The sequence below is a fragment of the Phalacrocorax carbo genome, chromosome 1 (assembly GCF_963921805.1).
Source record: "Phalacrocorax carbo chromosome 1, bPhaCar2.1, whole genome shotgun sequence".
Lineage (NCBI taxonomy): Eukaryota > Metazoa > Chordata > Aves > Suliformes > Phalacrocoracidae > Phalacrocorax > Phalacrocorax carbo.
The window spans coordinates 83,225,089-83,368,719 of NC_087513.1; the positions used below are offsets into that span (position 1 = coordinate 83,225,089).

Sequence of the window (143,631 nt, forward strand, 5' to 3'; positions counted from 1 at the left end):
TGATACAAACTAGGAAAAGAAACCTTTCTGAGTGTTATTAAGCATGTCATTCATGACTTTGATGGAAAGTGCTCGGCTCTACTGGCTGCAGCCATGAGACAACTGCACAGGATGCTGAACAGGAAACTGAGTTGAGTAGCTCTGTCAAGCCCTTGTCAGGATGACTCACCACTTCAAAAGTCACAGGTGATCGCTGCGCACTCTTCTTTCGTCTCCTCTTTGGTCGAGAATGGACCTATCAATAGAAGCAATGGAGGGCTCTGGCTGATGATGTAGCTGCATGGTCTCATTTCAGTTCTGGCCTCCAAGAGCTTCCTGGTGCAGATGCACAGCCTGCAGACATCTTGGGGAGAAACTTCTACGCCTGCTACCCGTATGGGGGACATGATGACACAAAACTCAACCATCAGATCTATGACTAAAATTTTTTAGAACCTTTTTTGGTTTGTGGCTGTGAAGGCTTCAAATGGTGAGTGACTTTTGAAGGTGTTAGATGTGATGTTTGCTCTGTGGTGAATCACACATTAGCTATAAAGAAATTCTGCACTTTCCTGCAAGATAACATTTACAGGAAGTACAGCTACTAATAGTTATTATCACATTGAACCAGACCATCGGGTTCTGTAGATAAAGGCAAATAATCTTCTTTATATCATCTGAGCTTTCTACCCTAATCTCCCTGACATGCTTATTTTCGTATTTTTTTCTGTTTTATTCAGTTTATTAGTGTTAATTGTCTTCATGTCATTATAATTTTGTGGTGCTTTGTCTTCCATGCTCCGACCATCCCTACTTACTTCTGTCCTCCTCCAGCTCATTTTCAGTGTTAAGACTGTCAGTTCTTGAAGTTGGGGCTATGTCTTCTACTACATAACAATGCACAAGTGCCATAAATAAGTAAATAACAATCCTACGGATACTAGCCTTATCAAAAATACAAACAGAGCTGATAATGTAGCTGGTTTCCTTGCTCTTGTGCCTTCTATTCCAAAACATTCCAAAATAATGTTTTGCAAGACTTCTGCAGTGGAATGACTGAGCTTTTTTGGTGTAAAAGACCTAGTTGTCTGACATATGCATCATTCTCAGCCCTGCACTTCATAAAACGCTAGTGCTCCTCAAATACTAACTTCTGCAGTAAATACAATCTGCTAATACCTCTGATAAATATTTTCTAAAGGAGACTAATTTTATAATGTTTAAAACTACTAAGCACACATGATGTCCCATAACCTGCTCAATGTTGTTTCTGCTACATTCATCCTTCTTCTTCTTTCATTTTATTGTCTAAAACATGGATATTTCCAGTATTATTTTTACTCATCTGACTAGTTTCAAGTTATACAACAGAAATGTTCACAACTTAAAGATAAGCAAATGCATTTGTCTTTCCAGTCTAATGATTTAACTTTAGGAACTGCAGGAACCTCTCAATATCATCCTGAAAATATATCACCTCAAAAAATAATAGGCAGTAGAGTAGTACAAATTTTATAACTACTAAGAAAGAAATATGTTTTTGTTCAGCTGAACACAGGACTAATGAAAAATAAACTTCAGGAGTATTAAGCAAAAAGCAAATCTTTCAGTACCTTCCTTCTTATTTACTGATAGGATTCCTATGGTACAGAGACATACTGAGGTCAGGAGGCTTTGCAGGACTACAATTGAAACATTACAAATAAGCCGTGCTTTTTGCTGCATGAGAGGTACCTATCTATGGATCAGTGAAGTGCTACTAGCTTTAAAACATATAAAAAGGAACACAATGCACTGTAACACTCATTCAGCTCCTTTTCTAATAAATGGATTGGCCCAGTTCAGAAACTAATACTTGTCTGATATATGTGGACATTACTACAGTTTCCAAAGCACCCCAAAATGTCAGAAGTTAATTTTGTTGGGGGTACAAATACCTCAAGGTTTGACTGAAGATTTTGAACTCAGTAGTGGTTCTCCCCTTGACTGGGGAGGGAGATAGGGACAGACTGACAAGTCAAACAAGATCAAGGTAGGGTAGTCCACCCCAGTCTGTGCAATCACAGCAAGATTGCTAGTAGCATAGGAGCTGTTTAGTGGCAGTCGAGCTCAGGCATCTCTGCAGTACACTGCTGTGGCCACAGCACACATATCATATGTATATATGATATACATATATATGTATATCCTCTACCTCTAAATTTCTGACATGCGGTGTTTTATCCTTGCATAACTTGAATGCAATTCTTTAGAAAAGGTAGAGGTAGCATGTTAGTGGGTGACAAAAGGTAACCAAAGATTATCTGTAGTAGCAGTGAGCAGGGGCTAGAGGCACAGAATCCAACGGTTACTTTTGGTGTCAATCCCGTGAGACTCCTAGTGTTGCAGAGGCTGGGTTTTTTTCCAGAGAAAACAAATTATTTTGGAAAATGCCATGCTTTTTACTTGGAATGTTTGCATTTTCTCCCTACATCATGGCAATATTTTGAAGTAATTTTCCAGTGATTCAGTTTGGAAGGTATTTTTGCCTTTTGCTGTTTTCCTTTAAGAAATTCCTATCTTCTTTTTCAGTCTTCATTTTATAAAATGTGGGAACATTTCATGAAACCAAATATGCAGATAAAAGAATAAATATTTGGCCCCTGCAGTGCCTTATGGAAGACATTTTTCTCCTGCAGAAATAAACATTTCCCTTTTCCAAACAGCTGTCCTCAGCACCCCAACAGTCTCCAGTGATGTCCACAGGAGTTACCTCTGCAGAGGAATTTGCAGACTTACCTTGCTGAGGCCCATGTGCCTCAAGCTGGTAAGGCACATGAAAGGAGAGCCAGCAGCTGAGCGTGGGTTGGACAAGTGCCCCTCCTGCAGTCAGTCTATACACTGCTTTCTGCTCTGGTACGAGGATGAATGAGATCCTCCAAGATCAGCCTGACCACTACACCTAGTGCTCAGCTAGTCTATTGGTAGCTGCCCTCCCTCACTGAAGCATTAAGCTCAGGTGGTGGGAGCCTGCCAAATCACACATCCTCCACAACAGCAGCAGCCTGCCTGCTCTTCAGGCTGGAGGTGTCTTAGCCAAACTGATCTGGGAAAGTAAAGGTCAAGCGTCTCACCTATAAGCATCTGGGGTTATAACTATGGTAGTTTTGGAGCATCAGCTCATTCACAGCTGAAGATGTTACAGGTTCTCAGGTTTTTTTGTCAGCCTGGAGAGTGGCCTGCAACTGTCAAAAGTATCTTCTGTATTAGTGGGTGAGTAAATGTGAAAAAAGTACCCATGAATGCTCTGCGGTTATAAGCCACAGTAACTTATTTTTGACCTCAGTAACAGGCAGGTCTGAATGGCAAGAGAGAAAGGCGTGTCTTTGAAGTGAATAAACACTGAATAACCTGTGCTTAGAATAACAGTCATGCACACATTCATATTCCACTATTGCCTTGTATGCAAAATCTCCCCTATATGAAACAGGTATTGAACCTCCCTGATCTCCTAATTCCACACCCACCCACTCTCTGTCTCTCTAGGTTCAGGTCTCCAAAAACTTCTTAAACTGTCTACAGCTTGTGCTGTCTGGACCCATTGTCTCTTCCCTCTCCCTTTCTCCCTCCCCTAGAAACCTTCAGCTCCCTAACTTCCCTGAAGCCACCGTGCTTTAAGCCTTGTTCGTGCATATCTTTTAGCTTCTTCTTCACCCTTCCGCCGTTATCTTTCTTCTCAGGCGTCATCCCGGGCATGCTGGCCTGTCCAGCTCTCCCAGCCCATTGCTCAAATTAACATCTGCTGCAGGCAAAGGCTAAAATCAACTGCAAGTCAATTTATACTTATGGAAGTATAAAGCCTACATGGCTCTTTATTACCTGTAAATATAAACACCTGGAGATAATTTTCAGCAACTGATTACTGCTCAAAATCATTGACAAACAAAGTAATGGGAGACTGCAATGAAAGCATAAAGCGTAACCCTTCATTCTCATGGTTTTCTATGTAAGGCTTCCTCCCCAAGTACAGATGCCTGTCTTGGAAAAACTGCCACTGAATTCCTCGTCAGCCTTGCACAGAGCCTGCATGTTGACTTGAAGAGAGCCGTGTTCCTCTGGCGATTTGAACATGCAACGCAGCTGAGATCTGTTGTAAGTAAACCAGTTATTGCGCATAACACACCAGGTGAAATGTCTGTACTGCGTGCCAACCCTTCTGATGTGTATGGCCCTGTCTTACAAGCGATGCTATGACTTCTGATACACCTTCATCCCCACAGCTGGCAAGTCAGAATTGTCAGGCTTTATGCTTTCCTGGGTGAGGCAAATCACTGCTCAGGCATTCCAAAGAGCTCAAGTTTTAAGTAGTCAAAATTTAAATACAAAGGCAGCAAGAGCCTTCTGCCTTTATGTCAGGTCCCTCCGTTGTCCTGAAATCAGCTGATGTCAGATAATCACAGCGGGATGTGGCGGGAGCCAAGTTTTTCTTAAACCATTTCCCATTTCCTTTTTCTATCCCGAAGCGGTAGGGCTGGCACCGATCCCGGGCACCGTCCCTGTGCACCCCGGGGTCCGGCCCCTCCCCGCGCCCCCCGCTGCCGGGGCCGCGGCCGGGTGAAGCGGGCCGGGGCCCGCCGCCTGCCCCCACCCTTCCTACCCCGGGGCCGGCCGCTTCGGCAGTTCCGGCCCCGTGATTTCCCCACCCGGCGGGACGGCCGCTCCGCACCCATGGGACGCCGAGGGGGCGGCAGCGGCGGCGGCCGCAGCGGCTCCCCGGAGCGGGGGCCGGCGTCCCGCAAAGGTGACGGGGCAGAGGGAGCGGGGCCGGGGGAGATGTCACAGGAATGCTGTAGCCGCAGCCGGGGGGTCACCGGGAGACCCCGCCGGCGGCAGGGGCGAAGGGCGGGTGGGCCGTGGCGGGGTGACCCGCCGTGCAGCCCACCGCCCCGGAGCACGGTCGCCCCCCGGCCCGGGAGCGGAGCCGTGGGGCTGGGAGCGGCGGCTGCTGCCCCGCGGCGTCCCGGGAGCCGCCGGGCCGGTGGAAAACCCCCTGTCCGGGGCGCTCCTCCGGGTGTCCGCCCGGCGCGGAGGGGCCGGTCCGCTGGAGGTCCCGCCGTCGAGAGGCGCCGGCCGCCCGGGACAGCCGTGGGCTGGCGGGGAGGGGGAAGGCGCCGGGCTCCGGGCCGCAAGACCCACCCCAGAAATGCCCCGGGAGGTGCCGGGCATCGTGTGGGCTGCGGCGTGAGTGGGGCCGGCTGGGAATCAGCCCCGTGCCAGCGTCCCGTGGGGCTCCCATTGTGTGTGGAGGCTAGGTAACCCCACCTGTGTCTTCTGGCGCTTCACAGAGGTAGGAGTCTGCCCAGGCAGACCCCTGTGCGGGCAGCAGAGCGACCACTCGTGAGAGGGGACCCTCCTTTTGTGGCCTTTCAGGGGCACCTCGTCCCTTCCTACTGCCTGCAAAGTTTGACACAAGCCACAGCAAGTTGGTGGGTCCTTCCCACCTCTAAGCCCAGCTCGCTGCTGGCTCCTAGAAGGGAGATGGGAAGACAAGGAGGCTCTGGAAAGGTGTCATTTTGGGATAAGGCTGCTTGTTCCTCTGGAGTTTTGGGCTCTGGAGCTGATGACTGGTCTCATTTCTCTTATTTGTGCCATGTTTAGGCATCAGGTCAACCTCAAACTTACCATCTTCGCTCTCATTTGTTCCATGCGCTTTTCTTTCTTTTTCAATCACTTTAGAGTGTCGGGAACTGCTAGAACCACTATTAGGTTAAGTTCTGGATGATGTAATTAGAATTCAGAGTAATTCACGGTTCATGTTAGCTAAGTAGCTTTGTGATGACAAGCTAAATGTCACACACTTCCCAGTCTTCAGCTCTGTTCCCAGCCTGCTCTCCACGGAGAGCAACTGTTTTTGGAACAGCTTCATGGGTCCTGGGCTCTACTCCCCTTTCAGCTGGTTTTATTTTAAATTCCTGGCTTTTTTTTTTTCAGGTCTGTTCTCAAATATCTGGTTATGGCGAGGTGTTGCTGGAGTCCTTACTGCTGCTGTAATTTTGATTTTGTGTATTCAGTTTGGTAAGTGTGTAAATAATTTAAAAAGAAAACATGATTAGCTGTAGAAATTACTAGATAAAATATATATTCTGGTCAGAAGTCCCTCAAAACCTCAAAAAGTTTTTTCAGAACTTACCTTATTTCAAAGTTAAATACATGTCTTATGACACAGTGTTTAAAATTGCGGTCAAGTGCTGGAGAAATGACTCCACTAGTTGCAGTGGCATCAGGGAGTGCTCAGTTTAGTCTTAGTATACATCTGGCATTCAAGTTCGTTACCTTACTGTTCATCTTAATCCAAGTTCAAGGAAACAAACAACAAATGGAAGATTGTTCTTTGCAACCAATCTGTAGTCCTTCAAAAAATACACTATAATAAACAAAGCTATTAATTCAGCTGCAAGGAAGCAACACTTGCAAAAACTGTAGTTGTCAGAAATATTAAAGTTGTAGAAGAGTCCTTGGAGGATACGTTCTTATCACCTTCTCAGTTACTTCTACCAGCCTGCCCCGATCATTGCATTAAAGGTAGGTCAGCAACCATAAGGGTTTACAACAGTTTACAGTAGTTTTTTCTGCTGGGCAGAAGTAATAGCACCATGGTTAGACTTAGATGATTTTAGATGATGTAGTCAGAAAGCAAGTTAAAAAGCTCCAGAAACCTTTTCCAGTTGGAAGAAACAGGTAGATTGGTTTTTGTCTTTTTGCAGTAAACCGTTCTTCAGCCAGAGATTTTCCTGTCTGTCCTTTGCTGGAACTCTGTCCATCGGGTTGGCTGTATTTCCAGAAGAAGTGCTACTACCTCTCAGAGGGTGAAGCCAACTGGAACTCCAGTCAGAGCCTCTGCTCTTTGCACAATGCTTCCCTCCTGGTGATCGAAAATCATCAGGAACTGGTAAGGGAGCAAATGGGGGGGTCCTTGTTTCACCCCTCTCACTTCTAGGGAGCTGCACAATGAACCAGTGTGTTCCTCCAGCCTCTTAAGCTGAACGGTTTGAAAGCTGATGACAAGTCACAGCTTGCAGAAAGCTGCATGCCTCCTCTCCCTGCAAACAGCAAACATAGTTTTAGCAGTTGATGTTTTAGAAAATGCCCGAGGCTTATCTGAGTTAAGTTAAATGCTGCTCACAGCCATAAATACTCACCTTGAAGGCAACATTAGGGTACCCACTGTTGCATCTCATTTGTCTTTAATTAGACAGCTGTTCTCTCTTAGCAAAATAGGTTGATGACAACCAAGTTGGTAGGTATGTTAGTCTTGACCTTTGGAGTTTGGAGATAGTTATCCTCACCACAGCTTGGAGCATCTTTCTCGGTATTGTACTGCAATGTTAGGAAAGATTCCACCTTGCACAAAGACCTAGGAGAATATATTCCTCCACATCCATTACATACCTTAGGAGCAGACCTTGATATTTTAAAAGACCCTCTCTCTAGGTCAGGCAGCCCTGTTACAGACACCAGTATAATGGGCATACTGGGTGCAGATGTCAATCCTGTTGCACACACTGTGGCAAGGATCTTCCTTTACATTCTAAAATGTCTCCCACAAATCTTTGCTTGCTGATAATAAAAAGTCAATATGATGAAGACACATCAGTGATGGAGAAACACATCAGCTGCAAAGGCGTTGATCGGTCTTTGAAAACTTTCTTGTGGAGAGGCAGTAAAATGATGCATTTGCAGTTCCAAAGCAGCTCTTAATACTCAGTATTATACTTGTGTTCTCATAGTTGGCATTTCTGTCACTACAATATCTGAGTGCTGCAGGGATCCTGTCTCAAAACTAATCCGTTTGATTTCTGATCAAGTTGTAAGTTCTATTTCAGTACATGGATTGCACAAGATACAGATGCTGCAGTACTCTGTAGATTTAATCTTTAATATTGTTTCTTCTGGGAGGAAGGCAAGGTCATTGTCTTGCTTTCTAGCCCTGGATCAAAGACTTTGTATTTTGGTAACTGGACCAAACATGGAAAACTTCTTTTCTCATATGCGTTTATTCCTACAGAGTTTTATGATGAAGATAACAAAGCAAGACCCTTGGATTGGACTCTATAAAAGAAATGAAGAGTTCTTTTGGGTAAATGGGAAAGCATTAGACAATAAACTGTAAGTCAATGTTAAGGGTTTTTGCTGGTGATACTGAATTATAGGGGAGTAAGAGAGAATAATGCAGATATAGACAGTGACTTCAGAGAAATATCTTTAATGAAGCTGAAGGGATGACTCTGGAAAGAGCATGGAATACAAGAAAGATTTCACGTAGCATTGCTAAAACCGTGATGGATAAAAGTTAGGAGATAAATTTGTAATGCCAGGTTCAGAAGCTACATGAGACAGGAGCTCATGGTAAGAGACAGTATAGCAAAGTGAAAGTTAAACCAAGAGACCACCAAGATACCAAGGCAATGGGAGAGGAATGGAAGTAACAATAACACAAAATCCTCATTACAAAATATATTTTGCAAAAGTGCAAACCTGTGGGCAACCTGCGTGAGGTTTATGGCAAAGATATTTGAGAGGCTTCTAAGAGATGGTTTCATACTTCTTATGGCATGTGCCTGCAAAAAAGGCTGCTGGAAGGAAGGGTGAGGCTGTGAATTTGTTAGATGAGCTACTCTGTGATCATGGCTCTATCCTCTGTCCCACTGGTATCAGGTGTGGGGTGATTTGTTCCTCCCACCAACAGTTGTCCTATCTGCTCAGACTGCTGCTTCTCATTCTGGGGCAGCTGCCGGCAGGAGTCGGTAGAATTACACCAGCTGTAATTCTGTTATCATTGAGTGACAGGAATAAGCACTGAGATTTCACAAGTCTGAAATTAACTTAAGAATATTTAAAATTTCCACTTTTTAGGTTGGTTCATCCCCAAGACTCGAAGGATTTAATGTGAGATGCAAGCAGCACGTAGTCATCTCAAATTGAAAATTGCAGTACTTCCCACTCTTGCACCTGCCTTCGATACAAACATCCACTGATGCTTTCATTTTCAGTGTTGAAGGTCTTGACATTCTTAGACTTCTGCCTCTCTGCATGCCTCAAACTGCCCTTCCTGTCTTTAGAAGGTGAACACCTTGAAGTCTAAGCTCAGTTTGCTACTAGAGTCATGTTAATACTGATGGGGATTTGTCCCCTGGCTCCTCGAGAGACCGTACTAGTTTGGTTGGCCTATTCACAGAACGCTGTAACACTTTGAAAAAACAGTTGATGAAGGAGCCCCTTACCTCTCTCATAGGGACACCTACAGTGTGGAAACTTAGGTTTGTTTCCCGTTTTCCACCACCCCCTTAACCATAGTGCCATGGTCTGTTCTGAGGAAGAGGGAAATGAGAAAGGCATTTGTTTCACAGCTTCTGCTGGAACATTTTAGCTGAGTAGAAGGATGTGGATTTCAAAGGTGGAGCCAGTCTTGATAGCACAGCATCCTTGAGGAGGATGAACCTGAATTCCAGTCTCTGCTCTCAGGGTGTATTTCACATTAAGTGACTGCTAGACAAGAGGCAGGAGTGCTGCAAGTGCTAGATTTTGTGTTCTGGGGGCCAGGACCTATTAAAAAAAGATAAACTTTGTGGTGTTCTCTTCAAAGCACAAGCTATCATCCTCCTGCCATGCCTTGCCTGTGGTAAATCAGGCTTTGTACAAAGAGAACCTGTGATCCCTGTAGTTCCCTTTGCTCTATTGCATTATTTGATTGTGGGTGTCAAAGTAATTGTTTCTTTCATTCTCCCTTACAGGATTGAAGTAAAAGGCTCTGGAAATTGTGCCTATCTTGAGTCAAAAGGAGTTTCGGTCTCTGGATGTTATTTAACCAGGAAGTGGGTCTGTAGCTTGAATGTTAGATGAAGGCACCACCCCAGACACTTAACGCTGTGGTTTGATGTCTATGTGGGCTATGTCTGTACTCTGGGATCTGGGAATGTGTCTCAGCTCCTGCTTTGAGGTGAATGACTTTTCTGGTAGCCAGAATTCTCCACCCATGGAGGAAGCATCTGTTTTTTAACAATGTTGTTTAAATGGCTTGGTTCAGCACCACTTCCTTGCCACGTTTTTCTAGCTACTATGCAGCCTGTAGTTCCCTTTCTTTGTGTCATCAGTATTTCTTCCATTAACTCTTCTCTTGCCGGATCCTAAGCAGCTGCTTTTTCTTTTCCTTTTCGGTGTGCAGTTGGAGGTAATTGTTCTGCTTTTCCCTCAGCCAAGCTCTGTGTGCTGGGTAGGGTTGTGAATTGGGTCCGTCTGAAGGTCTGCCAGTGCCTCTCAGGTACACGGTGATGCAGAAATGAGCACTGTTGTTTTAGACAGGATCACTGCAGATTTTGCTCTCCCGGTTTGACAGGGTGCATCTTGTGTGACTCTGCATTGCATTCAATGTTTTGTTACTGTTGTTTTACAGTAATCTTGTTAAATTAGCGTGACAGTATTATGACTGAGATTTACGTAGCTGCACTGCACCTGCAGTTCTCTTTCCCACAGCACTTATATTAGCAAAAAAAAAAAAAAGTAAGAATAGATATTTATTGACCTGAGGATCTGCACTGATGGGGGAAAAGAGTTTGAACTGGAAAAGTATAGGCAAGCTGCAGGCATTAATATTGTAAAGTTAGAAATAGTCCTCAGTGCAAATAGGCAAAATCATGAGTAGAGAATAAGAGAATTAACAGCAAAGGGCATTTCTCTCTCATTTTCTCATGTTCTGTGCCTGTCGGAGCATGAGGTTTCTAAGCAAGTGGTACGTATCTGGATGGACAATCAGTGTTTTGTTCTCTGTGTGTGTATTATTTTCAGCATCAACTCCCAGTGCTGTTGAATTGCTGTGAGCCTGAACAGAATTAGGGCAAAATCCTGCTGAACTCTGTCCACTCATGTCTAGCATGTACCCTGAAGATTAAAAGTGACATTTGACCTGGAGGAAGCAAAGCAGCTTATTTTCCTGGAGGGACTATTCCTGTCGGGTTTCTAAAGAAGGAAGAATAGGGAATTTGTGTGTATAGCAGGGCAAAAGACTTCCCTGTTTGGAATAAAATCGGGAAAATTGGTTTTCTTGTGACCTGGATATGCTATAGAGAGGAAATGACCTCAAGCTGCACCAGGGGAAGTTTAGGTTGGACATCAGGAAAAACTTCTTCACCAAAAGGGTTGCCAAGCATTGGAACAGGCTGCCCAGAGAGGTGGTTGAGTCTCCATCCCTGGAGGTATTTAAAAGAAGGGTAGAGGGTATGGTTTAGTGGTGGACTTGGCAGTGATAGGTTAGCGGTTGGACTCAATGATCTTAAGGGTCTTTTCCAACCTTATTGACTCTTTGATTCTATGATTCTATGGACTCTGCGGGACTTATTGAACGAGCAAGCGCAGCCATTTTTGGAGTAGCCGCTAGAGTGCACTGTAGTTTCAGTGAAGGGAGGATAATCGTGTCTTCTCTTTTTTTAAGAATGTAAAATTGCACCATGTTTGACAGGTTATTTGGAGTGTTGTTGGTTTGTTGGGGTTTTTTGTCCTATTTGTAATTATTTTGCCTTCACTGTGTTTTTATGCAAATTTAATTCCTGTCTACTTTTGTTCAGTCCTGTTTATGCCTTCATTATCTTCTGTGACAACAGGACTTTAGCAGGACTGCAGTATGGATATTGTTAACAAATTATGACTTTAAGATGTCTAGTTATATATGATCACTAATTTTTCTGAACTACACTTTTTTTTAATTGCTTGTATTCTTTATAGGCACAGGAACAGGACTCTACAGTACGAATAACCTAATAATCTATGTATTAATTTATATGTAACTAGGTGGGGGTGGTTATCCTGCAATGTTTTTAAATTAACTAGCTCTAAAGGATATGGTATGTGCAATAGTCCTGAAAAGGTACTCAATAAATATCTTTACAGAGCCTCTGAATTACAGTGGTTTGTGTCTTAATATTGTGCTTTTAAAAGTATTTTTCAGCTCAGGCACCATTTGGGAAAAAAAAAAAATCACTAGACCGAAGCAAAATTATATTTTCAGGTTTTGAATATGAAAAGATCCTTAATCATAATGTTGAGATTGACATGAGACAAGATGTTTGACCCAAAAAAGATTGAATTTCACTTTCTAACACATTTTCAGACTTCAAAATCTGTCAGACTTTTAGCAAAAGCATTTAACTGAAATGCTGAAGTACTTCTCTGGAAATGCTGAGGTGTGCAGTGAAACACAGTACAGTAAGTTTGGAGGGAAACACAGAATTTTTTGCATTTCACTCTTGCAAAATTTCCCAGGTATTTGCATTAGGGGCGTACTTGAAGTAACTTTCACAGATTTAGCAGAAGTTGTAAGGGATAAGACACATTCATGTACCATCCGATGTCTTAGCCTTTCTGAATGAGCTGATTTACCTGAATGTTGCCTTTAACTACAAAATAATGTCACTTATGTTTTTTTCATCAGTGCTATCTATGGATAGAGTCCAAAAATGGGAAATTTTGTTTTTTAAAGGAGGTTTTGAAGAAAATGTGAGCACTTTCTAACTGTGAGTAGGTTATAATGAAAGCTCTCTTGCAGTCTGACTCTTAATGGGTGCAATTAGCATCCAGAGTTTGTTGTGCTAAGAAATGAAGGGTCAGGCTGCAAATGCTTTACTCAGAGTGGGGCTTAATGAAGTACTTCACTTCAATGGCCTTTTTTTTTTTTTTAAACAGTGGAATTTCTCGATATTTAGTGACTACTTAAAATGTAGATAAGAGCTTCAGTAAGGCCCTGCAAAAACATGTTTAATTGCATCAGTAATAGTGAGAATGCCCAAATACTGGATGTACCATGAATACTGTTAACACTTAAGTGCCACAACCAATCTGAGATAAGCTAGTTCAGGAGTTTTTTTTTGTTAAAGTCTGCATGGCTAGAGAAACATCTGCCATAAAAAACAGCAATTCAGCAGTTGTCTCCAATGCATGGAGAAGAGTATGCTTTAAGTACCCTGAAGTTACCTTTTCTCAGTGGGCAATGTATCTCTATGAAATATATATATATATATGAAATATAGGTATTGTAGATATAGGTAGATCCTACTCATTTCAGACTTTCCTTGCCTTCGCTTCTCTGCTTAGAATAAACAAACCGATCCTCTTCCCCACACATGTGCTGCACTGAGTCTGGGGGATTTTTTGTTGTTCTTTTAACATGAGAATAACAGTAGTCTTCCAAATGAGTCTTTAGCTGCTGATGCTGCATTTTGTAGGGTAATTCTGTGTTGCTTTTTCATTTGAAATGAAGTCAGCCACACTGAAGGTACAGTTCCCTTTTTAATCTGTAGCCCCAAAGTCCTTTTGAAGAGCCATTGTGCTGTGCCTATGCAACACAGGAGACTGCATCACGTGGATGGTCTCTCTTTCCACAGAAGATCTCTACGCCTTTACAACTCTCACTTATATGCTCCTACTGCCTTCCTGGCATCTCTGTTTGACTATAATGAAGTGAGGTGTCACCAGTCAGTGTCTGTAGGTGGAAGGTTGTCAGCCAGCTGGTGCTCACAGTTTGTTCCACAGCTGCGGTCGTGCACGCTGAAGCTGCGGTACTTTACACCAAGAGCTCATGTGCAAGCATGTCTGTTGGTTACTCATCACAAGTTGCAACACATTAACCACAGCCCTCCGTAGTGGCACTGGACATCTGGTGCAGGTATGAGACAACGTACCTAGGAAACTGCTGCTGCCTTTAATTATGTGTATCATAGCAAAGATGACCTAAAGGCTTTACATTTCAAAAGCCACCTTGGACTTGTCTGACACTGTCATTGCTAATAAGGACTTCAATTCCAGTCTGTACATTTTTTGTTAGAGTAGCACCTTTGATTTTAGCGTTGCCCTTTGTGGGTGCTTCCCTGCCCTCCCACAGCTCCCCCATATAGCCGGTATAAAAATACATAAAATTATAATAAAACTCTGGGAACTTATAATGTCCCCTGGCTGGCCCTGAAAGGGCCTTGAGGTCCCTTCTGCTATAAATTATTGCATAATTCTATGAAATGAGATAAGAATTCAGCTGCTTCTGGAACACACAACAGAGTAGAGTTAACTTTAGGGGCATTTGAAGAGGTCCTGCCTGAAATCAAATTATGGTGGTTAAAATGAAAATTAACTTGAGCAACCCTGTCTGTAAGCACAGAGAAGTAGATTTTACACCTTTGCAAGACAGCACTGTGTAAGTATTAGCATGCCTCAGCTGCTTTGCCCCACAGTCTGAGAATATAAGGCTAGAGTTTAGAAAGGGGACTAACTTTTGAGCTCTTTGCATACTAGCTTTTGCATTTGAAGTGTTTGGTAATTTATTCAGTGAAGAAGTTGGTTCAGTTACCAGTTGAATTGTCCAACCTGTCATGTAGGTAGGACTCAGCTGTCCCATCCAGTAGATGGGACAGGGCTGGAGGCAGGTACATCTTTGACAGAGCTCAGGCAGAGGCTGAAGACCCAGAGAGTCTCAGGAGAGGCTGGTGAGAACCCTTAAGACCTATTAGAGCACTCACAGCCCTGGAAATACCCAAGAGGAGGTACACGATTTGCAAAGAGGAGGAAAACATTTTTATTACATCTCCACTTCCATTGTCCTGTGTTATTTTTTTTAAATTTCCCTGTTTACACATTACTTGCTTTCCTCACTTTTGCAACAAAAGTCACTGGAAATAGCTCTACAATGCTGCAAAGATTTGCTTTGCATTTGGTCACTCTGATTTTAGACACATGCTAGCTACAGATCTAGAGGAGTTACTACCTAAGATGTTTTTAAAAGCTGAAACAAATGGCATGTCTGATTTCTTAAAAATCAATATGTGACATTTGGTAATTTTTTTCAAATATATGAACTTAATAAAGGCACTAAGTCAGACTGCTCTTAGCATTTTTTATTCCAGAAATAGCATGTGTCCATGACATTTGAATGCCCAAGTAATGTATTTACTGAGTGTACCCACAGGCATTAATTTCACCACCCTTTACCTTCTGTACCTCATCATCATACCTTACAGGCAGTACCTGTGGTTCCACGTTAAAGAATTTGCAACATAAAGGGACAAAATATAGGTAGAACAGCAGGCTATCATCTTCATTTCCTTGCACTGCAATGCTGTCCAAGCCCCTTCCCTAGCTAAGGGATTTCTTTCAGATCCCAAGGTTCAGCATCGGAAGAAGATGAGAGCCACCAGCTTATTGACCACAAGTGTTCTGAGTAACTTCGTGCTTGATCTGGTTCTGTATGTCCAGCATCTGTGCAGGTCAGCCCTGAGTAAGTGTAACACACTGTCTAATAAATGCATTTTTCCCAGCCCTCAAGGGGCTTTTGTAAGTCACGATTAGACTGTAAGGAAAAAGCCCACAAACTTCAGAAAACACTGAAATATTAAAACCCAAATAAGAAGTTCCTTCAGCTCAGCAGCAGCTGCCAAAGGGATATGTACAACAGCAGTGGGCTCCAACACACTCTTCAGCCCACACAGGGCATCTCTCCTGCACATCACAGTTTGTGTGCACAGTGCCCATCCTCACGAGTACCTCTTCTCCCCTGCCCTTTCCTAGAGGCAACTGCTGCCAACACATGTCCGTGGAAAGGCTCAGCACCCCTGAATCCACACGTGCTGACTTGCAGTCCTGTTGCATGACCTTCACACTGACACCTGGCAACTTCTGAGTTCCCTGTTTGAATCAAAGTCTTAGGGAACACAGAACAACAAAATGCATATTTGTTTGCAAGTCTCATAAAATGATTTACATCACATGTTGTTTTATCAGTAAAATGGGTCTTCTGACAAAAAGCGCTGCCTGTTGTCTGACAATTTGTCTCAGAGCACTAACAAAGTTGCATTCTTCTTACAGATCCACTTCTTTAAAGTCTGGCAGTTATCTACTTGGATCATGTTTTTTCTTCGGTAAACTGCACAGTTCTTGTCAGTCTCTATTCTATTCATAGGTATCCTGGTGAGAGACCAAAAGGAATGCAATAAGTTGTCAGCTTTAAATTCAGTACTAGATAAAAAATATTGATAGTATCTTGAGTGAGGGGTTTGGGTGATGCCCATCCAGTAACCCAAAGAAGCAGAGTTCCTCAACAGTGACATGGAAGTGGGATAGGCAACCACAGCAGAGGCTGCTGGCTGCTGAGGGGTTGATATTCATAGAATCATAGAATCATAGAGTCATTAAGGTTGGAAAAGACCCTTAAGATCATTGAGTCCAACCGCTAACCTATCACTGCCAAGTCCACCACTAAACCATATCCACAAGCACCACGTCTACCCTTCTTTTAAATACCTCCAGGGATGGAGACTCAACCACCTCTCTGGGCAGCCTGTTCCAATGCCTGACAACCCTTTTGGTGAAGAAGTTTTTCCTAATGTCCAACCTAAACTTCCCCTGGCACAGCTTGAGGCCATTTCCTCTCATCCTATCGCTTGTTACTAGGGAGAAGAGACCAACCCCCACCTCGCTACAACCTCCTTTCAGGTAGTTGTAGAGAGCGATAAGGTCTCCCCTCAGCCTCCTCTTCTCCAGACTAAACAACCCCAATTGCCTGAGCTGCTCCTCATAAGACTTGTTCTCTAGACCCTTCACCAACTTTGTTGCCCTTCTCTGGACACGCTCCAGCACCTCGATGTCCTTCTTGTGGTGATGGTCCCAAAACTGCACACAGTATTTGACGTGTGGCCTCACCAGTGCCAAGTACAGGGGCATGATCACCTCCCTGCTCCTGCTGGCCACACTATTCCTGATACAAGCCAGGATGCTGTTGGCCTTGGCCACCTGAGCACACTGCTGGCTCATATTCAGCTGGCTGTCAGCCAACACCCCCAGGTCCTTTTCCTCCAGGAAGCTCTCCAGCCACTCCTCCCCAAGCCTGTAGCATCATGAACATTAGTGTAAGAAGCATGAGAAAACCTCCACATGCAGCCATAATGCTGAACTGTAATGGTGAAAGGGAGGGGAAGAACCCCTCAGCTGCACACATGTCAGCACCCACACTATGTGACAGGCATCACATTCAGCAGAGGCAATATATATGGTCTGTATACTGAGAGAGTTTTTTGGTAGTGGTTTCATGGGAGAGATGTTAATTAATGTCCCTCTGCATTAATACATACACTGTGACTGTGGTTGGTCTTGAAGGCAGAAAACAAATCTGTTTCCAACGTAACCTGGAACTGGCTGTGAAATAGACCCTGAATAAGTGCCTGAAGATGCAGGACTATATCTGTGCTTTGGGAAATTAGCTTGGATTCAGAGTTGTATTTACATGCAGAGTACTACACCTTAGCTTTTGCTGAAGACACCCTTCCCCCCCACAAATTATCACCTGTTTTCTTTTACTCCAGGATCTTCAACTGAATTCCCTTGTTTCTTTATGTCTTGAATCTTCTGCCCAATCCAGATATATTTGGTGTCTTTTTCTTTATTGTCTATGAATTCCTGTGGAACAAGTAGAAGCATGTTACCCAACAGCAGAGCTTTTCTGCTGTGCTCAGATTGCTGTCCCATCTCATGCCCAGCTTTTCAGGTAGTCCCTCATGTGGGGAGCAAGGACAGGGATCCAGCCATGGCGGCAGCCCATTACAACAGCCTATATGCATGTGACCAGCCACAGAGTTTCTGATTCAGGCTGGCACTCAGGCTGACTGGCTTCCTGTCAGCTGTCAAAAAAAACCCCTCAGTGATGCTCCTCACCCAAATGAGTTGGGTTGCAAAGCCTGGTCTTCAAGGTAAAAGACCCATTCCTCAGGGAACAATACATTTCTCAGAAGAGCCATTCAGTTATACCTTGCTATTCATTTTCCCAAGGGAAAATGAGGAGGTTTGGCTGTCTGAATTTCTGTTTAGTAGTTGGATCAGACCCCTCTTCCCAGAGCCAAGTAGTGGAATGGGTGGCATTTCCTCCTCACAGTCATAGCTACTCTGGCTTCCACACTTGCATCTCATGCTTCTCCTCTGTTGACCCTATCCAACCCTATACAGACTCCTGCCCATAGCGAGTCAGATTCTCTGCACTTGATGGGACTCTTGCTTGCCTGCATGTACACCTGACATCTGGGCCATGTTCACTTGGTGAAATATTTGGCTAAGGCAGATGCCTGTTGCACAATTTTAGGGCTGCTGCAAGACTCACCATCTCAAATTCATCTTCAATGACAAGAAGCTGGGATTTCCTGGCCAGACAGTTTCTCTGGCTGTCATCCCAGCTTACAGCCTCCTCAGAGAAGTAGTAACATCTCCCCTTGTGTAGTTGCCACCCTGGAGGACACAGCTCACATGTTGCTCCTGTGGGGGGAGAGAGAGAACCATTAGCTCGTAGCATGACTTGTTCCAGTTGCCTTCTAGCATTTTATGTTCATGTGCCTGCCTGGCTGGTCCAAAAGCAGCCAGTCCCCACTCCCAAGCATGTGTTCACTTGGTGTGGGGAGAGGTTTGAAGGCTCCAATGCCATTCCTCTCCTCAGCTTCCCACTCCCTTGCCATTGTGTACTTCTGCGCTCCCACTGCACATCATCAGGCTCTCCACCGCCCTGTGCACCTGCCCAGTGGAGAGTACCCGGAGGACCTAGAGGGCTATGAAGACACTGTTCCTCCTCCCACACACAGCCCTTGTGAGGAACACACCGTGCAATGTGACATGATGCAGAGTATATGGATCTGAGACACGATGTGACTGGAAAGCACAGCTACTTAATTGACATTCAAACTACATCCATGGAGCTGGAGAAATAACTATGTTAAATAAGGGGAACACTGCTATCCCCAGGTTTACTTCTCATTTCACTCAGAGCATCTGGGAGGAACATCTCCCACATTTTCTGTCTTGGCTTCCTCTAATGTTTCTAAGTAACATCGTTACAATCAATCCTTAGAAAAGCATTAATATTTGCCAACAAATAAGAGTTCCACAATAAAAAGACCAGGAAGGTCTTTCCCTGGCTCTAATAGTTCTGCTAAATTACCTCCCACTCTTTGTGAATAATTATTGTCTGGAAAGTGTTCTCCAGGACAAGGGGAGGACATACGATATATGGCATTTCTGACAGCAGCTCCTGGCAGAAAGAAATGCAAAGAAGGTACTGGAAACTATTTATGCTGAAAGAGGAGCAAAACTATTGTCATTAAAATGTTAGTTTAGATACTGGCATCACGTCTATGCAGGAACACCATGCTCCCTGGGTAGTACCAGTGATTTCCCATAAATTGCAGGGTGTTACAGAAATGGGAACAGAGACAACGGAAGTGTGCACACAACACGTCCTCTATGCTGTGAAAGGACTTTCCTCACCCTGTCCATCTTCACACAGTTCCTCTTTGAGCCATTTCAGGAGCTTGGCCAAGTCAGTTTTCTCTGAAGAAATGTGATCACCAGTGCTATTTAGACCATACTGGGACAAACTTTCTGATTTTTCTGCTCTGCCCTTCAAAACTTGAAAAGAAAAGAGGTTATGGTTAACAACAAGGTTGAGGAAATGCAGTCTTTGTATCCACTGTTATATGTGAATGTGAGGATGTGTGTGTGTGTGTGCATTGGGTGGGTATACAGACTCAGTTACAAGCATACTCAGTGAGTATATCCATCTGGCAAAGGATGTTGCTGTTGAATAATATGGACAGTCAGGAAAAGCAAATGTTTGTTATTTTTGATAGTTGGATATACAAAGAATACACAATATTTTGGTGAGATTTTAAGGAGGGCCGTGAGGGACATGTTTTTTCTGAAGATTTTCAAGACTGTTTTCTCTTAGGAAATTAATATGTTCTCTGGAACACCTCTTGTATAACTGGAGTATGTTGTGGATTATGATATTACGAGTACCAGGGAAGTCTGATTAAACGAAATGATCTGAAGTCTGATTTTTATTTGTTCAAATCTACAAAGTAGTTAAGTGAAATGGTCTCAAAGTAGCATCATGGATGCAACTTTTAACTTGTAAGTCAGGAAGACCAAATGTTTTGATTGTCATAATGATTTGAAATCTCCCTCTACAGCTTTCCGGCATCACCGATGACAAGGTAGATTGCAGCAGCTCCCCTTCATCTGCGCTATGTATGTTAAATGACAGGTAGCAGATGTTCCCTTTGGAATGCTACATTTATTTTCCTGTATTTGTGTATGACTTGACACCTTTAATTCAACACTAAGGGAATTTTTCTTTGGGCCTCACTGTGCTTGTGAGTTTTAACCATGTCTGCAATGAAGAGATGAAGTGGATGGTATGACCTACTCACATTGCTTGGCTAGCACGGCTACGACACCCAGCAGGATGAGCACAAAAACTCCCAGGACCAGCGCCACATAGAACCAGGCTGAGTGCCCGTGTCGGCAGCCTAGAGGGAGGCAGGAGGAAGAGCAGCTTAACGTCTTTGCACTAATAAAATTAACACTGCTTTTATGTATGCCAGTTTCTTGCATGCAAACAATCAGAGAAATCATCTGCCTAAAATCAGTCTGCTGTTTGAAGTATGCAGGGACATTTTACTTTTTAAAAATTTGCATCCATTTTGCATACATGGAAGTGAAACCAAAAGATCATTTTGTCAGATAGAGCAAGTGATTTTCAATCAGTCATTCAATTAAGAATTCTCTTTTTCTCCTTTGAATTAATTTTTTCAAGAGTTACCTCCTCCCACCTACCCACCTATGCCCTGCAAGACCCTGCAGAGCAGTTCAGGGAAAGTATCGTGGATGTCTGTGGTATGTTCCTCCCCTTTGGTCATGCCCTCCTGTGTTAACATGCCTGTCACATGGCTGAAAGCTAACTTATCTAAATGCACAAAAAAGGCAAAAAATCCCATACTGACACCATAACACCTCTCCAGCCATTCAGCATTCATCAGCTCATGAGAGTGAAACACTCAGGAAGAGGCAGGACCCAAGGAAATTTGTAGTCAAGGTGCCATTTCCACAAGCCACAGAGTTGCACTTTGATCACTGCTCTTTTCCTGACCTTGCCTGTGTGAGATGAGCAACTACCCCATTCTCTGGCTGCCTGAGATGTACTTCGTAAAGTTCCCTTTTAGTTCACAGAGTTAATTGGGCCTGACCTTGTCTGGCACATGTTCGTCAGTACAGAGAGGGTGACAATCATCAGTGCAGTAACTGCACATAGACAGCTGGGTATTAGACTACTTTCAAAGCCAAATGTGTCCCTGTAACTGCTCCTGCAGAGACACTTACAGGAGGGTTCCTAAAAAATGTGGAATTTTACTTTCCTTTGCTAAATTTTCAATGTAGGGCACAAAGACATTTTTAAAAGTTATTTTTAAAATCTCTTTCAGTATTATTTTTATAAGGAAAGTATAGTCTGAGAACCCAGCAGAAAAAAAAAACCATATGAAATGATAAATCAGTTCTTTATTGAGAGATTGTACATAACGGGTCTTGATAACAGGTTTTACTGTTGGGTAATAGGAAAGACTAAATCTATAATTAGTAACCAACAACCAAACAAAATAGCACACTACCAGAAGCGGAAGTCTCTGATCTTCTGCTCCCTTTGGGTTTCGGCTTCATGCGCAGCTCAGCGTATGTGATCATGTTTCCTGTAAGGAGTAGGGAAATGCTGACATTTGTGGTTGTGCAAGCCATTAAGTGGAGAAACAATAAAGAATTACACAGAAGACTGAGTCTGTATAAAAATGGGCTTATATTTCCAGAGCTTGATGTTCAGCTTTTTTTTTTTTTTAAGAAACAACAGGCAAGATGATGACTTATCATTTCCTGCTGCTGTCAGAAAGTAACTGAAAGCATCTTCCATAATCTTTGCTTGAACTACTTGGGTCCTATGTGGCTGGACCAGGAAGCAGACAGACAGACTGAAGGATGGGTAAGACCTGGGTACTATACGTAGCAAACACCCCATTTGTTGCTAAGCCACCTCAGGAGGTATCATAAGGGCTTAAGGGGCATCAGAGCCGTGACCACTTCATGGAGCAGGGAGACCCCAAAGGGGAAACTGCCACTCAGAGAAACGCTTCTGCAGCGAGGTGATTCTTGGGGGCATTCCTGACTTGTGAATGCATATGCCAGGATATTACATGGTGCCTATAACAACAGAGGAATGGACCTGATGGTTGAAGACATCCCTTTCCAGATGTACATTGACAAAACAAAACAGAAAAGCCATTAAAATAGCATGGTGTGAGATAGATGCACATGGATTCTTTCTGATCACATTTTCAGTTTTGTTCTACCTGGATATTTTGTAGAGCTGCTGGCTAATTTAATGGAAGATTTTTGGACCTTTGGTAGGCTGATCTTCTTTCCATAAAAGGTGAGGTTTTATCCATCTGAATAAAGAATAAGCCTCTGTGCTACAGCCCTAGTTTGTGATCACTGGGGCTTTTAAAAAGAAGTAAGCAATTTGTGGTATATAAAATGTCACTGACCAGGAAAAAACTTGGCAGAAGAAGAGACTCTCATTAGGCTAAAATGAGGTAGCATTTGATATGAGAATTGCTGAAGTGTGGAGAGGTTTTAGAGTAAGAAAAATACTGAGGACCTGATTGGCAAATAAGGTTTATTCGTACACATAAGATGTTCTATGCTTTAGACAACCTGACCTAATACACTTTACTGATTGCTTTATTACAATTTATTAGTTCAATGAACTACAGAAAATTTGTAAACTATATTTATCAGTATAGATAAGTAACTGTTCTTAAAATTAAATGCTTATAAAAGTTTTTCTTCTTAGAATGTAAATATTTTTCAAAGAAGAGCAGTCAGGATTTTTAGACTTTTAAATGCACTAGCTTGGTAAATGGAGACACTTCTAAAATACATACTAGAGAAAATCTCCTGCTATTACTAAATATTTTCTCTCTCAAATAAAGATCCATTCCTTTAACAAATATCTCTCAGATTTTATGAAAAAAAAATTATTATCCGTGGAAACGGAATATTTTTAAAAAAGGATTACTTACAGTGTGTATTGGCACATGGTCATTTGAATGTGAAGTCCTCAGAAGTCAGCAAGCGGTTCTAAAATACCACATAACCTTAATTTTGCCAGATGTTTACACACCCTTACCTAGTTTAGCAGCAAGAAGCTCTGGGTCTAGGTGGAGATCTCTTTCACTTATTAAAACTGAAATTTCACTTCATTTCTATATGCAAATTGTCAAGTGCAGAAAGACATCTCTCTTTACTAGAAGCTTCTGCTTGGTGAATGTGCAGACAGGGAGTGTTTCTGGCAGGTCGCCCATTCCAAAGAGTCAGGCTTTACAGCTATCAGGCTCTTTCAATCAACCAGACACCAGGTTGAATGTGAGCCCATGGTGCACCCTCATCATCACAGCTTGTACAAGTTGCCAGCAGAGCTGTCAGGAGAGCCCTGGCCTGCAGAACAGGCGAAGTTTCTGTGCTGCTCCGCTTGCTGTTGCTGCAGCCACACCTGGAATGTTGTATCCAGATGTGGGCCACCCCATTGAGGGGGGATTGGGGGAAGCTGGAGAGGGTCCAGCAGAGGGTGGAGAATAAGATGGTCAGGACCTGGAGGGGTCAAGGAGGCTAAGGAGGGGGAAAAAAGCTAAGGGGTAAACTAATAGCAGCCTACAACAACTTGTAGGCTAGTTTGATGATGAAGTTGCGCTCTTCTTAGTTTGTTTTCCTGCTAGAGTAAAGGCATTGTATGCAATCATTTATGAACCATAAGCAGGTGACTCTTGAATAAACTGTCCAAGTCTTTTATTAGAAAATGGATTTCCATGCTGTATTTATCCTTGCTTGTATTTTTGGAACACTTTTCTATTTTTGAACATCTATTTTTGAAGCACATGCACTGTAACAGCATCTGCTAGCCCACCAAAGCATGTGTACAGATAGTACCACCTACTAACTCTTCCTCAACATGGCCTGCTAGAGCCTCCAAGAATTGCCTTGTCCTTGTAACTCCAGCACCTGAGTGACAGCTGGAGTCCAACTGGTTGTGTAACTTGGCACTGACTTTCCTGTAGGAATGGGATCACAGAAAATCCATTTCAATCATTTTTCTGGGTGCAGCCTCCCAAACTTAGGGCTGCAGACATTTTTTATTGCTACATTGTGTTAAATTTTATTTAACACAGTATGTCCAGTCTATCAGTTTATCCCAATAGTTTTCAATGACTGAGCTTTCCTTATCATTCAGCTGCAACTTTTACATTCTTTCCAACTGTATGTGCCACCAGTGATTTTTATATCTTTTTCTGTATCTTCACAAAATACATTTAATAGACTTTGAGATAAGAAAAGTATTTGGGAGAACTCCAAGAAACTCTGCATAATTTGATGAAACCAAATCTCACAGATAATGAAAAACAAAAACAAAAAAAAGAGGCGAGCACTGGATCTGTAAAGGGACTTTCACTCTCAAATCCAAATTTAACATATTTAAAAAACCTACTCAACTACTGCAGAACCTTGGCAATAGTTCAGTTCCCTACATGTTTACCTTTCGTGTGCACCAAATCTTGCCAGCAGCTATACTTTAGCAGAACAAGTTAGCTATGCCCCTCACCCATGTTGTTTTTTTAGTATCTACCCCAGTAAATTGCATCTAATGATCTGAAACTTGCACTAAATGCAGCCAGGAGGAGGTGGGCACATTCCACTTCACCATAGCCGAGTGACTTGAAGTCTTGCCTAAAGTCTGGGAATCTGCCACTTGGAGCATTCATCTGTCAGATTTGCAGTGGTGATTAAACCCAGCTCTCCGTTCTCTGTGGTGAGAGTTTTAACCATGCAGTGCTTTCCCTCATGCCCATCTCAAAGCTACATTTTTTTCTGCAAGATAGGTAGACATCCCTGGCCAAGAGCAAGATCAGCATGAAATCTGGCAAAGGGAGAGATGTGGGTACTGGCCATACTCCAGTGGACATTTCAACATGTCACAGAGGCGGGATAGTGTCAAAGGGAGAGCTTGTGATGCTTGCCGCGGAGAGTCCCATCACCTTCGAGCTGAGACCCTCACTTTGAGAATCAGCTTCAAATTTCTGCTCTGAACTGGAGGAAGCATTGAAACTTCTTCATGCAGGGTGTGATAACAAGTGGGACCTGCTGTAAGCATGTTTGTTATGCAGAAGCTGTCCTGTCTGAAGCAGCCTTGAGCCCAGACCAGGTAGAAGAGTGCTTCTAGCTTGCAGAGAAGGATTTAAATCCCAGAAACATCTGACTAAGCAGCACCTTGTGTCATTGCTCTATCCTATTAGCTAGTTTGGGCAGGTCCTAGCTCACCACGCTAGGATCCCAGACTCTACTCCGTTAGCTGTAAAGAAATGCTGGGCATCTCAGCGTTCCGCCACGCAGGTTCCACTGTGCAGTGCGGAACCTTAACACTAATCATTGTTATACTTACACTGAGCTTAAGCCTGTTTCGTGAACATTGCTCAATGTGCCTGTCACCTTTCAGGATTTTTTTCAAATTTCCTACCAATTTTTTTAAAATTACAGGAATAATTCTGTGGAAAAAATGTGTTTCTCCCATTCTTCCTATGGTAAAAGTGAGTCTTTTGGTTTTGAAGAAAAGAACACTCACCAGCTGGATGAGTATGTGTGAATTTCAGTCAAAGCATTAAACTTCAAGAAAGGAACAAGCAACTGAAATTGTTCATTTGAGTTTTTAAAACATAATAATATGGCTCAAGTTCTTGTCTATTTTAGTAGCAATAAAACCTGTTAGTATATGTTAATGATGAATGCAAAGAAATAATTGTTATCAGGGAAATATTTCTGGCATGTTCTAAACTGATATGAGGTCCAATATTGCTTAATACTATTTAGTGCTTTTTGCATTGTGTCAAAGTAAGTAGAAGAATAATTGCTAATAAAATCTGAAAATAGTAAACGTTAACAAAACAATACATAAAGACAGCCATAATGACAGATCTCTAAGTTCAAGACCAGTCAAATAAAATGTGTTTGAATATGACCAGATATAAGGATGGGGGAAGGTGATAATGGAACTTATAAATAGTGAAGGAAAGATTATTTAAGAGATTTTTGTCTCTGTATAACTGAGACTTGTGCATCCTGGGTGCATCTCTGGTGCATCTCCATATTTTTTAAAGGAAATGGAAACACTGGAGAATGAACAGAAAAACATCCACTAAAACAATTAGAGTTCTTTGGAAAGTTAGACTGAAAGATTTAAAGGCAAAAGGACACTGAGAAATTACTTTTTTACTGTGGTCAGTAACTTCATGTGAGAAAATATTGAGTGCTAAAATCTATTCGACAAAGATTTAACAAGAACCATCTAGAGATTAATGAGAACTTTCATTGGAAATTAAAGCCAGGCCTATTCAAATTCAAGCTTGTCCTTTAGACAGCATGATCAAGGGACATTTTTTGATGTCTTCAAATAAAGATTTGATGCTCTTTGCAAACAAATTATATCACCTTAGAAATGGGGTAAAAGTCTAGGCAAAATCTGTGTTTTGTGTTGTACAGGTTACAGTAATACAAACAACATCTGTGGATGCATGAACATACAGTGTAAGGTAGTATTTTCTGTTAGATATATAAGAAAGTGAACTAATTTTGATTTTTTAGATACAGGTTTTGTGAAAATATTTTTAAAAATCTTTTTTCCGTCATTTAAGTACATGCATTCAGAGCATCATCATCATTATTAATCTACATTGTAAGTAGAACATCTTCAAAAAGTTCTCATTACACAATGTAGTTTCCTTAAGTAATTAAATACTTTAATGAACCTTGAAAGCACAAAAATATCTTACTCTGACCACAAGCATTTCCTATTTGCTCATAGTGAGAAGTTGTCATTCATATTAGCTGTGATCCCGAATTTTGCCATGTTTTCATGAATGAATTACATTTTTTCCAAATACTGGAAATTTTATTTCTTAAAAAATATTATTTAAATAACTTCCTTACTGTGAATATTGACTTAAACCTTTGTGTTTTGTTACAGACATATGAAGCAATCCCTGATTGATAATGTGGTTCTGGGAAATTCACTACTGGATAATCAAAGAGGAAGAGCAGGAGGGTTTTAGGAGTCATTCAGTACTTCCTTCAGTGGTAGTGACTGCACTTTTGACTGCCACTAGTTTTCTGATCTACTAGTTAATTTACTGCTCCTTTTCCATGAAGACATAATAAAATGCATTGATCTGACTTTTTGACTAGGTAGGAATTTGATGGAGCATAGTCTAACAGGTTTTTTATCATATTGTGCATATTAAAAAAAAAAAGATTTTGCTCATTATTCAAAAATGAACAATTTTTGTTTCTCGTTGTACTTAAAACAAGGGGCCAGAACTGAGACACTACTCTGTGGCAGCACTGACTTAAGAGTAGCTTTTCTGATTTGTACTTCATGAGGATCTCTTCCACCATTTGCAACCTCTCACCCTTCCCATGACTTCTACATGCAGCATTGTATAACATTCTTCTAGTCTTATCCACTGGCAATTTTAAAAATGAAAGAGAGAGAGAGACAGCACATGAGAGAAAACAGTGTACGTCCAAGAGCTGATTAGCTGTTTTACCTGGAACTGATGTCTGAGAAGGAACATGTGGTCTTTCCACGGGTAGCATTGCCACATCCACATATGTGATATCACCTGCCATCGATGAGCAAGTCCTCTGACTTATGGAAAGAGCTGGTTTAATACGTTGGGTTGCATCCTGTATTAGCTTTGCCTGCCTCCAGAAGTATACATATGCCGTGCTATGGCTCTGAGAAAGTGTGAGAAACATAAAAGGAAGGAAGTTACTTCTTTCAATACAGCTTCAAAGCCTATTTCAGCCACCATTCTGCCTCTGCTTGTGTGATCTCTTGCCCTTCAGAATACAGGAGAAAATGAAGTTTAAAAAACATTCTTTTTATTAATATAAAAATTTTTGGGGGGGCCAATGCAGAGCAAAGTTTCTAAGGAGTACCCAAAAATGGACTTACACAGGTACAAAACTTTGCTGGTTCTCATGAGAATAGCTAAAGCAGAATGATCTGTGTTGTGGATGTATTATGCTCATGTGCATGATCTTACATAGCCTATTCACCCAAAAGGAAGATAAACAAGATATATATAAGATGTTTGGGGGCTAATGTAAATGCAATCATACTTAGAGCTATAAAAATGTAACTCAAATTATAACCTGCACCATCCACCAAGTACTATAATGGTTTAACAACTGAATTTAGATTATATTAATGATTTAAATATTATTTATGATCAAAAAATGAAAGAAATGTAAGCCAAAATAAAATTAAAAATATTATGGTCAATGCCATTTAAAAGAATATTTCAATACTTTAACAGTAGTTACGAGGACCAGAGCTGCTGTTCCTAAGTTGCTTGAGCTATCCCTTGCTTGAACCAGCAATTCCACAGGCAGAAAGCCTGAGCTGTCTTTAACTCCTTGTTCATGACTCATGTGTTTACTGCAGGATATTTTGATGACAGTAGTTTTGTCTTTTATTTTGGCAAAAAAAGAAAAAATCCCAAAGAAAAGCCCCACAGATTTGAATTGAAACTTCTAAAACCTAAAAACACATTTCAGAACACACAAAGTCCTGCGTGTGCACAGTTCTGACATTTCCTGCTAAGAGCTATGTTATTGGTTTTGTGCTTTATTGCCACTTAGAAAATTCCTTTAGAGTTTGACACAGATAGGCTTTACAAACCTACACGGGTCAATTGAAAATAGTGCTTTTATCCTGTGATATAATCTATTCGCCTTTTCTGTTACATTCAATGGGTCGTACAACACTGTAGATTAAATTTAAGAAGTTTGTTTTTGTGATCTTATGTTACTGATCTTTTCCCTTCCTACTTTCAACGTTGGTAACGGTGGTAAGTGCAGAAACAAAAAGGTTTAGGGAAAAAAATGAACCTTTGATAGTCATGGAACAGATTACTCAGACTTGCCACTCAGGTACAATTTCTATACAACATATCTAAATCATTGTTGCTCCATCAGCCACAAAGTGATCAGTACGCAGATGTGGATACTGTTAACTGGATACTGACAAGGTTTGTTTCATGGCAACCTACGTACCAAATGACTGGTCCTAATATGAAACAAAGCATTTATCCTCTGATTGAATCAGTTTCCATTGCTTCCCCCTGAACTTCTCAATATCCTCTACAGCAGGTTATTTAGGCTCTGAAATGGGAAAAAAAAAAAACCAAAAACAAAAACAAACCACCAACAAAAGAAAAAACCAACCACAAACCAAACCCCACTTTCCTTATTTGGGATTTTTTTAAACTTTAGTCCATAAAGAAGAGCTAGAAGGCCAGATAGGTTGCCTGAATTCTCAGTCTCTCCATCACTGCACATACACCTAAGCAGTCTTTTCTCACATCACTCCCTCCTAAATGATTCAAAACCATCAAGATGTAATCATGTATAGTCAGTTGATGTAAGCGCGGGTCTTTCTGACCTAGTGGAAAAAAACAGTGTTTCTATTTTAAGGGAACATGTCTCTCTCTCCTCTCCTCTCCTCTGAAAAACACATTTTCATACACAAAAGTAACATCATAAATGCACAGTGCAGACCAGGCAATTACATCTTCTGTGACCTACCAGATTTTCACTTGCCTGAAGAAAAAGACAAATGCACAGAGTTATTTTCCAGAGCAAACTTACAAAACAGCCATAAGCGGTTCTCATTTTGGATTTGAAGTCTACATGCTGTGCTCGCTGTTAGTACTGATAATGAAAAAGGAAGGTGGATTTTACTTTCTAGAAGGAATAGGTGAGTAGAAGTCTTTGCAAACCATTTTTCTTTAATTCTTTCTATCCTACTGGAAAACTATGATTTTTTTCTTATTTTTAGAAAGGATATTGCACTGCTACAGAATTTTCATTTGAGAAGTAGTTTCTTTAGGGTTAATACTTTTAGCTCTGTAAGTATTTTCATTATTTTATTTGCTTTCATCTTAAATTCTAATTTTATTTATGAGTATCCAATGTGGGTCTGACCTCTCAGTGCCAATAGCACTTTCAGAAGAAAAAATCCAGGCTGTTGTAGGAAAAGGACATAGACCAAGAGATATATCTGTTAGCAATGTCTCATTGCTCATAAAGATGATAGAAAAACCCCTCTTTCCTGCCCATGTGCCTGGGGTTGGCAGTTCCACACAGATCAACAAGTGTGCTCATTCGCTCCAGGGCTAAGCAGCATTGCCAGCCTGCATATCGCAGGATCATGGAGTCATTTGGGGAGGAAGGGACCTTGAAGGCCTCAAGTCCAACCCGTGCTCAAAGCAGGGCTAATTCCACAGCTAGATCAGGTTGCTCAGGGCTTTGTCCAGGCAGGTTTTAGAAATCTCAACAGAGATCCCATGGCCTCCCTGGGTATCTGTTGCAGTGCTGCACCACTCTCATGATGGAAAAAATTTTTTCCTTCTGCCTGGTCACAATCTCTGGGCTGCAACTTGTACCTGTTGCTTCTTGTACTTTCACTGTGCCCCTTTGAGAAGAGACTGCCTCTGGCTTCTCCATAACCCTCTTCTTGTAGGTTATCTAACAGAACATTGCAGACAAGATAACAGGCTAACGTTAAATTTAATAAAGCAAGACTCTTTCACTATATACCATGTGTCTAAAAAGAAATTGTTGACATTTCTTGTAAATTCTGTGAAACAGAATTCTGCTTTGTTTAGACAGCTGCATTTTTATCATATGAATATCTCCAGAATCTGAACACACTTTTTGCATCTGACAACACACTGCTGTCTACTGGTGCATTTTGCAGAATAAATGCTTCAGAAGCAGAGCCTGTTCAGCCTAGTCATTCCGCCATTGTCATCTTTTCACATCTAATCATTCAGTTGTCATGGTCGTCTTGGTTTGTTACTCCTGGGGAAAATAGTTGCTCAAATATCAAAATGCTTCTTCACAGGCCTAGGTCACAGTTGTAAGCTGGGTTGTGTATCCATGTGGCCTTTCCCCAGGACCCACCATCACCTCATGTCTTTTGACTTCACCAGATAAAGCCTTGCTTCACCCTCTTCTTTTCTACCAGCCACCCAATTAATATGCTTAGCTTTACAGAACACGAATGCTGATGAGGCCAGTAAAACTACAGGGCTTGCTGTACATTAGTCAGCCACATGTCGGGGAGCAGGGGAGGAGTGATTTGGTGGCCTTGAGTTTTCAGACTGTTTGCCAGAGCACAGAGATATCTGGCAGTTCAGACTTCCTTGCAGCATGTGCTGCCTCAGGGAAAGATGGTGGGGTGGCTGTCTAGGATTCCTCTGCACATCATTTAGAGTTTGGCAGCCTGGAGCTTCAGTGGCTCTGTTGAGACAGGCAAATGACTACAAACTCACACTCTTCCCCACCTTGACATGTGCTACTGATTGCACATAGACATATTCTCCACTTCTAACCATCATGCACGAGTAATGCCACTTAGTAATGTTCTGGTGTTAGCACAGTTACCATTTCCAGTCATGTACAGACTAACTGTGATAACAACTTCAGATCCTGCCACTCCTGTGGATGTGGCAGCATGTCCTTTGTTGCGTGCAAAGGCAAAAGTAGACTGAAAACAGCAACGTGGGCTGCAAAGCAGAATTCAACACCTTCTGCGACAGAACAGGCAGCTCAGCCCAGGGCTCCAGCTGCCTTGTGGTGCATGTTTTGAAGAACTTGAACTTCTGCTCTGACAATAAAATGGACCTGGAAAGGTCCATTTCAGGAAGTGGAAACTTCCTGAAGGCTGAGCTGCAACACAGAGACTTCCAGCCTAAATTGAGTGAATCCCATGAGTGCATCTCCAGTTTGGGTTTCAATTCTAAACACTGTGTCACAGCAGAGCCTGCATGTACAATGCAGTGCAAAAGCAGCACCCAGAAGGCATGATCAGAGCTAGGGCTACAACCAAAGACACTTCCTGCCATAAATGAAAGTCTGTGTATTGTTATCCCACACTGCAGCAAAAAAGATGTAATCTAAACAGAGCAAACCCATGAATTTACCAAGAAAATAAAAAAAAAAAAAAAGAAAAAATACAGCTCAGTGAACCAGCAGCGCCTGCAGATTGCAAGCTAAATATTTTCAAGGTGGGACTTGGAGTAGGTGGGAAGCAAACAGGGTTAGAAGTCTGTGAGATGGGTTTCTTCCCTGTGAAAGGTTTGGGGTTTTTTCTGTGGCATGTCAACTCTTTTTGAATTTCAGGTTAGTTCCCAAAGATGTTGCAGTGGAGATTATTTATTCTGAGTGCCATGTATTCCCTTGGATGTATTTTTCAATGCTAAGCAGTGGTGGGGTGAATATGTGGGTGGAAGAACGTGCTCCATCTCCTGAGTAGTTTGGTGATGGCATGTCAGGAAGGAGCTAGTGAACACCCCTTCCAGCACACTGCCGTATTGCCTTCTCTCCTTTCCTGCACTTTCACACACTGAGTTAGGTTTTTTCAAAGGATTGAAGCAATGAGCCTGCTGGGGCCAATTCCGTAGGTAACAGGTACTTGGTGATGTTATAAGGTATGTTCTGGTCTTCTGGAACCTGCATATCTGTGACTTGGAGAATGACTGGTGGGGAAAAAGTGGTGTATCTCTCTGCAGACCGTACATCTACACAACAGCATCTAGTGTTTTGGACAACAGCGGATGTGTCTGCAAGATGAGACATAGCAAAGGTGCTGGTACAGTTGCAGAATCCTCTGGCATGACTGCAGCACTGTGGTTGAGCGAGCATGTCCTAGTTCAATGCAAATACACTCTAAAACAGCATGCTGGATATGTCCCTACAGCACAGTGCAGCACTGCACCACATGGACTTACAGGTTGAAGTCTATTTTTTTAGGCCTTCCATAATGTGCTGTATTCAGCTGTACTGACATAGCCTGCCTTTCTTCAGGCTGAGTAGACCTCCTGTGTCTTACCCCATGTATGAGCAAGTGTTACCTTTTGGGTAGAATTTTGACCTGTGGGTCTGAGAGCACTTTGCAAAGAAATGCATGTCACTATTCCCAGGATGCAGTTGGAAGGGCAAAAAGTAAAAGGCTGGCCCAAGCTCATCAAGTAGGCCAGTGGCAGAGGCTGGAAGACTGCTCAGCACTCCTGTCCCTCTGCCCAGCACTCTTTTCAGCAGGCCAGGGTGATTATCAATGCATCATGTATTTGCAGGTTGTTGCTTCACAAATTTTAAGACCTGAATCCAGATACATGAGCTTCCTTCTTTCCATGTATTCCAGAGCTCTTTCTGTAAGTGCACTTATATGTAGAGTTAGACATTCCTTGGCCACTAATGTATTTATTTACTGTGACAGTACTTTTTGGCAGTAATTTTCTTTCTGCCTATGAAATTGGAAGCAAAGCTGTTGTAAAAGCCTGATTGCCTATAAATTGTTGTACTGAATGAACAAAAGGTGGCTAGATCACGTGTCTTACCATTCTTCCAGAAGATGTTCTTCCAGAAAATGTTTGCAAACATTTTAGGTTTGCCACTGAGCTACATTTAAGTTAATATTCCCAGTATCTGCAGATGATAGGGACAAATGTATCTATAAGCAGTAACAGCATTGTTGAATCACAATACAGGTACTGTGTCAGTGGTATATATGCTAACCTTCCCCAGACCGCAGCAATGAGCAAGCCTGTATGGGAGCATCTCAACTAAGTCTAGTGACCTGAGTTAAGCCTTGGTTAGATTAACTGTCTTACTGCCTCTTGCAGTTAAGTGAAAGCACCTAGGCAGTCTAGGAGGAGATTTACCACATTCAAACTTGGTGTCTGAGATAAGGAGCCCCCTGGAGCTGCCTCTCCGTCAGTTACAAAGAGAGTATCAGCTTGCAATATAAATTAAAAAATAGGGCAGGTGAGAATTTCCCCCCTCCGCAAGTATCTCTGGATGTGCTGAAATTGTTAGAGCAGAGACCTGGAACTGAGATGAGATCTGACTGAGATCTCATTGTAATAGGATGGTTCTGCACCAGCAAATCAGGAAATGGGCTATTAGAGCTTAAAATCTCTTAGAGAGAGTATAAAAGTATATATACATATATAATACATATATATAATAGCTATTACGACTAGAACAAACACTGGAACACAAAAAGGCTTGTAACTGGATATCTGAACACAGAAAACAAGCACCATATTCCATGCAGTAAAACATGCTGAGCAATAAATAAGCAGTGTGGCCCCATGGCAAAGAAAGATGCCTGCATAAGGAAGGGCTGCACTGGCAAGAAAGAGAATAGCTATCACGTGCTTTTTGCACTTTGTTCAACATAATCATGAAGCCACAGCTGGAGTACTGTGTCTCCTTTTCAGCATCCTATTTCAAGAGAGATGGTGACAATCTGTTGCAAACCCAGTGGTGAGCCACTAAGGGGGTGCCAGAATCAGGGTCCAGGCAGCCTTAGAGAGGGAAGATTAAGGGGAAGAGGGTCTAGTTGGCCACTGTCCACCAGTTAATGGAGAGTGGGGTATACAGAAGTTGGAGCCAGACTCTTCTCAGATGGACAAAACAGGAATGGGCACAAGTTGCAGTGCTGCAGAAGGAACAATTTCTTCCTTCATGAGAGTGGTGCAGCACTGGAACAGGTGCCCAGAGAGGCCATGTGATCACTGTCCTTGGCTAAAACCCACAGGGACAAGAGAGCTGCCCTGAGTGAGGTTGGACTAGAGACTTCTTCCCCAATTTTTGTCATGGTTTTATGATTTTTTTTTATTTCTCCAGAAGTTCAAAGGAGCACAGAGGCATTTGGTCAACATCAGACCAGCCCCAAAAGGGCTCTCCAGACCTTACTTACTTACTATGCATTTTTCAGCCCAGTTTAGGGAACAAATGTGAGTACAGCAGGCACTTCCTTCCACAAAACTTCCAGTGCTCTCTAGCGTTATTTCTTTACAACTACAAGTACGCAACATCTTTACATTTTTCCCCAGGAGGCAGAAACACACGCATGAATGAATTTTTGTTGAATGTATAATTCCAGGACTCAAAAGCTAATTATTTCCGTTACAGCTCTGTAGAGCACCAGTGCTTGCTCATCCTGGGAAGCTAAGGGATTTCTTCCCAGCTTTCACCTGAGTAATTCTGTGGGAACTGGACATTGTGCTTTAGCCTTTATCAAAATTTTTATAAGGACTATCTAAGAATCCATCAAGAAGTCCTCTTTTATAAGGTTTAGAAGAAATTCATTGCATTTTTCATAACATGCTGTATATATTTTAAATATTTTTTTTTGTCTAAAAAACTGAAACAGCTTAAACCCCAGAATATAAATGGTGACCAAAACACCTTGAAGAAGAGGAATATAATACATGGCCTTACTACATGCAATGTGAGGTAGTGGCCCAGTTCTCAGCTGCAGGGAGTCAAAGTCAGTGGAAATATAATGTACCACCTGGGATGGCACAGAACAGGGAGGAGAGGCTGAACTCAGCCCCTGGAGAAGTTTCAGCAGTGAAATGTGGATCTTGGTTGGTTTTCTACACAAGGCTAACTCCCTACAAAAACATCATGTAAAACTTTGCAGAGGAACAAACTAACAGACTAACAGTTTAGTATGAACTAGAGGGCTGACTGCAAGGCTTCTGGGGCTAGAAATTGATGACTAGGGAGAAAGTTCATGGTGTTTCACAGGGAAGAGCAGCTCACAACACTAAAGCCCTGAAGAATCAGGACTCCTTAGCCTGGCTTTGTAGTTTCAGCATAAAAATCTAGTGGTCAGAGGGATCTCAATTATCTGATGTGTATGGGAAAGCTGTTTCATATTCTTCTGGTTTACTGTGCACAGGCAAACTGTTTGCATTTCTGTTTGAAATGCTGTGTACATAATGTGATAAAAAGTCTATAATAGGAAAAAAACATACCCCAACGTGATAATCTTTGATTTATCTGTTATTTAGCTTGTTTATTTTGCACCTTTAACAGTAGTATTTCATTAGCTACATGAAATTTTTTGTTGAAAGGCAACAAAAGGGGGTGTTGGCTGACATCCACTTGAACATGAGCTGGCAGTGTGGTCAGGCAGCCAAGAAGGTCAATAGGATCCTGGCTTGCATCAGGAATAGTGTGGCCAGCAGGAGCAGGGACATGATCGTGCCCCTGTACTCAGCACTGGTGAGGCCACACCTCAAGCACTGTGTGCAGTTTTGGGACCATCACCACAAGAAGGACATCGAGGTGCTGGAGCGTGTCCAGAGAAGGGCAACAAAGTTGGTGAAGGGTCTAGAGAACAAGTCTTATGAGGAGCAGCTCAGGCAATTGGGGTTGTTTAGTCTGGAGAAGAGGAGGCTGAGGGGAGACCTTATCGCTCTCTACAACTGCCTGAAAGGAGGTTGTAGCGAGGTGGGGGTTGGTCTCTTCTCCCTAGTAACAAGCGATAGGATGAGAGGAAATGGCCTCAAGCTGTGCCAGGGGAAGTTTAGGTTGGACATTAGGAAAAACTTCTTCACCAAAAGGGTTGTCAGGCATTGGAACAGGCTGCCCAGAGAGGTGGTTGAGTCTCCATCCCTGGAGGTATTTAAAAGAAGGGTAGACGTGGTGCTTGTGGATATGGTTTAGTGGTGGACTTGGCAGTGATAGGTTAACAGTTGGATTTGGTGATCTTAAGGGTCTTTTCCAACCTTAACAATTCTATAATTCTATAATATTTCCTTCTGGCTACAGCAAGTTTATTTAGCACATTTCATTGTACATCTGTGTGCCTGCTGGGCTCCAGCAAAATTAGCCCAGCAGTGAAAGGAAAGAAGCTGCTAAGCTCTCCAGGCTTAGCTAGATATCCTGATACAACTACTTTTTTCACTTTGCAAGTATACCAGTCAGTTGACACTACACTTAAAAATACTGATTAATTTGTATTTCATGAGAAAACCTGAATGGCATTGAGGAGGTTAAAGCACATGATGTAGAAATAGCAAGTGCAAGCATTTGGATTACAATTCTCCATGCATCTTTGGATGAACCACTTTCAGTTGACATCCATACAATAATCAGATTATATCCACAGGAAAGGCCTATTCACTGTTCTGCAGAAACACTGTGAGACAACATGGAAAAGAACCACAAGGCAGCTCTTTAGCCTAGTAAATATGATTTTCACATTGCTAGGAAAAGTGAGAGGCTTTGATCCATCCATGCAGGATCTGTCTGCATTTCTCTTAGCCTGAGATGATTTCAGCTTGTTTTAGCTGTGACAGCAGTTGTCTAGCAGCCAGAGAACAATTGCATAACTTGGTTTTAGTTAGCTCTGTGAATACCACATATGGTAAAGGTGAAGCTGACCTATGCTGTTATTTAGTAACAAATATTAACCCCATAGACTGAGGCCACAGAGGCTATTGTATATCTTTAACTAAGACAGTTGAACAAAGATAGTCAAACTTTAGTTGGTACCAGTGAAGAAAGAGCAACTAAGACTATGTTAGCAACCAAAGGAACATAACTCCAGATTGAGCCAACAACGAGGAAGAAAAAAATTATCTCCTCCAACAACATTCCTCTCCTGAGAAAAGTCTTGGTGGACATCAGCCAGTGGCAACCCCTCTCCCTATTCTTGTCATGGAAGACAGGTCCCAGAGACATAAGACTCGCAGGGCATTACAATGTTGTACAAAATTCTACTAGGAAGTATAAGTCAGCAATTTTGATGTAATATTAATGAGGATTTTTCCTGATAATTTTAACTGTGCAGTTTTACTGTAATTGGACTATTAAGTTGTTTGTTATGTTCTGATTAGACTGTTATAACTTCAGCTAGCCAAACAATGACTTCTTGGCTTTGTGTATAAAGTGTGCCATTCCTTTTTGACTATAATAAGACGCTGAGTGTAACAAAAACTGTGAGCAGCTTTTCTGTAAAAGCCTGTCTGTGGATGGCAGCCTCCAGTGATCACAGAAGACCAGGAATGCAGCTAACGTGTGTTCCTGGCCAGCTCCATTTTATAAGAACTGTGGGAGTTGGGGAACAGGGGGTTGCTCAAGCCCTCAGAGCCCAATTTGCATGACACAGATACTGACCAAGAGCTTACAAACTTTAAAGGCTTAACACCAAAAGTTTCCTGTGAAGACATGAAGTGAGACAGCATAGGGGCAATGCGGTCAGTGACACAGAGGCCAGGTCAGGAAATCCAGCCTTCAACACTAAAGGCAAGAAATTAAATTCTGAAATAGAATCATAGAAGCATTACGGTTGAAAAAGACCTCTAAGATCATCAAGTCCAACCGTCAACCAAACACCACCATGCCTCCTAAACCGTGCCCTGAAGTGCCACATCTACACTTTTTTTGAACACCTCTGGGGATGGTGACTCCACCACCTCTCTGGGCAGCCTGTTCCAATGCCTGACCACTCTTTCAGTAAAGACGTTTTTCCTAAGAGCCAATCTAAACCTCCCCTGATGCAGCTGGAAGCCGTTTCCTCTTGTTCTGTCGCTAGTGGCCTGGGAGAAGAGACCAACACCCACCTCACTACAACTCCTTTCAGGTAATTGTAGAGAGCCATAAGGTCTCCCCTCAGCCTCCTCTTCTCCAGACTAAACAACCCCAGTTCCCTCAACCGCTCCTCGTAAGACCTGCTCTCCACACATTTCACCAGCTTTGTTGCCCTTCTCTGAACAGGCCTCAGCAACTCAATGTCCTTCCTGTAGTGAGGGGCCCAAAACGGAACACAATATTCAAGGTGTGGTCTCACCAGTGCCAAGTACAGGGGCACGATCACTTCCCTGCTGGCCACAGTATTCCTGATACAAGCCAGGATGCTGTTGGCATAAGCTAGGATGCTAGTGGTCTGCTGAGTTAAAACACTGAGAAAGTAAAACTCTAGAAGGAACTGAACCTGTAAAGCAACGCTGTGTGCAACGCGAGATGACACAGCTCTTGCCAAAGAACCCTCTCGTGATGATTCCAGCTTAGGGGATGGAGTTTAATTGTTTGATCAAGACAGTGACCCCGCCACAGAGAAACATAAGGCTAAAAGTCCACATGCTCCTGATGCTGAAGTGCTGCCACTGTTCAAAGTGCATCCTGTACCACCCATCACTACCTGGGTTACCGTAAAAAGTGGATATGGACAAGAAGAAGGAGAAGTACACTACCACAGTCAGACTGAGTTGTTAGGGAAGAAACAATTATTATTGCTCATCCTATCCTGGAACAGTTAAAAGTCTTGGCCTCAACAGCAGATTCTTTAAACAAAAAAAACCCCATGTATATTAAATGGCTTCTTAAGTTAGATGCTAATACTTGTTTAACCATGACTGATCAAGAGAATTGCTCTTGAGACTATGCTACAGCTTCTGGGTGGACTGATGGAAGAATTTATATAAAACAATGATCATTGCAAGTAGATACATTGTGTTGTATTATACATATTAGCACAAGCCAAATGTAAGACTTTGGCATGGAAAAAGGTGTCAGCCTCTGCCCACAGTCTTCTAAACATTAGTGGCAGACAAGCCCCAAATTATGACCAGGCTGCATTTGAACAGTTGTGTGTGGCCTAGGCCCAGGACATTAAACACAGCTGTAAAGCAGGGAAGGGATCTTAAGCAGAACTTAGACAACATTGGGATCCACCCAAGACAAGTAATTCTAGCAGTTGTGCTAGGAAGAGTCTGAAGGAGTATGGCTGTCCATTACCACCTGCCCCATTGCAAAAAAGAGCTCTGCAATAGAGAACCAGCTGAAAAACAGACAGAAGCTTTAGTTTTTGAAGCCATTGTAAAAACATGAAAAGCCAGAGATATGGTCAAGAATAGAACAGAGCAAATCATTATCACATTAGACTCAGAACAGATTATTATAATAATGTGAATTATAAGGCCCCTAATTGGTGATACTTGCATTGAAGGGGTGGTTAAACTAAAGAAAAGGCCCACGCTTGACATAGAAGAATCTAGTTTGTGCAAGAAAAAGTGAATCAGACTGAGCAGTGAGGTCAAACATGACTTGGGCAGAATCAGCCATAGGGATCCAGCATGCAAGGAGAATCATAAGAAATTACAAAAGGGGTTAATACCACACTGGAATTAGTCCAGCCCATAACATCTGTGTTGTGGTTTAGCGGCAGCTCAGCCCCACACAGTCGCTCGCTCACTCCCCCACCGGTAGATGGGGGAGAGAATCAGAAGGGTAACGCTCGTGGGTTGGGATAAGAACAGTTTAATAATTAAAATTAAAAGAAACAACAGTAGAAATGCAATGGAAAGGAGAACAACGAGAGGCGCAAAGCCCCGGGGGAGGGGGGGGAAGGGAGGGGAGAGGGGGAACGAACCGCCGAAACAAACCGCACGCGCCGCAGCCGCTCACCACCCGCCGACCCGACGCCGCGCCGCCCCCGCGCTGCCACTGCCCCCGCTCAGTATATTGGTCATGGTGTCACATGGTATGGAATGAACCTGCCATTGGCCAGTCGGGGTCAGCCGCCCCCACCATGGCCCTGCCCCTCCCAGCCCCCCCCCCGCCACGTGGCAGAGCGCGGGAAGCTGGAAAGGTAGCCGACCCCCACAGTGAGGAGAATTAACCTCTTCTCAGCCAAAAACCAGCACATTCTCCACCCCTTATTCCATACCATTTACACCATGCCCAGGTCCCATATAATGCAATACAACCATACCAACCACCACCCCTCCCCTTCCCATCCTTTAACATAATACACAGACATCATTCCCTTAGTTCATGGACCTTCCCTGTACAATGTCCATTAAAATGTCCATTGAGTTCACCCAGTCCGTGACTCTGGGCTCCATCTGTTGTATCAGTCTTTCCAGGTGGGAGAGATGGTGTGTGGCGTTGGGTTGCTGCATACCGAGTCAGTCATCGTTCCATCACTGCTGCACAGCTTGTTTCATAGTTGATCTTCCATGGGTTGGGAGGCTCGTACTCTGATATCATTGATACAACACAGAGGTGACACACAGTATTATATAGCAGTTCACATTGTGCCATGCAGTTCATTGGCTGTTTTCACCCAAAATCAAATCCCCCTGAGGCACACATCAGATTTCTCCATCCGCCCGCATCACCCACCAAGTGCACCCAGGTCCTCGAGCAAAAGCAATCCCACGAATGGGTTTGCCTTTGCCAGAGGCAGGAAGAACCCAGACTGTTTTGCCCAGCATACTTTTTGTGTGCACTACAGGGACTCTATCCCCTTCCACAGTACGTAAGGATTCTGACTGGGCAGGGCTAGCTCGGTTGGCAGATCCCCTCGTGTTGACTAACCACGTGGCTTTTGCTAAATGTGTATCCCAGTGCTTGAATGTTCCACCCCCCATTGCTCTCAGTGTAGTTTTTAACAGTCCATTGTACCGCTCAATTTTCCCAGAGGCTGGTGCGTGATAGGGGATGTGATACACCCACTCAATGCCATGCTCTTTGGCCCAGGTATCTATGAGGCTATTTCGGAAGTGAGTCCCATTGTCTGACTCAATCCTCTCTGGGGCGCCATGTCGCCACAGGACTTGTTTCTCAAGACCCAGGATAGTGTTCCGGGCAGTGGCGTGGGGGACAGGATATGCTTCCAGCCAGCCAGTCGTTGTTTCTACCATTGTAAGCACATGGCGCTTGCCTTGGCGGGTCTGTGGGAGTGTGATATAGTCAATTTGCCAGGCCTCCCCATATTTATATTTCAGCCATCGTCCCCCATACCACAGAGGCTTTACCCGCTTCGCTTGCTTGACTGCAGTGCATGTGTCACATTCGTGGATAACCTGTGCAATAATATCCATGGTCAAGTCCACCCCTCGATCACGAGCCCACCTGTATGTTGCATCTCTCCCTTGATGGCCTGATGTGTCATGGGCCCCTTCGAGCTAGAAATAGTTCACCCTTATGCTGCCAGTCCAGATCCACCTCAGCCACTTCAATCTTGGCAGCCTGATCTACCTGCTGGTTGTTTTGATGTTCTTCAGTGGCCCGACTCTTGGGGACGTGAGCATCCACATGCTGTACCTTTACAACCAGTTTCTCTACCCGGGCAGCAATATCTTGCCACAATGTGGCAGCCCAGATGGGTTTGCCTCTGCGCTGCCAGTTGCTTTGCTTCCATTGCTGCAGCCAGCCCCACAAGGCATTTGCCACCATCCAGGAGTCAGTATAGAGATAGAGCACTGGCCACTCTTCCCGTTCAGCAATGTCTAAGGCCAGCTGGATGGCCTTTACCTCTGCAAACTGGCTCGATTCACCTTCTCCTTCAGCAGTTTCTGCTACTTGTCGTGTAGGACTCCATACAGCAGCCTTCCATCTCCGGTGCTTTCCCACAAGGCGACAGGACCCATCAGTGAACAGGGCGTATTGCTTCTCATCTTCTGGCAGTTTGTTATACAGTGGGGCTTCTTCAGCACGTGTCACCTCCTCCTCTGGTGATAATCCAAAATCTTTGCCTTCTGGCCAGTCCATAATCACTTCCAAGATTCCTGGGCGACTGGGGTTTCCTACTCGAGCCCGCTGGGTGATCAGTGCAACCCATTTACTCCACGTAGCATCAGTTGCATGGTGTGTAGAGGGGATGTTTCCTTTGAACATCCAGCCCAGCACTGGCAGTCGGGGTGCCAGGAGCAACTGTGCCTCAGTACCAACCACTTCTGAAGCAGCTCGAACCCCTTCATATGCTGCCAATACCTCTTTTTCAGTTGGAGTATAGCGGGCTTCGGACCCTCTGTATCCCCGACTCCAAAACCCTAGGGGTCGACCCCGGGTCTCCCCATGTGCTTTCTGCCAGAGCCTCCAGGTAGGGCCATTCTCCCCAGCTGCGGTGTAGAGCACGTTTTTTACATCTTGTCCTGCCCGGACTGGCCCAAGAGCTACTGCATGGACTATTTCTCGTTTAATTTGTTCAAAGGCTTGTCGTTGCTCAGGGCCCCATCATTCTTTTTCCGGGTCACTTGATAGAGAGGGCTTATGATCATACTGTAATTTGGAATATGCATTCTCCAAAAACCCACAACGCCCAAGAAAGCTTGTGTTTCCTTTTTGCTAGTTGGTGGAGACATGGCTGCTATTTTGTTGATCACATCCATTGGAATCTGACGACGACCATCTTGCCATTTGATACCTAAGAACTGGATTTCTCGTGCAGGTCCCTTCACCTTACTTTGTTTTATGGCAAAACCAGCTTTCAGAAGGATTTGGACTATTTTCTCTCCTTTCTCAAAAACTTCTTCTGCTGTGTTGCCCCACACAATGATGTCATCAATGTATTGAAGGTGTTCTGCAGCTTCTCCCTGTTCCAGTACAGTCTGAATCAGTCCATGGCAAATGGTAGGACTGTGTTTCCACCCCTGGGGCAGTCGATTCCAGGTGTACTGGACGCCCCTCCATGTGAAAGCAAACTGTGGCCTGCACTCTGCTGCCAGAGGGATTGAGAAGAATGCATTAGCAATATCAGTTGTGGCATACCACTTGGCTGCCTTTGACTCCAGTTCGTATTGAAGTTCTAGCATGTCTGGCACAGCAGCACTCAATGGTGGAGTGACTTCATTCAGGCCACGATAGTCTACTGTTAGTCTCCACTCTCCATTAGACTTCCAGACTGGCCATATGGGACTGTTAAAGGGTGAGTGGGTCTTACTGATGACTCCTTGGCTCCTCAGTTGGTGAATGAGTTTATGGATGGGGATCAGAGAGTCTCTGTTGGTGCGATATTGCCGCCGGTGCACTGTTGTGGTGGCGATTGGCACCTGTTGTTCTTTGACCTTCAGCAACCCCACCACAGAAGGGTCCTTTGAGAGACCGGGCAAGGTAGACAGCTGTTCAGTTTCCTCCGTCTCCAAGGCAGCTACACCAAAAGCCCACTTGTAACCTTTTGGGTCCTTGAAATACCCTCTCCTGAGGTAGTCTATGCCAAGGATGCACGGAGCCTCTGGGCCAGTCACAATGGGGTGCTTCTGCCACTCATTGCCAGTTAGGCTCACTTCGGCCTCCAATACAGTTAGCTCTTGGGATCCCCCCTGTCACTCCAGCAATGCTGAAGGGTTCTGCCCCTATATAGTTTGATGGCATTAAGGTGCACTGTGCGCCGGTGTCCACTAAAGCTTTATACTCCTGTGGGTCGGACGTGCCAGGCCATCGGATCCACACAGTCCAGTAAGCCTGGTTATCCCTTTCCTCCACCCGGCTGGAGGCAGGGCCCCTCTAGTCCTGATCATGGCAGTCACAACTCACTTCCTGCAAATGTGAATCAGGAGTCCTTCTATTACACTTAGAAATAAAATCTGCGCTTCTACTCCTCTGTCTGGGGACTTGCTCGCTGGAAATTGGAGCAGCAGCTTTCCTGGAAGAGCCTCCCTGAGTGACTGTTCTTCCTTGCAGTTCATGCACTCGTGCCTGTAGGGTCGAGGTAGGCTTACCATCCCACCTCATCATGTCCTCTCCGTGGTCACGCAGGTAGAACCATAGGGTGGCCCGTGGTGTGTATCCCCTTCTTTGAGCCAAAGGACACTTATTCCTAACAGCTGAGACACTACTCTGTCGAGGTGGAGAGTAGGACAGATCTTCTTTGAGTTGCTGGACCTCTTGGGATAGTTTCTCCACAGCAGAGACAAGCGAGGAAGAGATATTTGTGTCGTAATCCCGGAGTCTATCTATCACCTCTGCCACCGTTGGTGTCTTGTCATCTTTCCAGGACATCACTGCCAATGAGTTTGCATGCGAAGATGGTGTGCTCCGTACAAACTTCCGCCACATGGGTCGTGTGCACTCAGCTTCATCTGGATCTTTGGATGACCGTTGATCGTCCAGGTCACCATAAATCACCTCAAACACAGCTAATTCCCTTAGATACTGGATGCCTTTCTCCATAGTTGTCCATTTTCCTGGGCGATATGTAACATCTTCTTTAAAGGGATACCTTTCCTTCACTCCAGACAGGAGTCGCCTCCAGAGGCTGAGGGCTTGTGGTTTTTTTCCAATTGCTTTGTCAACGCCCCCTTCCCCAGAAAGGGATCCCAATTGTTTGGCTTCTTTTCCCTCTAGTTCCAGGCTACTGGCCCTATTATCCCAGCATCGGAGCAGCCAGGTGACAATGTGCTCACCTGAACGACGGCTATAATCTTTTCGCATATCTCGCAACTCGCTTAAGGACAGGGATCGGGTGGTCTCTATTTCATTTATTACTTCTCCCTCCTCTCCCCGCGATGGCCCTGGTTCTTCATCATCCCGTTCTAAACGAGTTGATGTCCGCTTCCAATATTTCGTCTTGTGTATGGGGGCAACTGATACTGGTACGGGTTTATTTTCTGAGCTAGCTCCGGTACTTGCTGTGGGGGTTTGAGTGGCTGCAGTGCCTGTTGTCAGGGCTGGATTGTCTACAGTGCCAGTCACTTTGCATTTCAGTCCAGAGACACTCTCTTCCCCCTGGGGGCACTGAATACTGTTGAGCAGGGCTCGGTACGCATGGGCCAGACCCCAGCATGTTGCAGTTATCTGTGTCTCTCTGGGGTTCCCAGCGTAACAACATACTTTCTCCAAATATTCTACTAGTTTTTTAGGATTCTGCACTTGTTCGGGGGTGAAACTCCAAAACACTGGGGGTGCCCACTGCCCTAGGTGTTTGCCCATGCTATCCCACATGCCCTGCCACTCGTAACTATCAAGCCTCTGGGCAGATTTCTGGGTGATATTCTTAAGTTGCTTAGTCAAAACCAAAACAACCTGCCCAAAAACTAACAATAAGTGCACCTTAACCACCCAAGGATGTTCAAGATACAAAAACGTTGTTGTAACAAAGGCACAGACATCATAGAACAAAGTTGCAAAGGTATTATTCTGTATTTCCTCCATATAAAATCTCTCAGCTCCTCAAAGACAGAATCACAGATTCACAGAATGGTAGGGGTTGGAAGGGACCTCTGGAGATCATCTTGTCCAACCCCTCTGCTTGGGCAGGGACACCTACAGCAGGGGGCACAGGAATGCGTCCAGGCGGATTTTGAATGTCTCCAGGGAAGGAAACTCCACAGCCTCCCTGGGCAGCCTGTGCCACTGCTCTGTCACCCTCACAGTAAAGACATTTTTTCTCATATTGAGGTGGAACTTCCTGTGTTCCAACTTCCTGTGTGCCCATTGCCACTTGTCCCGTCATTGGGCACCACTGAAAAGAGCCTAGACCCATTATCCTGACACCTACCCTTTAGATATTTATAGGTGTTGATTAAATCCCCCCTCAGCCTTCTCTTCTCCAGGCTAAACAAACCCAAGTCTCTCAGCCTTTCCTCATAAAGGAGATGCTCCAGTCCCCTGATCATCTTCATAGCTCTATGCTGGACTTGCTCAAGCAGTTCCACATCCTTCTTAAACTGGGGGCCCAAAACTGGACACAGTACTCCAAATGTGGTCTCACTAGGGCAGAGTAGAGGGGCAGGATAACCTCTTTCATTCTGCTGGCCACACTCCTTTTAATGTACCCCAGGATACCGTTGGCCTTCTTGGCCACAAGGGCACATTGCTGGCTCGTGGTCAGCTTGTTGTCCACCGGCACTCCCAGGTCCTTCTCAACAGAGCCACTTTCCAGTAGTTCAGCCCCCAGCCTGTAGTGGTGCATGGGGTTGTTCCTCCCCAGGTGCAGGACCTTGCACTTGCTCTTGTTGAATTTCATCAGGTTCCCCTCAGCCCAGCTCTCCAGCCTGTCCAGGTCTCGCCAAATGGCAGCACACCCTTCTGGTGTATCAGCCACCCCTCCCAGCTTGGTATCATCAGCGAACTTGCTGAGGGTACACTCTATGTCATCATCCAGGTCATTGATGAGTATGTTGAACAGGACTGGACCCAGCACAGAACCCTGGGGAATACCACTAGTGACAGGCCTCCATCCAGACTCTGCCCCATTGATCACAACCCTCTAAACTCTGTTGTTGAGTCAGTTCTTAATCCACCTCACTCATCCAACCCACTACATTCATCTATGAATAATGGGGGAAAAACTGAACCAATTGGAAGGTGTTCTCATCTCTCATCTCCAGGCGAGGGAAACCCCATTTCTCTCCAATAATAACAGTGATCATGATCATTAATATATGATGTTTGTATATGCAACATAAACATACATGGATGTGTATAGAAATAAATACAATGGTAAATTGTATTTTAGAAGAATGCATGCTATTACATGTACATTTGCAATGTTGGGACTGGGAAGACTGCATGTTTGTGTAGTGCTATATATGATGCCAGAGATATAAAACAGCTATGTAAAAGTGGATGCTTCTGGGCTACACAAAAAACAGACCATGATGGAAACCAGGAGTTCCTCAGTTATGGGGATAGAAAGAAGTACCTATGAGTATGACATACAACCATGTACCAATTTTATGAAAAAGATTTTTTGGTATCAAGGATCTAGCCAGGTAATGGTAGAAATGTATAACACCATTGCAACTTTGTGTTCATCAGGTGTCCACAAATTATTGTAAATTATCTCACTGTGTATAATTTATCTGATAATAGATGTGTATGTAAAGTAAGTTCTGCTGAGGGATGTGGTTTTAATTACATCATACCTATAGAAGCAACACTCATCTCACAGGTATCCTTGCAATTTTATGCTATGTTAGGCTCAATGCCTTTAGGAATTGTCAATTGTCAATTTAGGAATTCCCCAGCAATTGTCAAAAATTTTTCAAACAAAAAAACTCAAAAAACCTGTGGCTTACACAACTCTTAAACTCTATAAGCTATTTAAAGTTAGTAAGCTGCTTATTGTAATAGTTCTAAGGGGCAGTATATAAGCATGCAGAAAGACACATAGATTTTATACCTTCATCCTGAAAAGAGAGACACAAGCCTGAAATCTCCCTGAATTTTAATCACAAGTAGTATCACAATGCATGAGTTCACCACAATTCTGGTCAACAATTTCCCCTTAATTTTACTTCAGGTATCCTATACACTGTAAAGCGGTGTAAACCTTTGAAGACCCTATTCACTTTCACTTTCCAATATTTTAGGTACCCAGAAGGACTGCACTCTTCTTGCAAACCCACTTGTATAGGGATTGGCAATTATCAGCATACATTTCTGTCAATTTATAGGCAGCACATTTTTCTTCTTTCTTCCTTCCTTTTATTGTAAAACTGCAAGAGCCAAAAACACACAGATATGAAGATCATCGAAAAAATTAGTTTGCGTACACAAAGAGTGAAACCAAAAAGACTGAATTTTTTGTCTTTATGCTGTCATTCTTTTGATTCCCTGACATGCAGACAGGTTTTATGTGTTAGTAAGCTTCACCCTTTCTCTGTTTTTCTCTATCATGGAATCATATAATTTTATGATTCTGTGGTTATGCAGCTGGAAGTAAGAAGCTTACACAGCATAAGCATCTCCTGATAAAATTAGTTCCTTTTCAGACACCTGCCAAGGAATTCCACTTTTCAATTGCATGTTTTGATCAGAATTCTCTACTGAGAAAAATCAGAATAGGCTGAGCTGTCTATATATGTCTACATAACTGGAGTATGGGCCCTGATATCTTACTACTCCTTTCTCACAGTCTAATTGCTCAACAGTCCAGGCACAGCAAGTGGAGAAGACGTCACGGAAGCCAGCACAGGTTCACTCCAAAATGAACATACCTGTGCCCTGGATGTTTGGGATCACTGAGCCATACCCATCTTCCTTCCTCCTCATCAAAGCTTAATCCAGTCCAAATAAAGCCAATGTCTTTACCCTTCAGTTTGTTCAAGAAATCCTAGAGAGAGGTATGTCTTTGAACTCTCATGATAACGACACTTCATAAAGCTCCAGCACCAGTAATGTATAGTGGTAATTAATATTTTAAAAGCAGCAAGGCTTTCATGCTCAAAGAGTCCAGAGAATGTTAGCAAGAAATTGAGAAGGAAAAAAAACCACATGGAAATTAGTTCAGATTCTCAACTACACCCAGTACTGTGGCTATTGATGGTAACTGGAGCAACTAAGGAGCTAACCTTTGGCTCCTTGGTGGGCCCAGGCCCATTCCACTAGCACATTTTAGATGAGGATCAGGCCGATCTGAAGCTATCTCCTCTTTTTCCCCCCTACAACGAAGGGAGGTGATCATTTTGCCGGATCACCCTCCTGGATGATCTAGAAGTGACTGTCTGAACTGGTTCACTTTTAAGCCAAATCAGTAACACAAAAGAGACACTCTACAGATTAGGGTTTGGTCCACAGAACTGTTCTTTCTAATGGCACAGACCTGGTACTGACATTTTAAAATGTACAAAGTATAGAGAAACAGCTCCATCCCTTGAAAGAATGGCAATAGCCTTTATGACAGCTAAGTTCTGAACAGGTTTGATTTGGAATAAAACATGCAAGGATCCTTCAAATACCAGCTGCTTCTTGTTGGAGATAATCTCTAGACATACCATTGCATTTATTTAAATAAAACATAGGCTACTGGTCTTTTTGACACAAATGTTTCTATTTTGCAGAAGCCAATCATCAGTGCACTTACCGCTGACAATGTCTTTTATGAGCATATCTGAATTAGAAAAGACTTCTAAAAATGCATGGGAAGCTGTAGTTCGATACATGGATTCACAAAGTAAAAAGAAAATTTAAATCGCAGAGTGCCTTATAAGCTTACCATTTCAGTCTCATCCTCTATAATCAGGAGCTTAGATTTTTTTCCTGAGCAATACTGTCTACTATTCTCCCAGGTGTCACGAGTTTCTGAGTAGAAATAACATTTCCCACAATGCAGCTTCCAGCCAGTGGGGCAAAGTTCACATCTGGAGTCTGTGAAGAGTTTGGGGTGAAGAGATTTTGTCACTTTTTTTTTTTTTTTACAGCTGGTATCAACTCCTGCTTTTTATGGGGCTTTTGAATAAGAGAGTAAGAAACTTTAAACCAGGAGTGGGGCAGAAATTGTGATGGCATCGCTCGGTTTAAGAAAGCACATTGTCCTTGTCATTCTTTAATTAGGGATTTCTCTGTGCCTTTAAATATTTTAGAACTCTGGAGAGCTGGGTTTATTCAGCCTTGAGAAAAGGAGGCTTAGAGGTGATCTCATCACCATGTACCAGTACTTAAGGGGCAGCTACAAAGAAGATGGAGACTCCCTTTTTACAAGGCGTCACGTGGAGAGGACAAGGGGGAATGGACTCAAGTTGGTCTTGGGGAGATTCTGATTGGACATGAGGGGAAAATTTCTCACAGTGAGAACAGTCAACCATTGGAATAGTCTCCCCAGGAAAGTGATTGACTTGGCCACATTTGACGCTTTTAAGATTCGGCTGGACAGGGTGCTGGGCCATCTTGTCTAGACTGTGCTCTTCCTAGAAAGGTTGGACTAGATGGTCCCTGAGGTCCCTTCCAACCTGTGATTCAGTGATTCTGTGATAATCATACTAAACATTTTACATAATAATTGAGGTAAAAGCCACAGACAAAATCCCAGCTCTGTTGAAATCATTGGGAGTAGTATAGTTCAGTGGCATGCATGGAGAAATAACAAAGACCTTCAGTAACACTGCTGCACTTTTATCTTTTGCTTAAACTAAAATTTTGAGGGATGGAACTCTAAAATAGATTACTTTATACATCTTTACCAAGATAAACATGCTTATTCTGGTATCTAAAGATCAATTCCTTTGTGCAGGTGTTTTTATATTTATAGGTATTATAAATAATAAATAATTTATATTTAATATTTAAATAATAAATATTTACATTTATAGATATTTTAATTTATAAATATTATTATTTTATATTAATCTTTTCAAGAGCTTCTAACCATTTATGCTGCTATGAGTGAGACTTTCCTTACCATTTGTATGCATGCATAAGCTTTCCTTTAATGTAGTCAGTAAGCTGTTTTCATGAAGATCTTCCTCAAAGATACTGTCACTTTCAGAAAGATTTTCTCCGGGCTTCCACACATCACTTGATAGCAAATCACCTGGACAAGAATCTCCAGCATTTTAATGTCAAGCTCACAAGTGAACTGTATAGAAACCCCATAGTATTTTTCCACAGATAATAATAGTAGCTTTAAGTGGAACTCAGATTGCTCATTTGTCCTTCCAGCTCTCCTGTAAATGGTAGGCGGAGAGTTGAGCACCCAAATCATACACGTTAAACACATACTTGAGGTGACTGACTTCACAAAGACAGTCATTATTTCCATGCTTTTGACGACAGGGTATGCAACAGTTGTCTTTCAAATAACATGATTGTACCTTTTCCAGTTCCTGAAATTTGTATTGGGCTTATTTCAGAAAAGAATGGGTTGATGTGAGAGAGCAGGACTTGCATCTAGAGAAAGGGAGAACATCTGACTCTGCAGCATACTTCTGCCCAGAAGTACTTCTCAATTCTCATTTTCTCCTGGGTTCTCAAGTGATTTTGATGTGCAAGGTGATTTTGATGTCCAGAAGCAGGCTGGACATTGGGACTACCAGGCCAAGATTTTCTAAAGGAGGAAACTAAAATTAGATTCTGATCAATATTCAGGTGCTTGTTGAAAGCAACCTTAAAGCTTGTTCAACTTGTTTGACAGTGCTCAGTGCTGGCAGTGACCCAGTGCTTATGCACAAATTCTGTGGACAATGGAAAGGCCACTTTTATAAACTTAAAGGTACACACATTTTTATATCATTACTAAAAGAGTTTTTCTAAACTGACGGATGGATGGATTCTTTGTCTAGAAACCTGTGTGATCTGTTCTGTTTTGGAAAAGAAGAGGAGGCACTCTCAGACTGGGGGATGGAAAAGTGAAAAATAATCCAGCCCTCTTCATACACCCCAAACATGCGAAATTCCTCTGAAAATCATGGACCTTCTGCAGATACACACCCCCAGAAACGTTGGTGACTCCCTCCCACTTTCATCAGAAACACAATCGTAGAAAGCATGAGTGGTCTTGTCACCTTACCAAAACAGTTTGTTTGCAAAACTTGTTTAAGTTAAGGATTAACACCTGTCAATTTCACTGACAGTTAATAAAGCAAAGCATTCAGTCACAAGAATTAAAATAAAACATTTCACTTGGTCACTCACATTGATGAATTAATGTGATCACAGCTCCCAGAAATACAACGTTCATAAATCCTGAGAGAGCAGCAAGGTACCGCAAGCCTGAAGAATTAGAGGGAAGTTCTGCAAGAAATAAGAGAGTTTTACAAACACAGCATGAGATGCTACCCAGGACATAAATCTGGGTTTCTCTAGGCATCTTTCAGACAAAACGTCCAACACTGTCACTTTGCGATGTGCTTTTCACAGTTGCCTTTTCCCTTTTAGTTGCCTCCTGCATATCAAGTGGTTCTTGCATCTAATAAACTTTCATTTATGAAAACTTTCTGGGAGCTTGAATTTTCTTATGCTGTCTTCACTGTTTGCAACTTCATTTTGAGTGGCACAGCTACTGAACAGTTTCTGCTTCTTTGTGGCAGGTGGATGTCACTTGCAGATACCATGAAGTCTGTTAGATGTCACAGCAAGCACTTAACAAAGGTTGCTACAAAAACCCCACAAATTTAGTGAAAGAGGAAGACCTGAATTTTGTAACAGTTGCAAAGAAAGAGATGTATATAACAAGTAAGAAGAAAAATGAGGTTGTAGGGCTACAAATACCAACACTATCAATCAAGAAAGGACCAGTAGCTTCTCTGAAAATTAGTAGTTAGTCCTGTAACTCAAGGATGAACTAGTTTTATCACCTGTACACTGGAAGCCAAGTCAAAGGCCTTTAGAAAAGTCAACAATACAACTTGATCTTTTTTTTTTTTTATTGAGGCTTTGATGTTCAGACAATCCAAACTGGAAAATTACTACAAAATGTTTAAAAAGTTAAGTAGCAGTGCATTAAACAGGACTTTTCTTGCTGATGTGACACCCATCTGCAAAAAGGGGTGGAAGGAGGACCTGGGGAATTACAGGCCTGTCAGCCTGACCTCAGTACCACGGAAGATGACGGAACAATCCATCTTGAGTGCACTCACCAGGCATGTGCAGGACAACCAGGGGATCAGGCCCAGCCAGCATGGCTTCAGGAAAAGCAGGTCCTGCCTGACCAAACTGATCTCCTTCTATGACCAGGTGACCCACCTAGCGGATGAGGGAAAGGCTGTGGATATTGTCTACCTGGACTTCAGTAAAGCATTTCACATGGTCTCCCACAGCATTCTCCTAGAGAAGTTGGCGGCTCATGGCTAGGACAGGTGTACTCTTTGCTGGGTAAAACACTGGCAGGATGGCTGAGCCCAGAGAGCTGTGGTGAATGGAGCCAAATCCAGTTGGCAGCCAGTCACGAGTAGGGTTCCCCAGGGCTCAGTGTTGGGGCCAGTCCTGTTTAATATCTTTATCAATGATCTGAATGAGGGGATCAAGTGCACCCTCAGTACATTTGCAGACGACACCAAGATGGGTAGGAGTGTCCATCTGCTTGAGGGTAAGAAATCTCTGCAGAGATACCTGGACAGGCTGCATCAATGGGCTGAGGCCAATTCAATGAGGTTTAACAGGGCCAAGTGCTGGGTCTTGCACTTCAGTCACAAGAACTCCGTGCAACTCTACAGGCTTGGGGAAAAGTGGCTGGAAAGATGCCTGGCGGAGAAGGACCTGGGGGTGCTGGCCAACAGCCAGCTGAACATGAGCCAGCAGCGTGCCCAGGTGGCCAAGAAGGCCAACAGCATCCTGGCTTGTGTCAGGAATAATGTGGCTATGTGCTGGTTTTGACTGAGAAGGGGTTAATTCTCCTCACCGTGGGGGGGCTACCTTTCCAGCTTCCCTCACTCTGCCTGTGGCAGGGGGCTGGGAGGGGCGGGGCCACGGCCAGGGCAGCTGACCCCGACTGGCCAATGGCATATTCATTCCATACCATGTGACACCATGACCAGTATATTAAGAGGGGGACAGGTTGCAGCTCGGGAGCGGTGCAGTGTTGGGTTGGTGGGTGGCTGTGTCGCATGTGGTTTGTTTTGGTGGTTCGTTCCCCTCCTTCCCCCCCCAGGGGTTTTGCACCTCTCGTTGTTCTCCTTTACATTGCATTTCTGTTGTTGTTTCTTTTAATTTTAATTATTAAACTGTTCTTATCCCAACCCATGAGCGTTACCCTTCTGATTCTCTCCCCATCTACCGGTGGGGGAGTGAGCAAGTGACAGTGTGGGGCTGAGCTGTCGGCTAAACCACAACAGGCCAGCAGGAGCAGGGAAGTGATCGTGCCCCTGTACTTGGCACTGGTGAGACCACACCTTGAATATTGTGTTCCGTTTTGGGCCCCTCACTACAGGAAGGACATTGAGTTGCTGAGGCCTGTTCAGAGAAGGGCAACAAAGCTGGTGAAATGTGTGGAGAGCAGGTCTTACGAGGAGAGGTTGAGGGAACTGGGGTTGTTTAGTCTGGAGAAGAGGAGGCTGAGGGGAGACCTTATGGCTCTCTACAATTACCTGAAAGGAGTTGTAGTGAGGTGGGTGTTGGTCTCTTCTCCCAGGCCACTAGCGACAGAACAAGAGGAAACGGCTTCCAGCTGCATCAGGGGAGGTTTAGATTGGCTCTTAGGAAAAACGTCTTTACTGAAAGAGTGGTCAGGCATTGGAACAGGCTGCCCAGAGAGGTGGTGGAGTCACCATCCCCAGAGGTGTTCAAAAAAAGTGTAGATGTGGCACTTCAGGGCACGGTTTAGGAGGCATGGTGGTGTTTGGTTGACGGTTGGACTTGATGATCTTAGAGGTCTTTTTCAACCGTAATGCTTCTATGATTCTATTTCAGAATTTAATTTCTTGCCTTTAGTGTTGAAGGCTGGATTTCCTGACCTGGCCTCTGTGTCACTGACCGCATTGCCCCTATGCTGTCTCACTTCATGTCTTCACAGGAAACTTTTGGTGTTAAGCCTTTAAAGTTTGTAAGCTCTTGGTCAGTATCTGTGTCATGCAAATTGGGCTCTGAGGGCTTGAGCAACCCCCTGTTCCCCAACTCCCACAGTTCTTATAAAATGGAGCTGGCCAGGAACACACGTTAGCTGCATTCCTGGTCTTCTGTGATCACTGGAGGCTGCCATCCACAGACAGGCTTTTACAGAAAAGCTGCTCACAGTTTTTGTTACACTCAGCGTCTTATTATAGTCAAAAAGGAATGGCACACTTTATACACAAAGCCAAGAAGTCATTGTTTGGCTAGCTGAAGTTATAACAGTCTAATCAGAACATAACACACAACTTAATAGTCCAATTACAGTAAAACTGCACAGTTAAAATTATCAGAAAAATCCTCATTAATATTACATCAAAATTGCTGACCTATACCTCCTAGTATAGTTATTTTTGGCATTAATTCTTGGAGGACTGTCATACTCCTGCCGTGCCACTTCCCAGTGAAACCTGCTGTTTTGTTTGCTCACTCACTCACTGTATTTCAGGATTTCTGCATATTTTGACATAGAATCACAGAACAATGTAGGCGGGAAGGAATCTCAGGAGGCCATCTGCTCTAGACTCCTCCTTAAGGTGGCCCATGTTAGAGCAGGTTTCCCAAAGCCTTGTCCAGACAATTTCTAAATATCCCCAAGGATGAGGGTTCCACAGCCTTTCCAGGCTCTTGTCCTAATGTTTGATCACCACCACGATATGAAAAATTTTCTTATATCAAGTTGTAATTTTCCATGTTCCAACTTGTGTCTTTGAATGTGTACCTTCACAAAGAGTTTGGTTTTGTCTACACCCTCCCATTCAGTAGTTAAAGAGAGGAGTAAGACTCCCTTCAGCCTTTTTTCTTAGGGCTGCATAAAGCCAATTATCTGAGCCTCTTCTGCTGTGTCACTTCACCAGCTCAACAACTATCTCAGGAGCCCTCCGCTGGACTTGTTCCAGCATGTTGTCAGTGTGCTTTTGGAAGGGGTAGTTATATAGTTACTGTAGGCTGAAATACAGCAAAGATCTTTAAAATAACTGAGGCATAAAAGATGTTCTATGATGCCTCAAATGATTGCTTGGAAGAAGGAGGAGAATAGTTGGAAGTTGACCAGCTATGCAGAAATTTTTTTTCCCTAGCTTTCTAACATCAACATTTGCAGGAAAATGTGCATGTTCATCTAGAGCAAGATGCAATACCCTGTTCTCTGCATCCAAACTTAACTTCATAGGAAAAAAAGATTTTACATGCAAACTTCCCTTGAGTTGGGGCCCAGGAATGAAGTCAGAGAATAACAGAAGGATGATTTTCCATTTTGTGGAAACAGCCATTTGATGGAAGAGAAAACAGGGTGCCAGTATGGTGTACCCTGTGGAGAACTTGTTCTGTAACTAGTAAAGAAGATCAGGAAGTCGCCCGTGGAAGTATCCTTCAAAAGCCATTACATTTCAAATGCTGGTGGTCCAGATCAGATGAAAATCAGCTGTTTGAAAAGTTCTCTGCTTCTACACTATTATTTTAAAAAGGTAATGCCTGGGGCTGTATTTCAAATCACAAAACAACTTGAACTTTTTGCCATATGATAAACTCATTTCCACTAATGTTTTCGCTTCATGTCTGGCTTCCAACTGTCATTGTTTTGCACAGAGGTCAAACATTGGTTTTCTTCATTTGTCTATTTAGTTATACCTACTTGGGAAATGCTGTATCTGACTAGTCATTTTTAACTATTCAAACAGCCAATCTCCACTGTTTTTTATATTGCCACCTTATTTAGATGGCAGATATATATAAACAGAGTGCAGTACTTTTTGCTGGCTATGCAACATATTATGGTTAAGCATCTGTGTGGATTTTCCTTCTTCCTTTGGGTATTATGCAGTGATTTTGACATAAAAAGGCAGTCAGGGTATCTGAGGTCTAATCTTAACTCTGCCATGATTTGCACAATGCCTAGACTGCAGGCAAAACAGTAACAGTGACTTGTGTAAATACTCAGATTAGCGGTCAGCTATCCAGAACGATCTCTGGTAGCAGCAATATTGCAGACCTGACAACACAGCGTAGGCTAACAGCTCAGCATTTGCCCAACTTCTCAAGACAGCTCTGCAGCTTGCACCACTGGCAAGACTGGATAGGACTGGAAGGGGGAAGGGGAGCTCTGCATTGTTGTCTTCCTTCTGTACTACACACTAGATTTTGCCAATGAGGCATTGCAACCATTTCTAACCACTCCAGTGAATACACTCCTGTATTCCATATGTATATTGTGCTGCCATGACTAGACTGCGCTGGTCTAAAGTTAGCTCATGCACCTTTCACTACAAGCAGAGACTCAGCTCGCAGTGCACTGTTTGACAAGCTAAATGAAAGCACAGTTCTCTTCAGTTGCTTACCTGATGTCTTTCTGCTGCCCTGTCCTGCCATGCTACCCAAACATGCAGGTAGACAATGATGCTAGAGCATTTTAAACCTGGAGTTGTCACTGTGCTCTGCATGTTTGTGGTCACATACTACTCTGTGTATGTGCCACATATGCCTTGTCTGACTTTCTGTTCCTTTTAAATAGAAATATTCAATCTACTCCATTGCAGCAATGTTTTTGTGCACTTTGACGAATATTTTAAAGACCATTGAAAATTCTTAGTTAAATAAGTAGTAGCTTTTATGATCAGTTTTCTGATTTTTTTTTCTCAATTTTGTTGGTTCTGTGCTTTTACTGCAGTTGGGAACAGGCTTTCAGCTAAGTTGTCATAATAGGCAAGCTGGCACAATTTATGTCAATAAAATTGCACACAATTTATCCTACCATACTGAGTAACTGAAGTTGACTCTTGTTTTTTTTCTATTAAAAATTGTTCTTACATAAATGTGCAGCCAGGATTTCTCAGGAAGGAACTGATCATCATAGCTAGTTAACTGTCTGGAAACTGGATGTCTAATTTCTCTGAGGACTTGGTATTTTATGACCTGAGAAGTTCTTCCCTAGGACACTTAAAAGAAATAAAGGTTAGCAAGAGTGAACTTGAAAGCCTTCCAGCATATATCTTTGTACTTTCTCCCTTGCCACTTCTGGTGCTTTTGACAAAATCCCAGAAGTGATTGGAAAAGCTTACTGGTCAGTAAGTTACAGTTTTCATTCAAATTATTCTTAAATCCTTCTTAGCTGTGATTCCTGAAAACAAAACAAAGTAAAACAAAACCACCCAACTAAAGACCCTGTAGAAAACTTAAATGGCTAATGAGCTATTAACCACTGCCAAACTTGCTGACAGCTACTGCCTCATGTTTTCCTCATATGCCTTTATCTCCTAGTCTCCATTTGTAGTGGGACAGGCAGCACCAGTGTTCCAAGCCTGGTGGCACTATCACTACTGTATTTTATCTACTATCAATCATATTCTCTGTATACTGCCATATATCATTGCCAACTTTAGTAGAACCAACTAAAATTTTGGAAGATTTGTGGTTTTTTATGATAACTCAAATGAGATTTGTTACTTACAGAACAAATCTGAAGGCATGCCATAAACGCTTATATGCCTACCTGCATTGGAGCTTTTCTTCCTTGTTTTGAAATAAAGTTCTGTGTAACCCTCTTCATTCTTCATCTCAAGGTCTTTTTATCATGTCCTCCTATTGAGGACTGTCTGTTAGTGCCAAACTAGGTTATGAGAAATGCTTCAAAACTTAGCAAGTGTGATAAACAGGAAGGGGACAGCAAATAGCCATTCGTGCTTTTCTCTGAAGCCATGCAGTAGCAGGACTATGAAAAGGAACTTAAGAATATAAACTGTGCTTCTCTTTTTCACTTCCTCTGTCTTTCTCTGGCAAACCTCAGACCCTTCTAACAGATACTTCTACACTGCATTTTCTCCAATGCAGTATCAGTCCTCAAATGCAGTTTTTCAGTGCACACATACTCTTGCACATGAGAGAATAGATTTGAGCCCCTCATGTCCATTTCACTGGATTGATAGACTTTTCTCATTTACTTTGTTTTAAAATCAGCTGTGTCAACTTCTGTGTTTTTCTCAAGTGCTGAGAATTGTTCTTGCTTTACCAAAAGAAGATCATGTGAGTATGTCTCATTAAATAGTTGGAAAGGGCATTTAAACATATGTATTGATCCTTGGTTCTGTTTTGTGCCTGTCTACTTGAGCAACTGTTCATAGATTTGAGCAACTTAATGCCTTTCTTTAAATAGGGACTGAAGCAGATATGTTCAAACATCATAGTTTGCAATGTTCCTGTCATCCTGTCACACTTCAAAAGGACAAGCCTGGGCTTTTTGTATCAGCAAGTTGTTTAGTTTTAAATTACTGTGCAAGGTCTCTTCCAAGTTGGGGACTTTAGCAAGTTGTTGGTGCTCTTTAAAGTGCTAGTTTGGAATATTTCTTTCTGGAAATTGAGGATTCAGTAAAATGTAGAATTTTTTTTTCCTCTGAAATGCTTGTAATGATTTCTGGCTGTTGTCAAATTCACCAGGTTTCACCCAAGTTTTTCTTTGGGTCAGGACTACATCCTGGCTTTACCTTTAATGGTCCATATAGAGTCTAGTGGTGATACATTATGGGAGACATAGATCATCAAGTCATTAGCTGTAGTATGCAATTAAATACTTAGAGTCCTAAACACTTACCTTAGTTTGGAGGAATATAAAAGCATCCAGTGCACTAGACAGAAATTATTCACTGATTCCATAAACGAAACCTCTCTGACTATTAGGAATGGTCATTTAAGCTTGGAAACCAAAGTAACTTTACCTCAGCTTTTATATTGTGGTTCGCACCTGAAAGCCAGGGTCAAGCTGTATACAGAACAATTGCATACCGCAAAAAAAAGTCATTTCCAGAAAAGTCTGTCAAACACAGACATACTACCTGCGGCTGATAGATCAGTAGGAAACAAAAGGTACTGAGTGACCAACAAATATATCCTCTATTTCCACAAAGAAGTGGTAGTACTTCCCATGCAGTGTCACAATGCTAAATAATTCTGTATCTGATGCAGACAAACTCTTGCAGTGTTGCCAGCTTTCTGAATAATTTTCTTGGAAGATGCTTGGAGGACACTGTTTGAATATGGAGTTTTTTAACTATTTCTAGAACAGCTTTTGAATGATTTACATGCTCTCAGATATAGCTTTTCTGTTCACCAGATGTACCAGCTGGTCTAATAAAAGATACGACAACTCCAGACAAGTCTTGCTTCACTTAGCATGCTTAGGTTCTTCTGTATCCAGCCCCACAGCAGATATATGGGACTTACTTACATTAAAGTAAACAGAAACAGCAGAGAAACTACAGGTTCACAACTTGAATATATTTCTTTATATGATGCTTTCATTTTTTTTCCCATCATGGTTGCAGAAGCTGTTCCGTGATGTTTTTAAATGCATGGTTTTAACCACACTGCAATTACATACACATATCAGTAATTTTTAACCTGAAGCTTTTTGGGAACTCATGTCTTTGACACTGTTTGCTACAACATTCTCCTAGAGAAGTTGGCAGCTCATGGCTTGGATGGGTGTACTCTTCTCTGGGTAAAACACTGGCAGGATGGCCGAGCCCAGAGAGCTGTGGTGAATGGAGCCAAATCCAGTTGGCAGCCAGTCACGAGTAGGGTTCCCCAGGGCTCAGTGTTGGGGCCAGTCCTGTTTAATATCTTTATCAATGATCTGAATGAGGGGATCAAGTGCACCCTCAGTACATTTGCAGACGACACCAAGATGGGTAGGAGTGTCCATCTGCTTGAGGGTAAGAAATCTCTGCAGAGATACCTGGACAGGCTGCATCAATGGGCTGAGGCCAATTCAATGAGGTTTAACAGGGCCAAGTGCTGGGTCTTGCACTTCAGTCACAAGAACTCCGTGCAACTCTACAGGCTTGGGGAAAAGTGGCTGGAAAGATGCCTGGCGGAGAAGGACCTGGGGGTGCTGGCCAACAGCCAGCTGAACATGAGCCAGCAGCGTGCCCAGGTGGCCAAGAAGGCCAACAGCATCCTGGCTTGTGTCAGGAATAGTGTGGCCAGCAGGAGCAGGGAAGTGATCGTGCCCCTGTACTTGGCACTGGTGAGACCACACCTTGAATATTGTGTTCCGTTTTGGGCCCCTCACTACAGGAAGGACATTGAGTTGCTGAGGCCTGTTCAGAGAAGGGCAACAAAGCTGGTGAAATGTGTGGAGAGCAGGTCTTACGAGGAGCGGTTGAGGGAACTGGGGTTGTTTAGTCTGGAGAAGAGGAGGCTGAGGGGAGACCTTATGGCTCTCTACAATTGCCTGAAAGGAGTTGTAGTGAGGTGGGTGTTGGTCTCTTCTCCCAGGCCACTAGCGACAGAACAAGAGGAAACGGCTTCCAGCTGCATCAGGGGAGGTTTAGATTGGCTCTTAGGAAAAACGTCTTTACTGAAAGAGTGGTCAGGCATTGGAACAGGCTGCCCAGAGAGGTGGTGGAGTCACCATCCCCAGAGGTGTTCAAAAAAGGTGCCCAAGGGCACCATCAGCCTTGCCTGTCCCTGTCCCTGTCCATGTCCTCCAGGGTCCCCGAAACTGCCTACAGCCCAGGACTCTATGTCCTCCCTCCAGCACTCTCACTGCCTGCCCAAGGCCCAGGACCCCATTTCAGCTCCCCAGGGCCAGCAGCTCCTGCCCCAGAGACACTAGAGGAGGCCAAGTCTTCAGCTCCCCACAGCCATGTCCTGCCCAGCCATAGGATCCACCAAGCTGGGCACCCCCACAGGCCCACGTCATAGCCTCAGAGAGGTGCCCCATGGCTGGGGTTGGTCTGCTTCAGTGCCCCCAGTTGCCTTCCTCCCACCTGGGGCAGTTGGATGGGCCTGGGCTGCCAGGCCCTTCCCTGCCACCACCACTCCTGGCCACTGAGCCCTCTGCAGCACCCTGACACAAGGGACGTTGTGCTAGCAATGGCACTCTTTAAAGGATCGTATTTGCTTATTATTGTCTTGAGTGCAGGTGCCCAGGTGCTGGCAGCAGGGCCTGCAGGGTGGCCCCTGTGAGGAGCAGCCAGGGCTGCCCCATGCCAGACACAGCCAGTTCCAGTCGGCTGCAACCCACCCACCGCAGGGCACAGCTGAGCCCCTCAGCCAAGATGGTCACACTTCTGGGAAAACATGTTTAAGGAAGGGCAAAAATGCCACACAGGCAGAGGAGTGAGGGAAAAAGTGTGAGAAACAGCCCTGCAAGCACCAAGTTGAGAGCAGGAGGAGGTGCTCCAGGTACCCAAGTATAGATTCCCCTGCAGCCCATGGAGAGACCACACTGAAGCAGGTATTTCCCTGCAACCGCTGGAGAGGACCCATGCCATAGCAGACATCCACGCTGCAGCCCATGGAAGGCCCCACGCTAAAGCAGATTCTCCTGACAGGAACTGTGGGCCATGGAGGACCCATGCTGGAGCAGGTCTATCCTGAAGGTTTGCAGCCAGTGGAAGGGCCTACACTGGAGCAGGAGAACAGTGTGAGGAGGAAGGAACAACAGATAGCAGCTGTTATGGACTGACCCCATAATCTGCTGTTCCCCATCCCACTGCATCACTTGGGGTAATGGGTGGTTGGGGTAGTAGAGTCAGGAATAAAGCAATGAAGTTGAGTCTGGGAAGAGGGAGCAGGAGGAAGGTGTTGCTTTAATCTTTTTGTCTTCACTTCTCTCTACCCAAATCTATTTTAATTTGCAATAAATTACATTAGCTTTCCCCAAGTCAAGTCTGTTTTGCCCATGATGGTAACTGGTAAGTTATCTCTCTGCCTTTATCATGACCCACAAGCATTTTCACCTTATTTTCTCCCCTGTCCTGTTGACGTGCAGGAATAAGAGAGCACCTCGGGGGGTGTCTGGCAGTTATCCAAGGTCAACCCACCACAACCATCTTACCAGTCTATATTATTTTTCTTTTTTCTTTTTTTCTTGTATGTTTGCTAAGCTATGTAAAGCTCTAGTAAATCAAAGGCAGTGGATCCTGTGGTTGCCTCAGAAAGCTCTTATAAAGACTAGCAAGAGACCACCCATGGAAGTAATGACAGAAACTGATTCCTAGATGGATTACCCTCCTACATGGGAACAAACCAGTTTTAAAAAGTCATGTATCTGGTAAATACACTCTTCAAATATTATAGTCTTTTTCTTCACTTGTGCTAAATCCCCTTTACACTCTCAAATTAGTTTTTAAAAGTTTGGAGTAGAAGTGAAAATATATTCATATATCCACACTAAAGATTGCAGAAAACCCACCCAAAGAAAGGAAAAACAGTCTTTCAGGCTAAAAAGAATAACACCCCCAAAAAAAACCCTAACCTAGCAACTGATGCATATATACAGTACACATCCAATAACAATACAGCCAATTAACATGCATACTAAAACCTATGTACAGCAAAACATTAATCTTTGAACAGCCCTTCTTGTTACAGTATTTTCAAAGTTCTGGTTTTTTGACATCATTCTGTCAGGGGTGGCATTATTATTAATTTTGTGTACTGAAGCACTGCAGTCCTGGAACAGTAAGTACCATACAAATGTATGACAAGATGGTGATTTTACCTTGTCAAAGCTTATTAGCTACTTCTACAAAAACATATGCCAAGTAGATGGATACAGAAGGAAAATGGAGGAGAATGGAGGACACAGGAAGGGGAAATCAATAATGTTGTGCATGATAGGTGGTGATCTCATAGCTGTACCTGCTAAGCTATTAACAGGGGTTTAGTTCCACACTATCAGAAGGCAGTTTTGGGAAAGTACCAGAGGAAAGTCAAGGAGCAAGATATTTACAGGCAGTGTCTCCCAGCTGTAGCAGATGCTGGAGGGAAAAGACACCAGTGTTGCAGGGATGAAGGTACGAGACAGTCACACAAGCCTTGGAAATGTAAACAACTGTCTCAGCAGAAGGATGAAGCATGCAACTTGGCCCCAAACACCAAGACAGGGAGCAATCCAGGAAAACGTAGGCATGCTTATATTTAAACTGGAATTTTTTGAGTATGTGTGTACTTACAGTTGATGTGCATAGTATTTTACAAGATCACAGACCTAGTCCCTCTTATTTTTGCACTTTCAGAGAACTGGCTTCATCTTTCTTTCATCCTGCTTCTTGTTTCTCAAACAGACTTCACACTTCATTTCAGCAGAAATAAAACTTCAAAGACACTTGCATGCATATGTAAAATGCTATATAATTTCATTTTCTTTTGTGAAGTCCAATATATGCTTCTAACAGAAAACAAAAGCTTTTAATTTGAATTCTGGGAAAGGCAAACAGGCATCCTTTCTTGGCAACATTGTTTTGTGAATCCAAGTCAAAAACACTCAGTTTTTTCTTTATTTTGGAAGGATATTTATTTTGTTTCGTCTCTTGATTAAATATACTTCAAAATCATAATCTTTTACTGTAATGATGGATCCAGAGGATGCTGGCAGAGCTAAACAACCAGGCAAGAAAGGCTACAAACAGCAAGAAGTCAGCCTTTTTGGTAGGTGTTGAAATGAAGCAAAGGCAGTGGACAATAAATTCTATAAAGTTGAATATGAAAATACAGTCAAGCAAAACAAGAAACTCAGAAGCAGTTTCCAGAAACATAAAAATAACGAAACCCCACGTCTTCAGGAGCAGGGAACCTGCCAAAAGTTCTGTAAGGCAATAGATGATCAGCTTATAGATAAATGCATGCAGTAGTGGGGGGGGAAAAATCAGTGATTTTTTGCACATGTTTGCTGTGGAGGAACTTGGGGAGGTTCCCATACTAGAATATACTTCATGCGTGATGCATTAGAGGCTGTGTCTCAGTTCAGAAGGTCAGTGCAAGGCCATTTGCAAAATGGTCCAAAACCCACTGCATACACCATCTTCTAAAATGAAAAGTTATAGACCTGGAGACAAGCATCAGCCAAGGGAGAACGGGGACATGGGTTGTCTAGACTGCAGCTCCCAAAGAGTGACCAGGGAGATCAAGCAGATATCCTTTGACATCAAACTGAAGAGCAAACCACTTTGACCTTGGGATACGAATGACTTCTTGATTTGTATCAATGAAATTTCAGCACTGATTGTGAAAGAATTATTTTATTCGTCAGAACGTTTCTTCTTCATCAGAAGGTTTTGAGGTGATTGATGTCTGTTATTGCAGCTCTTAGAGACCAGAACAACAATATACTCAGAGTCAGTGTTGCCATTATATCTAAAAGGAATAAGAATAAACAAATGGGCATGTTGCATAGTATACTGAGAAAAAAATTATATCCTTTTATGTTGTGACTATTCTAATCAGCTTAGGCTGATTAGAATTAAGATTCTCAGCAAAACGTCACTATTTGTTTAGCTTTTTGTATTATTGAAAATAAATATTAATGAGGTTTTAATGATTAGGTTTATAGTAGCACAGAATTTTCTGTTTATAATTACCAATAGAGTATTTCTGTGTAATGAGACAATGTAACCAGTCACAGTTTTTTCAGAAAAAAATTAAGGGAGAAAATGTTACCTGCACTACTTATTCAGCTTGCAGAAAGCAGTGTGCAACTATGTAAAAGTACTCCTACACCCGAAAGATCTGCATTAAGGCTTTGAGGTCCAGCTTAGTTCTGAATTTTCCAATCTTCTATGTGCAAATTTCTCAACAGTGGCTAGTATTCTTTTTATGTTTTCGTACATTTTCATAGTTTTTGTGACAGAAGCAAACCCTTCAAGCCCTGTCCCCTTCCATACAACTCCTCCATGAAACCATGAGAGATCCTTCCCCTGAATGTTGTCAGGTCTGATTGTTCTGCATGTCATCCTCTAGTATAGGCATCTAGTAGCACTGACCTCAGCCTGGAATTAAAATGCTCCTTCATTCATTATTAAAATTATCACAAATGACAGAATAGAAATGCTTATGCTCAAACAATATGTGGTTGCACACTAAAACGTTACTACAATACACTGACATTTCACTGAAAGAGGAGTTTTCCCAGCACAGAAATTCTCAGCAAACCCAAGGTTTGCTACTTAGCAAGTTTGCTGCATAACGTTTTGTGTTTCATTAATTGCCTTACTGAGTTAGGGCCTAAGAGATTGCTCCTATGCAAAACTATTCAGACAAAGCCAGTCTCTGTACTGTTGTTTTGAGGCTATTATCTTACACTGCAGATTTCTTTGAAGAGAAAGGTGTTTCTTCTCATTTTGGCAACAGTTAACACAATGAACAGATGCACTGTTCCTGTGTTTACAAAGAGGGCTGAAGCATCAGCTCCATGATGGGACATGACTTCTTGTAATTTATACACTTCCCTCTCCTAAACACTGACTGCAGACTGTTAAATCTCTGTATTTCTTTTCAGCTGGGGAGGTGAGATTCCTGATGTGATTCTGGGGGTTGAGGCCACTGTCAGATGTCATAGAATAATCGAGTCATAGAGTAGTTTGGGTTGGAAAGGACTGTTAAAGGTCACCTAGTTCAACCCCCCTGCAGTGAGCAGGGATATCTCCAACCAGATCAGGTTGCTCAGAGCCCGGTCCAACCTGACCTTGAATGTTTCCAGGGACTGGGCATCTACCACCTCTCTGGGCAACCTCTGCCAGTGTTCTATTACCCTCATTGTAGAAAATGTCATCTTTGTATTCTAAACCTACCCTTTTTTAGTTTAAAACCATTACCCCTTGTCCTATAGCAACAGACCCTGCTAAAAAGTTTGTCCCCATCTTTTTTGTAAGCCCCATTTAAGTACCAGAAGGCTGCAATAAGGACTCCCCGGAGCCTTCTCTTCTCCATGCCCCTCTGCTCTTGATGTTTTTAAAGAGAGGGAGCCTTGTCCGCCACATGTGGTGTTTTGTACAGTTGAGCAGCCTACAGAGAGAAGGCAGCTCAGCACACGAACAAAGCTTCTTCAGGTCCAGCTTTGGATAAAGTGCTAACAAGACAGATCTTTCTTACTTTTTCCTCACCAGACTACATATTTTCTCTGTAGCTATGTTGGAAACTAAGAACAGACCCCCTGTGGTAGCTGGACTGGCAGGCTTCACGAATAGCCTGAAGCCCAAAGCAGGCTCGGTGTTTCCACAGTATGCATGTGAATTCAGGCTGCCTACATTTCCCAGTTCTGCTCTGTGGCAGATTACCTTCGGGTCTTTATGGGAAGTATGAGAAGTATGGGAAGTTTGAGATGACATTGTCATGTGATAGGAAAGACAGGGAAGACACAAAAGTGCAGCTATGAATGGGGCATTCACCTGAGCCCTGAAGTAACAGGCACAGCTGAGGCTTTCTCTTCTCTAGTGGCTGGGGAGCTCCACAATGTCTTTGGCTTGAGCAAGGAAGCAGCACAGACAGTGAGTAAATTTAAAATTGAGGAAAGCTCTGCCACAGTGCTCACACTGGTGGCCTTCTACAGCTGTCTCTCAGATCAGTAGGAACTGTAGATGTTTTGCAATGCTGGGAAGAGCTGGGAACTGATGATCACAAGCTCCGCTGTTACTTTGAGTAAATCCTTTTGACATCATATTTCTTTCTCCTAGCTATAAAGCCAGACTCCGATTTCGAGATGTTATAATATTCTGTTAGGTCAATGATGTCTCCAATAAACTATAAAAATGCTATGAAAAACCTGAACCACAAGAACTCAGAGTTTCTGATTACACAACTGATGGAGACTTTTTGCAATGTTTGGACTTTATATCTGAGAAGTATCTCTACATGCCTAAAACCAACTATGGTGCTATCACTCAGATGTCTTGAGAAAATAAACTCATTTAATTCTGGAACATAATAATATTTATTTGTGTAAATATTTGAACGGTATTGTGAACATTGTTACAGTGCAACATGTAGTAAAACCACATTTCTCAAAGTTCCACTTCAAAATATGTTTCATGTAAATGAAGATTAAAATTCCTGTAAGTGGCATTAAAACCATGTAAAGAAGCAGGAAGCTACCTAGAGATTTTATGATATAGATCAAAGGATAGTAAAGGTGCTTTAATAGAATGTAGATACATACAGTCAGAAGAAAAATGAGAGCAAACAAATTTTGCAAATGTTTCAAATTACTAGTTCCCGGAGCAGTTCTTATTGGGTTACAGATGCTTTTCTGGCCTTGTTCAAAGTTCAAGTTCAAAACCATTCTCGTCTGCTAGCACTATGATCACAAGCAGATCTTGTCACAAGAAGCCAGAGGCTGACACCCTCTTTTTCCATAAAGACCCTTACTCTGCCTTTGGATTGCGTCTGCAGTTTCCATCTTAATTTTGCTTTCTGCAAAGCAGCCTGGAGTAACGTGTTATGTTTCTTAAGCAACTCTTTAAAAAGCTGTTTCTTCCTGGCAAACATGGCCACATTTAGTAGCCTTGCTCTTACTGGGGGATGATTTTAAGAAAAACAGTGCAAATAGTGTCTGAGGAAGCTTTTAGATGACCTGATTTGAATTACCAGCAAATACCACTGTGGTTTCAGCAACCTTTAAGTCTCCGAGTAATATGAAAATGGTTGCTGCAGGAAGTGGAGGTAGTATCTACATACAGGCAGTTTTCATTCTCTCCTTGCCAGGCCTGAGATGAGCACTGCCTGTCGGAGCCACTGCCTTCCAGCTGTATCTGGGCTGGCTGGCAGATGCATTGGTACAAAGTTGGAGGTGAAGCCTTGAGAATCAGAGTTAGAAATGTCTGCGGTCTTGATAAATCACCCATCTCTCCTCTATGCTCAGACTTTCCATTCGCAGCATCTACCATGTTAGCACAAGTTCTTTAACCTGCGATTTATTACCACTTGGTGTTCTGTTACAGCAGGAACCCCTGCAAAGGGATTAGGAAGCTGGGGAATCAGACCCCAGGAGTAGGTCTCATGTGTGTTTGCTCCAGCACTAAATGTTATGCTGCCCCCAGGGGACTCTCAGGGGAGCCCCAGGGATGCCCCAGGGGTATTGGGTCAACAAGGGAAGGAAGAAAAGCTCTCTGTGGGTGTCAATAACCCTCAGCCCTTACACAGGGGGAAAAACTGCAGATGCATTTTTCAGAACCCTGCCCCAGCAGCCACATCGTTGTGTAATGCAATGAGACAGCCTAGCTGCCTGGCTGCTGTGGTGCTGCCCGAGAGACAGTTTCTGCTTCATCACCTCTTTTCCCCCTCTTTGAACTGTAGGGGCTTGTGAGTCCTGGGGATCCACTTCTCAGGATGGCTGTGATGTTCACCCTGTTCAGGTCTGAGAACATCAAAACTCAGAAGTTGTGTGCAGCTTTGTATGCCGCAGTCACTGCAGTTTCTGAACAAAAGCCTCTAGATTTGGTGCAACCCTATAATCACGCTTTCTAGAGTTTTCAGTTACTGCTAGCAGAAACAGGATTATTGCATATGACACAACAGTTGCCAGATAAACTAAACGTAGTGGTTACTACCAGGATTTCAGTGAGACAGGACAGTTTTACAGAAAGTGGGGGTTCATCAGACAACAGTTATATTTATCTCACTTAACATTAGAAGTGCCAGTAAAAGTAGGCATGTAGCCTAGTTTTTATGTCTAAGCTTCCTCTATTAGCAGTAGTGAGAAGCCAGACCCTCCAAGGACTACATATCCCATACTAAAATACCTGGCATGAATTTGCCATCAGAGCCTCTCAAATTTTAGGTGGCTAGGCAGGGCAGCTGCTCACCAGCAAAATCCATTGCTATACGCCATAGTATGTTCCACTCTGTTTCCATTCCTCTGTTTCTCCTAACTCTGCCTCCTGCTGATTCCTTTGTCCCCTTTCCCTGCTCAGGGTGTCCCTGCTGCTCCTCACACTTCAGAGCCCACTGGACCACAGGGTGGCACTGATGGTTTCATGGAGGCGTCTGCGTACATCACTTCAAACTCACTGAATAAGACCATCTCTTTCCAGGACAGCCTCAACTCCATATGCACATGGATTGTACAGGACATTCATCTTCATGGCTTCAGCCTCCTTGACCCTAATGGGCTTTGCCAGGGGACTGAATTATGGGAAAATGACTGATATGTCGTTTTTCCTTTCATTAATCCAAGAAAAATCAAGCCCAACTAATGCCACAAGAAAACTGAGACAACTGTATTTCATCAGCTTCCCAGTCACCTCAGCAGACAGATAAAATTAAACCTCATTATTAATTATTTTTTCTTCACATCTGCTCTCCTTTCCCTAATTTGAGTTTATAACTGCAGTGAATCAACAAGGTTATTCCACTTGCAAGTCCTTTGAACCAGCCTGTCTGAATGTCAAGGTTATAGCCATATGGCCTCTATCTCCATTCCCACTCCTTCTTTTACCTGGTTATAGAAGGAAATAGATACCTAACAGTTGTTCTTTGTCTACTCCAAGGAGAAAGTAGCTGCTCCTACAGTCTACTTCTGAACTGTTAGTTGGTTGGACCATACTGCATAAACCAATGCTTTTCCTTCCCTCTTCCCACCACTCAGGTAGCTGATCTCTCCTCTCATACCCAAACTACAAATAATTTTTTCCTACTTTCCAGAAGCAGTCCACTTTTCTGCCTTTACACCTGTTGGACCTAAGGTTCTGATGAGGCAAGACTACAGAAAGCTCAGAAATTTACAATATAGATAGGGTACAAATTATGAGGTAGGATATAGTATATACAGGGTTCAGAATATACCTGTATCATACAATTTAAGAATCTTGGATGCTTAAGCAGTCATCTCCCTCTATTTTCTTTCCCAGTCTAAGTATTAATACTTTTCTGGAAGTGCCATTACTTCCATTTGACGCTGAGAATTTATAATTCACATGGTGAAAATGCCCTTGTTCTGTGACAAAGACATTTTTTTCCTGTTTCAGCAGCACATCAACTTTGATTCTGATTGAAAAAAAAACTCAGTTCAGTGAGCATTTGTAACCTGCAAAGTTGGTGTCTTTGGGAAGTGCCAGTGATTTTGCAGTGGATCATGACCTCTGTTCATCTTCCTGTAACTGGTAGAGGTGGAATTTCTTTCGATAACTCTGGATTCATATACTCCCACTGCCATATTACTCTTTCTAATGACAGTATAGTACTGTACCTGTGTTGTGGTTTAGCCCCAGTCAGCAACTACACACCACACAGACACTCACTCCCCCACCCCAGTGGGATGGGGGGCAGAATTGGAAGGGCCAAAGTAAGAAAACTTGTGGGTTGAGATAAGAACAGTTTAATAATTAAAGAGTAATAGTAATAACAACAACAATAATATAATGACAAAGAAAATAACAAGAGAGAAAAGGAGAGGTGAAACCTCAGGGGGATGGGAAAAAACAAACAACGCGACCGCTGACTGCTACCAGTCCCTGAGTTGCAATCGCTGCTTCTCCCCCCCGCCCAACTCCCCCCAGTTAATATACTGGGCATGACATCATATGAAATGGAATATCCCTTTGGTCTGTTTGGATCAGCTGTCTTGGCTGTGCCCTCTCCCAGCTTCTTATGCACCCGGCAGAGCATGACAGGCTGAAAAGTCCTTGACTAGTACAAGCACCACCCATTAAACACATCAGTGTGTTATCAATACTATTCTCATACTAAGTCCAAAACACAACACTATACCAGCTACATTGAAGAAAATTAACTCTACTCCAGCCAAAACCATGACAACCTGCCACTTAAAGATGCTGCAGAATGCATGCATGTTGTAGAGATTCCTCTTTCACCAAATAGAAGAGGGCCTGTAATTTTGGAGAGGGAAAATTCAAATGTGGGCAAAAAAATTAGGATCTTGTCTTGATGTCCAGCAACCTCTGAATACAAATTATTTGGAGACTGAAACTTAATTTGAATGACTGCAGGCTTTGAGACTGATATGTCTCCAAAGTGTCTTTTGTTTTTTAGGTTTACCGTGCATGGTTGGAAAACAGCTGAAACTGCAAGAAGGAATGGATCTGTTTAACAAGTTCTTATGCAACTTACAGATGAGAAAAATGACAAGTCTGCTGAACTTCAAGGAATCCCACATGACTAGTCATTTAAGCCTTCTCATCTCTATTTAGGAATGTTTAAATCAGTTGTTGCAATGTTTCTTTATTGAACACAGGCTTGTGTAAGACTGTCGCTCGCTATGTCAGTCACTCTTGGATAATTCCCTCCCTTTGCAGCTTTCTGTGTACATGCATTATATGTCCTCAGTACCTGATCCTGAACACTTATGTCAGAAAAACAAGAGTCTGTGTGCAACATGCCAGTTGCTTGTATTGCCTGAAAGCTGCTGATCTCAAGTCAAAGATTTCTTTTAACAATAAAAATCATCCCTGAAAACTGTCAACATGAGGAAGGCCTTTTGTAACAGAAAATAGCTTAGTTCAACCTAGACAAACACAAAACAAAATCTGTAGTGAGTACAGTGAGCTACTAAAATCTTGAGCACTCAAGTGCAATTTATGCAGTGCAGTTCCGGTTATCTTTTTGTCTCAAAATCCCAGAGGGAATGTCTAAGAGCAGCTAAGAGTCCCAAACTGTCTTATACCTCTGCCTCCCCCTCCTCTCTCAAACAGCACCTTCCCAGGAACTCAGTAAGGGAGCTTTCCACATTTCAAGTACCTGAAAGTCATTATATTCTCCTTAGTATTCTGTTTGTATCAAAATAAATTTACATAGGTCATAATGACTTGCACAGCTGTTGAAATGCAGAGTATGAGTTCAGACTTCATTTGCACCAGTGTAAAGCAGGGATAACCTCAGTGCAGTTGGCTGTGGAAGCATTTCGGTGTAAAGCTGGCATCAGTGGGACCTGATTCAGGACTAGTGCCCCTACACATAGCATCCCAAAAAGTAATTCAGTGGCACAGCCTGCCACCTTTAGCACCACATATATGTTCATCATTTTACAGGAAATTCTTACCAGGCTGCTACATCATTTATGGTTTGATTTTATAATGTTAAGGGTCTTTTCCAACCTAAATGATTCTATGATTCTATCGCTCTATCATCATTAGCAGGTAAAATGCAAGCGGTAGAGAAATGCACAACCTGCTCCTGATGTCCTTTCAGTAACCAGCCAACAGAAGGCTCCAACAGAAATCCCAGGAGATCTCGCTGAGGCAAGTTACTGCCCCCAGCTATCTGCTCTACCTGTCTGCTGGAGATTCCTGCAACATAGCACAAATGTGAAAAGCTAATGTAGACCCCTCACACCCACACCAGGAATGGAGCAGCTGAGGGGTTGTGCTGACAATGCATAGGAAGCTTCAGCAGAGGGGCACCAGCAAACAGTTGCAGCTCTCATGTCCCAGACTGCCACAGCCGTCTGCGCAGAACGCTTTTTTCCTGTACTTTATGATCAGTAAATGCCACACTTTTGCTCCAGTGGCAGGAGATTTACTGCACACATAGGACAGAAGACCTTGAAGCACATTTTGGAAGCTGAGACAAATCTTCTTCTCCCTGCTTTAGGTTTAGAGAGGCTGCATGGCTGCAGCAGGCCTACCATCTATGCAAAGTGACTGCACAATGGATATCTCTTAATCTCAATATGAGATGGAGATCTAAGTCATCCCTTTAAGGAAGTTGGACACAGATCCAGCGCCTGGGCAAAGAGCATGCTGATGTAGAAATAGTGAAGGCATCCAAGTAGGCACACTCAGAGTGATTCCGTATCTGGAACCTGAAAAATACAGGAAGAAAACAGTGATTACTAAAAAATTTCTACTACTGAGCCAAATATTTTAGCCTGCTGTAAAGCAAAACTTCTGCTGAAGTAGTTTCCAGTTGACTTTGGTCCCTTGTGATACCATAGTTTCAGCTGCTAAAAGCAAGATAAGTGATAAGTCACGCTAGAAAAGCCTGTTTAACTCATGCGATGTTGCATGAACCTCCGTTTCTATCAACAATCCATACCAGGTATCACACAATAACAGGAGGAAAGAAAAAAGACATCCTGCCTAGAATTACTGAGGTGATAAATACTCTGGAGAGCAAGACAAGGGGAACTGCTGTTTGATGGGCCTGATGCAGGGCTGCTGTAGCCCACACATTTTCTAATATAAATAGGGGGAAAATCTGGGTTGTCTGCAGGTTGTGACAAACTCACTAAAGCAGCTATGATTTTTCTTATGAAGCTGCTTCATCCATCTGAAGATGATTATTCCCTCATACCTGTCTGTCCCTTCATTCTCTTTCATCCATAAAAAATGTACGTGTATTTGCTAGATATTGTGTATTTCAGAAGACAAGCACAAAAGATCACATTGGAAACCAAGAATTCTGAAGATCTGAAAAGAGACTGAAATGTCTATGCTACATACTGAAAAATATGTACAAATTAAGGTAAATAGGGATGATCAATAACATTATGTACTAAGCTACTAAAACACCCTTCTTGAATCAGAAACTTCTCTACATTGATGCTACTGGAGTTAGATCAGTAATAAATGCAAAGAGTTCCTTTTCAAAGTCATAAATCACAGGAAAATAAACAATCCTGACAGAAATAACTTTGTGGTTTAAACCCTAATTCTAAATTTTCTCAAGTAGGTGTTAGACAATCAAAAGGAACTTACGAGTCCATCTTCAAGGCAACACCATTATCCCAGTAGAAGTTTTCACCTTTCCTGCGCAATCCAATCCAGGAGCCATCTACTTTCACATGCTTAGCTAAAGACTGCTAAAAAAAAAAAAAAAAAAAAAAGGCATTTTTGTCAACATGAGCTCTCACAATGAGAAGCAAACCCCTCCTGTGATTTTTGAGTAGTCCATCACTCTTCTCATCTAGAACACTTTCATAAGCATTTCATTCAGAGTTAAGAGCCTAATTCTGCCTTTAAATTGACTCTTATGGTTATCATAAACTTCAGCAAAGTTATTAAATTCTATACCCTTGAAAATTACTACTATTCACTATACCCAGACACCATGTATTGGTTGTGTCTGTCTATATATGTTTATCAATCTCTACATATGCAACTTGGTCTAGATAGGCTGGTACATACAGGTGTTTCCTGCATTTCAGATGGGCATATGGGAACTCCTCCCCTTCCCAATTATTATTTAAATAATTTAAATTTAAAGTTTATCATCTGTGGATGTACAGATAAAAAAAAGAGTAAAAGACAGTTCACTGCTCCAGAAGTTTGCAACAACCTGTACCAAATACAGCAAAAAATAATGGAAGATAACAGAAACAGCACTTGCAATAGGTTAATATTACAGAACTCCCTGCAACAGGATATCATCAGACTCAGTGAACTTACAAATTATATAAATATTAGCTGTCAGCATGGACTCTACTGGACATGGAAAGAGTGAACTCTTACACTCCTCCACTCTCCCCTAGCAACTTCAAGTCAATACAGGTCAGAAGTAACTGTCTCCATATGGTCCCAATGCCATTTCTAGAGTTTTTGGTGTATCTTCTTCTGGTGTGGCTCATGCTACCCAGTGCTGGACACCAGACAACACATACCACAGAGCACGAATCCAATTCCAGTACGCCAATATCTGCTTTTCTTTCATAAGCTGGGTTTACAGTTTGTAGGTATAAGATTCTTAAGCAGCAGCTTATATAACACCAATTTCTGCCTAGCCAATTATCAGCTGAATATCACAGATACTGAATTAGAAGTGAAGTTTTCAGATGGATTAGGAAGAGAGGCATTTACAAATTCGGTAATAGGTGATCACTCACATGGCAGCAATTCAGAAGGGGCTTGTAGAGAGGGGACAAGCTGGCAAATACAGTTGGAATTATTGGCAAAAAAGGGGTCTGATAATGGGATAAAATGAGAAGCCACATTCAGTAAGGGACTCGCATGCAAAGTAAGAACTAGGCCCTGCACCTTTTTCATTGTTGAAAGTCTTCTCGCTGTAAAAATATTTATTAGCTCATGTCAAATGTGACTTAATCTGCATAATTTCACTGAGGTTTCCTCCATTTCAGTATCTGCTACACCACTAAGATGTACCAGCCAACCAGAAAAATAGCCTTTTGACCTTTATGCAACAATCACAGTAACAATAAAGCTCAAATGTCAATCTATCTAAAAACTAACTTTTTGATAAAACTAGTTTCTCATTGACAGTACTGAAAAGACAGCAGATCTGTAAAAGCATGTTACGGTTTTAGCAGCATATGGTAGTTAAGATGCTACTAGCATTCACTGACTCAATGCAACTGGACCATAATACAGGCAAAAAGTATTTTACAAACTTAATAGCATGAGAAAATGTCCAAATGAGCTTCAGCAGGGGTATATTCCCACCACCAGTATAAGCATGCATCTCTAAGAGGCATTAAGGCATATCTAAAAACAGATGCAAGCCAATAAAGACAGATAACTTCCAGTATGCTGAGAAATTATTTTAAATGTTTGGTTTCTTATAGAAACCAAAGTATCTATTTATTTGTCTGTACTGAGAGTTGAACAGATTCATACCTGTTTTGAAGATGAAGGCCCATAGGAAAGAAAAATAAAACTAGGCAAACTAATTCATAACGAAGAGCTTTTCATAGTCATTCAAGGCAAATCCAAGCACCAAAGCAGTGTGGGGCTGCTGATACCACTGCTGCACTTGCTGCAGCCAGCCAGCTACTTACAGTGACAAAGCAGGTACTTTTCCACTACCTGAATTCACACAGCTTACTTATTTTACAAAGATTTAAAGGATAAGTATTGCATAACCAAAAAAAAAAAAAGCTTTGTCAAGGAAAGAGAGAGATATGGAAGTTGTGTTCTGTTTTGTTGTTGGGTTTTTTTCGACTTACCATTTCTTCCTGGTTTTCAAAAAAAGCTAGAAAGGATTCATTCTTAGCACAGAAGGCCCAACTATATGTCCAGTTCTTTTCCTCCTCTGAGATGAAATAACATTTCTTTCTGTAACCTATCCACTCGCTGGGGCACTGTTCAGGATGGAATTTTTCACCATACGGTATCTCAAGTTTTAAAACTACAAAGGAAAAGAGAATAAAATTTCTACCTGGTAAAATCTTAGCATTAATCAGGATAACTCAACATAAAATGTAGATTTTTTGGAAAGCCAATGCCACACTAGAAACCAGAAGAGAAGCCAAAAGAAGGGCAAGGATCCTGACCTTCCCTGCCTTTCAGGCACTGTCTTTGGCTAAGAAATGTGAAGTTGGGGGCTGCAGCCTAATTATTACAATCAGTAGAAAATAAGTAGGGTTTGGAAAACACTCCTGAATTTTTGAGAATTAGAGGCATTGACAATTAGCAATTTATACTGAATACATTTTCAATCCAGCAACAGGGTACTAGACCTCATACTGTTAATTTATTGATTTAATTCATCTGAAGTAATGAAGTTGCTTGAATATCTGCAACTGTTGAGATATTTCACGAAGACAAGTTGCTTTGATTTTGTATCGGACCTTTAAGTGTCAGACAAATCTGTGTGAAGGTAAGGGAATTAGGTGTTGATATGATGCTAATGAAATTTGTCTGTTAATGAAGAGGTAAAAATTATTATTATTGGGAGATAATGGTTTGGAGAACAGTTCATCAGAGCTCACCCAGTGTATAAAGTGTACTGTCTGGGTCACCCTGCTAGTATCAAATCCAGACCTTCTGGACCCAAGGTGCATTTTTCCACTGCTTAAGCTTGGAGATGGCTAATATTGAAATGAAAGTAACCAGCTATTAGGTGAGAGCTGGAAGTGAACTGACCTCCCAGACTCTGCAGCCTGCTGTTGCCATGCTTGCTCTCTTTTCCTTTCTAATCATTTACTCTCTTTGCTATATATAATTGGAGACCCCTTAGCAAGTCACCTGTGAGCACTGCCCTCACACCCTCCAAGAAAATATGACTGATTCCATTTAAATAAAAGCCTAACAAAGCAAAGGAAAATCAAAAGGGACAGATGTCACTATTGTTCTCCATTTGTTTCCATGTATGTGCAGAAGCCCTCACTACTATACCTCCATCAAGATACATGTGCACCCAGGGACTTGGATACCTCTGGTAATACCACAGGCAGCACAGCCTTTGCTCCCCTAGAAGACTTCTGCATGGGACAGCAGGAGCATATCCAGCCTCCACCGTGCCAGCGGGAGGTAGCACTGACTACTTCTTAAAAAAACAGCATGCAACACGAATGGATTTTTAAAAACACAAAGGCAGAATGATCCCCAAAGACTATTTGTGGAAAAAGTTAAGCTAGCTGTATTACGTAGTTGTCTTCCACGTATGACAATAAAGGAGCCCTCTAGACCAGATATATGAGCAGCCTACACAATAAGTCTGGAGTCTATGCCTGGAGATGCAATGCTGACTTAGTGCTCTAAGTGGTATAATCAGGTAAGTTACTGGCAACAAGCACAGACAAAACATGCATACACCACATGCGTGGCCAGGCAAGAAACTACACTCTTAAAGAGTAGTAAGGATGCAGCAAACAGGAAAAAAAAAAATTTACCACTGAATCATCTCTATTTTTTCTGTAAGGAGAACTCCCTCTCCTTTTAAATTCTGTCTGGAGGTCATTCAACCTTATACCGACATCAAAATGACTGAAATAGTGACAGAAGACCCAGGTTTTGTGACTCCGCAGGCACTAAAGAGTACTAATGTTGGTGCACTTGACTGCTGTGATCCTGGAGCCCAGTAGTCAGAGGAAACATATCTCAAATAGAAAATGTTCCAAAAGCTTACCAAGTCCAATGATGACCACCACCACAAGTCCAAAAGATAGGCCTAGGCAACAGACTGCAAAAGAAGAACATTAATGGTTTTGTATATATGAGCACCTAGGCTCAGACTGAATTTCAGTATTAAGTGAGACAGCAGCAGGATAGCCTTTCATTTAAGCTCCAAGTATGTAAATACACAGGACTACTGAAGTCAATAAAGGCACCCTGAACTCACATTTATGTAACTGGACAGTTCGATAAAATGGCCAACTATCACCTAATTTGCATTTTTTTTAATCTGTATACACCCTAAAGTCTTCCACAGATGTGCAGATCTCTGTACAGCAAATTTAAGCCTTCTAGTCCCAGGTTTATCATCTTGTCTATGTTTGGCAGACCTCTTAGCAATAACCTCTGGAAGCCAAGAACTCACAGATCATCACTAACTCCAGTCAAGCTACACCCTTATTTGGAAAACAGGAGAATGTTCTCAGGCAATTCAAACATTAAAGGTTGAGGTTCAGAGTATGGCTGCAGTCTTGAATCAAATGTATTTTCTCGTTGTCACAAGCAAATTCACACACAAATTTCAACGCAGATGTGCAAGCTTGTCTGTTGCAAAGGCACAAACTATTTTCTCTAATGAGGTTTGGCTTCACTTCCCACATCTTATCCAAGAGTTATTTCACGCAGGTAAACTACCACACGGAAAAATGCCCATTTTCACATAAACTGATCAAACATAAACAGTTCACACCTGGAACAAACATAACAGTTATCCTAATTTTTGTGATGACAGCTTTGCCTAGAGCTAAACTCCCAGGTTTTGTCTTGTCCAAGCCAGGGTACCTAGAACTAGATTTGGAGCTAGACTTCAGACTTTGGGCTGGAAGCCGTCTTACCAAAGAAAAATATCTTACATTTTGACTGCCAAAACCGCTGTTTCCAGTGCCTCCATGTCCTCCACACCCATGAACTAGCTGCCACTTTTTGTTTGGCGTCTTGTTTGACATTAGTGGGGTCTATGATCACAACAGGTCCTTGTGCCAAGAAGGTGGTCTCAGCCTCCTGTTCATCTTTAGATGCCATCCACAGCTGGGAAACAAGGGAAGAAGGAATATTTAATGAGTGCTTCCCCTACTGTCTATAAACGAGTGGAAATAGTAGAAATCCCAAAGCTGCCTTAGTTATTGCCAGTTCCTGAGGGGATGAGGGCAGGGTGGATGGAGAATGAGGAAACAAACAGAAAATAAGGAGCTTGTGCAACATACCTGAGGCCCACCAAAAGGAGATATCCTCCTTCCCAGGAAGGGGTGTGATGGAGAACGAGGACTGCGATGGAAGGAAATGGAAGGACACAGCAGATGAGAACAACGTGATAGGGAAGGGATGGGGCATATGAAGGCAAGATGGAAAGGCCACAAAAACCAGAGTAGTTTTGTTTGCGTGCGAAAAGTTTGGGCAATTTCCCAAGTGTGAGGGAACCTGGTCTGCAGCAAGAAGTTCACAGTACCCTTTTGTGCTCACTCCAGTGAGTGATATTTTCCTCACAGTTTTCCTTAAATCCCACTTTCAATGACATAAATTTAACAGAAAAAATAATCCAGAAAAGAATATGCAGCTATAAACATTATTGTGTAAGTGCAGAAATATCAATTCATCTTCATGAGTTAGGTTATAATGAGGGGGGAGGGGAACCCCACTCCTCTTTAGAAAAGGCTTCCACCTCTTTACTTTCATAGCTGTTGTTATTATTTATGTTAGCTGGCACATGCCTAAGAGGACTCCTCAAGTTCATAACAGTAATAAGCTGCCTAAATATTTCTAAGAATCAGACTCCACTTGTGCTTGCTCTATCCTACAAAAGCAGACAGAAACTAAGACTTGGAATTACATCTCCAATAAGGTGCTCTTTCCCCAAAGACTTCCAATTGCCCTGAACACATTCCCAAAAACACTTTGTCCATTTTAGTGTCTGGTATTCCTTTAGTGTCTAGTATTCATTGTTCGGTACGTGAATGCATGTTTGCTCATGGGCTCCAGCAAGCACGCTACGCTTCCTTACTGTACTGAAAAACCACCGGTTTTGACTCCAGCCACAGAGGACTTTCTCCTGAACCTTCCCACCTACACTAGGGAAAAAGCCTATTCCCCACCCTTGGCTTTTGGAACGGTAACAGTGAGGGACACAGCCTGCTGGGGTACAAGTGAGCGACCGCCCCCTCTAACACAAAGCATTTCCTGAAGGCAGATGCTGGCAAAAGCGTTTCAAAGAACCTTAGGAAGATTGAAGAAAAACACACACCCTAAAGGCCAGCAATTTTTCATTGAGCCACAAAAAATATTTCAATTTCTGCGAGCTTATTTAACAATGAAACTTGCTCTCATTTTTTTGCAACAAACTTTTCCTTGGAAGGAAGCACCAGCACAGGCTCGGATCTGGGCAACAACCGGAAGCCAAACGCCGAGATTCAGGCCGCCCCGCCACTTCCACAAAAAAGCACGTTTTCCTCCTCTTTAGGCCTAATTTTCCCCCTCTTCGGTCCTACCTTTCCTTCGGCTTCGGCTCCGGCGGGGCGGTGTACACGGGCCCCCGGCAGGACCGGCACGGCCGGGGGGGGGGGAGCGAAGTGGCAGCCCCCGCGGGCGCGAAACCGGCCTCCGGCCGCCGCCAGCCCGCCTCGGCCCCCGTTGGGCCCTTCCCCACCCCGCTGCCCGGGTCCCGCCGCCCCTTACCCGGTGTCCCGGGGCGCCCCCGGGGCGGCGTCCCTGGGCCGCGCGCGCCCGCTCCCCGCCGCTTCGTTCCGCCCCGCTCCGTCGCAACGAAAGCGAAAGAGCTCGGCGCCTTCCGCCCGGGCGGCGATGCAGCAGGCGGGCAGCAGCGGGGTTCTTCTCTCCCCGTCGTGGCTCGGGGACGAGGTGCGGCGGCGGCTGTCCCTGTGCTCCGCCCCGCTGCTGGCCCGGAGGCTGCCCCGGGACGCGGCCCCGGAGACCCGGCCGTCGGTGCTGCCGCCGGGGCCGGTGCCGGTGCCGAACAGCAAAGCGGCTGCTCGGGGCGGCGGCGGCGGTTCCTCGCGGAGGCAAAGCGGGGCCGGGTGAGTCAGACGGGACGGGATGGGACGGGAGCTGCGGCGAGGCGCCGGGAGGAGTGGGGCGGGCCGGGGAGCCAGCGGGCTGGCTGGGGCGGGGGACCGCTCGTCCCCCGCCCCCCTCCCCGGGTGATACCGTGGGCATGAAGCACTTGGGGGAGTGGACTGTATTCCCAGAGCGTTTCTGTAGGATTTGGTAATTTTAATACCTTTGTAAGTCTGGTCGGCGGGTTTTAGACGCACTGGAGCTCTGCAGTACGCCGCCGTTTCAGGCGTAGGTGCAAGTGTTTGGAAAACCTTAATGAAGTTAACGTATCTGCATGGGCTCTCTTAACCCGACAATTAAATTCCTTTATTCCCTGACGTGCATTCGTATTTCTTTCTCTCCGTAGACATGAGTTCATATCTCTCCTTCTGGAAAAGAATTGTGGGACTTGTCATTGCTGTTGCTGTGATTTTACTCATAATAAGGATTACCATAAGTGAGTGCATTTATTTTTTAAAAAATAGCCCTGGCGAGAGAAGTTCAGTACTTCTGTCTTTCATTATGCTGCCTCTTCATTGCTGAGGGGTAAGAGGTATTTCCACTGGTTTTCGGCTCTCCCCAACACTGTCATGACTGCTGTTAAGAGAGATAAGAACGGGGAAGAAGAAAGTGAAACTAAATTGCGTTATGGCTTGTCCTTAGGTAGTTGGTTCTGGTAGCGTTAAACTGACAATTTTTAAAATTTTCTTCAGGATTTAATTGTTCTGCAGCATGGCAAAATGCTGAGGAATGACAAAGCTGTAAGGAGAGTTAGGGAGGCAGTACTGACTTCTTGACTTGACTTGGCTCCAGCCTGCAGAGTTATTTTTACAGCTGAGTACATTGAACCAGAAGCTGTTTAAGGTAAAATTTTAGCTGCTTCACTGTAGATAACGAGTGTGTGTCTTTGCACTCTTTGTCAAAGACGGCCCCTGACCTTCCCGCCCATGGTGTCTCTGGTGTAGCTGGAGCTTTGCACTTGCACATGCTGGAGTCTGCTGAAACATGGCCAGTGTGTGAGCATGTAATCAGGGATTATGGGACACAGCTGGTATAATGGGAAAAAACTAAGACTGAGCACAATCCTTCAGCTGTATTGTGTTCACCCATCTCCTGCTTAATTCCGTGCGAGTCACAGATGTGGTTAAGATGGAGGAAGCAGGTCCAGAATTTGTGAATGTGTATACGATTGTATTTTAAACACATAATGATGAGTAAATGTTGTTCTCTTCATTTCTTCATTTGAACAAAAGATACACTTAAATTACCGCGCCTGGAGCTGTGCCCTGATGACTGGCTGTACTACAAGAAGAAGTGTTACTATCATTCAGAAGCCGTGGCAGACTGGAAGTCCAGTCAGAAGTCCTGCTCTGACTACGGAGCTTCGCTTGCTGTGATTGACAGCCACCAAGAGCTGGTAAGGTGTCCAGTGCCTTGAATTCAATGTTATGTCTAATGCCCTTACAGCTTCTGTAACTCCGTCACTTGTTCCCTTGTATAGCTTGAAACCCAGTGTACTGCAGGGCAGATTTGTTCGTTGCAAGTTGGTACAACCTATAGACTTTCTCAATGTGATGTGGTCTGTTCACTAAAATCCACTGTAGAAATTCTGTTGTTACCTTAGAGGCTATTTCAGAAATTTAAAAGGCAAACTATGTATAAATTAAAAGTAAAGTCTGAAAGAATATAAAAATGGAGTTGTGACTCCTAATTATTAATAAAGAAGGTGATGGTTTTTTTGAACTGGCAATTTATGTGCCAGTTCAAAGTTAGCTTAAAGTTAGGCAGTTCATCTCATCTTCTCCCCTCACACCCTCTTGATGTTCATTCCCTCTCCAGGGTACCCAAAAGTATAGTCAACAGCAATTCCCACGCTAAATATAACCTCTAAACTAATTTTGAGTTTAAATTTTGAGTTTACAGACCACTGATACACATGTATGTGTTTTATCTTCTTGATACTCTTCAAGGACACAGTCGTTTTAAAGGGTGCTTTCTTCAGCATAACAAATGGTTTAGCAGCCAAATAAGGAACAGAAATGTGTTGTTAGTTCTGTGCAAAGTAGTCAATTTCTGTGTTTCCACAAAAGGCAAAGACTGGCTGCGGTTATAGGATGCTGGGACCCATGGTACTGAAAGTACCCAGTTCATGCAGCAGGTTCTACCTGTATTTTTTGTTGTTTTCAAACCATTTTTCCTTTTACTATGCTCTTTAAACCTCCTGTAGCATCCTACCAATTCAGGGTGTTCTGTATGGCTGAGAAAAACAAAACAAAATAGCACTATAGCAAACGTGTTTTTAGAGACAACCACAGGATCATAAAGAAAGAGTTGAGAAAGTCTTTGTTTTATTCATACTGCAGATGGTAAACTACATGTGTGCCCTCGAATGTTCTGGAATTTGGGTTTAGGTAGTCCCAACTGAATTTACAGTCAGGAATATAAGGAGCAGGAAAACAGAACGAACTCACACACTTATGATGCAATTAGTGTCAAGAGTAAAAGTGTGAAATTTGGGAAGTTGGGTGATTTTAAATGTGTGTCTTAAATTTTATAGAGATGCAACATAACTCACATTGAAGGAATTACAGTGATATAACGCAGTCAAGGTAACCTGTACCTAGTCGGGCACTGTGTCCCTGCTAAATACGTGGCCTTGTATTGAAATGTTATTCTTCTGGTGATACGGTGAAACCATTGTACTAGTGTGTAACGTGATATGGTATGTCTGATGGCATACGTGGATGTTTTTGATGACAGGGTGGGACAGGGTATAGGTGAATGGTCAGTAACACTCTGCATGACTACCAGCTAAATAGCTGGGACCTCACTGACTATTAGTAATGGATCTAGGGCTTCCTTTAGTATTTCATTTTAATAAATTTAGCAGTAAAACATCAGCGACCTGTGGAAAAAAAAAAGTCCACCATTGCATATTCTGTGATGCAGTTTATGTCTGCAGTTTTTATGCAGAAAGCCATATAATAATCGTAAAAATAATCTAATAATGTAATTTTTTTCTGTTTTGTCTAGAACTTTATAATGTATCGAATGCACGTAACAGACTTCTGGATTGGGCTGCGCAGGAGAGGAAGCAAAATCTTCTGGGTGAATGGAAAGTCATTTGACACAAACTTGTGAGTTTTTTCAGTCACACTGTGCGGGAGGAGAGTCGGTAGCTTTTTTGTCCAAGAAGAAAAGTTATTCTGTGTTACCTATTCTACTGCAGATAAACTGGAGTATCTTACCAAATGAGGGCTGTCATATGGCTATAAAAGTTCTTATACTATGCTAATAAAACTAGTTATGTCCCCAGAGAAGCGAGGAAGGGGCATTGTTGCCTGCTTTTTCATGTGGTTGCATAGCGGCTGTTAAGTTATGCTGAGAGTAACTTGTTTCTGTACAATCCCTCTATATGAAATGGATAACATTTGCCTTATTAGGAAAAATTACTGATGTTAGACATTATAAATTGTTTGAATTAGCTTGCCCTGTTGGTCTTGCGTGGTTTAACACTCAGCCAGTGTAGACAGGACCTCCTAAGACCAACTGAGGTGCTGAGGACCACACTGGAAGGTCACTGGACTGGGTGGTTGTGCCTCAGAAGGCATTGCTTTTGGCCACTTTGTATCCCAGAGACTGGCTTTCTTTGCAGCCACATCCTGTGTATTCTCCAGACGCTCAGCAAAATTGGTGGGAAGAGGTGGCAGGGCCCACTGTGTAGTGGAGGGGTACTGCTGCCGTGGGTCCCTCTGGGATCCTCTCTCTCCTGCTCTGGAGAATTGTGCTTTTTGTGCTCACAACATGTTGTAGACTGTGAAGTACAAGTACATGTGGTACACCTCTGTGGGGATCAAAGCAGCTTGCTTTAATAGAAGGTGCATCAGAGCATCACCACGTGTTTCACATGCACGTGAATTCTGATCCTTGCAGTGAGAAGCAGGGCTCATTTTAAATCATTCTCTAGTTTGTCCTCTGCAACTTTAAGACCCAGTTTTACAAAGAATAAGAAATAGGTCTTCTAACTTTAAACCATAGTTCTGCTCTAATTTTTTTTTCTCTTTTTAGATTTCATGTCAATATAACAAATGATGGAGACTGTGTCCATATAGATTCTGCCTTCGTCTCTACCAGAAGGTGCTCCTCAGTCAGGAACTGGCTTTGCACGATTGGTCAGTTTAATCCCAAGACAAGCTCTTAATAGCGAGCAGCTGTTTGTGCAAATATAGAGACTTTCTCCATGGGAAGCTGGAATTCAGAATACTCAAAGTCCTTTCTGTAAGACGTCCGCAGGGGCAAGAGGTGCTGTGGCAAGGATCATGTCCAAAATTCTCCAGGAGAAGCAAGACAGGGAGTTATAATGACTTCATGAGAAAGAGGTAAAAAAGTGGCAGTACCAAGAGGAAATGATGATACAATGGCTGTTGCAAAGAACAGAAGTTCCTTAGTAATACGGTTTCGTTGTTGAAACTGCTGAAGGACATGGCAATGGATGCGTCTCTTGCGAACTCTTCACAAGCTAAAGACATTGTTAGATGGACATGAAGGTCGTATTGAAAATGCCATTCATAGTGAACCAAGGGATGTGTTTTTTCCTCTCTCCTGTGAAACTCAGTAATTCTTTGTCTGAGAACTTTCAGTTTGTCTTTGTGGTAAATGGGTGAGATTTCATACGGTGTTTTGATTTCCCACTCCTCCTTTTTCCATGGGGTTTTCAAATGTGATTGGTATGTAATGTCCAAGGATATAAATGGGAGCTTTGTAAACCTGGAAGGCAGATAATGACTAGGTCTTCTAGGGAACGGCACTGCTGTTACAGGGCATATAGGGTGGGACAGATTACAAATATTCTTCTTTATCCCTCTGGACTGATCTGGAAACATGACTGCTGTTGCCCAGAACTTCACTGAATATGTGGCTGCAATAGGAAAGCTCCCAGACTGAATCATGCACAACTGTCATTTTGGGACAAAGTTGTGGATTTAGAAGGGGGGAGACATGTATATCTAGTGTGGAAAGGGGTCTAGGACACCTTAAGGTGAGGTGCTGTGGTGTTGATCTTTTGCCTGTGCAGGGGGGAAAAAGGCTTTTATTGTCTCCGGCACAGCTATTTTATCAAGTGAGTTGTGTGGGCAAGGATAGTTTGACAGTCCATGGGATAGAAGCACTAGAGCTAAATAGCATGGCACCCTGGGTTAATCTGTTTGAATTATTGGTATGATGCCCTGAAAATGGGCAGTGGGAGCATGGGAGGCTCACCTGGAAGATATGTGGTTGGTTGCTGTCTGGTCACTCTTATGTTCATCAGACAGTAGTCAGTAGTACAATGACTACTTCCCAAGATACATGATTAACAAAGGGTGGTTACTGTCTTTAAAAATGTGTAACCAGAAGAAAGGCCTTTTGAGCTAGGAAAATATTCTAGTGTGGAAACAATACCAAATTAAGCTCAGAGAAGATTTAAGAGTCTGTCATATTGATCTTCAAAGAAATGGGAAGAAGAAACTGCAAATTGCTATAAACATGCTTGATATGTATCCAGAAGAGGTACTCCTTTGGAGGGAAAGAAATAGGTGAGACAAGAAACTGGAACAGAGTGTTCAATATATCCTCATTCCCCATGGTAGTTCCCCAAGAAAGCACTAGAACAGAAGAGGCAGCACCTTGTAAGGAAGTGTGGACAGGGTTCAGATGGCCAGGGTAGGGACCTATTTCCCACCATATGTCAAAAGTCCAGTTTAAAAAGTCATCATGAAGTGCTAGATGGGGTGAGAAGTCCATTTTGCTGTCTCTGTAAATTGTCTTGTAAATATGCCAATAAATGCTTCAGAGGTTGCTCCCTGCGATGCTTTGTGTATCTGTTTTTGGTTGAGCTTGCTCTTCTGCTTTAGGTTTGTGGTGGCCTGTCACAATCCACTGTTGGCTTGAACAGTTTGGCAGAGGTTAAACCCCCTTGCTTTCCAACCACCTCAGATAATTCTGGGAGGTTGGGGGTGGCTGAGCTTAACTTCTGATTAACTCCAATGTGTTATCGTGACTAGGTTCCTTTTACATTCTCAGAAATAGAATTAAGACTCAAAACAGAGTCAAGTACCAAGTCACTTTATTTGGCCAGAAATTGATACGGGAGAGAAAAGCAAAGAAAGAGAGAAAAAGGTGAAAAAGGGAATGGGAGGGAGGGAGGGAGAGAGTGGGACTGTTGCAATAGCTATCACCATGGATCTGTGGCAGTTTGTCCAGTCCGGGGGCAGGGAGTCCAGATGTCCGATGCATCTTTGAAGCTGGTGGAAGGGAGGATGTTCCATAACATGCCCCGGTCATCTCTACTGGTTTCCCCTTTTATAAGGTTGCTCTCTTGCATAGTCGGTAACTGTTCTGCATACCCACACCTCCCACTCGGCAGTGGGGCGCATGCCCAGTACTGTCACTAGAGGGTGCTTGAAAGTTCTAGAGGGTCCGAGCACCCACCCCACTCCCATCTGTTGCCAGTCGGCCTTGGGCCTGGGCATATGCGTGGAGGAGGAGTACTCCGAGATAATGGGGCACACGTTGCTGTCGGGTCGACCTTGGTGATTAAACTGTTCTGCTTAGCTGCCGTAGCGATCAGGCTTTGTTAGAGAAACTTGCCTGCCAACAATGTTGAGACAAGTTTCTAGTCCCTGACGTGGCCCAAGACTGCTTTGTTTAGCCTATGATACCTGCTTCCTTAGGCATGTTCAGCTGCTGTCAGTAGGTGGGCACAGAATATTTTTCAACACTGAAATTCACAGACTCTGTAGGACCATGACGCCATCTGTGAATGGGCCTGACTGACTCTGAAGGGTCACCCAAGGGGTGACTCGTCCTCCCATGCCACAGCCCAGGAGCTCAGGACCACATTTCAACTCAACCAATCCATTGATTTCCTGGCTTTACCTTAGACCTGCCCTGATGATCTGGATGCTTGGCTGAGCCAGGCTACTGACTGCATCTTCCCTGCTCGCACTAAAAGTCTCATATGGCAGCTAAATTACAGCTAATTGCTAATAGCTTTAAGAAAGCTAAAATCCATGTGAACTTCCCCTTGTTTTAAGCTCGTTTTGTCATGGAAAACTTTCCCGAGTGATGCGAGTTTCCCAAGTGAAGTTGGGCGAGAAACATAGTAACAGAGTCATACAAGAAGTGATTTTGTAATGGGTGAATTGCTGAATGACATTTCCTTTTAAGCTTTCAATCAGAGTAGCAACCCACAAAACCAGAAGTTGAAAGTAAGACTTGGATAAATATAATTTCCTGGATTATTTAACCACTGTGGTTAAAATCGAAATGGGCTGGATGGGTACTTTATATCTTGCTCTACTAGGTTATAAACTTCTTGCATAGTGAGCTCTCTGGCAGGCAGATCATTTTTCAGTGCACAGAACCCAACATACTTGTCTGTGATCAGTTAATACAATAGTAATTAGATTGGTTATAACAATTAAATTACATGCATTTTCAAAAAAGGTTTCCCAGTTCACCAAGTAATATTTTCCAGCTCCCAAAGTATGAAATTCCCGTTCTTCCCCTGTGCTTTCCTACCACACTTGGACAAGCTGTGAATATTGTCAGTTCCCAAAGGATTCATGTTATCTCTCATTCTGTAACTGATGGAAAAGTAAAGATTTTAATTCGAAAGAGTTTACTAGTACAGGCAAATAAACCCAGATGGTGAGAAATACTCAGTAGTTGGAAGTTTTGCACAGTGCTGAACTCCAGGGGAAGAGCAGAAGTTCATGGGAGCTTAATCTCCTGCCCTGAAAATCTGTGGCCTCTTCCAACAGCAAGTCTAAATTAAAGTCAGTCCCTGTTTCAGCAGAACTAGGTTGCAAGTTCTGCAAGTTGAAGGCTTCATTGAAAACCCTTGAACTCCTCTGGATGGAGCTGTGGCTGCCCTACTACCTTCTCATGCAAAGGAGAGTAAAAAATACACTTTTAAAAATAATGCATAGATTGAATTTTAAAGCAAGTATCTCAATCTTGTTTAAAATGCTGTTCTGTCTTAAAATTTAGATAGTTACTCAAAATAAGTGGGCAAAAATACCAAAATATGACAGAAGAAAGTTCTACATCTACAGAACGTTTTATTTAACCTGAGTTTTTTCCCAGTTTTTCATCTCACTGAGGCCCTCCCCTTCCCCCTTCTCCTCCACCAAGATTTATATTTTGTTTCTGCCAAAACATGATCTCGCATCATGTTCAGGCCAGGTCTACACTGGTATAGATACTGTTGTATTTCGTCATGCCTGGCATAACTTTGTCTCAGGTGAGTCAAAGGGGAGACTCATACTCCTCGTGACCATTCCCTGAGTCAGGCTGGCTGGAATCCTCCTCTCCATCATCCCCAGACAGGCTGGTCCCTGCTTCTGCACAGCTGTTTCCACACTAACCTCTTTATCAATTGCTTCCAGTCACTTCTGCTTCCTTTTCCAGACTGCCAGGCTGTGGGGAGGGAAAAGAGGGTTAAGCATCAGTGATGATGAGGAGGAAGAGGTCAGAGGAACTGAACAAATCTGCACAGTTCAACAGGGAAGGGTTACAGAAAGGGTACCGTGAAAGGCTTGATGAGGGACTTGGTGCTTCCAATTGAGATGGAGAAAGGTTTGTACTTCAGACATGATGGATATGCAAGGTGACCTTTAAGAAGTTTGCGTTGCACTCATGACACAGCTGCCAAGGTAGCATCCCATGTATGCTCACCATTCACTGTGAAAAGGAAAGAAGCCATTAATTACCAGCCATTAAAACCAGTGACCCTAAGTAGTCCCCCTAGCTGCCTGTGGCTGCTCAGCCCAGTGTCAGGCAATTCACAGCTGGAGATGCGGTGGATTGAGGGATAGTCTCTCTGCAGTGGCTACCCTGGTTGAGTTGAAACCTCCTGAATATTCATCAATTAATCCATAGGGGTAAATCTGGAGAAGCTCTGCCCCTCCAGCTGGTCTCGGGCAGATCAGTACAGGGAACCTATTCCCTCTGGTGGCTTTGTACTGCACAGCCCTGGCCATGAAGCGATATATATGGATCCTGACAGTGCCTTCATATGGTTCAGGTGCCCTGCGCAGCTGAACAAGGCTGCACAGTGCACATTTGCCTGGCTGAAATCTGGACGCTGATCACCAGCTATGGTTTGCACAGCATATGCTGCGTCCCTTGCTGTGGCTTGCCTCCCTCCTCAGGAGATGAGGTGATGTACTAATGCAGAAAGGCAAATTTGCTGTGTATATCTTGAACAACTGAAGTAGAATAAATGTGTAATTCAGACAAATGAGGTTTCCCCCCTTCCATGATTTGGGGTCCCCAAAGGACTTGATCAGACCAAGGATGTCATATCCAGGGCAGGCCTTAGAGCAGGGGACAGAGGGAGGAAACTGGTTGCTCAGTTGGTTCATTGTCTTTAACTCTTTTGTGCATGGTTTTCCCAATACCACAGGAAATTAGCCAGCATTAGCAAAGGCGGGAATTTACAGGGAAATGTAGGAGTAGTTGTCTTTCTCAGAAAATTAACTTTTGGTGTTTCCTAGCATTTATGGAATACCTATATCTAAATGCTTTCTTCTAAGCTATTGGAGCCATTCACGCTTTTTTGATCGAAACAGGAGGATAGCAACCCCTGAAACAATAGGGGGCTTTATTCATTGTAGAATTACAGTTTTTATCTCCTTTAGTTCCTTAATATGTAAATAATACTCTTTCAAAATTATACAATCAAAAATAAGCTATCCAAGCTTGCAAATGATAGCTTAGGTGAACTGAGCAAGGGATGGATCAGAATTCAACATTTTGTCTTTTTAATCCCATATCCAAAGTAAGAAAGCGTGGAATAAGAATAAAAATAAGAATAATAAACTGCTATGATGTTTCAGGCAAGAATAACACAGCATTATTAGAGTTTTCAGTTTGTCTATTCAAAATTTCATTAATTTATTTTCCTAGGAATTTTGTCTGAAGTACCACTGCTTCTGGTAGTATTTCGCAACAGTTCTGAGTTGTTTTAGTGCATCATAAAACCTGTAAAATCAAGGCTCTTTAAACGTGTTGTACAAAGTACTGCATTACTTTGTGGCAGAAGGCAGCTGATTTTTAATTTCAACCCAGTGTCATGTCCTTGACGTAAGTGCCATTTATGATATACACTGTGCAATACATGCACACTACTCCACTCAGACTTAGGAACATCTTAAAATTGTTGGGGAATGAGAGGCTGGAGAGCAGCTCTGCAGAGAGGGACCTGGGGGTTCTGGTCAATGGCAAGTTGAACATGAGCCAACAGTGTGCCCTGGCAGCCAAGAGGGCCAACCGTGTCCTGGGGTGCATCAAGCACTGCATTGCAGCCGGTCGAGGGAGGGGATTGTCCCGCTTTACTCAGCACTGGTGCAGCCTCACCTCGAGCACTGTGTGCAGTTTTGGGTGCCACAGTACATTAAGGATATAAAGCTACAGGAGAGTGTCCAGAGGAGGGCCACAAAGTTGGTGAAGGGTTTAGAGGAGAAACCGTACAAGGAGTGGCTAAAGTCACTTGGTTTGTTCAGCCTAGAGAAGAGGAGACTGAGGGGAGACTTCATCACGGTCTACAGCTTCCTCACAAGGGGAGGAGGAGGGACAGGTGCTGATCTCTTCTCTCTGGTGACCAATGACAGGACCTGAGGAAATGGCAGGAAGACGTGCCAGAGGAGGTTTAGGTTGGATATTAGGAAAAGGTTCCTCACCCAGAAGGTGGTGGAGCACGGGAACAGGCTCCCCAGGGAGGCAGTCAGTGCCAAGCCTGATGATATTCAAGCAGCACTTGGACAACGCCCTCAGAGACATGGTGTGAATTTGGGGTTGTCCTGTGCAGGGACAGGAGTTGGACTTGATCCCTTCCAACTCAGCACATTCTGTGATTCTATGAGTTTGCTTGTAAGTGTTTGAAATAAGGTTGTCACAGGCAGTCTTCCCTGAACCTTTCTCCTGATAACTACAGAAGGAAACAGTATTGTGTCTGTAGTCTCACAAAAAGATTGGGAATTCACTCAAAATATACTCTCCACACCCAGGCTGTTGTTGTGCTTACTAAAAAAAAATAAAAACAAAAACAACAGAAGCTGGTACTTTAGACACCAGAAAGGACTATCATGGTTTAACCCCAGGCGGCAACTAAGCACCACACAGCCGCTCGCTTAGTCCCCCCACCAGTGGGGTGGGGAGAGAATTGGAAGGGTAAAAGTGAGAAAATCTGTGGGTTGTCATAAAGGCAGTTTAATAGGTAAAGCAAAAGCCGCGCACACAAGCAAAGCAAAACAAGGAATTAATTCACTGCTTCCCATCGGCAGGCAGGTATTCAGCCATCTCCAGGAAAACAGGGCTCCATCACGTGTAACAGTTACTTGGAAACACAAACACCATCATTTCAAATGTCCCCCCTTCCTTCTTCTTCCCCCAGCTTTATATGCTGAGCATGACGTCATATAGTATGGGATATCCCATTGGTCAGTTTGGGTCAGCTGTCCCAGCTGTGTTCCCTCCCAGCTTCTTCTGCACCCACAGCCTGCTCGCTGCTGGGGTAGGGTGAGAAGCAGAAAAGGCCTTGACTCTGTGTGAGCACTGCTCAGCAGTAACTAAAATATCCCTGCATTATCAACGCTGTATTCAGCACAAATCCAAAACACAGCCCCATACTATCTACTATGAAGAAAATTAACTGTATCCCAGCCAAAACCAGCACAAGAACTAAACTGAGAAAGGTTCATGCATTAACACATCCCTTGCCTCTGGTGACTATGAAAAGAATGAATTTTACCTCAATATGTTGCAGTAAAACATTGTACCTGGTCTTAAGTCTTTTCTTAAGTATGTGTGGAGGCAAAATCAAGCTGCAGACAATCTAATAAATAATAGTAAAAAAACTTTACAGTACCTCTGAATGCATTCTTAAGAGATATATTAGTCAGAAGCAATAATAAAAGTATTTCCCTATTCCCTTTGTAGGAAAACATATAATTTTTAAGGGAAATGGTAGCTAATTATAAGATGGTAGGGCCTCCACCCTCCTGAAAATACAGGATTTATTTCCCAGGCATACTAAGTTTGCATCTGCCACTTCACACGGATTGATAAAAAAGAAAAAAAGGATAATAAAAGGACTATATTAAATTATTGGTTGTTATTTGGCTTGTTCAGCTCTAGTAATCTCTTCGTCTTATGCTCAAAAGTTGAAAACTTAAAGTGATTCAGTGCCTTGTATCCATGGAGATTTATATAAGTTATGTAGTTGGTTTGGATATAAGTCATATGAATTTATTCTCCATAGTAAAAAGTTCAAAACCATGAAAAAATAATTTAAAAAACAATAAAAAGAAAAGGTTGAGAAAGGCTTTCCATAGATCATTCAGTTCCTACCCTGCCCCAGTGCAGGAACAACTACCCACTATTATCTATTTCGGGGAAGTTGTTTCTTTAGCATAAAGCAGGGGGTTTCCTTTAACTACGAGTTGTAGCGGAGCTTCAGGTCGTGCAACAGACTAGGCTTAGATGCAAAAACTCAAGAAATCTTAGGTGGATAGGCAGTTGCTGCCCTTGGGAGGCAGCTGCTTGGAGCTAGACATTTCTTCCCTCCAAGCTTTGCCAGCTGCTCCTATTGAAGTCCGGTCACTCAACACCACCTTTGTGGTCTGTTTAGCCAAAGATCTTGAGATATGCACCATGGTCTTTCATACCCTCCTCCACCTCTGCTACCATTGTCACTAATCATAGGCTATGGTTATTGCATGGTTGTCCGCAATACTGGCTCCCTCTTTCCCCCACACTCCTGTCCTCCCATCAGGACTGGTTTAAACTGCTTAAGCTTATCCTCCAGTTACAGGGGTGCAGTTATATCCCAGTATCTCTAAAATACTTTACTGTGTTGGTCGCTCTTCACTAGGAAGAGCTTACTGCTGTCTTCTGTGCTTTGTGAATTTGTAGCCAATACTCTCATCCTCTCCTTTTTTATCTTCCAGGCTTCTTCCTCCTTCACACTCTAGCTATCTCTGACAAGCTATTTTCTGCAATTCATACTCTTAAAAAAGGCTACACAAGCATATGAAATTTTCTTCAGTTTAAATGGAATATAATTTCTGATATATTTTATGGTGGATAGCAGAGCCATCTAGCGACTATTTTGTGTTATTAGTCTGTGCAAAGGGTTAACATAAGAGAGCAAAAGACCTCTTCCAAACCCTTGAAATATCCTTCTAGTGGTAGGTACATCTTTACATGCTCTCCCCAAATTCTGACAACATAATTTTGTCAGTTCTGTGCAACTAGTAATACACAGGATGGAAAACAGTGATCAAACATCACTCTCTTCCGTGCTTCCAGAGCCTCTATTCTCTTTTCCCCAGGTGCCTTCAAAGGCCTTGAACCCCACAGTAAATAAATCCAGAGTAAAGCTAGTAAAGCCAGTTTAACTTTGCATTGCTGGTACTGAGGGTACAGTTTAGTGCCTGAGTGCCCATAGAAATGCCTTCCTTGTATTATTTTGCTGAAGTAAAGAATCTGCCTCAGAGCATCTTGGCTGCAAAGTCAGGCAGCAAATGTCTTTTTCAACTGAAGCATCACTCCCTGCTAAGGGATGGGGAGAATGTTGGAACTGAAGGGGAAGGGTGTTGGAACTGGAAGGGGGTTGGAACCAGATAATGTTTAAGGTCCCTTCCAACCCAAACCAATCTATGATTCTACAATTCTATGTTCCTTTGGCCAGAAATGCTTTAATGCTGAGATCTTCTGCTTGCTCATTTGGGTGCCTAAATGTAAGCTGTTTACTTACTCTACATTCCAGTCAGTAGAGAGAATTAGGTACCTCCAGGGTCCTACCATCTTATCCTAAAAGGTCACAGGAATGGTCCCTGAATGTCTCCCAACAGGACAGACTAGGCGAAGGAGGCACCAGGGGGAGGTATGTCCTCTGTTTCCGCAGTGTTCGGAGCTGCTGCTGAAGGGCAGGACCTGGCTCCAAGGTCCTCCACCACATGTCGTCCCAGGTGTGTAAAATAATGCAGGCCAACCTGATGGTGCTTGCCTCCCTTGCCAGAAACCTCCTCTCTGCAAAGGAAGACTGTCCTGAATCATGAACATGAACCAGGCTGTTCATGATGGTCCAGAGCTACTAAAAATGCCCTTAGGAAGAAAATTCTTCCATTCCCTACAGACTGCTCAAGGATGGCATGATGTCAAATGCAAACTCACCTGCAATCATCCTATTGCATGAACCAAATGCTGCAACACTCCTAAGCAATGATGTGCTATAACATAAACTGAGCAAGAACAGAGGTCATGTCTTTGCTGTGAGTGCTGACCAGAGCTTGTAGTTTTGGGCAGTGCCTAGCACCCAGATAAGGAGCATGGTGGCACAGGTGAGTTGTTAGTGTGGTACATGCTGGAGAGGCCTGTGGGATACAGTTATACCAACTAATACACAGTGTGCCTACATACTGGTGCCTCCAGAGTGGCTGTCCTCTAATGGTGTACACATGCCTAGGGTGCTAGCAGGCAGCTGGAGGCCTGGTCTGGGGTCAAGGGCTTGGTCTTTGCACTGTTAATAAAGAGGTTTAAAACCTCTGTGTTACCATGACATTAAACAGGAATTAGTGATTAATTTACACATGTATTTAATGTATATATATTTATTGAGGCACATGTACAACAGTTTCCTAAAGATCCTTCAAAGAAAAAGTAGTTGCATTATGTCCCAGTGCTGTTGTTACGCTGTCCCCATAGCATACATACATCTCATCTAGGGATGTTCAGTTTCTTCTTTTTGTCTCTGAAATGGCTATTTTTCCAGCTTGATCCTTTTTTTGTATTTTTTTTCTCTTTCTGAGAAATCATCTCTATGACTATCATTGTTTTTCCAGTATGAACTTGACGGCTTTCAGCAAGTCCTCCAGTATATTTACCTAAATCATTGGAGTAGAATTAAAAAACAATACACTTTGCCTTAACTTTTCCTGTTTTTCAGTTCAAAGCATATGGTTTAGTAGGCTGCATAAAGAGCTTGGCCTTAACAGATAAGACAGACAGCAGCACATCATCTCACCTCAAACCTTTCCCTGGAAGCAGAGGGAATTATACAGAGCCTTCTAGTTACCAGGATTGTGCCAGCCCATTCTCAGAACTTAATTATTTAAGCTGAAAAAGCCAAAATGTTGTTTGTCTTCCATGGCTGGTCCCAAGAAGGCAAAATATTGCACTTCTTGACTTACCACCATGGTAACTACATTGACTTCATCTTGAACTAACATGTTTACTAGAGAAAAAAAAAAAGCAGCATGTTGTCTGCCTTTAATGAGAACATTTGATGACCAACATGCAGAGCAGTCACAGGCCAGACTCAGCCCTGGTTTAATCTTAAACTTAATATTGCCTCTGGGCTGTGAGGATTAGCATGTGGTCTACAGCTATTTAAAGAGCAGAAATTGCTCTGGAAGAAGAATTCAAAGTTTTGGTGTAATTTTAAGTTACCAAAAAACCAAAAAATTTAGAAATTTCTATGTGGAGGAAGATCTGAAGAAAAAGGAAAGTTGGCCTAATAGCAACATTTTGTTTAAAATCCAAGTCTAAAAATTACTTTTATTCAGTATGAAATAAATAAAAAAATAATTTAAAACACAGAAAAAAAAATTATCTCAAAAGTCTTGAAATGAGATGTTTCAGCAACGTCAGATATTCTCTCATCATTGCTTTCTGGTTTCAACCCTAAAATAATGAAGTTTAGGAGGAAGTGATCTGATAATCACAAACCAAAGCAATCTAATAATCATGATCTGTGTTTTCTGTTGATATACATTTTAGTGTCCTGTTGGTTTGAGGAGGTTATGTACATACTTGGCATGTTGCCAGCTTAGATTCCAAATGAAAATTATCTGTGGGTTGAAGGTTGATAAAAATCGCAGCTATACTGTTTTTAATAAAACATATTAAATAGAACATACTAAGTAGAACATATTAAATATTATAAACAAATCTGATAAATAAATAACTAAAATAGAATAAAATAAAATAAATAACTAAATAGAACGTACACCAACAGAAGGGGCTAAGGATTAAGAACTGTTTATCGAAAGCTACAAGGTAGGAATTTACATTTGAAAAAAAGAAATAAGTATCAAGTTTCCTTCCGTTTTTCAAACATCTAATCATTTCTTTTGACCTAATGTGGTGTGATGGGGGGGGAGGCCAGAAAGGATGTCATACAGGGTACTACTTCTTCAATGAGTCCATTTTGATTGCAGATCTGAAAGCACCTTTTCAAAATGGCAAGTGAGGTGGTTTATGCAGAGGTATCGCCCAAGGAAAGAGTGCATTTTACTTCACACACTTCAGATACAGGTAAAAAATGGTCATCTTAATATTACTTACTTTTCCTTTGCTCAGTGACATATTCTTAAAAACTTTCATTCTTTCTTAAATCAAAGCATTCATAAAAAGCTGAAGTCATGTTGAAAGCATTTTTATAACTATTAATATCCAACTCTGTTTTTTATTTATCTATTTGCTTGGCAAATTTATGTTTATTAATAGAAGGAATACTGAATTCTAGCAGAAGTAAAGAATGACCTTTAAAATCCCATTCTGGATTTCATAGTATGGCTGAAATGTGCTGTTTCTGAAACACACTAATGATCAGACATTGAAAATATTAATAGGTGTTATTGGAAACTCATTGGCATGTGCATTGGCAGTGCACAGATGACACTGAATTGACTTCTTTCTCCTGCAGAACATTTACATTTTATATTTTAAATTGATTCATTTTCTTAGACACCAGAAATATTTTTAAACTGTTAAACATTAGGTCTGTTTATCTTTTCTTTCTTTCTTTCTTTCTTTCTTTCTTTCTTTCTTTCTTTCTTTCTTTCTTTCTTTCTTTCTTTCTTTCTTTCTTTCTTTCTTTCTTTCTTTCTTTCTTTCTTTCTTTCTTTCTTTCTTTCTTTCTTTCTTTCTTTCTTTCTTTCTTTCTTTCTTTCTTTCTTTCTTTCTTTCTTTCTTTCTTTCTTTCTTTCTTTCTTTCTTTCTTTCTTTCTTTCTTTCTTTCTTTCTTTCTTTCTTTCTTTCTTTCTTTCTTTCTTTCTTTCTCTTTTCTCTGTGTCTCATTCTTTCTCTTTGAAAAGTTCTGTGTTGAGAAAAATACAAGTCAAGAATCAATAGAGGTTTCTATAATTTTGAAAAGCGTAGTGTTACAATTTCTGTATGACCTACCGATGCCTTCAGCTATAAAACTGCATTACTTTAAAAATGTATTTTCAAGAAATAAAGTGCAAAAGATATCCATTAATGGATATAAGTAGGAAATAATTCATGTTTTTAAAATAAAAGTGTCAAGTTATATTTTCTAGATTCTGATCAAAAAATAGATCTTTGCTAGTTATAAGACAATTAAGCATGGAAAACTTATTTAAAATTATAACATGCAGAGGTCACAGCATGAAAGAAAAATATGTCCTGAATACACTAGCAAATATTCTGTATAAATAAGTTTTGTAGATTCACTCCTTGGGACACAGTACTAAAAGCATCTGTAAGACTATTATGTCTTTGTCTTTCATGTGTTAACGTGTTAACTCACTTTGCCCCTTAGATAGTGTGATCAGTTCACAGTAGAAGATTTGTGTTGCCAGGATGATCTTTGGTACCCCGGTGTAGAACTACCCCATAAGTACTTATTGGGGATGCAGACATGTGCCCAGTACAACCATCTGTACAAAAAGTTTCAAAATTTGAGAGCATAAAAGTTTGTTCCACCTAATTTTCTTTTGTTTTCTCACCTGAGACTATCCTTTAAATTTCCAGTTGTATATTATAGTTTTAAGTGCTTTCACAAAGCTTTTAATACACTTTGATGAATTATGCTTATAAATTGCTGCTCTAAGTTATTCTGAGAGCCCTCTAACCCAATAACATACTTCTGAAAATTGCCAGTGTGTGGTGCTTGGAAGGACAGTGCCTAAATATTTTGATGGCCGATTATGGGGCTAATTAAGTAACCAAATTTCAGGCAAAATGTTTTTTCTTGCACCTTAGAGTATGACAGCATGTGGTTTACCCTGTCATAATCTTTTTGAAAAATCTTTTAAATTGTAATACCAATATTCTTGTCACTTCTGTGAATCTTGCATCCCTTTTGGTGTCCTAATAAATGCTTTATTTTAATAACATCCTAAAACAATTACTTGTATAGGCTGATTCTAATATCTGGCATGAAGAAATACTTTAAATCAATATTGAATTTGCCACCTATTAATATTGTCAGTGCATCTTAGAGAGATATAGTGAAAAACACCTATTAATTTTTTTGTATGTTCTTATAAATATATAAATTTCCATTATACATTCTTACAACCTCTAAAATTTCTGCATGTGCTCCATTGCTTTCATAGTTGAGAGCATGGGTGCAGGAAACGGTGGTCCTCATCACAGTGAGTTCAGAGCAGTTGAGTTAGCTATGACCCACCTGCCTGAAAAAGCTCAAAGGAAGCAGTTGTTGTCTTACTCCATGCGTATTTTACATTAAATGACTGATACAGCAAGATTTGGAAAAGGCCAAAGTTGCCCCTGTGAGACAGGAGTAATAGTCTAGATCAACAAAGAAAAGGGTTTCATACTGCCCTGCCTCTGAGTATTTTCTGAGTTACAAACTTCAAACATTGTGCTGTCTTATCTGATTGCACAGCTCTAAGTTTGGTCTGCTTCCCCATGCCACAATGCCCATTCCCTCCTACTCCGCACCCTGCTTCTCCCCTCCTCGCCTGCACTGCGTCCTTCAGTTTTGCATGTGGTGGATAGAACACATGGTCCATGTTCCTGGAATTGTCCTACATTTTGCACTGCTAAAGTTTGCATTTGCTTGTCTTCCCCATGGCACTTCAGAGAAAAATATGTTTGGTTTCTTTCTTAAGAAAATCCCCATCTTATTTCATACATTATCAGCAAGAAAATTTGATGTAAGTAGCTCCTGGGAAATGGGGCAAAACATGCAAAGCAGGCAACCTTACAAGACGGTGTGTTGCAGTTGATATAAAAATACAGCTTCCTTCCTTCCTTCCGCTGTCACACCTACCAAAAGCTGCTAGGGTCGGTCAGGCATGTCCTGCCACTAGCCGCTTTCCTTCTCCCTCCTACTCTGAGAGTTCATGTGCAGATTTAATACTGCAAGATGGAGGAGAAACTGTGTCATAGGGCAGTTTGCCATCTTTTAACACCTGCAGTCATCTTCCTACTTACACCTCTTCCCATGGTTTTTTCTGATTGTACAATATTGCTGATTTGGGCCAATAGTCCTGTAGAGACCCTCTGGGCAGTGAGATGTCTTCTGGGTGTACCTTTAAGTATTTGAATTTGAAAGCACTGCCTACGTGATGCAGCTTGACTACATAATAGAGGTCAAGTACCTAAACATCTTTGCCTTCCTTGAGCTTTATATCTAGCACTGGCCACTGAACTAAATAGCCGAGTATGCACTGCTTTTATAGTGATAGTGAAACAGATCTCTTCTGTTATGCAGATGGCCAGTGTAAGCATCCGTGCATAATAACAGACAAGTGTAGGCAGGCAAGGCCTCCAAAGATAAGGACAGAAGTGCTTAGCTCTTGGTGTTAAAGCAAAACATTCTCAGAAACCCATCCCTGTTCTTGCAAAAATTAATGGCTGCTGCTGAAAATCCTGTTGCCAATTCCTATTTCAGCCCAGCTTGCATTATTGTTAGCGAATCCACCCAGGTGATGAAGCACTCCTGATAGTGCAGCAGATAGGAATTCTCCCCTATGGAGGCTGGGAAGGCAATCCCACAGCTTTGGGGAAATCCACACTGACATTTTTTATGCTCTCCATTCTTTATAAAAATCTCGTAATACATGGTGAAAACCTTTTTTTTAATGGTTGCAACCATGAGTGTCACAACCATGCTAGTGGCTACCAGGTCGTGTGAGGATTTTCTTCTGACTGACCACCAGATACAGAATGGGGAGATTTTCAGCAGCACATGCACACACACACACACCCCTCCCACACCTCCCCAGTATGTACGCTGATCTCTACCATGTCACATTTGAAAGTCTAATGTGAGACAGTGCTGTAGTCAGTGCTGGAGTGCTTGCCACAGGTTCCATGTATTGCAAGAGGCAATCCTTTTGCATGTCTCCCGGTAATAGAAAAGCTGTGCTTTATTTTGCCTGAATGTGCTCTGTCTCAAGGCCATTTTTTCTGTGCAGCCATGTCTTAGTCTGCATAATACATACATAATTTATGTAGGCCGCTATCTCCAAGGAGTCTGGAGATGCTAGGTAGTTTCTGAATGAATGGGTGCATGCTCTGAGGCACAAGCATCTGGCAAAGACTTCTTCATGTGTGTAAAGGCAGTCAGATCAAGTGTAAGGATAGAGAGGAGCGCTTCCCCCCCCCCCCCCCCCCCCCCCAAAAGAAATCCTAAAAACAGATATCTGAGAACAAGGATGGTCTGGGAAGGTCTTTATCCTGATGAGCAGCTGACAAATGGGAAAAGCTGGGAAGGAGAATGACAAGTAGCACTTGGAAGAAACAGAGAAGAAAGCAGTGACTGGAGGAAGATCAGTTGTTCCCTGTGGTTTCTAGATCTCGTTGCAACAAACAGCATAAACATTCACAGTGAAGGACCTGCTCCGGTGCTTTGGTTCGTGAACAGGGGGTTTCCAAGCCCAGAGGAATGGGTGTACCGTGTCAGCAGAGATGAAGGCTGATGCAATTTGAGCGGCCTGCCAGCTCTGCATCGAATATGGAAAACTTTCCTTGCAAATGGTTCTTAGTCATGGAAAGCATCTGTCCAGGGCATTGATGTGTGGGAGGAGAGGACCTCCTCTTCTAGCAAATGAGAATGGTCATAAATTAACAAGGCAATAAAGATTCAGATAAGCCTATTTTTAAGTCTTCTTTCCCCAAGTTTCTGTCTTCTGTGAGTAACAATGCAGAGGGAGGGGGAAAACCTGCTTTTGGACTATTCTGGCTGACAATTAACTGCAGACAGGATTTCCTTTCCCTTTTTTGTAGAGAAAGTTGAATTAATGGTTTGTACTGAAAATCTGCACTCTGTCTGCAATGGTGCTTACCAACCTTTCATTAAAACCCTCATTTAAATACTTGGAAGGATGATCTTGAAGAAGAAAACTCTGTTGATGAAATGAAAATACTGTGTTTATATTTTGCATGTTTTATATTTGGAGGCTTACTCTGAATTGTTTAAAATTACATTTAATTCATAAGTGATTGAAAAATATCTTGTCCCTCCTTTATGCACATGCAGTACAGCTTAGCTTTGTTCCAATAGTAACTGTGCTCCTCTTTGTGAAAAAAAAACAGTAGAAAACAGGCATATTGTGTACCCATGTACAAGATCTGAATTCAACAGGAAGAAGTTTATTGAGAAAAAACTCATTATATATATAAAACTCTATACTATAGAAAAAAATAATTTAGCCAAAAAGTTGCCATTGATTAACTTCTGCTTAAAGACAGACAGAATGTGTACATGTATGTATAAGATATGGAATAATAAAAAAAAATAGGATTAATAATAAAGTAGTTCAGTGTGTGATAACCTATAGTCACCTAGAGGGTTTATTTTTACTTTTCTATAATTTAGTAACTGAATAACTTTTTTTTAATATTTCTTTGAAAAACTGCACAACATGATCATTATTTGCATGAACTCTTCTAGTAATTTCTTTTTGGCCCATTCATTCAGTGATGTGCAAATCTTATCAGAAACAAACAAACAAAAAAACCAAACTCTTTTCCATGTTCTTGCTCTTCCCGTTTCCTCAGAGAAGGTCTGGTGGTGCAGGGTCCTGGATGCAATGAGAACGGCAAGGGCTGGTCTTGGGCAGGTTCTCTAACTGAAGCACTTTTTGCCTTTACAGGTGATTCAACCACGTATGCCGAGGTGAATGTGAAATGGAGATCTGACAGACCTGACAGCACACGCAAGACCACACATACAGGTACTGCAGTACACTTCTCATTTTCTCAATATATTTTTATCCTCTTCTAATACTATCATAATTACATATTTACATATAGTGGAGGAGTTGCTTAGGGCTGGGTGCCCAAAGAGAGGTTGATAAGATCTAGGCAAATTAAAAGAGCTTCAAAAACTTTCCCAGCTGCTTGTTTCCCTGGGGCTGCCTGAAGGCTGCTGGTGATAGTGTTTTCACAGTTAGCAGGTAGAGTCACAAGCCCCCAGGTTTGCTTTAGGCTAAACTTTTTGTCCCTCAGTCCCAGCTAAGCCTGTGAGGAGTCACCCATCAGTACTCCTTGCCTCTGGGGCCCAGCCTAGCAAGCTTTTGTCTTATTTCTGTGCTGCCAGCATAGATTGCACCTGGGAGCAAAGGGTGGACCCAGGATCCATTGATCCCCACTGGGGATGCTGCTGGCGATCATTTCTGGGCAAAGGGAGTAAAATTTGGCACTGTCCATGTCTGAGCTGTTGGAAGGGAATGGTTCTCTGAAATACAACCAGCTTTCTTCCAGAGAAGGATCCCTGAGGGGTGCACGCAACATGTCGTTAAAATTTACTCTGCAGTAGAGACACTCACAAACTCTTCTGTTCTTTTTAGCAACAATTTCCATGTATTGTTTTTCATTTCCAAATGCATTTAGGGTGAATGAACAGGTCAGCAATAGTATTTAAAGCACAGAAACAGAGCTATTTTTAGAAAGTGGTGGCTAGGGAGCAAAGATTAGGTTTTGAACAGTTATCTGACGAGTTCAGATAACTCATGTCTCTCTTTTCTTAAGTGAAAATTTTAAGATACATTAGACTATTTTCTCAAACTGTAACCAACCTTGAAAGTAAATTTTGTTTTGCAAAGTGAAATAATATACTGGATATGAGGCAACTCTCTTGTATGAGGCAAAAATGAAGAACAGAAGAAAATATTGTATTTGTACAATGCATAAAAACAATTAAGATATTTATAGAAAAAATGTTAGCTGCTGAAGATGATAAGTGAGAATAAATGTTTCCATTCGTGCGTTAATTTGGCCTTACCACAAAGAAAAAGAAACTGAAAGTTTCAGATGGTCTTTCTGATTAAAAGTGGCAGTTGAGCAGGCCAGACAGTGGGCCAAGTGGAGATCTCTGTCCTGCTGTTACAAAAGCAAAACCAATTTACTGGCTTCATTTAAATGTCCTCTGATTTTATGCCAGTGAGACCAGGACTGGACTGCAGCATGAAAAGTATTGTCAGTAATGCAGTTTTGGTGTATTGCCATTGACCCATCTGTTTGTTGGCTGCCTTTTTATACCCCAGTCCTCACTTCCTCCCTTCCTTTCTCTGGTTCTGCCTACACTGTCCACATTTTCAGGTTTTCAGAATTTTGTTCCGGGAACATCAAAATCCATATACGCTCTACATACGGATAAATGCTATAGGTGAGCTCTGTCCCTTCACATTCTTCACTGAAACCTTAAAACCACAGACACAGATCAGCCTGGAATGTGTTAAGGAGAGGGGATCAAAAGAACACAGAGATCCTGGACAGGATTACAGTTGGAGCAGAAAATTATGAAAGCAGGGATTTAACAACTCCTTAAACATATATTTCTTTGTTGTGCTTAAAAAGCATGACAATCTAGAAAAAGAGTCTCTAGAATTTCAAATTACCTATAAAAGCTTTTTTAAAATCCTGTATGTGAACTTCAGGATTTCCTTGTGGGTCTTCAATTGTATAACCTCAGAAAAATAACCCACAATAGCATGACCATTGCAAGCAATTCTCCAAGGGAAAGGCAGGGTATATTCCTGAGTGAGAAGCACTGGCAGCACTGTGTGGGCGCTGCCGGCAAACTGCATGGCAAAGTGTTGACACAGCAGTGTTGGCAAAGCTGTGCGCTGCCACAGGGGGTGAGATGCAACATTTTTAGGCATCTTCTCAACAGCTATGATGATAAAAACTGGGACTGGCCAAGAAAAGGGCTCTTCTGACCCTGAAAATGTGATTTCACATATAAACATTCATATATACAGGTTTATATGCATATAAACCTGTATAAATATATAAAAGTTTTATTTTCAATTAATAACTAAAATGTTAGGACCCACAACTTTGCAGTTTTCAAGCACATGATTTATGGTTAAGAAAAGAATTTCCAAAACAAGGTTTAGCTGAAAAAAAAAAACCCAGAGTGTTTTCAATTGCATTTGCACAACACCAAGGATATCCTCATAAAGTTGCTGTTCACTTTCCACAGGTACTAGATCTATAGCACACACAGCAACACATTCCTGCTGAAGGCCTAGCTAAAATGATTTTGCATACTCCCATAACTGAGAACAAAAGCTGACTTGCTTCTACCTGTGGTGATACTCCTCTCCCTTGTCCCTTTGGCAGTGACCTGCTTGGAGAGCTCACACTGGTGTTATGTTGCTGCCGCCCTGTACTTCACTGCAGTGATTCTGCTCATCACTGTCATCCTCTTAGCCGTGAAATGTCACCACCTCTGATGCAGACCCTGCCGTCCTGCTGAGGTACAGGGTAAGCCATTTTTAGCCATGTTTGTATTTTCATACAATGTATTTGCATTTCTCTGAGGAGGTGCAAGGAAGCATCCCAAAACAAATGTTAAAGTCGCTCACAGTCACACTAGATAACATCCAGCTCCTTGCTGCTGATGCATACTGCATTTTATGGAGCACACTGCTTTTAATGGAGCACATCTAAATACCCAGCAGCTTTGACAGAATCACCTGCCAGAGTATTGGCCTCTGCTGCTTTTACTCCAAGAAAATTCATCACTTAATCACAGGTGTCTCCCAGCCATGTAGTGGAATAACCCCACAAGCCCGCCGTAACAAGAAACAAGCACATGGCTGGGTGCAGTTGGATGTGATTCCCATAGCCACTATCTGGGCCAGGACTGACCGTGACCTGGTGAAGTGACAGGAGACAGGCAAGCGGGATTTGAAGGAAACCAGGAGAACAGTTTTCCAATTCGGACTAGGAATAGCAGTGAACAGTCTCCAGAGGAAACCTTCCCATCCACACCTAGCGCTTCTTGTAGAGCTACAAAGCATGTTTAATCACTCCTCCGGGTCACCCTCTCTGGAAGCCATCACTGGCCATGCTGAAGACCAGAACTAGTGCCCATGTCACTGAGCAGCTCACTAGCCATATGTGCACTACAACCCCTCCATCCTGAGACACGGCACATCTTGCCAGCATCCTTGTAGCATACGGGTGCCGTCTCTACTCACAGGACACTCACAGCAAGTTGAACGTTGGTAAGATACTTTACTTCTATTAGCTTTTGTCTCTTTTATTCTCAGATAACTCGGTGCAGGAAGGCTGAGCTTCTTCAACAAAACAAGGCATAATGCTGTTTACTTTTACATTATTTTCTCTGAAGAGACCTTCATGAAAGAAGATGTGCCATCAGTCTGATCACTCTTCAGCTAAATTTTCCAGGATCTCCATTAAACATCTAACCTCTCCATATATGGACAAACATATAGTATTACTTTTATATGGAATTTTATTAGTCCTGTAATACCAGCAACCATCCAATTACATCAGTGTGTGTACCAAGCTCAAGCTGCTGCATCAAAAGTTGGCCCTGGGTCTTGTCTAGACAGCACTCATGATCAGGTGTACTGGTTTGAGACATCACTTTTAATTCACACCTGACTTGATTTTGCAATATAGACAAGCTTTTTTATTCCATATATGCAAGTGCAGAAATTCATGTATAAAACAGAGAATGTGAAAAGTTGCACTGACTTTTTTATGAAGCCCAGGTTTGGATGTGATTTTTCTTCTCCTGAGCACCTTTAGTGGAATTTGTATGAAAGGGATATTGAAGGTGCAAGAAACTATATTAATTTAGCAGAGAAGTCTCAGTCTCATCCCCCCATTGCCTTGAATATAATTATTCTGATCTACTTATACAGAAAAGTATCTCACAGAGATACAATACCTTGTTTCTGTCTTGGCGTAGTAATTAATTTTGTATTTGTTTGGGGATTTTTTTTAATCCAAATGCTTCAGTTAAATCACAGTCCTCCACTGGAACTAAGCCACCTCAGGTTCAAAGGCATTTGTTTGTAATTATTATTTTGCTGTCTGTTTTTATATTATTTCCAGTTCTCATCAGTTATGTTATAACTCCTTTGGGGCAGGCTGATACCAATGATTTGCAGACCTGGACTAGGACGTGTCTGTATAGCAATTATTTCTAGAATTGTTCCCTGTATCTAAGCTTATCATAAGCTACTTAAGCCATGTTGTTTCTGTTGATCATGCACCACATTTTTATAGTATATGCATCAGAAATCAATAAAGATATTCAGTAAAGCACATGACATGCTGGTGTTAGTTCTTATGTTAGTCAGACCAGAAGAAAAATAACACTTAGTATTTGTATGAATGTAACACCTCTGAGCTGTCACCATGCAGCAGGATGCTGCTCTGGTAAGCAGAGTCTAAAGACAGAACCCCTGCCCCACAGAGCAGAGCACCAAAGGAATAGTAGAAAAAATTATTACATTTTTCTTGAAATCATCCTTTAATTTGCCAGGTGCTCTGGGATAAATCCAGGTCTTCAAATACCAGTGGAGAAATAAATGTTCAAAAACCAGAGATAATAAAAGACGAGGTTGCAGGTGACATTTTGACCTGAAATGGACCTGCATATTCTTGTCATTCACTAACCTGATCTGATTTTATCTGGAAGATTCGTAAGATAGTTGTCATTCACATCAGACTCTCAAACAACCCCTACAACCAAATGAAATTGCCAGTCAAAATTAATTACCTCCAGCTTTCTTTAGGAACAAGAAAAAATCCACAGCCCTTGAGAGCTAAAGTGATGTGGTTTCGCATATGTAACTTGTTCAATAACAGCAGGTTATTGAAAAGGGACACACAGCAGCAGGGGTCATTAGTTCCTGGCATACAGGCCCTCCCAAGCAGAAAGTCTTCATTTCAGAACAAGGAGCTGAACGCACATCCACCCAGATGCTGCATATACAAATATAGCAAAGGGAAAGGCATTTCAGGACCATTTAGAAATCATCACTGATTATAAGCCCAACAGGGATTCGTGCAGATAACCAAGTCTCCAGTTGCTGCAGGCAGATCTCTAGGAATCTCAGTGGCAGGTCCTACCATCTGAAAGGCAACCATTTGCATTGTGTAGACAACTGGATAAGAAGCATGCATAGGCTGCCTGGTAAATCTGACAGAGGGAAAGTACTCTGGTTAAAATGAGATGATGTTAACTAAAACTGAGCTGACCGGTTTTTTCTGGTTACTGAGAATATGGCACGCTGGCCTGTGGTTTTGGCAATACGCTATAGCATTTAAGGCAAGTTTAACAACTTCGGTCTGAGTTTCATGCTTGGCAAGCAGAGAATATAACTGTGTTCACTGAATTTGGGGGACTCTGTCCATGTTTATGATCTATTTAGTGTCTCTGAAATGTTGATGGGAAATATTTCCTAGCTGATGGCTCTTGGCAGACAGAAAGCTATGGATGATGGATGGGCAGGTGTGCAGCAAGTTCTTGCAGATCCCTGCTGGGCTATAGTTACTTCTTGGCTGGTGGAGCTGCACCAGATGATCAGCTCTGTGCTTTGTCAGCCTGGTTGCTCTCAGGGACAGCCTCCAATGGTTTCTCTTCTCATCCTAACAATAATAAGGACATGGGCGAATGACTCTCTCCTTGCATCTGTTTCATGCTCACACCCTCCTGCTCTCAAACGTAAAGGCAAAGTCCTTCTTAGACACAGTTTGAAAGGAAAATGGCTTATTTGTTACTGAATTGTTCAAACAAGGTTGCCTGGTCATTGGTTATGTAATACCTATTACGCATGACATCTAAAAAATCATATGTGACTGTAAATCCAGCACTAGGGAGTTGTCTCTCTCCTTTCTTTCTGTCCCTTTCCTTTTCCCTGGAGCTTCCTCAATTCCTTATATTGAATTTTTTCTCCCTCTGACTTCAGGCACATGCTGGAGCTATGAGTGACACTCAGTCCTGCTGTTCTGGCTTGGCTTTTTTTCCCCTGGCCTTTCAGCCATTCTCTCAGCTCTTGCTGATAAGCACCATCCCTTTAATTTGTTGACACAGTAATGCATGGGTAAAGACCAAGAGAGATAATTGAAAGAATTCAAACAGGCCATTAAAAGGATGGCCTTGATTAAATTGCACAGGCTAGAGAAAACATTTTAGGTCCTTGATAGTTAATTCTGAAATGCCTTTTTTTTTTGCTACAGTAAGGTTCACTAGGGAGGAGGACTTTCTTCAAACACATCCAGAGCTCTTCCCCTCTACTCTCTGCCTGCCACAGGGGCTTCTTTCAAGTAAGCAATAACATTGGATCATCATGGTGTTAAATTTCTGGTCCATTCAAATGAGCTTCCTTTGTTTTTACAGAGGACAAGATGGGGACCAGTTCTGTGGGTGTATATGTCCTTCAACAGTCCATCTGATCTTTTTTTCCCTCTTTCCTAATTGAAATAAGCTGTACTTACTAACCCCTATACCTAGGGGTGCAAGTTCAAGATGATCCTCCTTTGCAAATAAAGCATGCACTGTCTTGTATGTTACTGTATTCCTCAGGGGGTGGGAGAAGAGAGACAGTCTTCTAGTGCTTTTAGGTCTAATGCTTCAAATTGTGCTTTTGACACAAGGGTGAGGAAAACCAACACATGCCTTTAGATCCCATGGATGTGCCAGAGGATGATAAAGTAAACGAGAATGTTATATGATTTCGTTAATCTTCATTCAATAATCCCAAATGAATTAGGAGCTGAACAGAGTATCAAAGAAGAGAACAGTGTGATGGGAGAGAAATATCACCTAATTTTGTATGTTGTAGGCACTTATGCATGAATGCTTACATTCCCCTTTGCTTCTCTTTGGGGATCTAATGTCTTGGAATCCAGAAAACCAAATAGGGACCTTAGTGGAGAAGGAAGCAGGGAATCTAGTTTACAAATGGTCAATTGGGCTGCCAACTCAGTGGGCAACCTTGTAGTAAGTTAAAACTGCTCCTTCCTATTCCTTTCTTATACCCTTTCCCCAGTTATCTACCAAAAGATAGACTGGGAAGGCCAAAATGTCCTCTGCTCAACTCTTTCCCCCATTGACCCATTAGGATATTTGGAATTTGGCAAAAGACTGGGTAGTTCCCATAGCCAGCTACTCCTCAGCCATAAATACCCTACCCCAGAGGTTTTGTGAAGGTGTAAGATAAGAGCTATGCAGGAAAGATAAACTGTGCTTTGTGAGAAATTCCCTTATTACAGTCTTCAGTTTTGCTTCAGGGAAAATGAAGCACTGAATGATTACATTTTATGCTAAAAAGCATTTTGGACAAAAATGCTTTTGGATTCCTCAAAAGACTTATTTTCACTACAGATTAAGATGTGTTTTTATTTTAACTTGTCTCTATGCTTATATTTTAGTTCTCTACTAGAATACTGAAAGGTAAGACCACACGAGACCCTGTAAGACCACCCAAGAGAGTCCAGCCCTCTGTGTACTAAAGAGAGCTCTGCATGAATGTACACCACAAGCAGCACCCTTCTAGCTATGGTATCAAGTAGTATTTGTATTGCAGTTCTGTATCTAATCTATTTATCTTGGTTAACTCTAAAATACATAACTAAACTTCACTGTGCAATAACATTTTTCAGTCATTGTATCTTTTCTCTCCCCCTCTCTAGTGTATTTCAAAAATGCACCACAGTGGAAGTAAAGGCCATTTTCCCACCATTTCATTTATATGAAAGGAAAATTCAAGCCTCGACATGAAAAGCATCTGCCCCCATGAAGAGAAACCCATAAAGCATTAGTAAAAGAGTGCTGTGGAGATTGCTAAATTCCTCATACCTGTGGTGATTTTCTTCACCATTTCTTAGGGTGCAAATGACCATGGAGAATGACCATGTAATAACAGAACTATTTTCAGCTTTTCTCTCTGTGTCAGAGTGACAATCTAGAGTGACGAATTGTCAACAGCTTTTAATCTGTGCTTACCCTACAGAGTCTGCAAAGCTGGAATAGGGTGATCTGGAGGCTACTATATTTTGTGCCTCATCCTAAGGGTGGTTTACAGAATGACAGTTACCCTTGTGCTCAGATCCTGATGATGGTGAGACATGTCACTAAGGGCAGAAACTTGGACAGAGGGACTTCTGTTGTTGTTGAAAATTGATGAAAATAATACAACTCAGCCCAATTCTTGGAGCTCTAGACGGATTTGCAGGGGAAGCAGCTGAAGCTTCCATGATTTATTTGCAATTTAATCTGCAGTAACTGAAGAAGCCTGGAGCCTTTCTGTAGCATGGAAGGAGTAGAACAACTGAGACAAAGTGGAAGGGTGACCTGAGAGATAATGTACAATAATTACAACGTTTCAAGAATGTCCACACTATTGAACATTCTCCAAAATAAACCCTACTGATAGACAATGTAACAAACACAAGACACGTTAAAAGCTGTGAAGGTGCTAAAACAGCTGTTGAAGCCTTCTCTTGTCCAGAGATTGCATACCATTCTTGCCCAAACCTCCTTTACCTCCTGGCATAAAAATCACACCAAAAAAAGAGAAAATTATTATTAAAATTTAACCATGAAGCACCCCCTTCATTAGGAAATCTCAGAAGGGTTCCTGAACATGTTGTGCTTCTGAACATGACCCATGGGTTAAGACTGAAGCTCAATTTTCTTGATTCTTTAGCCCTCAAAGCCTTATATATCTTACTTGCAGGATTATTTTTGCTGTCTGCCAGCCTAAAATATCTTTTTAACCTTCATCAAAAGATGGTCTGCCCAGCTCCCAAACTCCTTAAGATCAGTGCAGCTAAGAACAACAACTGTCTGCCTTGCTTCCACATCCTGAGCTCCCCCAAACCTTCTGTTTCTGTAGTGGTATCCTGAAAAGTGGGTTCATTCACCTGGTGTGCAAAATGCCAAACCACACATGGAGCGGATGTATTTTATTCAAGTCATTTTTGTGCAAAGACTGGTGCTAGGTGGTAACCCACAAAGCTAACTCCCCTCACTGAGAAACAAGTCATTTATAGAGTTAAATATGTCAATCACAGCTAATATTCACATGCCTCGGCTAATAATCGATTAATTTCTTTCTCGCTTGGATGTGACAGTACAGATCACTTTTAATTTACCACGCATACTCACAGATTAAGGGACTTACTTGGGGGGGGGTGGGGCGGTTCCTGGCCTACGGACCCGATTTTTAGTGTTATAACAAGGATAGTTCCCCTATTGGGCACTTTGTTTTAGTTCTTATCTACATCCCAATTAGTTGTTCTCCTTGACTATACACTTTATCACCCCATTCTCGGTGGCTTCTGAAGTGGGATGTTTGTTTTGATCAGTCTCTCAGCTCTCCTCAAGGATATAGTCATAAAACAAGTGCTTCTCTATCTCTCAGTTTCCATCTCTGGCCCTCACCTTCTGTTTTGCCAGGCTCGCATATTTCATTGTTATGTCTTTAGCAAACAGTTCCAAAAATTCCACTTCCTTAGAGATATCAGTCGTGTTAGGCACGTCTTCAGCCTCCCAGTGGCCATACTTCAGGTTCCTGCAAAACTGCTGTCCCTGGCTGGCTGTGCTGTCTCTAACTGCAGGCTCCAACATTACCCAGCTTGAAGGCTTGATTCAGCAGTAGAAGTAACTCTCAGACCCTTGAGAGTTACTCCAATTGCAATAGGAGCTGGGTTAGTGCTTACCAGCTTGCCCCCCTCCTTCTCTGTTTAGATGTGACAGTGATTAGAGTTTTCTCAGCCCTGGCTGTTCAGAGAGGCTGTTATTCAAAGGCAGTTGGAAATTTAAGAACGAATTTCCACAACTCAGTGGAAAACACAAACTTAAGAAATCTGCCTTGAAGTACCACCTTTTACATCATGTTCTTGAAGATACATCCTTATATACATTCAGTCTAAAAAACATATTTCTGAGCTGATTTCAGTGTATGCTTTAATTCTGGACTTTTAGTTCTTTCCTGATAACAATGGTCAAACTGCTCCACAGCCTTTTATCCAGACCTCGTGTAACTCAAAGGCAAAATGTTGACTTCTCTTTTTTACAGGATCAGCCCCCGTGCTCATTTATTTTTGCTTGAATAGAAAGCCAGCTAATAAACAGCAAATAAGAAAACACAGCCCATAAAACTGAAATGGAGAAACACCCTAACACCCAACCTGAGATGGTAGGAAATGCAGTTGAGGCAGAATGGCAGACATGTGAGTCCAGAACAATGTATAGATCTCAACCCTGATGTCAGAGCACATCTGGCTGCATGTTCTCTCCTTCGTCACCAATTCCTTTTAGCAAATGCATGTCCCTTAATAACTAACATTACAGAAATACATAAGGAGACATGAGGTTTGTCCTGAGGTTTCAGGCTATTTCATAGTCCCCTGGCCTAAGAGTACAGACTTGCACAAAAGTCTTTTCATCTTCCCTTGCTTCTTATTTTAGATCTCAGTGGTAACTTGAGTTGAGACAGTCATGCAGCACCAAGAAAGATAAAAGTCCTGCACAACTATATAAAATGTGTTGTCATTAAGAAGGGAGTAACAAATGGCGAGCCCAACCTGACTACTACAACATGAGGATGTTGTGAATACTAAAATGAGACACTTCGTCTTTCAACTCAGAAATGCAACTGGTGAGCACAGTTCATATTATTGCATGAGCAGAAAGGAGTGGAATAGGTGAGGAGTCCATACCTGACCAATTATGTGGTGTAATCTGCAGGATCAGCAGGTGTAATAAAATCCCCTTCATTTGTCAGATTTTACGGAGAAGGCAGTTTGTGGCATATCTGTTTTACAGATCTTGCTACTTATGCTCTTTATTTCCAGACTTACGCTAGACCTCCCCTCTTCAGGGTAAAGATACAGATCATAAAGTCAGAATCTAGTACAAGACACAGGCAAAAGGATGAGACTGGATGTTTAGCAAGTGGAAGGCAAGAGTGTGGGAATATTAGATGGGCAACAGAAGAAAGAGCAAAGTAAGGATAACACAAAGTAATCAGAGAGGTCAGAACTACAGGAGAAGAGGGACAATAGGTGACTGGTCAATAAGCACAGCAAGAAGGTGGTAGATAATTAAGAAAGATCTAGTTACCCGAGAAGTGGTTTCAGCGAGGAAGGACACTGGGGTTAATAAAGATGCATTTCTACTGTGTTTAATTCTCCCTTCATACTTCCAGTTCCTTTTTCCTTAGAGGCAATTCCTTTCTTTTTTTCCCTGCTTCCTCTCTGGGACTGCATCAGTTACATGACAGAAAAGCTGGGGGTCAAGGACACCATATTTGCTGAGAGTCTCATCTAGAAACACTAGATTGCTCACCTCTCATTCTCTGCAGCACACACTGGCTGAAGCCCATGCTCCCCCTTACACAGGCTGTGCTGAGCACGCTGTGGTATCCCACAACAGAGCTCACACAGGGTCTATCAGGTTCCAGTTTGAAGCCATATTCCACAGATACTGCTGTTTGCTAGAGTCTCCTTATTTTGGATTTCCATTAAACACTTCTTCAGAACTTCTGTGTTGTCAATACATCACGGGGGTTTGGGGGTTTGTTTCTTTTCCTAAGAGTTGAACAAAAAGGCCTTGTAGACTGTTACAGAGCATGAAGAAGAGACACTTTCTCGTAAGCAAAGAAACCGAGGCCAGGCTCGGGATCACAGTAAATCTGCCTTGAGGTCTTCCAGTATCACATCAAAAATAGCCTTACTTTGTGCTGTTTGAAACCTATTACAAATATTGAAGGCTGTATTTTGTACCCCCAGGCTTGGTGGCAGATCAGTCATTATCTAAGCTTTCATAGCTGGAAAAAGGCACTGGCTTAAATGCTGTCTCCGGTTGATTCTTCAGAAATATGACCTTGTGCATGACTCTGAACTGCTCCCTAACCCTGCAGGGCCTGAGTCTGGTATTAACGACCACATAACTACCACCTCACCCTGTCTAGACCAGGAAAATGTGTCTTCTAAAGAATAACTAGCCTTTCATTAAGGCATTTTAATCACCCATAGCGTCCCATGCAGGCAGTCCATCACATTTTAAAACTTCTTATGCTGTTAAGATAAGTTGACTCCCTGATGAGGAGAATTAGAGGGTAGCCCTCTGAAGGTGCTCACCTGTGTGGATACATGGATGTCTAATAGGGGGTCACGTCACACTTCAGCAGATGACTCCCGAGATGGTCACAGTTTGGGAAGACAGTCATAGAATCATGGAATATCTATGAGCAATTCCCTTGAATTCAGTGGGGCTGCTCATAAACATAAAGGCAGAAAGGATCAAATCTGGATGATCTAGACAGGCTTTTTAAAAGGAATGGAAAGGAAGCCTATAATTGTGGTGTGACAAAGGCTGACTTCTTCCTCTTTCTCTAGAAAATAACAAAAAAGCTAGTTTTATTTCAGGCCAATATAATAATGTGCAAAAGAATTACTAAAAATAACCATCCAGAAAACTTCACATGTCCTCCCAAGCTGGGATTATAAGAAAAGGTATTAAATTCTGATAGATGAGTTTATAGTATGGAAAAAAAAACCCCGAACAAACAAGGGAAAAAAAAACACACCCAAAAAACCCTATCGGCACTTTCAGGTATGCTGGCCCTTCTTCGGGCCTGGCACAGAAGCTGGAGATATCAAAGCCGAGACTAAGCTGAGCGCAGCTTGCTTGAGCCGCATCAACCGAGTGGGTCACCAGCGCGGGGGGGACCATGAAGCCCCCGGGCTACGCTTTTGCAAATTCGTCAACGGCGAAAGACCAGGAGTTTCCAAAACTGCCCGCCCCAACGCGGGCAGGCGGCCGCGGCGCGCCCCGCCTGTCCCCCCGCCCCCCGCCCCGGTCCTCTCTTGAAAGGGCGTCGGGGCCGCGCTTCCCAGCGCGCCTCCGCCGCGGGTAGCCCCCCACCATGCCGAGGGAAGCCCTGCTGCTGCTGGCCTGGCTGGCCCCGCTGCTGGCCTTCCCCACCGCGGCACCAGGTAACCGGGGACCGTCCCCGCCGGGTGGGCTGGGCTGGAGTGGTGCCGCTGGCGGCTCCGGGGGACCCCGGTCAGCGTGCCGAGGGGTACCCGCCCGCCATTTGGGTGGGCGCAGGCTGGCGCGTACCCAGCAGCCTCGCCGGTGCGTGTGCCGGTGGCAAGGCAAGGGCGCGCAGCCCATCCGGCGTGATGGGGTTTGCTCAGGTAGAGCATCTTCCCCCAGGCAGCCCTGTTTGGAGGGGTCTCTCAGCCTTTACACCATGATTTTGCTCAGGACTCTTCCCTGCCATCCCCATCTTCGCGGGTTTGCTACAGGCTGTGGGCTGCTGTGCTCCGTCTTGCTCCCCGCCCAGCTGAGATAAATGTTGCAAAAGCCAAATCCTGTTTTCAAAGATGAAATCTGCTCGGGAGTTTTCTCTAGCGCACGTATCAGGTGCCGAAAGCAGCTCTAAGCAAGGTCAGGCTGGACGTTGCTCGGAGCAGCCTGATCTGGTTCAAGATGCCCCAGCTCGCTGCAGAGGTGTTGGACTAGGTGACCTTTAAAGGTCCCTTCCAACCTAAACCATTTTGTGATTCCATGATAGCACAAGTGCAGTGCGGAGACCCGAGATGCTGTTGGGAAGCAGTGATGGAAAATTCAGCTGTCTCATCGCTGTATATGCCTGCGATCTGTAGAGATCAACAATAGCTCATAGAGGGTCTTTCATGACAGTGGAGGGTGCTGGGTTACTCAGATACGTGCTCTTTGCTGTGGGAATCAAAACTTCGAGAAAGTGTTTCATGTCCTTCGAGCATACATGAGATAATTATTTCTCATAATTATTTCCCCCAGATGTCACAGCTTCTTACCTGGATGTCACAGCCACAGAAGCTACTGGTAAGTTTTTTTTCCCCCCTGTAACAAACTACAGAAGGAATGGACACCGAGACCAGGACCCCCTAGGGAGCCATACAGAGGGGTGGTTCTATGTACAGCGATGTGTGCTGGCTCACATGATCCCTTACAAAGGGGTTTTAAGCAGTGTAAGCTTCCTACTATGAAAATTAACCTTAAAAATGGGGACAACTGATAATTAGAATGCTTTCTAGCATATGTCAGCCCCTAAGTCGTATATTTGAGTGAGTTTGGATGGATATTATTGATGGAAAGTTCAGAACTGATTCTTAACAGAAGAAAAAATTTCTTTAAAAAAAAAAAGGGATGCAGCTCCCTCTCTGAGCCGTGCTTGCTTTTAATCCAGGCTACTCACGTGCCATTAATATATTTATCAACACCCATTTTGCACATGGGTACTGGCAGACACAAAGGCTTTATATCTTGCCAAGAGTCACACAGGAATTTAGTGACAAAACAGGCACTGGAACTTAATTCTCCCAAATTCTACACCAGAGCTCTAACCAATGTCCATCTGCTCTGTAAAGCCTGTAGGAACTGAAACAAATAATAATTACTGAAGTCAGCAGATAAGACCTTGACTGAATAGAAGGATCCTACTTGCTGAGGAAAATGGGAATAATGATACATAGCCAGACATAAATTCATAAAATACAATTTTACATTTTTAATATATGGAACTTTTACTACAGAAATATTCCAAGTACATTACAGTCTGTATGTTAATTGTGGCAAGTGAAAAGTGGTTTCCTGCCTTAATTATCTCAGTCTGATCCCCAAACAGAGTATCTGAGGCCAACAACCATTTTTCTTTTAAATGTTGGCCATAATGTTTTTGCACTACTATGTGAGCATTCGTGGATGACTTCTAACAGAAGCCTGCTGGGCAGGATGGGCACCGATGAAAAGAATTCTTGGTTCTACAGCAACCCTTGTTCTTTATGCCTAGACCCATGCAAGGAGTTTCTTGACTTCTTTTCCTTTCTAGGTCTCCCTTGGGCTTCACTACCTTTTATTTGACATTGAAATTGGCTCCAGGTCTCAAATGCATCTCATGAGTGTCGTGGGCAGCTGTCTGCATTCCTTCATACATAGTAGAAGGAACAGCCTAGATATGGGTCCAGCCTTGTTTTACTTTGTTTAGGTTTTAAATTAGATCAGATTAGTATCCAGTGTAGTTAAAAGTCTTTAAAAATGCCCAAGAGGAGCAACACAATATTCTAGAAATTGGATATGTAAGAGATTTGATTGCATATGGTTTGATCCTTCTGTGGTCTTTGCAGGATCGTTTGATGTAATGTAAAATGTAGATCAAGAGACTTGAGTAATGTAAATTACACTAATTTCCAGAGGAATTCTGTCACTAGAAGAAACTAACTTTTAAGAAATACATTCATAGGCAGAATTCCCCTTTGTTCATTTAATCTTATTTAGTACTCACCACACATGACGAGAGTATGAAATGTCTGATAGATGTAGTGAAGATAAACTTAATTTTCTTCCCAAAGTGTTGCCAAGTGTTGTTGAGTCTTTCTCTTTGTTCCACCAGGCTTCACCCAACCTTTTACTGAGGAAGGAATAACAAAGGTATTTGGTGAGTTTCCACCTAAATGGAAACACTATTTAATTTCCTACAAACGTTGGATCCCATCGAAGGGTGCTAATGCCTCTAAAATATCCTAGAGTTAGTGATATTAAAGGAAAAGCACAGCTGTGAAATGATGCATCTTCTCCTTTCCTTAACGTTTGGAAAAAGAACATTAAAATCTTGCACTTAGGAATAATTAATTTCCACTATCAAAAAAGTGAGTTTTTGAATAAAATACTTTTTTTCCAGTTTTCCAACATGTATTACAGGTTTTTAATGAGTTAGTTTCGTTTATCCTGCATTTGAGCTCTTACATAGAAGAAATAAGTACAGAAAAAAAGGAGTGAGTCCATACCTGCGCTGTCCCAGATCTCTAAGAAATGCAGTAGTTCAATTCCTAACCTGTAATGTATTCATTAATAGCAATATGCATTTCTCTGGTAATGCTGCCTCTACTTCTTTTTTTTGAAGAAAATTTTGCATTACCCTCTGGTGTTTTGCTACAGGCAATTACATGACTTTTTCCTTTGTTTTAATCTAACCATACTCTGCATCTTCTGTACTGTCAGGAAATTTGTTCTCTTAGAGATGACATTGTTAGGGTACAGCTGCCGACCTGGACATTGCTCATTTTTTTTGGAAATAAGAAATTTCTATCAAAGATTTTCTTTAAATCTACACAGGAAAAGAAAAAGGAGCTTCCTGTAGCTATGTCTCTAACGATTATGTTCATGGTCAATGACTACGTTACAGAAATTGTCAGGAAAAAACAAAGTATAAGGAAATATACAAAAATATTTGCAAGCATTTAAAAAAATCTTTAGAACAACAGGGAGAAGTCTTTTTGTGAAGTCTGGGTCTCTTTCTTTTGTACTTCACTCTTCGACTAGCACTGGCAAGTGCACAAGCCTAGAAAGAATGTAACTAATTTGTCTGCTTTAATTAGCTAACTAAATGTCCCCTTTCAAAATGAAGACTCAGCTGGAAAGGCAACAGGTAAATTAGCGTCATCCTTCTTTTCTTCAAAACCCTTCTTAACCTTAATAACTGTTTTCTCTACCTGATCAATCATTAGAAGGCAAACTTTTTTTTTTTTTTCCAAAAAGTGTAAGCCTATGTAAATATTTATTTCATGTTAATTTTTTTCTTTTGGTGTGCTGCACAAGACCCTTCTGTTTTCAGAGGTGGCTACCTGTTAGCCACCGTCTGTGACTGATACTTTGAAGCTCTTGATTGATTCTTGGAGCATCAGCAGCAACCCCAGCTTTCCTTTTGCATTTTTTTTTTCCCCATTTGGATCAGCTCTCTGGACTGGGCTCACAGCACAGTGTCTCAGATAATTCAGTTATCACAGCTGAAAGATGAACATTTTCTGGTACAGAACAAGAAGGAGCCAAAGCTCATTGTGGAGGTAACAACTTGCACAACTGGCATTGCTGCCACAATACCAGCGATGCAGCGGAGCATCTCTTAGATGTCATATTTTCCCAGTAGCCCAGATGTTTTGACCTTGCTCCAGGGGCATGCAGCCCAGCAGCTGGCCACATGTGCCTAAGGGTTTGTAGGTGTTGGAGAGCAGCTATTAGAGCATGGCTTGCCTGAATGTACTCTCTTGTATTCATTGCTGCAGGTGAAGTGACGACTAGTGAAGGCAGAGGCAGGAGGAGTGAACACAGTAAGTTAGTCTTGCTACTCTTAAAGTACCTAACTCTTGTTACTGTGATATATATATCCTTGTGATTCCTGCATGAAAGGCTGTAGCCCCCATCGTATGGGAGGTTGCAGGGGCCACAGAGCATCTAAGACCCAGACTGTTAAAGGTATGTAAATTTTGCTTTGGGACCCCAAGCTGTGTTTTCATACCAGAAAACTGTGGGAAAGAAAGCTTCAGCTCAAGTCACCAATTAATGTTCTTCACATTGCTTTCTGTCTTTATCACCAGCGTCCTCTGTGCTTAATTTTGAAGGCCTTATTCCTACTAAATCGTCTTTCTTTAATAATATTGCCAGTATCCCTCCAGTTTTGACTTACACTCCCTTTGCCATGCCAGATGTGTCCTCCCTCCACATATTCCTTACTGTGGACTTCTCTGCCACTGGTTATCATCTTCTTTCTTTTCAACATCTGATTAAAAAAGAACCCCAAAAAGGCACCATATTCCAGATTAAATAGCTCAGGCGTATTATTAAGCTTAGCAAATCGACATGCCAACAAAAACAGCTCTGAATTCAGCTTTTCCATGACCTTGGTGCTTCAGTGGTAGCTCTTCTGCTTTGTAGAAGTCATGTTTATCTACGTTCTCATGCAACCTGCACCAACTTGCTCATCTAGCCCTTGACTATGGCTCTCCTGCCCTTGTTCTTGCATTTGTGCTTGTGTAGCACAACCTGAAAACCTTTTTCATGTCCTGGATCCGCAGTCCAGGAGAAATCCAAAGCGTTCACAGATCGTCAGCATGCTCACAGCTTCTTTTGCTTGCTGTGGGAAGCAAGTGTCTTCTGGTGGCATCTGGAGGAGACCACCTGGAGCACAGCTTCCCTGTCACATCACTCAACACTTCTGAAGCTGGCCAAAAGTGTTGAGAAATCTAAGGAGTTTATCTCCTGCCAGCAATATTACTTATGTACTTATGTTCTACTTTATGGTAGCAGGTAAAATATTTAATACTCTTTCCTTGGTAGAATGGATTTCAAGAGGGGTTGGGGTGATGGGGAGAAAAAGAGGCGGGTGGATTAGGATCCCATTGTCTTCCTCTTTCTCTTCTGCATCTGGCTTGAGTGGTTCTTCCACAAAACAAGACTTGAAACTTGGTGCATTTCTCATGGGCTGAGGTTTCTTCTAAAGCCTTTGGAGATCTTTGCCTTTTAAAATATGACAATATTATTTTTAATAATTACTTTTTTTTTTATAGTTGAATATGACTCTATCACTGAAGAAGACTACATGACTGGTATGCCCAGGGAGTTCCACATCTTTCACCCTCTGCCTGCAAATATCTTCAGCCAACAGCCTCATAGCTACCCTCTCTCACATGCACCTTGGATTCCTACAGTGTGTGGTGGCCTGTAGAAAAGAAGGAAAATTTTGTGGTCATTGTCTGGATACTGGCTTCTTAGCGTGTTCTTTTTTGAAGTGTAATGAGAAGGACTGAGGGTTTTTATTGTTTCTGAATTTTTTCATCATCCTAAAAGTATTAAAAGTTTTGTGTCTGGTCTCCTAGTTTAGTCAGAAAATTTCTTGGAGGTCTCAGAGAGGAGGTAGTTATTTCTAGTGTGCTATATTATTCTGGAAATAGGAGAAATAGCCATTTTCTTTTTCCTGCTGCAAATATATTACAGAAGTGAAATAAGTGTAAGCAGAACCCCAAACACCTGTTTAACCATAGCCAAGTATCCTTCTAATTTGGCACATTTTTCATTTTTTTGTCTGTTGTATTGCCAGTATTTTACTAATTCTTGTTCTTGTCATAGATTCTTCAAGCCTGCAGCAGATACAAGCTATGTATATAAAACATAAACAAAAGGAAAAAGTACCCATGGGCACTTATTTTTAAGAAGGCAAAACCAGCACAGTCCACCATTTTACATATGAGATAAACAGCCAGCTTTGGATGAAAAACTCACTGGCTACCAGTTACTGACATTGCTGGGAGGGTGTGCAGGAAATTCAGCTAGTTTACTACTTCTGCTTCCTCCGCTTAGTGCAGCCAGCACTACGTTACCCTGCAGTGGCAATTTACAAAGAGTTCTGCTGGAAGGGATGCAAAACATACATTTCCATTGAGTACTGACTTCTCTTTTTCTGTAGGCAAACCCAGCATCATCTCCACTGAGCTATATGTGCAAAGGAGAACATGTAAGAAGTTTCTTCTTTATTATTATTTGGCTTATAAATGGTAAAGTTTGTGTCTTTACTACACCATGTGAAAAATTTATTTTTCAGGCACACTCTAAAGAACTATAAGCATGAAAATGCTGGAGAGAGTGCTTGTGAGGACTTTCTTATATCCACAGAAATTTATTTATTCTGAGGGAGTATCAAGCAGTAGGTTTTGCCTCAATAGCTTAGTAAAGATATTCATGAGGCCTGTAACTCTTTTCTGAAGAAAATATGGCAAGGATAGGTATTTTTGCTGTGATATTAAACAATAGCACCTAATAAAGTAACTCCATGGCTCGTAATGAGTGTACCCAGTATTCTGGTAATGTAGATAATAAGCAGTTGTCTTAATATCATATATGGAGGCCTCCTGGCTGGGCCAGGATTCTGATCTAAATTCAGGACAAGGGAAACCATCCATAAAGCATCAACAATATAGGTGTGGGTTGTCTCCAGAGAATAAACAAACGTTGTAAGGGGTGTGGCCAATATACAGCAATCACAGGATTCCTGATTTTACCATTATAGGATATCATAGCTGCATCTTCCTCCTGCCATGCAAACAAAGCCTAGCTGGAGAGGCATCAGGTCCTGTGTGGCAGTGGCAGGTGGTCCATGCAGTGTACCACTTACAAACACTGCATCGCTTCTGGATCACATCCTTTTGGGTAATTCGTATCCTGTTTGGAAGCAGAAAGAATTTTTGTAGAGTGATTTGTTACAAAGAACTGTCTTTACTGGTTTCGTTTTTTTGCTTGTCTTTTGTTTTTTAACATCATTTCCTTATGCCAGCAGTTGAGCACAGCATCAGTTTGAATGAAGGATCTGTGACTGAGGATCCACGTAAGTTTTTATTTCTGTTGTTCTTTTTTATTTTCTGCTCCTCTACAGTGAAAATCCTGCTCTTCTTTTTATACAGATGTTCCCTTAACTGTATTCTTCAGGGTCTTGATTGATTTGGAGATCCTAGATCTTCATGATCTAGACACAGAATTCTGTTGCCTAATTTAAAACAAAACAAAAGAGACAACTTTCTCCCACCTCTAGAGGTTTATGAAGTTGTGTGTGCACAACGAAGGGCAGAAGTTGTTATCCTGAGTTTATATCTAGGTCCTGGCTCATTAGTGACTGGGCTCAGTCTGCCACATCTGATTGGACATGTCTAGATTGGATCTAAATCTTTATTTTTAAAATGTAGGGACTTGTCTGCTTCTGAGGGTGGTTTGTTTGGATGGAAAGAAAAGCATAAGGTGTCTTTGGGTAGATTAAAATTACCTAGGAATTGCTTGTTGCATGGCTGCTTTTTTAGGTAATAAACCCTTTTAATTGAAAAGGCAGTCTGGGCTCTTCCAGAGCCTATTTTTGCACTTCCCCTTCAGTGTTCTTGTGCAACCACCCTGATCTGTACCAATCCCCTCAGGCTTTGCTGTGTCCTGCTTGGCAGATCAAGGCATGGGGCTGTATTGTTACCTTCACTGGATGTGTGTAGCAGGGTAATATCCAGCAGCGTGACCTTTCTGATGTCTTGTTACAGAGGGATCCATCTATGGAGAGCAAAATGCCAGAGGAAGAGATCAGCCTTGTAAGTGAACACTTTTTGTAGGCATCCAAACTATGCATTTTATCTGCACATCTGTTTTTTAAAGATCCTTGTTATGAGACAGTAAGACAAAAGGGGTTAGCAGATACCCATAGTATCACCCAACAGATGGATCAGTCCCTTAGGGTTACATCATGCTGGAACAGTTGAGAGCCGAGCTACCTCAGGACCTCATGATTTGATACCTAACTCTTCTCTTCTCCCATATAGAAAGAGATGTGCAGAGTGAAGAAACCTGGTCATCAGCTGGAGATTTCAGCTTCATCACAGGAACACTTGATTCTTAAAGTACAGAATTTGTTTTGTAGAGTGTGAATCCTTTTGTAAAATTTGCTTTGAATCCAATTTGTGTTGTTGGAATCTGGATTGCAATAAATCAGTATCAGTGTTTGCCCTGGCATTCTGTAGTGCCTTAATTTTATTCTTTAGTAAGAAGACCAAGAGATAGAAAACTATCTGTTTGGTTGGGCTTAGAGGTCAAGTTCCCTGCAAGCAGAAAAAGGTGCTGTGTCCACATCCTTGCTAGGTGTGATAACAATGTGTTATGGGCTGGAAATATTTCTGCTGGTTCTTGAAGAGTGGCAAAATGGACCATATAAAGCCCCACATTTTAAATATAAAATAAACTAGCAAGAACAAAACAAAGATCACTTTTGAAAGCTCTGTGAAAAACCTCGAGGAAAACTGCTTCATTTTTTAGCCTATCTCAACATTCTTTTCCTGGCTGGCTTGGCAAGTCAAAGCTGAATGGGTATGGAAAGCTACGGCTCTGGTTGAAGCAGCACAGTTGGCTTCTTGCATACCACCCAAACAGTGACCGCTTCATCTCCCCAGACCCACACTAAATGTGTTGGGACCCTGAAGAACATTGTGTGACCGGTCTTCTTTAGTGCCCCATCTGACTTAGTTTTCTAGTATGGCTTGCTTTTCTTTGTTACCAATCTCTAGCTGCCATCCCAGGCTGAAGGCTATGTGAGGAGGAACTGAATTGTGGTTCTAGATAGCAAAAACGACTAGAAGAGATTATGCACAAGAGAAAGCCTTTGGGGCTGTAGGCTGCAAAAGTAGGTGTTTTGAGCCATGAGAGAATTTAATCCTCTTTAGGAGCAGCAACAGAAGAGGAATGGGTAGGCAGACAGAGTTTGGAGGAGGATAGTAAATCTTTTAAGATAACAAGATGCTATACCACATGGTGGTCTGGTGGCTGTGACTTAAGTCTGTCACAAGCTCTCTGACAGATCTGTTGGCTTTGTTTTTTGGATGTGTAAATCACCAAAAATGCCCCCTGAATCCGTGATGTAAGCGTTTCTAAAACACAGAGCATGTGAAAGCCGAGTCTCACCGTCCCGCTGTAAAAGGAGCAGCAAACTTCTGTACAACTTCACTGTCATCAATTTGGATAGTCTTTAATTAAATGTTATAAAAAAACTCGTTTGTTTGAGGTTCTTCTCTGCTTTGAGTTGGTGATGACATTCCTCATTTAGGGCTGCATTGTCACTCGGCTGGTCCATATCTTATCAGTGGCAATGTACTTTTGCTGTACAGCAGGCTGTCTATGAGGGCAGATAGTACATCAACCTACCCTGTTGGTATGCTCTCTCACTTAGTGGCCAAAAGTAGGTATGATAGGAAGAAAATAAGGCCGGGGCAATTACGCACTGATACTACCTATGGTCCTACCTCACAGCTCTCAGCAATCTGTAATAAGTGACTTTCCATATCAAGATTAGCGTATTAGTGTCTACTAATCCTCCAAGGAATTTCAGGGATTTATCTAATTCTCTTGTGTGAAGGCAAGTTTTGGGGTTGTACAACATCCTGTAACCACGTGTTTGACAATTTAACAACATGGGAAAAGTTCCTGCTTTTGTTTATTTTGGCCCTGCCACCTGATGAATGAATATATGCTAGAATTGCTATCCAGAAATGTCCTATACTATCCCTACAATACAAGTGGGTTTAGACCTGTATCTTTTTTCCAGCTGGCCACAGCTAGTTCAGAGCTGAGCAGTGATTGATGATTGGTTTTTTTCATGTGCGTCTCTGCATTTTTCAACAAAGAATGGATAAATATCTGCTGTTTTATTGTCTGGTCACTTAGAATTTCTCAACTCTCCACAGTCTGCTTTTGTTTAGATGATCCTAAAGAATTCAGTATCAGTAGATTTTGCACCCTCCCCTGTACCCATTTTTCACAATCGTTCATGAATATGTAAAACACAACCAGCTATAGTAAAGTTTCTTTTAGGGCATAAATGGTCACCGTCATCTTTTGTGAAAGTGAAAATTTATTTCTCCTCTTTATTCTTAACTAGACAATACAGAAATTTACCTTTTTCAGCATTTTTCTTCTCTTTGGGGCACTCTTTCCTTGTAAACATTTTAAAACATCCAAAAATGCTATGTAAATGAGATCACCCTTGCCTATATACAGAGTTCCAGCACATTGACGAGCCATGATTGCCCTTGTTAAAAGTCCACATTAGCTCTTCTTCCTACATTATTTAAAATTCTCATCAACTAATGCTCCTGTTGCCTCCATCAAAAAAAGTTCTGCTGTAGGAGCGTCCTTAACCTTCTCCACAATACAGTCCAGGAGTTTCTTTTTTGTTTGTTTGTTTGGTTTCTTTGTTTTGTTTTGTTTTTTGTTTTGTTGCCACGCTTTTGTCTTTCTTTGAATGTTTCCTTTAAAAAAGCATAATCAAGTGGACCCACATTCCCTCAGGTAGGATTCCTGACTCTTAAGCTTAAAAAAAAAATAAAAATCACGTACTTCCTATGCCATGGGGAAGGTTTTCCTGAATTTTTCTCCCTCCAGAACTTAATTGTGTTTTTGTAACCTGTTTGCCAAACTATGTGTTCTTTTCTACTTTGTTTGCTTGGACAGGTTTTAAACTTTTTTGCAGGATTAGTTATTAATATTATTACAATTATTATAATTGCTTATTTCTACTTTACTGGGGTGCTTGGCCTTCCATACTTTTGAAAGGAAAAAATTAGGAGAGACTCATTTTGAAATATTTTCCTTGAGTCTTGCCCTGATTGCTTTTTAAAAACATCCATGCTGCTTTTCAAGTTATTTGATAACTTTAGTTGATGGTATTAATTTCACTGTACCTCCTGTATGCAGCTCTTTCTGAAAGTCAACATCAATGTAGAGGATTATGGAGCGTTGCTTAATTTGAGTACACTATGGTCGTTATTCCAGAGCAGCTCTTCAGTGATGATAGTTTGTTTGAACCATGTCCTGTGCATTTCTCAAAGTTGCAGACGTTTTTCTCCATCTTGTGGCTTCCATGACGCATTGCAAGAAGCAGCCATTAGGGTGTCTGAAATGTCACTCCCAGCTCTGTGTTCCACTGTGGCATTTACGCATTCGACATGGGAGTACTTGAAGAATCGCATTTTACTGCAGCTATGCCAAAGACTGCTCAGAATGTCTATGGTTTTTTCACTGATGTAAACTTGGATTTGTTCTCCCAAGGCTGACGGCATTATTGACATTTGTTATTGTAATTGTAAATCTCACTTTCTGTTGAGTGGCAAAAAATATTTGGAACTGGGGTTCCTGTCTTTATTAGTATTTTTGCTAGGTTGATCTTTCTCTTTACTTGAAATCTGTTGCTATCACCTTTGTTAATAAATTAGAAACATAAACAGATTTTAAAATATTCATGCACTGTACTAATCTCTTTCTCAGTGCCCTGAGGCTGAACTGCAAATTCTAAAGATTTTTCAGTCAACTTTCAAATAACTATTGTTAGTTAAGGCTGATACATGCTGTATCATTGCCTGTCAAAAAAAAAAAAAAAGCAATGAAAAATCAGGTCAGATACCCCTCAGCCCCTAGGAGAAGTGGCTGAGTAGCAAATGGTTCTATAATCATTTCAGGCAAAAGAGAGTTTCTAGGGATAATAAAGTGTTGAGAGCGCTGCGTGTGTTCATTCACAATGTCATGTAAACACACAACTTGGAAAATGTTCTTCAGATTCAGAGCTTTTTAGTAGTTTGTTTTGTTTGTGGGTTTTTTTCCTATCTACAGCTTTATTTTAAATGAGCACCTTATTAATCCCCCATGAAGCTCAAGAGGACAAACTGATCTCCAGAGCATTCTCATATAGCTCCTTGTGGACCATGCAACTATGCATTGAAAGTAAGGTTTCACACACTGAGGAGCTGATCTTTGCACAGCTCCTGTGGTCTCCTTTCTCAGTCTCCATCGTCTCCATAGGACATGGCTGAACATTTAAAAGAAGGAGGAGGAGGACTGTGGAAGAAGCAGGGATGGAAATGCGGGTGCTAGACCTCCCCAGTTTGAAGACAGACTCCTGAAGTGAGAAGCCTTTCAGATGCCAGTGTGGTTTTGTTGCCTGAGGGATTCATTTGGGAGACCTGTGAGGAAGGCCACATGGGTGTCTGCTGTGGGGCCATAAAGAAAGGTGAAACACAGGCTTTGCTGTTGCAGCCAGGAGACCTGTTCTTAAAGTGATCAGAAGGTAAAGAACATCATTAAATGAACTGAACCTCTTTAACCACTAATTCTGTTTCTGAAAAGGTGATCATTTCAGAGCTTTCAGAATAAGGGTAAACAAAGGGAAACAGATGCTTGCTGGTTGGTTTTGCATCCATTCCTTTATGCTGCTGTTATCTCAGGAAAGAAAGTACATGTGATGCAGAAAACATGTCTGGTTATTCGGAGTTTTAAGTAGACTGTTTCTATCTGTCCTCAACAGCGAAATGTCTGGATGGCTTTTCAGTGGTAAGAGGTATGCCTGTATCCACCGGGGCTCTTCATTTCCAGGGGGAAAAAAAAAGCAAAACCTGAAAATAATATGGGGGATCATTCCCAAGGAGATGACTTCTAATGTGACCTTCTCATAAGATCAATCCTTCTCATTCATGACTTTAATATGGACCACCAGATGGTATTGATACTTGGCAGTCTTCTGTCTGAGAAGCACCATTTTACAAGGTAGGTCTGATCCTGCTTAAGTCAGTGGCACTTTTGTATATGTCAGGACTGCAGCATGTGAAGGGAAAAGGATGGTAAGCAGTATGTTTGACTGATTCTGACTAGTTTCTACGTTTCTCATGGGTTCTAAGAAACAGGAGTCAGTGAAGACAAAGGAAAGAAGCTGAGCATTCATAGATTAGGGGAAAAAAATGGAACTGAAAAAGACTTACCAATTACACTTGATTCTTCAGCTGGCACAGTGGTGTAGTCAGTGACGACCTCTAAACACAACAAACATGAGTCATGAGAAAAACTGATGATACACCTGGGACTAGGGTTTTATTGAGACCATAATTAAATTTATTAGGTTGATCTCAGGCCCTACAGGAATCAAGTACTAATCTCATTGGATTTTCTCTGATGTATTCCCAAGCAAAGAATTTATGAACTAAGGCTGAAGGATATATGTAAGAGAAAATTTTCCTGAGGCTCACAGGACTCATCGAAGTCCAGAGACTTGGATGGACTAGATCATAGGGTTTGAGTAGTTGAGAAGGTTTAATCTAGGATGTGGAAGGTTTGGTAGCTAGGAAAGTGGATCGGCAGGATGACAAGTGATAGAAGTAATTCCTTTTCTTCTGGGTGCGTCACTTAACACATCCCCGATTCCCAACTTCTTCATTTCACCTCTTACTGTCACCTGCCTGCTGCAGAAGGGTCTAAATGCTTTTGCTTGTTTCTTTCTTTACCTGAGAGGAAAAAAAAAGCTTGCATCATCCAAAATCCTAGCATATAAATGCCACCAAACTGCAAAGTTAGTAGAAGTACGGCTCAGCACAGAGAGACTGTAGCTGCTAGAAAGTGTATGAAATGGGATTTAGTGAAAGGCACAGAGAGGAAGTGGTGGGACATAGTGGTTCTTGGCTGGTGTGTTCAGGGACCACTGACTAAGATGGTCTATCACACAGAAGATGACCAGGGTGCGAACTAGTCAATTATTTCCTGTCTATAACTGGAGGCTGTAGTTGCAGGAAGAGAATATTTCTGGTGACCACATAAAACAAGCTATATAACAGTGATAGCAGGTACTAGCAGATAACAGTGATGTAAGAAACCAGAGTCAAAAGGATTTATCAGTGGAAGCAATTCTGTGGCAGTTTCTTTGATGATAGAAAGGATGCTGTCATCCAAATAAACCAAACATAACTTACAAGCAAAACAGTATCTCAGGGAATATGATTCCATTTAACCAACTCTGATCAGTTCTGACACTCAGGAACATCAGATTGGGCAATTTACAGTGTATAAATTGCAGTAGGAAGCCCACCGCTGTTGTTGGCCTTTTTAAATGTGAATGAATCATGGAGCTAGTGAGTGACTCGGGAGGGAGGAATTCTGTGCTGACAGATCTGGTAGAGGGAAGACAGTTCAAGTATTATTTTACTGATTGTGAGATAATTTTGCCAGATCACTTTCAGGCTCTGTGGATATTTTCCTCTCAGCCCAACTGCTGTTCCTAACACTAAGACTTGCAGTATGTGAACCTGAAACTACTGCTGTGACCTGTTGTTGCTGAGCTATAGTTTAGAACCATATTGGCTGTGCTGCAGAAGTCCACCTCTTCCAGATAATAACAGTATTACTCACATTGACTGTAGTTTAAGAATATTTGAGGATGTCCTAATTATCTAAGGAGCTGGTGGATAATACCACTGTGCTGTGATGACAGAGTATATGCATGTCACCGGGTCTCGTTAAAAAGCAAGCTTGTTATGCTCCTTTGATGCTTTAAAGCACTGCTGCATTATAGGCATGAGAACAGTGGGTTTGGAGATAAAGCATGAGTATGGGTGGATATTTTGCCTGGTGGTTCATAGGCGTGTGTCAGAAGCTGAGTACTGGGATGAGTCAGCACAGAAATGTCATCAGATAAAAATAGCTCTAGGACATAGAAGGGTGTGGTAGTTACCAAAAGGGTCTTTGCATGGCACTCACATGGAAGGAAGTTCTTCTGACATTCCTACTCTCTCCTTCCCCTCCCGTTTTCAGCCATTTCATTCTCCCTCTGGCTCCTGCCTTCCTGGGTCACTGGGAGCTTACTTGCTTCAGCTCAGGTACAAGCGTCTAGGTCATGGCTGCAGCAAAGGGTCAGACAGCACAGAGCAGTTATTGGGGTTGCTACAGATAAGTGCTCAGGCTCGTAGCCCAGCCCTCAGTCTCCTAGGTGGCCATCTGAACTTGACTGTACCGTGGTGGCCAGAGAGACAGCAACAATGGTCAGGTGGCTGGCTGCAATACTGCCTGGTTGAAGTCAAACAGAGGCTAGAAGCAGCGATAGGGTGCAGCTAAAAGCCCCTTGGGGACCAAATTGCTGCCAAATTGTTCATTTCTGAAAGAAGCAAACTGATTCCTGAAGGCCTCCTCCTGATGGAATGGAAAAGCCATTCAGCACAGAGATTTTACTGGTGAGATGCCTGAACATGAACATCTAGAGCCAACTTATATCACCTAGGTCTTCCTTCTAGCCTCTAACTGCCTCCCTAGAAGGGAGAAGGCCTCCTGCAGATCCTGTGTAATATCTGCCAATCCCTTCGAGTCGTCTCAGAAATAGTGGGTTATCCCAGATGAAAGTACCTGGCTCTGGTCAAGCAATTGAACCCATCCATGCTGCTTTTTCAGAGGTGAACAATACATTTCCGCATGGGATCCCTGTATCTTCTTTTCAAAGAGAACATTTAGAAACCACTTGTTCTAGGTAACATTTTTAATAAGTGAAAGCCTAAATCTTGATTAAAATATTGTGACATAATAAATTCATATAGAGAATTGCACTCCCAGGGGAACAACGACCTTCCCAGAGGTCCTTGAGATTTGTGCTCTCGGAAGGCGAGCCAAGGAACACCTGGCTAAAGCTGATCATCGAAGGCTCCCAACATCCTATTTCACCAGCTCCCACCCTGCTTGCTGGAGCTCACTGGAGGAACAGCCTTGCTACCCATGAATCTTGCACTTGGAAGGCTGGATGCTGGGGAGATGGTCCTGCACCTGTGTAGATTCCCTCACCCATAACAACGCAATGCTTTGCTGCTCACAACCACCCTCAAATCATCCTTTACAGCAGACGAGCACTAAAGTAAAAATAAGGAAATTAAGCATTCACCACATTCAGATGATAACACATTTACTGTGTGCACAGGAGTGGCAATAGCCAAGGCCCTTGACACTGCTGCAGAATGGGAATACCAGGCTTGCTGCTGCTGTACTTGAGGGTGGGCTTGGGAGCTGCTTCCTGTAGGATTTTACCAGTGGGAAGCAGATGCCATCCTCCCCAGGGAACTGCAGGATGACGAAGTACAGCCTTGCCAGGCTCTCTCCCCCACCTTTCCATTCTTCCCTCCCCGTTCCACTTCCCAAGTCAAGAACAGTCTGGCTTTTGCACCTTATTGTGGGAAGACAAAACTGCCTTTGCCTGCAGAGTTCAGAAGACTTGAAAGGCCCTGTGTGTACAGAAATTGAAGTAGTATGTTTATGCAGTTTACATAGAAATGTAGATTGGACAGGAGGTTTCTGTATCTGCTTCCTGCAGCTCTCCAGCCACTTATACAACCTTAGGGCTAAGATTTACCCTTCAATCAATATCCTTGTCCCAGGTATTGCTTTCACCGCACTGTCAAGTTATCCCCAAGCAGATCCTATTCAAGTGCAAACCTTGTTGCCCAATCCCACAAGGGTTTCCCATGATTCATACCCTAATCTGGTATTCACTTTTAACATTTCTCCAGAGGACTGCTGACCTCCAAAGGTAACTTCAGAAAGCACCTGGCAAGGAAAGCCTCCTCCGCACCAGGCAGTGAACAGAACCTGGTAACAGCCGGCATGGCATGAAACAGTAGACAAGTCACTACTGGCAGTAAATACCTGTCTGGGTATCTTGGTGCATTACTGGTTTATACACTGCAACTTATATTTTATATACGCATGATGCGAAGTGATAGTCCCACTTTATACAAAACAGTGGGACTCACATGTGCAGTTGATACTACTTCTTTACAGAGTCCGTAATGGGGCCATTTAACTCTGTGTTAATAATGATGCATCAGCCTTCGGCTCTGGCTTAAAGAGATGCCATGACAAAGAGTTTCCATGCCATTCAATGAGCTTTTTGGTTGTCCTAGTTACAGGATTTTATTAGATTTCTCAGCTTTACAAGAAAACCTGAGCAACTTTATCAAACTTTGAAGTTAGCAGGGAGCAGGACTAGATGACCTTCTCCCCACACAAATTTTTTTGTGATTCTAAAATGGTGGTGATTGTGAAAAGGAGAGGAAAACGAACAATAGTACATTTCAAGGATAAATTCAAACGAATTGGAACTTACCGAAGAGTCTTGTTGAAGCATCTTCAGAGAACACATATCCTCTAGGGTATCAGGCAGAAGCCATTAAATAAAGTTCAGCCTTGCACAATGTGTGTGAGGTTGGTTTAATTTAAACCCTCCTAGGGCCATGACATGAGGGATGTCTCTCAGCAGGGACAGACCCAGAATATAAAACCCAGGAGCCTTTGTGGTTGCTGGTGACTCAGCTAAGGATGCTATTTCCTCTAGGTGTTGCATATAGCTTCAGATTAAGCGGCTTTCCCCTAAGAAAACTTTTTCAGTGGAATTAATGCTTCTGGTTTCATGGAGAGTTTTACCTGCTGAAAGTTTCAGATTTTGAAGAACTTTGAATTAATTTTTCACTTGCTGGAAGCCATTTCCTGTGAAAAATGTCAACCTGCTTCCAATGTGAACTGGGCATTTTATTATTTAGAAGTTTAATGTATTTTAATTGCACTAATTATATTAATTCTGTATTTCATATATATTATATAATAATAACTGTGTTTATGTTCATTGCCATTTAAAGCATTATGGTTTATGTCATAGCTGGAGCAGAGTGCAGCCTATGGGATACTACAGGTGATAATCAAAGGGCGTTTATGGGGAAGGAAGCGGAGAACAAACTAGTTTTGGGATGTAGCTTAAAACATTTCCTAAAGATACAATGTGATGACGATGCATGCAAAGTCGGGGTCCTAGGACGCCTTCCAGACTTATGCTCCCATGTTTCATCCTTCTCGGCACGACAGATGAGAGTCATATCCCTTACTGCCCAGGTGGGAAGCGCTCAGGTGTTGCAGAGTGGCCTCCCAACTAATGCAGACAACACCACCAAGTGTCTCATTCAGCTTACACAGCACAGAACTACACGGTATTCTGCTGCACAAGGTTTGCTTTGTACTGAAGTGCACAAATTAAGCTTTGACCAATACACTCGCTCAAGGTCCCGGGATGGTTTTTCTTTGCCATATTCGATTTTGTAATCCAAACGCTGACCAGACATTACTGTGACAAACAGGCTCTGGCTATCTGCATGACAGCTGGCTGTAGTCTTCCCTTTCTCCATGAGCTGTTATTCAGTTGCTGGATCATACTCACCAGTTACTGGGCCTTTGGTGAGGGGGAGCAGACTTTCAGCAGCTTGTGCATGATCCTACTTATGAATCGGGCATTGTGCTTGCAAGACTGCTTTAGTGAATCTTAATTGTGGGGTTACATTTTTAAAACAGAAATTTACTGTACAGATACATTGGTGTTTCCTGTTCATCCCAGGAACCTAAGGAGAAAGGCAAGAAGCATAAGAAAAAAACGGCTCTCCAAGAAACCATACCTTTCTAATCTAACTGCAAACAGAGTATGGCCCCGGGTTGGTGAAGTCTGCATCGAAATATGAACCTGCCTGCTGTTTCCCAATTACAGGTTTAATCTTCGTTATTCCTCATGTGTTACTGCCATCTACTGGCTACGAATGAGTAGACTCATCGCTGGACCTTGAATAAACCTGTTTCTGTTTTACTGTATTTATTTAAGAGCTCCACGTTTTGATAAAACTGTTGTTTCTGCTGGCCTTGGAAGGTTTGTCTTCCTTTCCATTTTAAATCTCTTTGATCCCTGTTAGCTTTTCAGCACAGATATATCATATTGAGTTACTGGTGGAAAAAAATGGCTTTTTTGGCTCAACAGGGAAGAGGAAATGCAGGCAGTATAGCAGCATTTCTGATTGTGATGACTTTCCTTGCAGGATTCCTGCATGAGTTCAGAAATTCCTGGGAAGGAGTAAGGAAGAGGGCCAGCTGTGTAGAGCAGGGGAATGGGATTTGCTTTAATAGGAACTGGCTTGCTTTTTATTACCTCATTCAATGCTGAATACATCATGTTTTCACAGCAAGGTAAATTCCATCACCATCTCGCATCTTCTTGCAGTAGTGGGGTGGAGTGAAGGGGAATGTCCCTCACGTTCATGAGGATGGCTGGGATTCACCCCCAGAATTTTGTAACCACCTCATCAGAGGCTAGGGTAGGAGAGCTGAATTGCTTCTGTCAGCAGGATCACTTGTGTGAAACAAAGCACTTCCTATCGCGCGGAAGAGCAGCACACAGACAAGGGACCTGCAGAGAGGGTTTTTGGAATGTATTGTCTGAGAAACACAGTGCTTGCAAATGGCAAGCTCAGGCCCTATTTGGGGAGAAGTCATGGCTAAAGAAAGGAGGAGGCAATCCAGAAAAGCCAAGTATTGCATTTCAGCATTTTGAAAACAAAAAATTTGATTTTTTGTTTTGAAGCAAGGTTTTTGTCTGAAAAACCCCACAATGCTCCTGAAGTTTAATTTAAAACAGGGGCCAAAATACATCCTGCCAGTCAATCTCGGAGCATTACAGTTTTGTGGCTTAACCTGCAGCGAGGACTAGCAAAACAGCTCCAAGAAGCACCCTGAAGCTCTCTCAGGTAAAGGAAAGCACTGTCTTCTTGGACAAGTGCACCCTGCGGGGTGTCTCTCTTTGTATGTGCTGTCAGGCAACAACATCACTTAGGTATCGGCTGGTTTTACCGCTTCAGGCAACTGGCTGCAGGCAATGCTGTAACTCTTTAATTAGTGTCTTGTAAATGATCAGATAGACATTAAGTCAGGCAGAAATCATTCAAAAAAGGTCAATGCTTTGATTTTTGTTGTTGATAAAGGGAAGCAGGATTGGATGGATTTTTATTATGGTTGGCCCTTGGTAGATTTCTTCTTCTCCCCTGTAACATGCAACCATTAGGTAAGCCCAACCTTAATGCACCAGCGCTGCCAGTGTCAGAACAGGAGAGTAGACTCCAAATCCAGCCTCTTCCATGTTGGTGCAACACAACCTCCCAGGAAAGCAGCCTTGCTATCTTGGGCTGACAGTCCACTGGGAGCTGTTCTGAGTTCAACAGCATTTAGCTCATGTTGCAACTCAGACAGGAGGCATTCCTGGAGCATACACATTTCACAGGGTTCTATAAATGCCTAGTGAAAAGGCATCATATTAGATCGCACCTTAGACACTTCTCTTCTTACTTTGCAGAGCAGGATTCCTCTCTACAATCTATTCTCTGGAGCTCTGGTTTGCTTTAATGCAACTCAGGTTTAAATTAAATGGGATTTTTGCCACCTCCCCAGAGTCTGACACTTGCTTTTATGAAGAAAGTATTGAACCACTTAGCTACCAGCATGTCTCTTCCTGACACCTGCCTACAGATACCTGTCCTGCAGGCCAGGATAGTTTTTTCTTTATTCCAGTGCTTTCTTCCCTCATTATAAACCTTTTGCATGGGCTCAGACAACTCCCCTCTTCACTTGCCACTTCTAACATTTAAAAAATCTTTAATGACTTCCTGTAACACCTTGATATGCCTATGTTCATTGTGTCTGCCAACCCATTTTTCTCATAGGCATGTGCAGTCATATGCTACATTCTAGTTATTGGGACCAGCCTAGAGAATAAGGAGAAAGCTTATTTCAGAAGAGCAGGCCCCGGACTTATGAATTGAATCACAGTGTCCCAGTCTGTTTTGATACATACTTCCTCCATGAAACTCCCCGAGGACAAGAAAGGAAAAAGGCTGATGGCATACTTGGGAGCCGAGAAGGAATTTATTAACTCTATGGACTTTGGTCACCATGAGAGGCAAAAGGAGAGCCCGGTGCCATAGGGAGATGTCACAGCATTCTTCATCTTGGTATAGCACTTACATATAATGCACCTTCTACAAAGTGCATGGGTAGAGGATATTCCTGGGTAGAAAAGTGTGTTATTTACTTGATGTCAGAGGTCAGTTACATTCCTGTTACATGTTTCCACTCACACCCCCATGATCCTTCCTACCATTGTATTTTTCATGGTGATATGAAGACTATCACTTTAGAATAGATTACAAAGGCAGTCAATGCTCATGACTTCAGAAATAACCGTGAAATGCAAGGGAAAGGATATTTCCAAGAGAGATGCTGGAGGACACAGGAACATTGTTCTCATGTTCCCTAGGGAGTGCAGTGTGTTCTGCAGCTCTCTGTCACTTTCTCACCTGGACCCCCCTCACTGCTGTACTGAGCTGAGCTGCTCACACCAAGCCTCTGCCTGGGGTTTGATCTGCAGCTCTCCACCTTAGAATGATCAAGGCTCCCCATAGATCTCTGGTGGCTACTCTCAGTTCACCCTTGTCTTCCTTGACAAAGTAGGGGGTGGGGTGTGTGTGATGAGGGGTTCTGCCATTCTGAGTTTTTCTTTTGTAGTGCAGGCAGACGCACATGCAGGCAAATGCCTGTGACCTAAGAAAGGATGTGCTGGGTATAGTTCACTTTGTGTGTGGTCTCTGTGTTAAATGTGCAGTCAAATTTCTGAATGTGTGGTTTGTGGTGTGTGTATGTGGCTGAGGAATGGTTTTCTGAGTTGAAATTTAGGTACCGTGTTCTATACTTGTTTGTCACTGTAACGCAAATTACAACTTGCAAAGTCCTTTGCCAATGCAGACATCTTGTTCCTTTTGCCTTCTCACAGAGCCAACAGCTGGCTGGCATCCAATCTGTTTAAAATGGTAAATAAACAAAGATCTGGAAGCAAGCCAGTGTGACCGTCACTACAAAATTCAGCGCTCTAGTGAGCTAATTCCTTATCTTGGTAAGGTCCTTCCAGATATACTTTATATTCCATTAGAATAACACCACCTATTGTGCACTTGCCTTATGTCACTTTAACCCATAACATACCACAGGAAGCCGTGGCTGGATCAGCAATACAAGGGAGGATCCAGAGAACAGGGATGGAGAGGGCTGGCCCCACTTCTGCAGGACAACATGCAGCAGGACGCTGAGCCAGGGCAGTGAGTCGGCAGAGGCTCCACAGCCACCGAGCTAGACCAAGAACAGCCCTAGCAAGCACATCCTTAACTCTGTTCTCAGTATCTTCATTAGAAGTCACATTTGCATGGTAGAACAGCAATATGTTTAAGCCTAGTCAGCTACCCAGTTTTTGACACACTCAGGATCTGATCAAAACTTTGTAGATGTCAATCCATCAACGGCAATTTTTCCTTCACTGACTGCTGGTCAGGACCTTCATCTCTTAGCAAAGAAATTTTCTTCTTCAGCAGCAGCTTTTTTTCAAGTTCATGTCTTTCAACTCTACCCTGGAATCAGGTTCCTCCTATCTCACAGATAGCCAGATCGAAAAATTATTTTGCTAAGTTTTTCATTATCTTACAACACAAATCCTGATGGAAATCCTTTTAAATCCTTCCATCTGGAATGATCAAAAATTGCTTATAAACTATAATTCCTGGGTACTTAAAGCAAATTGGAAACACATCCTCTGTGTGACAGAATACAGCAGCCCCAAGAGTGAATTCGATCCAACACTTCCCAGGAAAATGCCAAGCTACAGGTTATTTGGGGATGGATTGTTCTTCATTTGCCACGCTGAAGCAGATGTACTGACTATCTACATACTCATTTAACATATTCAATTGGATTATTTTGAATATTTTGAAGCATTTTGTTAATTTTATTTTGCCTAAAATTATTAATGAATGTGATCTCAATTCACAGCATTCTCTCATAAATTTTTTTTCCACAGTTCAACATCATGTCTCTCAGGGTGGGCTGGAAGATGCTTGGTGGACAACATGAAGATCAAGGGACAATGACTTCTGAGGCCTTTGTTACTTTCCTACCACAGTAACTTTCTTATATTTTCCATTATAACCTTCCACAGCTTTAATGGGAAAGATATTCTTTACTTCCCTCTTATGTCATTACTCTGAAGTTTCTGGACACAGGCTGGTGGAGCAGCATTTTGCATCTGACTGCTGTACCTACAGACATTTAATCTATAAACTGCTTTGATTCCTTCTAGATTAATGGCTTTACAAGGCTATCAATACTTTCCATTAAGGTCAGCATAAGTTGTTTCTTCTTAACAAAAGCCTTCCAAAAAAACCCTGAACAACTTGCCGGATTTTGTAAAACTGCCTTCAATCCAATATTAAGATGTTACTTGAGAAGTAGCTGTTGACAATATAAAATGCAATGTAAAAGTAATTAAGATCAATCAATCCTCTACATTCTAGATCCAACCATATACTTAGGGCTTAATTCCAAGGCCATTTTTCCACTGACTAAGTGGATCAAGTGCTACATTTTTAAGTTTCTGATTTTCTGACTTTTAAAAATTGCTTTTGTAAAAAAATTTATAATTTTAATTTTTCAATAAGGAAGGTAAGTAGAGAGATTAAATGACCTGCCTGTGGTAGGTAGATGATTGTATTATGAATTTTACGACAATACAGGCACAGGCTGCAGTGAAGATAAGTTCCCAATTAAACCAGGGTGTGTATAAGAGCACACCAAAGGACCATTTCTGATCTGAAGAATTTCTGGTTTAAATTCAGGGTTAAGGCTGTGTAAGTGTCTTACTTGTCTGGATAGACCTGGGAAGACCAGAGTTTTCCATTTTAAAGGAAATTCTGCAGCTTTAAATGTCTTTCTAAAATTGGAAGAAAAAGAAGTATTTCTAGATGTCTGTGTTTTATAAAATATATCCACAGAAAAATACTGTTTACTGTAAAAAAACCCACATTTCAACATTATTCTTGTATTACACAAAATTATTTTAGTACATGAAATAATTTTGAAATGCTATATTGAAATGTTACTTTCTGCAATTGTTGAAACAGAACCTTCCCACTTTATTGAAAGCTGTTAACTCATTTTTTTCCAAAAAGTACAATTACAGAAATTGATTTGTATCTGCAAAATGTTCCCACTTCGCTGAACACCACATTTTCTAATTACAAAACCTGTTGGCTCTATTTGCTCTTTGAGCTGGCCTGTTGGATCAGTGTGTCCTCTTACAGACAGGTGAATGCAGCCACCTTGCACATCATCCAGTCTGTAAAATCTTCAGAACTCCTCTTTTTCCCTCAGATTTCTCAGTAAAGCCCAAGGACCCTAAACAGCTACTTTCTAAGTAGAAAATGTTATTCATATTAATAAATCATCGAATACACTCTACCTACCTAATCTAAAACTCTTATGGCATTTTCTTGCCAATTCCCAGCATTCCGGATTTGCTGGGGTTGGTTTAAAATAATGAAATTTTAGAACAATGATGAATTTTGGCTCTTCTGATCTGCCTTTCAGTATCTAAGTACATTTCAAGACCTCATCCACAGCCAGCAGGGAGTAAGCAGGCTCTGCACAAAAAAATGAAAGCACAGATTTTCAGGTTATCGCAGGACACCAGAGGCTAGGAATATAAAACACAGCCCCACAAATAAAGGTGATACTTGTTATCAAAATCACAAAGTATTTGATCTTTAGGAGCCGTGAAACCTCAGTCAGGTTCCAGGTGGATTCAGAAGATGGAGCTGGGTGTCTGGGATGCCCACACAGAGCATGGGAGGGATTAGTCACCGAGGGAGAGAAATTCACAGGACACAGTGAACAACAACCTACACTCACCGGTAGGAAACAGCGAGGTAAGAGGTGGGGTTCAAACCCAACCCCTCCAAGAAGGACAGCCTGCCGATGTGGCGCCACAGCAAGACATCTCCTCTCACTCAGGTTCCGCAGGAGCAACCTCCCCTGAAACCAGGAGCATAAAACAGCGCCATAAAATAGCTCCCATGCTCCCACGGCACATGTCCGAGCCTCACACAGGTGTCTCAAGTCCTATCCAACTTGTACAACGAGTAAGTTCCATGGAAAATAAATTAATGTATGTTCAAGGCAGCTACCCAGAATCAGCAGATACTTGAAACAGTAGCATTAATCTCTTTTTGCCTCTGTTCCCCAACCCCAGAATGGAGATGATAATCCCAGCTGTTTGCACATGATGCTAGAAAAAATACATTCATTAATGCTTGTGATCCATGGGTACATAATGGTAAAAACCCCACAGGATCCCAAAGGAAGAAGGGAATTAATAATTCCACATCTGTTCTAAGGGTTATATAATACACATTAAATAATAGCTTGAGCTGCACATTTGCTGAGAAAAAGGCAGGCTCCTGTGGGAAGAGGAATATGTGATCATCTAATTAAAAAAATGTGTAATTATCTGCCTACACTTAAGGGGGCTGAACTTCAAGCTTACAAGTAACCTCATTCCTAGTATTTCTTAACTTTTCCTTGCTTAACTTTGGAGTTTTATGGTCTTTTGTTGAACAGGTTTCCATTCCCTTCCAAAAGTGAAACAGCAATAAACCTCAGGCTGGGACATAGCGCTTTTGTCCCACACAGCCACTCTGACTAACCCAAGTGAGAAGCAGGTCTGGCTCTCCAGGGCTTCAGCTCAGACGCCTTCCACTTGGAGAGCTGGAGCAGCAGCAAAGCACATGGGGTATGAACCAGAGGGGCATGAAACACCCATCTCCAGGTCCTTCTGCTCTCTCTCAGCCACTGTCTTCTCTTGCCTTCTGTCCCACTATTTCATCCCCTTCTGACAAGTGTCTTCACCCTGGATGTTTCAGTGCCTGGTCTTGCATTTGGCGAAGCCCATGGTCCCCAGCCATCCTCTGCTTCCTGCCTTTGTTACAACTTTGGCAGCAGGAGGCACATGGAAGAGCACTGACGGGATAGTCTTTTCTCTCCAAACACTGGTGACTGGTGCCACAGTGACCCAGAAGAACTGCAGTTGCAAGGGTGACCTGCTCGGCTGTCCTCAGCTGGACTGTCCTGTAGTGCTTGTGCAGGAGTGACAGACATGGCATGCAAAGCAGCCTACAAGAGCTGGAGCATGTCAGCGCACCTGCAGACAGCACCTTCAGATCATTTCTCTACTGACCATGTGCTAATGATATTTTTTCAGAATTCCATCACTTGGTGAAATTTGGTTGCTAGTAGTTTTGAGGGGTGCTTTTTGTTCTCCCCCCAAATAGGAACTGTAAAACACATACCTCTATCACAGCTAAATTTCAACTTTCCATTCAAAAGCACAGAGTCACTGTAACTTATAAAGGCAAGTCCTAAACCAAATTCAAATGATGGAAAACAAAGCATTTTTCTCTCATCTCTCTGTCAGGACTGAGTAACTTTTGCTGAACTTTTTGAACAAGTAATATAAATTTCAGTCCAAGCTATCAGAGTTTGGCCAAGTTATGAGCAACTTAAACAGTGTGTTAGACCGATATTTCCAACACCTCCAGTGTCAGAAGGATGTTGTTGATGTGCTTTGGACCTACTGGTTTAGAGAGAGAGGCATGAAAATAATTTTTAGAAATTACTAAGACATTTAAAAAAAACCTCACATCTTCTGCAAAGTATTCATTCTGGGGGTGATGGTTGGGATATGGGGGTCCAGGTGGTGTTCTCCTCAAGCCTGCTGGTGAGGGAAAATGGTGTGAGGAGGAGGAGGAGACTATGTGTCAACAACTGGTTGAGGAGCTGGTGTCAGCAACAGAGTTTTGGTCTCTGTGACCATGGGACCTTGCTTGAGGATCAACATCTGCCTGGGAGAGATGTGGTCCACCTCACTAAGCAGGACAAAAGCATCCTTGCCAGCTGGATGGCTGACCTGACAATAAGGGCTTTAAACTAGGAATGACGTGGGAGTGAGAGTCACCAGCAGCCCTGTAAGGAGTGATGCACAGGGCTGATGAGCAAAGGGGCTGCAGAGATGTGAACAAAAGGGAACACAAAATCAACAAATCGAGGCTTAAGCCAAACTCAAGCATTTGCATGTAAGCAAGGAAGTGCTGCCAAGGCAACATTATGGAATAAAACCCCAGACACTTTTTGGGGAAATGAGCATGTTGGGGTGCCTCTCTGAAGCGCCTGTATACCAGTGCACACAGCATGGGGAATAAGTATGATCAATTAGAGATGCATGTGCAG

The 143,631-nt window shown here is 42.4% G+C and overlaps 4 protein-coding genes and 2 long non-coding RNA genes across 10 annotated transcripts; 3 read left to right on the top strand and 3 right to left on the bottom strand.

Moving 5' to 3' along the window:
* The first annotated feature begins 4,480 nt into the window (after positions 1-4,480).
* On the top strand, positions 4,481-11,908 carry LOC104044942 (C-type lectin domain family 2 member B-like). Of its 3 annotated transcripts, none has more exons than XM_064462480.1 (5): positions 4,481-4,759; positions 5,950-6,033; positions 6,723-6,907; positions 8,024-8,095; positions 9,750-11,908. In XM_064462480.1, exons 1-5 carry the CDS (start codon positions 4,687-4,689, stop codon positions 9,753-9,755), a joined length of 420 nt encoding a protein of 139 aa, XP_064318550.1. In that variant the 5' UTR covers positions 4,481-4,686; the 3' UTR covers positions 9,756-11,908. The 3 variants fall into 3 exon arrangements, 2 of the variants coding, with proteins under 2 accessions (XP_064318550.1, XP_064318542.1); XM_064462472.1 differs by having other exon boundaries at positions 4,486-4,759; positions 8,024-8,124; XR_010374715.1 differs by lacking the exons at positions 4,481-4,759; positions 5,950-6,033 and adding an exon at positions 6,040-6,540 and having other exon boundaries at positions 8,024-8,124.
* Positions 11,909-15,764: 3,856 nt separating this feature from the next.
* LOC135315424 (killer cell lectin-like receptor subfamily F member 1) lies at positions 15,765-27,582 on the bottom strand. Its single transcript, XM_064463594.1, has 7 exons — positions 27,501-27,582; positions 21,471-21,548; positions 20,235-20,333; positions 19,291-19,431; positions 18,137-18,288; positions 17,330-17,442; positions 15,765-15,954 (listed from the first exon to the last, which is right to left on the bottom strand). The coding sequence occupies exons 1-7, from the start codon at positions 27,580-27,582 to the stop codon at positions 15,822-15,824; spliced, it is 798 nt and encodes a 265-aa protein (XP_064319664.1). The 3' UTR covers positions 15,765-15,821.
* Positions 27,583-47,269: 19,687 nt separating this feature from the next.
* LOC104044404 (uncharacterized) lies at positions 47,270-49,616 on the bottom strand. The gene is made up of 3 exons (XR_010374929.1): positions 49,493-49,616; positions 48,495-48,610; positions 47,270-47,993 (listed from the first exon to the last, which is right to left on the bottom strand). It is a non-coding gene; the product is annotated as an uncharacterized LOC104044404 (long non-coding RNA).
* Positions 49,617-70,887: 21,271 nt separating this feature from the next.
* LOC104052364 (killer cell lectin-like receptor subfamily G member 2) lies at positions 70,888-81,592 on the bottom strand. Of its 2 annotated transcripts, none has more exons than XM_064462511.1 (6): positions 81,060-81,592; positions 79,244-79,418; positions 78,346-78,399; positions 76,442-76,623; positions 74,241-74,341; positions 70,888-73,345 (listed from the first exon to the last, which is right to left on the bottom strand). In XM_064462511.1, exons 1-6 carry the CDS (start codon positions 81,555-81,557, stop codon positions 73,240-73,242), a joined length of 1,116 nt encoding a protein of 371 aa, XP_064318581.1. In that variant the 5' UTR covers positions 81,558-81,592; the 3' UTR covers positions 70,888-73,239. The 2 variants fall into 2 exon arrangements, with proteins under 2 accessions (XP_064318581.1, XP_064318571.1); XM_064462501.1 differs by having other exon boundaries at positions 74,241-74,344.
* On the top strand, positions 81,502-87,281 carry LOC104047190 (C-type lectin domain family 2 member L-like). 2 transcript variants are annotated; one of them, XM_064462523.1, is made up of 5 exons: positions 81,502-81,608; positions 81,805-81,894; positions 82,691-82,854; positions 84,471-84,574; positions 85,506-87,281. In XM_064462523.1, the coding sequence occupies exons 2-5, from the start codon at positions 81,807-81,809 to the stop codon at positions 85,636-85,638; spliced, it is 489 nt and encodes a 162-aa protein (XP_064318593.1). In that variant the 5' UTR covers positions 81,502-81,608; positions 81,805-81,806; the 3' UTR covers positions 85,639-87,281. The 2 variants fall into 2 exon arrangements, with proteins under 2 accessions (XP_064318593.1, XP_064318601.1); XM_064462531.1 differs by having other exon boundaries at positions 81,608-81,686.
* A 9,989-nt stretch (positions 87,282-97,270) lies between these two features.
* On the top strand, positions 97,271-107,784 carry LOC135315467 (uncharacterized). Its single transcript, XR_010374950.1, has 4 exons — positions 97,271-97,799; positions 103,358-103,438; positions 105,831-105,974; positions 106,766-107,784. It is a non-coding gene; the product is annotated as an uncharacterized LOC135315467 (long non-coding RNA).
* Positions 107,785-143,631: the final 35,847 nt, after the last annotated feature.

Excerpts from the sequence above, each read along its gene's own strand:
- LOC104044942 (XM_064462472.1), top strand. The coding sequence starts at position 4,687 with ATGGGACGCCGAGGGGGCGGCAGCGGCGGCGGCCGCAGCGGCTCCCCG. Across the intron at positions 4,760-5,949 it reads GGGGCCGGCGTCCCGCAAAG|GTCTGTTCTCAAATATCTGG; the intron begins GTGACGGGGCAG and ends TTTTTTTTTCAG. Across the intron at positions 6,908-8,023 it reads TCGAAAATCATCAGGAACTG|AGTTTTATGATGAAGATAAC; the intron begins GTAAGGGAGCAA and ends TTATTCCTACAG.
- LOC135315424 (XM_064463594.1), bottom strand. The coding sequence starts at position 27,582 with ATGGCAGGTGATATCACATATGTGGATGTGGCAATGCTACCCGTGGAA. Across the intron at positions 19,432-20,234 it reads AGCCGTGCTAGCCAAGCAAT|TTTTGAAGGGCAGAGCAGAA; the intron begins GTGAGTAGGTCA and ends TTTCTTTTCAAG. Across the intron at positions 15,955-17,329 it reads CCTGGAGTAAAAGAAAACAG|GATACCTATGAATAGAATAG; the intron begins GTGATAATTTGT and ends GTCTCTCACCAG.
- LOC104052364 (XM_064462501.1), bottom strand. The coding sequence starts at position 81,557 with ATGCCCACGGTATCACCCGGGGAGGGGGGCGGGGGACGAGCGGTCCCC. Across the intron at positions 74,345-76,441 it reads TTGAAAACCAGGAAGAAATG|CAGTCTTTAGCTAAGCATGT; the intron begins GTAAGTCGAAAA and ends TTTTTTTTTTAG. Across the intron at positions 73,346-74,240 it reads GTTGCCTTGAAGATGGACTC|GTTCCAGATACGGAATCACT; the intron begins GTAAGTTCCTTT and ends TGTATTTTTCAG.
- LOC104047190 (XM_064462523.1), top strand. The coding sequence starts at position 81,807 with ATGAGTTCATATCTCTCCTTCTGGAAAAGAATTGTGGGACTTGTCATT. Across the intron at positions 81,895-82,690 it reads CATAATAAGGATTACCATAA|ATACACTTAAATTACCGCGC; the intron begins GTGAGTGCATTT and ends TTTGAACAAAAG. Across the intron at positions 82,855-84,470 it reads TTGACAGCCACCAAGAGCTG|AACTTTATAATGTATCGAAT; the intron begins GTAAGGTGTCCA and ends TGTTTTGTCTAG.